General features: G+C 34.3%; 8 protein-coding genes and 1 long non-coding RNA gene across 14 annotated transcripts in view; 5 read left to right on the forward strand and 4 right to left on the reverse strand.

Annotated features, from left to right (window-relative positions):
• Positions 1-25,688: 25,688 nt before the first annotated feature.
• On the forward strand, positions 25,689-28,005 carry LOC138336665 (uncharacterized). The gene is made up of 3 exons (XM_069286196.1): positions 25,689-25,896; positions 26,989-27,160; positions 27,750-28,005. Exons 1-3 carry the CDS (start codon positions 25,854-25,856, stop codon positions 28,003-28,005), a joined length of 471 nt encoding a protein of 156 aa, XP_069142297.1. The 5' UTR covers positions 25,689-25,853.
• Positions 28,006-33,900: 5,895 nt separating this feature from the next.
• Positions 33,901-38,155, forward strand: LOC138336666 (uncharacterized; the record flags this gene model as incomplete). Its single annotated transcript, XM_069286197.1, has 4 exons — positions 33,901-34,051; positions 35,181-35,349; positions 36,449-36,630; positions 37,794-38,155. Coding segments are annotated over exons 1-4 (756 nt in total), but the record flags the coding sequence as incomplete, so codon positions are not given.
• Position 38,156: 1 nt separating this feature from the next.
• LOC138336136 (uncharacterized) lies at positions 38,157-41,423 on the forward strand. The gene is made up of 2 exons (XR_011210397.1): positions 38,157-40,865; positions 41,326-41,423. It is a non-coding gene; the product is annotated as an uncharacterized lncRNA (long non-coding RNA).
• A 9,875-nt stretch (positions 41,424-51,298) lies between these two features.
• On the forward strand, positions 51,299-61,215 carry LOC138304944 (glutathione S-transferase-like). 2 transcript variants are annotated; one of them, XM_069245366.1, is made up of 5 exons: positions 51,299-51,488; positions 57,845-57,937; positions 58,309-58,424; positions 59,113-59,223; positions 59,740-61,215. In XM_069245366.1, exons 1-5 carry the CDS (start codon positions 51,446-51,448, stop codon positions 59,911-59,913), a joined length of 537 nt encoding a protein of 178 aa, XP_069101467.1. In that variant the 5' UTR covers positions 51,299-51,445; the 3' UTR covers positions 59,914-61,215. The 2 variants fall into 2 exon arrangements, with proteins under 2 accessions (XP_069101467.1, XP_069101465.1); XM_069245364.1 differs by lacking the exon at positions 51,299-51,488 and adding an exon at positions 56,665-56,907.
• Positions 61,216-61,362: 147 nt separating this feature from the next.
• On the reverse strand, positions 61,363-65,070 carry LOC138304946 (glutathione S-transferase 1-like). Its single transcript, XM_069245367.1, has 5 exons — positions 64,770-65,070; positions 63,331-63,426; positions 62,948-63,066; positions 62,571-62,675; positions 61,363-61,743 (listed from the first exon to the last, which is right to left on the reverse strand). Exons 1-5 carry the CDS (start codon positions 64,909-64,911, stop codon positions 61,579-61,581), a joined length of 627 nt encoding a protein of 208 aa, XP_069101468.1. The 5' UTR covers positions 64,912-65,070; the 3' UTR covers positions 61,363-61,578.
• Positions 65,071-65,756: 686 nt separating this feature from the next.
• LOC138304943 (GTPase IMAP family member 7-like) lies at positions 65,757-70,794 on the reverse strand. 2 transcript variants are annotated; one of them, XM_069245362.1, is made up of 4 exons: positions 70,638-70,794; positions 68,929-69,027; positions 68,440-68,640; positions 65,757-67,964 (listed from the first exon to the last, which is right to left on the reverse strand). In XM_069245362.1, exons 1-4 carry the CDS (start codon positions 70,687-70,689, stop codon positions 66,997-66,999), a joined length of 1,320 nt encoding a protein of 439 aa, XP_069101463.1. In that variant the 5' UTR covers positions 70,690-70,794; the 3' UTR covers positions 65,757-66,996. The 2 variants fall into 2 exon arrangements, with proteins under 2 accessions (XP_069101463.1, XP_069101464.1); XM_069245363.1 differs by having other exon boundaries at positions 68,929-69,081; positions 70,638-70,783.
• A 2,831-nt stretch (positions 70,795-73,625) lies between these two features.
• On the reverse strand, positions 73,626-81,915 carry LOC138336034 (globin-like). The gene is made up of 5 exons (XM_069285299.1): positions 81,733-81,915; positions 79,835-79,954; positions 78,926-79,006; positions 78,544-78,709; positions 73,626-77,779 (listed from the first exon to the last, which is right to left on the reverse strand). Exons 2-5 carry the CDS (start codon positions 79,942-79,944, stop codon positions 77,630-77,632), a joined length of 507 nt encoding a protein of 168 aa, XP_069141400.1. The 5' UTR covers positions 79,945-79,954; positions 81,733-81,915; the 3' UTR covers positions 73,626-77,629.
• A 1,745-nt stretch (positions 81,916-83,660) lies between these two features.
• Positions 83,661-102,494, reverse strand: LOC138336056 (globin-2 B chain-like). 3 transcript variants are annotated; one of them, XR_011210386.1, is made up of 6 exons: positions 101,905-102,494; positions 88,635-88,772; positions 88,246-88,326; positions 87,387-87,543; positions 84,742-86,848; positions 83,661-84,701 (listed from the first exon to the last, which is right to left on the reverse strand). XR_011210386.1 is itself a non-coding variant. In XM_069285331.1 (5 exons), the coding sequence occupies exons 1-5, from the start codon at positions 102,039-102,041 to the stop codon at positions 86,714-86,716; spliced, it is 648 nt and encodes a 215-aa protein (XP_069141432.1). In that variant the 5' UTR covers positions 102,042-102,494; the 3' UTR covers positions 83,661-86,713. The 3 variants fall into 3 exon arrangements, 1 of the variants encoding a protein (XP_069141432.1); XR_011210385.1 differs by having other exon boundaries at positions 83,661-84,671; positions 84,712-86,848; XM_069285331.1 differs by having other exon boundaries at positions 83,661-86,848.
• A 26,934-nt stretch (positions 102,495-129,428) lies between these two features.
• LOC138336105 (centrosomal protein of 95 kDa-like) overlaps positions 129,429-144,179 on the forward strand; it is a 15,597-nt gene continuing 846 nt past the window's right edge. Inside the window, exons 1-22 of one of the 2 annotated variants that reach the window (XM_069285407.1) lie at positions 129,429-129,510; positions 130,618-130,728; positions 130,955-131,083; positions 131,519-131,743; positions 132,558-132,705; positions 133,243-133,352; positions 133,602-133,681; positions 134,558-134,639; positions 135,154-135,280; positions 135,854-135,997; positions 136,144-136,231; positions 136,565-136,656; positions 136,872-137,066; positions 137,622-137,808; positions 140,057-140,149; positions 140,533-140,596; positions 141,367-141,453; positions 141,794-141,966; positions 142,237-142,311; positions 142,772-143,058; positions 143,677-143,761; positions 144,007-144,179. The exon at positions 144,007-144,179 is cut by the window's right edge and continues 846 nt beyond it. In XM_069285407.1, coding sequence (XP_069141508.1) covers positions 130,689-130,728; positions 130,955-131,083; positions 131,519-131,743; positions 132,558-132,705; positions 133,243-133,352; positions 133,602-133,681; positions 134,558-134,639; positions 135,154-135,280; positions 135,854-135,997; positions 136,144-136,231; positions 136,565-136,656; positions 136,872-137,066; positions 137,622-137,808; positions 140,057-140,149; positions 140,533-140,596; positions 141,367-141,453; positions 141,794-141,966; positions 142,237-142,311; positions 142,772-143,058; positions 143,677-143,761; positions 144,007-144,171 — 2,676 coding nt within the window. In that variant the 5' untranslated portion in view covers positions 129,429-129,510; positions 130,618-130,688 and the 3' untranslated portion in view covers positions 144,172-144,179. Of the gene's footprint in view, positions 129,511-129,645; positions 129,785-130,617; positions 130,729-130,954; positions 131,084-131,518; positions 131,744-132,557; positions 132,706-133,242; positions 133,353-133,601; positions 133,682-134,557; positions 134,640-135,153; positions 135,281-135,853; positions 135,998-136,143; positions 136,232-136,564; positions 136,657-136,871; positions 137,067-137,621; positions 137,809-140,056; positions 140,150-140,532; positions 140,597-141,366; positions 141,454-141,793; positions 141,967-142,236; positions 142,312-142,771; positions 143,059-143,676; positions 143,762-144,006 lie in introns of those variants that run through there. The other variant, XM_069285408.1, reaches the window with a different exon arrangement.

Genomic DNA, 144,179 nt, shown 5'->3' on the forward strand with positions numbered 1-144,179 from the left:
TACTCTTCTTTAGATAAAGGTAAAGAAATACGATTGGTCTTTTGCGACATTAGCAAGGCCTTTGATCGTGTTTGGCACAAGGGTCTTCTCTGTAAACTATCTAGTTTTGGAATCCGGGGTTCTCTGCTTTTATGGTTTGAGGATTATCTTCGTAACCGAAAGCAAAGAGTTGTAATTAATGGTAAAAAATCTGATTGGTCAGAAGTCAAGGCAGGTGTTCCACAAGGTTCTATACTTGGCCCACTTTTATTCTTAATCTTCATTAATGACATTGTAAAAAATATCAACTCTATTATCAAGCTTTTTGCTGATGATACCTCTTTGTATGTTATTATTGATTCTCCCAGGATAAGCGCAGAAATTTTGAACACTGATCTAAATAAGATCCACGAGTGGTCACAGAAGTGGTTGGTCAACTTCAATCCCGGTAAAACTGAAACTTTACTAATAAGTAGAAAAATTCCGAATCCCATTCATCCCCCCTTGACTATGAATAACACTATCATTACTGAAGTCAAAACACATAAGCACCTAGGTGTATATTTCTATCGAGTAATGGGGATTGGAAAGACACCATATCAACTATTTAATAACTAAAACGTCACCTAAAATAAATATCTTGCGGTCATTTAAATTTACATTAGACCGTTTTTTGTCTACAAACATTATATTTTACCCTAATAAGACCTATTCTCGAATATAGTGATATTGTCTGGGATTGTCTTACAAAGGCTCAATCCGACCTTTTGGAAGACATACAGTTGGAAGCAGCACGTATTGTTACTGGTGCCACTAAGCTGACAAGTAGAGTAAAACTTTATACCGAAACTGGCTGGCTTCCCCTCCAGCGAAGACGCGAACAACATAAAATAATCCAGTTTCACAAAATGGTCCATGGACTGGTCCCTCAATTCCTTCATGATATACTTCCTCCGCGAAACAGTAGAATACATGACCACAATACTCGTGTTTGTAATAACTTCCGTCCTATTGCCTGTCGCTCCAGTTTATATCAGAAATCTTTTTTGCCTTCCGTAATCAGCCTTTGGAACTCCCTACCCGAATTGATAAAACGAGACCCTTCTATATCTAGACTAAAAGGACATCTAAACGAATCCAATATTAAAATTCCCTCTTTCTATTATTGTGGTAGCAGAATTGGCCAAATCCATCATGCTAGATTAAGGATGGAGTGCAGCTCTCTTAATTTCTACCTGTTCCGCAGAAATCTTGTAAACAGTCCTTCATGTCCATGCAATGATGGAGATGAAACCAATGAACATTTCTTATTACACTGTCGCCTCTTCTCTCAACTTCGTACACGTGCTTATAATGAAATAACATGTCCAATTTCAACTCAAATATTGTTGTTCGGAAATGATGAATTGTCATATAATGAAAATGTCCGAATATTCACGTGTGTTCAAAGTTTTATAATAAGCACTAAGAGATTTAACTAAATTTCCATTTACTGTAACATGTAGTTTTATGTATGCTATTTCATATTCTTTGTCCCATTTGCACAGCTTTCCGCATCCTGTACAGATCCTTTCATAACTTTTACTTTTAATTAATTATGAATTATTTCACTTGCATGTTGGGCAACAACCTCCCCCCCCCCCCCCCCCCCCACCCCTCCTCCCCATTCCCGAATTATAATTATCCAGTTATTTATTGTTTCAATTATGTGAAAATATATCAAATATTCCACACATCATCATGCCTCGTCCATAATCTAATGCTTTTTTCTATTTCTGGAGACGGATTTATATAAGTTGTAAAACTTGTTTCCGAATCCAAACCTTAGAATTGTAATTGCTGTATGTCTCTCAAAGAAAACGAAATAAAGTTTATATCAATCTAGCCAAAAATCTTTCTTTCCTTTCACTGAAATTAGACAATCTACACCAAAGACCCTTTTTTTCTTTCACTGACAATAAACAAACCAGCAATTCCTTTGAAAATTAACCTCTTTTATTCTTAATTAGTTTCATAAACAGAAGACAGTCTAACCACAGCCTTTCTATTCATATGGCAGAAGACACCCTAACTAAAACCTTTCTTGTTTCACTGACATATGCCCTGTTCGGTGGGTTTTTTTCTGGGTACTCCCGTTTTTCCTCCTACGTCATAGCTGTTAATAGGACAAAAAAAATTAACAAATTGTAAATGTGTGTTAATTTCATCGACGATTTTATTAAACAAGGCTTGCAAAACTAAAATTTTCCACGACTCGTTTTATGAAATCTGACATCAATTGAACACTAGTTAAAGATCCTATATATACATATATATTAATTACTAATAACCACTTCAATACACACATAAATAAATTATAAAAGAAACAGTTCGACGAAAGCAGCTATAAATTTCGTTTCTTACTTTATCATTTAATTTTGTTATTTGTATATGGTTTCGGAGTGCAAAATAAAAACGTTCATATGCAAAATATCACCAGCATTTCCAGTCTGTCGCCGAAGTGGGATAAATTGATTTACTTTTCGTTATTTTGTACATAATTCAATGGTATGTTTTGCGAGCTTGCATTCCTCCAATTTCGCTTGAAGCAGCAACTGTTGCATCAGATATGACATATCTTTGAAAATTTGATCACATCAAGAAAATTAATTGGTTTCATGATAGAAAATATCACAAACATGTGAATACAATATCTGCCATCTGATATTCCTTGCCTTACATCAGATGATCTCACAATATAGAACACACTATAATGCACAATGTACTTATACACATTACAGTTGAAGACAATTTGTCCAATTATTCCTTAGCAATAGTTCTTTCAGCTCTCTCCCAAATGATGCCAAACAACTTTGTCATTTTCAACTGAAGTTAAGGCACCTTCTCCATTTTGAGAAATCAAATTAAGATTTAACACGTCGGTCCATTAGAGAATGCCTAAGGGAGGTAACCTTATATCTCTGCGGAGTTACCACGTAGTGCTACCACACAGACAATCTAGATCGTCTTCCATCGTCCTATTTCTTTTATTTTTGTGCGTTGGTGTTTTGCTATCTTAAATATGATTTAAGTGTCTGTCTGCATTGTTAAACATCTTACTGCCTTTGTTTACATTATCTTCTGAACATTACAATACGTGATAGACACAGGCTGTGGATTATTTAGTCTCCCAGGTTTGATGTAATCCACTTCTAAGTGATACCTAACCTAAAACATACATCCGCACCGACGTTTGCATCAAAATACTATTGACCATTACCTGTGCCTATTCTTTTAAGAAAATGTATCAATTTCAATGAATGGTAAGTTTATACATTATTAAAACATACTTTTGATTTTCCGTTAATCAGTGTATTTTCCATTTTCTTCCAATTATTAATTTTCATAAATATTTGATGGAGTTTGGTTAGAACGTTAATTCTGATGTTGTTTTTTTACATTTTGAAACTTGTAATCACCTTTTTAACTAGTTAAGTTTGTGTAACACTATTGTATACAACTAAAAAGCTAAAAATTGTCAAAATTGAATGAACACCATCTTCAAAACGCAAAATAAAATTCACTATAAAGGGTTATACATTTATTATACTATTTTATTCATTTTTTCGATTCGTCTTGTTTTGATATTGCTATTCGAATGCCTTTAATGGTTGGATTGACTTTTCAGTGACTATGTCCTCTAAAATTTGATGTTAATCGAGTAATATTTACATTTTCATTCCAGTCCCACTATGTAACCTTACCAAGCGCAGTTAGCACCCACTAGTCTATGAGCTGCCATTCGCTTATTACGACGTTATTATAATTTGTTACGTCACAATTGACGTGCCGGTGATAACGAAAAATGGCTGGTCAAATAGTAGTTCCATCCTTGACGATAACGAATAGTTTATTTGTTATAGAGGCAAACTCTCTTGAGATTTCGTCATAGAATTGTTAAGAATTGTAAATTTAAACATTGAACTGCATTTAGATGGCAATTATAGGAGTTTGAATGCCAACTGGATATTGACAAATTCAACATGAAGCGTAAGCGCACTTCATTAAATTTGCTTCTGTCCAGTTGGCATTTATACTCCCATAATTGCCATCTGAATACGGTCCCGCGCTTAATTATGATGTACATGATACAAACCTTTGATGATACTCAAATACCCCAAATATCGAACCGGTGTAATGCGGTATCTGGTAAAGTGACATAAGGGTCTAAATATCGTCATAGTAACCCCAGGGTAAAATGCCATCCGGCGGAAAACTCACTACGTTATTTGATTTGCGTCCATATTAGTATTTCCTTTAAGTAAAATATACCTACATGTATACTAATTTGAATCTGGAAGGTGAAATTTGAGCATATTGTGGATGCTTTCAGAAGGTTAGTATTGGGTCTATGTATCATGGCCATCCTTCTTTTTTTTCTGTCCACCTTCGATACTTTTCATTATAATTGAACGTCTTTAAAATATGACAATGATGATCCTTGATTTGGATATTCATTTGTCATGTAAAGGATAAAACAACATCGACAATTTTTATTTAAATCGTCCAAATGTAAGAATCCTAAAATTGTTGTTGTTACACGATACGCATATACAAGTCATACACACAGCGTGTAGTGTTAAACTAAACGTGAATCCGTCAAATAAAGCATTATAGCCAAAAATTATTGATCAATGCCAAAAAAAATAATTCGTCTTATTTATACTTATATGCGGTTTTCCGCAATACTTCGTGTATCCCCCTCATTTTTGTAACAATCCCCGATGATAACGAATCATGCTAAAGACTTTTTTTGTTAATACTGGGAAGATATTCGCCACATATGCAGTAGGGCGGACATTCAGTCATATTTTGACACAGAGGATCGAGTTTATAGTGTATTTTCTCCGATTTAATCCGATTTATGTATGATTGGAGATATATCCGGCAAGTCAACTAGCCAAGCCGCACAACAGTTGACTCTTGCTGCAGATAATCTTACACAACTCGAGTATGATTTGGCCTGGCGTTGTCATGCATGCAGACAGGACGGATGGATATAGCGTGACTGTCAACATGAAGATACACGACGTTCCTAATGACGTCGTCTCCTGTATTAGTAAGCTGTCATGGTGGCAAAAAAAACTGCATACCTAAACTGTATTTTTTCGTAAAAGTAAGCCCAGACAGTGACTGGCCCACCGCAAATGTCCATTCCAATTACTTCATAAATGCATAATGAAAAAAAAATATTCAGCAAAATTTGAAAAAAAAAAATAAATTATATATAGGATCAAAATTGATTCTACATGTACCTCGGAAAATGAAAGTCAGTGTGATCAGAATAAAATTCTGAACAAAAAATATGGAAAATTTTCAATTTTTAAACTCTTCTTTATCTAAACGGATTGAGAGCGCCCTAGACCATGTGTTAGAAAACAATAATTTTCAAAGTAACAAATTATTTGAAAATATCATGAGTGGGAATAGGTGCGATTCATTTCATCATGCCAACGATATCTTAATTTCCAATATTCCAATCTTTCACAATTAATTATTAGTGTTAATTAATTTCTTTTTATGATTAATTATACATGTAGTACGTGTGATATGACAATCCATAAGATTCACTGTAATTCTTGAATTCTGTTAATTTTCAGAAAATGTGAGAATTAATACACTAATGGATGCAGGAGATTTGACAGTAAGCCGTATATTTAATCAAATATTTAAAAGCTACCATTACATCTCAAAAATCCATCTAAATATAAAAAAAAAATTACTAATATCATCAAGATTCAAAGCGTGTGTCTCCTATGTCGCAAGGAATCACTCCATTCTATATTACTATGATATTGCTGCAGGTTTCGTTCTTGCATATTCAGGCTTTACCACATTTAGACCGGGCTACCAATGATGGAAGGAGACGTCGTAGTTTTCAGCGTGTGTCTCCTTAGGACTGTCTCACACAGCGACTCGAAATCTCGAGATATTGGTGAAATTCATCCATAATTACACTGCATCATACGATATTGGTGAAGTTCCCCAACTACCACATCACACAACACCAGATGTTATTGAAAAATCCCCCATTATTACACCAAGACTTAGAAATACAAGATAGCGTTATGTATAAGGAGAGGGCGTTTATGCTGCCTGTTGCCCAATTCCGTTTGTTTTAAACATATTGGTCCGGTTATTTAAAGCATGATTAGCTTAATCTAATCACATGATTAGTGAAATTTTCATTTCCAATTTACTGCAAACCTTGTGATTATATCTTCACTATGCTCAGCAAGTAAGTAAATAATAGAGCTTTTAAGATTCTAATAAAATTTTGTTATATTTGTATTACCAGAAATTATTTTATCTTGATTTGAAAATTGTCTTTAAACGGTTATCAGCTTAATCACCTTTTGAACATTCTGAAATCATAAAAATCAATAGTATATATACTATTTCAAACTTTCTCCAAGCAAATAATCATGGACCATCTACACAATCATGGAGATGCTATATTGTTAACATTGAAGATTATCAATATCATTTAAGAATTAACTTGAATAGATTATGTTATGGAGATATAAGACTAAAATCTGAGTGTACTCCAAATAAACCGCGAAGTGGTTTATGATGAGAGTACACTCAGATTTTTGTGTTATATCTCCATAACATAAAAAATCTATTCAAATTAATCCTTATAATTCAATTTACTAAACATAATCTCTTCAATATTCAAAATTCATTTTGGCACTCTTTTATCTATGAAATCATTACGCCGTCATTTCAACCAGTCAGAAGCAACGTTACAAACGGCGACGCCATTTTTTTTCCTTTAGGGGCTGATAAAGTAAATTTTTAAGCCAATGAAAAAACTTGTAACAAGCAAAATTGAATTATAATGTTTTACTGTGAAAGATACGGATCATAAACCTCAGTGATATATGGGCGACAACACATAAGACGAACTTCCACAATTTGGTTAACATTCTTTAGTACTTATCCTATCTCTCCTACAGACAATGACTCCATTAAAACTCCATTTCTAGTTTACAGTTAAATTATCGCTTATATAATTTAACTATTTAAGTAGGTGTCGATTTTATGAGTAATAACGTATTATATGAGATTATGAGGTCTCACGAGTTCAAGCCTACGTAGATTTTTGTGAAACAAGAGAGTGTATCGGCAAAACAATAGCTAGCGCCTAACATGTTTGACATCGGACAAGTCAGTTGCGTTAATTGCCAAGCCACATAAATCATTTCTACAAAATACGATTACGTTATGATGATATTGATCGGACTTGGACTTTACAAAAAGCATACACGTCGAGTCCTGAACTGTTTTGTGTTATTAAACATATGTTTATCGACTATTATTATAGTAGTTAATTAGCTTAACTATGTCTTTTCTATAACTACTAAGGTATTTCGCTTATAGCGTAATCTAAAGAGGATAAAGTCAATTACAAATGTACATTACTACATCGACAACACTTAAATAGATTGCTGTGTGTCAAGGGAACAACCTCATCACTGGTCTACTTCATGAAGAAAGTGAGCAGAGTTATCTCCTATATATGGTTCGTTCAATGAACTAAACACTACTCAGTTATCACATTTAACGTAAAGTCACCATTTGTTTTGAAAATACAATGTGCATGTAACTTAAAAATAATAAACAAATTATACATTCTATAACTTATTCCATATTCGGCAGTGACACATGATTCCAGTAAAAATATGGTTTTCCCTCAAAATATTTGTTTTCTTTGTTTTTGATACACATCTGTGTTTGCTTTTATAAAAGAAAAAAGATCACCAAAAAACAAATGTGAAAAATCAGAAAATAAGGGATATATCAAAATAGCAAAATTCATTAGTTGAAATTAACACATGGAAAGGTATGACATCATTGAAATGGCATTATTGTGTTCCCTTAAACAGTAGAATAAGCATTTGTTTGATTGTCAAGACAAGCAACTGTGATATCAACAGTAATATTGATACTTGTTTTGGTAGAATCTTTTGACATAATATTTATTCAATAAATAGTTAACAAAAAAAATATTTTACTTGTCCTATATATGATATTACATGATGACGCAAAGTTGGTCTGCTGAATTCATTCAAAGGCTTTTTGGTAGTCCAAATTGAATTTCTGTCTTTTTATACAAGAAGTATTTAGACAATAACGTATTTAAGTGCTTACATGATTATCAACCTCTTTTATGTAGGCTATTCCGGTTATAAAACGCACACCTAGATTAAGGTATCCCTAAATACGACATATGTGGAAGCATTAACTTATCGTTTTTCCCAAAATATTTACTTTCAAAATAGGTATTATGTTCAAAATCAAGGTATAAAAACACATTAAGTCGGCACAACTAGTCAACTTGAAAGGTTAAGAGCACTTTTTTGCAGATCTTTGCATTATCTGTCTGCATTTATATCAAAGAAAATGGATTCCTTTAAGTAGTAAAACATGAACTAATATTGTTTAAGGTAGGAATTGATAAATGTTTTCGTCTAAAAAGAATAGAAAAAGTGAATGCAAAAATTCAAAAGGCTTTGAGCCGTTTTATGCCTCATCATTTTAATAGTATCATTTCAAACTATTTATACTAACTTAAAGTTTGTCTTTCTTTACACCTGATTTCACCTGACTGATATTACACATATATTAAATGTGCTCATATGAGTGATGAATTCGATGTATAGGTGTTGAATTTGGTGACCTTTTATCATGTTAAAACCACTTTGACTAATAATAAAGAATCTACAACCCGAAAACTAGAAAACAATTTTGTAGGGTTGCTATTATTTGGAGGTTAGGTCTATATTCCTTTTTAATTTTACTGGAATCCATAATCTCATATATCGAGACCTTTCTTCGTGATAATAAGGAGCGATATACAAATTGTTTCAAATAAAGAAGTTATTGTAACAGTTATCCTTAAATGAAAATAAGAATAGTTCACGTGCTTAACCACTGAAAAATGTAATATTCTCTAAAATCTCGATAATAAAATCGAAATTTACATCCTTTATTTGGTGGGAAGTCTGGGCTTATTTTTCGAGACTGGCCTAGTTTAAGCCCGTCTTGTTCTCGAATTCATTTATCATTTAAGGCATGACACCTTTTTTAATATGGCAACCTGCTGCAATTATCTTTTTTGAAGATCACACAAACTTTTTTGATCTCTCTGTTGAAACGAGATTTTGGCAAGACTTAAACCTCACCAGAGAGGAAACTGAAGTATGGTGTTTTTAATGATTGGGAAAAAATATGGATGATCTTACATATATTACAAAATATAAGCTATGTTTTTTTAATAGGTCAGAAGAACAGAGGCTCGCCATTTTCTTTATCTTAATCCTCCTCATTTTTAAGATACTGACGATGTGTACTTTACCTTGATATAAATATTTTTAAAGTAAATTAGGATAAAAACTGGTATGGGAAAGTACACATAATTGTCATAGCACAGGTAATGTAAAAACCAATTTTAAAGTACACCAAGCTTTTGTAAGTAGTCGTTGTATGATACGCTTCGGTTACTTTTAGGGGTATTTATATATATATGTAGTGAAAGCTTTTATTAGTGAAGATGTTAGTGAAAGGTATCGTATAGCAAAATTATAACTAAACAACTGTATACACTCGTCTAAGTTCTTTTTAAAACGTACATATAATTTTTGTAATTGGGAGAGCCGGAAAAGCCGTGTAGTAGTGGTTCCTACACCTTCTTACTATAACCTTCCAACTGTGTAGCGAGTTCAATATCTAGATCAAAAAGACCTTGTCTTAAATAAGATACATCCCAATTGTGTTTTTTTCAAGTATTTAGCAGTTCTATTTTTAGAAAATATTTGTTATGACGTCATAGTTGGATATTGGGATATGGTTTATATTATTTATTTTGTTGCAAACAGAATGAGAACAAACTTGTTCTTTGACACCAACACCATATGTTTCATCCTCAATATCCAAGGGGTTGCTATCACTGTCGTGGATATAACGACAGTGAAAGTAACTCCCGGAATATCGAAAACTCATATGGTTTATAGTGCCAATATATCGTAGTTGTATCCCTATAACCGTCATGTTAGAGCAGACTTTACATTAACATACGTATTGTAGTTTATTTATGATAATGTAGATGATATTCATCAGTAGACATATATTGCACAATAAATTTAAACGACCCGGACTCCTGCAATTGACCAACCAATGCCAAGAAAACAAAAGTACTATGCATACTGAATTGGCGGCTTGAGACACATTGCCGTTGCATTGAGCAAAGGAATGTTTAGTCTGGTTACTAAGCGTTAATTAGAAGCGATCAAAAAACTATCACTACATAGACTAAATGTCTTATCTCGGCCAAGGGACAGATCCCAGAACCCATAACTCCTCACATAGGCAAGCGCTCAACTCTTAGATAGGCCAACCTTGGAGAAATGTCAATGGAAGCGTTAGGAAAACCTCAGGAAAAAGATCCTGTATTAACATGAAGAAATCGTTATTTTTTAGAAGACAACCGAAGTTATAGTTTTTATTGAACACAAGATACATGAACACATCATATATATATTTGTCTTATTAGCTTCTATATATGTTATATCCCTCTGTGTGAACCACTTAAAAAGTCCCGCCATGATAGTTTGTTTATTCTTAATCAGTTAATTCTATTCTCCCGCATGGCGACGTCATAACAATAAGACGATTAGTCGCTTTGTGCGGTGTAAAAAACTTCTTTATTTTCTACATTTATATAATACAATACAATCGAGATCATAGATTTTACCTGATAACTTACCTGTACATATGACATTCGGTCTACCCATTTCACGTAACCTGAAGTAAGAATGTCGAGATGAAGGGAAATTGTGACCGGAGGTATTTAAAGCTTGTGTTGAATACAATTGAAACAAATCAACAAAAGGATATATATAGTAGTCGGGGTGTACCTGGTCACTCTAGCGTGACGTTTAGCCCGGCAAACCTGTTCTAAGATGGACGCATTGGGGCGTGACGTCCAAACACCGAAGGAGGGTGTGATACGTTGAGCGGGTGGGTAAAAGGATACCCCGGAATTGCTTGGACTCCGATGGCCGAAATGGCGGGGAGGGGAGGGGCAACCCTCGCCCTTATACTCACGCTAGCTACAAGTAAGTGTATCAAACGCATCCAGACAGTCAACAGTTATATTTACACTAATTATTCCGGGTGTTAAGAATGTAAACATTATGTTTCCTATTAGTAGTTTTTTTGTTATTTGAAACATCTACAGATCTTTTTAATCAATGTATGTATCTAATTCTGGTGTATAAATAGTCTTTTTATGGCCAAATTGTATATATATAGTTGTCATTTATGACCTACAAGCGACTAAACCTTTTCCACTATGTAATCTTTGCCATGTGGTATTCTATCCTCTGAGTAGGTAGTCCTTATAACCACCCACCCATAAAAACATGATACTCCATCGTGGCGCCGTAACATCAAAAAAGACACAATTATATTTTTTTTATATAATCCGTACCCACGGGATGAGATTCTAACCCTGTGGGATGTCGTAAGTGGTCAATACTAATTTTATCCGTGACATTCATCCCTGCATTTGTTCACTAGATCTGACCTATATGTCTATTGTGTTGGATCTAGAACAGACGACTACAGTTCCTTCATGATATGATGAGAGATAATGCGTGTCTCGACATTCTTCTACACATGAACGCATTCAGTCACGAAGCAGGAACTTATTTCTAAGGAACACTGAAGTTACATCTTGTAAGAGTAAAAACTGCATAAACATTGAAAATGTGATAGCATTGGGTTACACATGTCTGCGAACTTCTTCATCACAACCTGATTCAGTTACTGCAACATGAAACCTTGAATATTTTTTCTTCATTTTATTTTGCTGTGAATTAAATGCTTCCTAACATGCAGCCTTGTAATTATATACATTCTAACACAACCTAACTGCGGTTAAAATATTCTTGTTTCATCATATGTGTCCGCGAGATAATTAAATGTATGTAAATAAATCCATAAAAAATTTTCTTTCGTGTTCTCAGTTGTATTTATTATATCCCTTTCTTTTTATATAATGATCGAGATGTTTTACCTACACCGCCTAAATTCTCCACACTTCTATTCACTTCACCACAAATCCATTTACTATGGTTACCACATGTACATTTTAAGATCGATGCCGCTCATTAACAGGAGTACCGAATTTAAAACCATTTTAAAAATCCTGAATTATCTAGAAGAAAATACAGCAAGGAAAACACAACAGAAACTTCGCTCCCAGACAGTATTTTCCGCAAGTGGGTTAAGGTACGTCACCTCGGACAGGATTTAGACACTGAAGTGCGCCACTCAGCGAGTATGTAGTGGTAAAGATAAAGCCGGAGCTAGATCTTGGTGACCCACGCAACAACAATAATCAACACGCTCTCCATACACTAACCAACCCTCATGTGATTATTTACCCCCCCCACTTGCCACTAGATTATCCCCTCTCCCTCTAAGTCGTGTATGTGTCTAAAAATTCTATTGTCAAAGGAGATGGGTAGGTATAGGTAATGACCGAAAGGTTTACTGAATTTATGCAATTGTGAAAGTATCTATTATCATACAAAAAAAAACATAATGTGTAGCTCCTCGAGTTACACTAAACATATACTTGGGTACTTGGCGACGGGCGAAACGTCTCGGCCCTGCTTTCTGATTACTTGATATGTCTGTTTGTGGGTGTTTTTGTGCATAGTTCTTTTTTGTTTTTTTTCCTTTTTTTCTTTGTTTTGCTTTTCTAATAAGATTGGTGACATGAATAATGAATCTTGTATTCTCAACTTTGCTTAGAGAGCATATAAAGTCTTTGGTCTCACGGAGCGAAATTAGAAACGTAAATAATCTCAGATAATTATAATTGCAGTATGTCTTTTTTGAGAGCAAAATTGTCAATGCGTTTCAAATGAATTAAGAATTGGTCTTGTGGGCCATATACACGTATGATTCAATGTGGGCGGTTCGGGAAATCTATCGCGAAGTATCTATTTTGTTTATAAAAATATGTTTACACAAGGTGTTGTTGTTTGATAACAAATTGTAAACTCGCAAAGAAAACGCAAAGATGTTTGTAATTACGCGATATATGCTTGAACGAAACGTAGCGTATGTGCCCCATTTCATGCACTGTACATGCTCAAATAGGTCAAAAACATATCTGAAATCCAGATTTAATATACTTGTGAGTTTCCTGCAGATGGTCTCAATCGATAAGGTAAATATAAAAAGTGAGAACAGAGAGAAAGGGGAAAAGAAAGGGGGATAACATCGATTTCAAATACACGCAGTCTCCTTCCTCTGTTGACTCATGCATGGTGATAAGTACAACTTTCGATGAAAATACACTTGTTTATATCATCGAGAAAATAGCAACATATCGAAATCGAAATACAAATATTTTACAATTTGATACGAAAAAAAGTCAACAATAGAAATTATTTTCATTCAATAAAATTTCGACTGTGAAACATTTAAATTAATAGGCAATATATTTAGATTTGAGGTATATCTACCGTTGGAATCTGTTTTTATTGACGTTCTAACGCTTGCTTATTTTATTGTCAGTGTATTTTCTATAGGAATTAAACAATTATCGCCCCCAACTTCAACAATAGGATCACGTTTCAGTCCTCAGGCGACTGTCGGCTCACTCATAATTGTTACTCGTCACAACTTGTTAGGCACGAGGTCGTTAGTCTCCTGAACCTATTTCGCGGACAATTTACAGGTCTTTATTATTCTAAGCGAACTTCGCTATCTTATGTGGCCCTAGTATGACGTTCCAGAATTCATTAGAGTCGTAGTTTTTTGCTTAACTTGTACTGAATAGGGTTTTAAAATTATCGGAGTCAATATTTCGCAGTTTCCGTTAAGGGACATTCTGACGGAGGTTAATTCCGCTGTTAATATGATAATGTTGTACTTGTATATTTTTGCGGCTGTTTATAACCCGCGGTATTCAGTAAAAAACGCGAATATAGCAAAAATCAACCACTCACGAAATTTATCTTCTATACAGTATATACTTGTTTTATTGTTATTGTTTGTTTTATCGTACTTCATATGTCTGTCTTATACAATTTATAAGTATGACTGAAAGACTTACATGGAAGTTGTCTTTTGAATTGAAAAGAATTATATAAAAATGTACGGCATGCATTTGTGTGGTATTCGATAGGAACTTGTTCATACATAAGGGCAAGAGTTCAGCTACACAAGAAGACACAACACGAATATACTACAGTCTCCCAAAACACCCACCCGCACTTCATACACGCAACACACTGCATACATGGGATACCATCCGTACATGGCCCTAGCTGTAAATAGGTCGTTAACTTAATTAAACAAATAATTATGTCAAATTCTCGACATTAATATGCTATTCTGAATACTCGGTGAAATTTGAACTTTCTAAATCACGCTTACACCACCAACAGGCAGTCATAGAAAATGTAGAATTTATGTCACTACACTACTGTTATAGTAACTACTTGTTGTTTACGACTTACAAAAATGTGAAAAAGGCCATCTTAAAATGACACACATTCATATATTTAATGCATCCTACATAGAAAGTTTAGATATAATGGTCTGTGCTATCACTTATTGTATATCACTAAAGTGCACTTAGGACCTTACAGGGCCCTAAGACAGGTGCGGAAATGAGTGAAGATCTTGGCGTATGTAGATGATGATGTATTTGCATATTTAAGATAGTAATGGTATGTGAATCTGGGTGTTTGAGGGAAGCTTAGAGAAATAGCGTGGGCAACATGATGTTTAAGGTATCATATACAGTTAGCGATTAAATAATGAAAAGAAAAACCACACCCTGATGGTATTTGCGCCAGCTGAAATTCCATGTGATCTCTAGCATGATTGAGAATGAAAGTAAAAGAATTCTACGTATTATGAAACATTAACTTCCTGCAATGATGGCGTAACTCGATAACACTCCTACAAATGCAGTAAGTACCTTCGTACTACATTTTTGTAGTTACCGTAGACCTAAAAATCTTAGATCAACTCTAACTGAATAACTAAGGCAATATCTGCCCCCAACTCCACAATTTTATGACACCGTCCACTATCCATAGTAATTGCCCATTTACTTGGTGGAGTAACTCCTGAAAGTAAGGCAATGTTACCCCGAGTCTATCACCTCGAGAGTAGTTATGTTAAGATTGTCGGATGTCTCTCACCTGAAGGTGTACTCAGGGTACCATTATACGTATAATAGGTGTCAAATGTTACATCGTTGTTTTGTAATCAAGGAAATTACAGATAAAAATTGCAATAAACATTCAAATTAGATCGATGATTCGCTGCGAAGCATTTACTATGCGTACATAGGTGGTTTGAAACATAATTTGTGTGTATATTTTAGGAGGGTTTATGTAAGCTTGTAGAGAAAATATGGCGCTGAATTAGTGTAGACAACTTAGTGATTGTTACTAAAGAAGTTTATGTGACATATATAGAAAATAAAAAGCTAAAATTAAGTCAGAAGAACGAGAAAGTTCAACAACAGCATAGTGCTCTTTAAAGTTCGCATCGCTCAGACAACAGTTTCAGACAATACGGTATGCATGTGAGAAGAGTCATATCAACACGTCTACGCATGGTATTTTAGTCATCTTCAGGCAACGAGATCTCTCATCGGTACAGATAGTAACCCTGATGTTGAATATTTTTCAGTATTGGGCATATACATTAACCAATGGTTGACTTTTATGTTACAAAACTTTTAAGTATGTTGGATTAGCATGTGGTTAAAGTTAGTAGTTTAATTAAACTTCTTGCTCATCGTAGTCCAATGGACATTCCTACTCTTGTTAATATGTAAAAAGATTTCATCACCTTATTCTTCTATGGCGAATATAAAACAAGAAAACATGTAAAACACACTCCACATAGTCAAAGGACTGTAGTCTATGGCGGGTGCGAAAATGTACTTGTTGTTCATACCTTCTTACTAATCTTGTATCAGTTGTTAATATTTAACTATAGGAAATGAAATATATTCTTGTGATTCCCCTAATGAATAAGAAAAATATCGTCTCTTCTGACCACCTACTGCCCCACATTGCATATATATTTCCACTGACATTCTCATGGATGGGCGGGACTGTGTGGTAAATACATGTAGGAATATGCGTAAACATGTACGTCCCGTTATGGGCGCTAAAGTCTGTATGGGGGCTTCAAGTATTATGCAATAGTTGTTATACTTTTTCCATCGCCAACAGAGCATAACGTGAGACTATCAATCTTGAACACATAATGTGGGGTGTTATTTGATGAATAATATGTTTAATTAACATGAAAGATACATATAAAAAAAATAATTTAATTTTGCTTTTAGGTGCATGCGACAATGGTTGGAATGGGTGTGATAAGCGTTTGTAACCTGAAAGGCAAAAAATAAGAAATACTAAATCGTTTGCTTCCTGATTATATTACGAGATAATAAATTATCATTTTGCTGCGTATGGAGACATCTTTATATACATGTAAAATTTCTGGTACAAGATTTTTTAAGTCTTATAGTGTTTGTTAAACTTACCTATCATTATGAACAACCTTTCTTACACATGCGGACACAGGGGCTTTAAACCTAGTGATTTTCTTGCAGTGGGTGCGCGACCTCGACACATAGTCAGGTGCGGGACTGTGAAACATACATTGCCCATGTCGACGACTCAACTGCTAAATATCGCACGTGTCCCACTCACGGCCCCCCCCCCCGTGGTATGATATGGGTGAGCTTGATGTGTGATGCGGGGGACGCCACTCAACGAAAGATGGCTGTAACAGTTTGGTAAGTATTCTAGAAAGAACAACAAATTGAAAGAACAATGATTAAACGACCGAGGATATGTTGGTGTTAAAATAAGACGCCTCGTGAGTACAATAGTTATTTGACCGCGATTTAAGAAATGGTGTTTGTTGTTTTTGGGCCCGGTCGAAGTATGATTTCTTAGTCAGATAGAGCTTTGATTAACAGATAGTAACAGTAATCCTTTCTTGTTTTCGGTCCCGCTGCCGATTTACTTCGAGCATTTCTCAGGTCGAATCATATGATCGCTCAAAAACATTACTTTGAGACACGAGATCATACAAACTCTTAAATTCCGCTCGAAAAATATGATTGTCCGTGTAAAAGTAGACTCGTTAAGCATTTTAACAGACCGAAATTTGATGTCACCGGCAAGACCCGATCGTGAATTAGTCGAGAGAGGTTAACCAGTACAGAAGTACATTCACTATGGTTTGCACCTATAAAAAGTGAAAATAGACGGCTCTCAGAAATATATATTCACACTATTCAGTTATAACTAATAAACTAATACAATTCGCAATTTACACCGTCCCTTCGTATTTGTGGAGCTCTATGAATTATTTTTCAGGCGCCCCTTGGCTGGAATTACACTAGCCTTCTATAACACGCAGCGCCGGTTCATACCTGGCTGGTCTGCAGTGTTGAGCCATTCTGTGTTATTGTAATCCTGGTGTAGATCGCATGTGCTCGGATGGAGGAGACGAGGTAACATTTTATGCACCCTGTGATTCAAGTGTCTCTTATGCTGAAACGTACCTCAAAATGTGACATAAATTTAACCAACTTGATACCTTAAAACGTTTATTTTTTTTGCAGCATGGCCCCTACATAACCAATATTGCACGATGTCTAAAACTTTTGAAAATAAAATCACACCAAAACTTCTAAAACAATAGAAGATGACTATCGGGAAAAAAAAAAATTGAAATGAAATAAGACTACACAGGTTAGTATAATTGAGTTATGTTATTATGCAAATAAATATTCAATCTTTTGTGTTCACAAACTTTATCACTTTCTGTTCATTATTGGCAATTAAATAAATACAATAATTAATATTAATATTATACATATGAAGGCCAATCGTGTTAAAACTATTTACCACATGCGTTAATAACAAATATAGAGAAAAAGGATACAAGTCAACCGAAAGTAAAATCTCTCTTTTTATCTTTCATTTTCTATAGAATTAGAATTATTACATTTTAAAAAAAAAACCAATACATCTTTAAATTTCGTAATAAAATCTTTTCAATAACCCTCCTGCTGATTTTCAGAAAACAAGAATTTATTAACCAAGCAAAGTATATGAATAAACTGCATAAAAACCAACCTTGTTTGGGCATTATGTATGTATTTCCTTCTGATCTATCCACAATTACTTACTATACTTTTTAACTTTACTCGAACCTAATTTTACCTTTACTTCCTACATTTTAATAATGGGACTGGGACGGAAGTGAAACGAAGGGAGTATACTCCTATGGTTGATCAGTAACAGCGTTCAGTTACAAGGATATTTGTAAGTCATAGAGATGGCATGCTCGCTAAAAAATAGTCTTATCCGGAAATAACAAGTATATGGTGTAGTCATGATAATAAAAACCAAAATGCCATATGTAATTATAGTTCTAAAACCAAGAGGCCCCAGTTTGCTGGTATACGCACACAACAAAACAGTAGGAGGAGGCGACCATAAAAAAAGCCATGTCCGGTGTTGGAAACGTTAATATGTTCAAATCACTCCGTGAGTTTTAACATTTAACCGCACGCCAGGCGACCAGCGGACACTAGAGATACATTAAATACAATATCCGTTACATAAGGTTGTCAAACCCGGTACGGGGGCAGTTTATATTTCTAAATCCCCGTGGACTTGTCCGAGTGGTTGATTCCAGCATTATATCTGACAAGGGGAAATATTTCATCATGAGATATGTAATCTTACAGACTTATGATTGAAGTAGTTCTTGTCTCATATACTTAAGAGTAATGGATAGAATGTTAGAAGACTTTGTCATCGTTGTTTTGCCAAGCATTTTTACATCGCCAACCAATCACCGTCAACGTCGTTTGATGCGTACAAAATAAATGATATATACTTTCATATCATAGCATGCCATCCCAGATACTCCGAGGGGGTTCCACGAACTTACTCTTTCGTTCTCTACAACCCTGGACTATCATCAAATAGTAAAACGGAAGTGCAGCCACCATAGGAAAAAAATGATGAACCCAATCGCAGTGTTCAAAAGCCAACTACGTTTCACTTTGACTGGACACACTAGACGACAGAGAAACGCACATTGCCCGCAACATCATACAGCCATAAATACTCGCGCAACCCACTGTGTTACCGATCATAATATCGCGGTGTGGATAAATATATGTGCAACATTATGTATAGGACTAAATTGCATGTCCTGTTTTTCGTGATTTGACCTCCAGATTGTAATTATGAGAAAGTCACAGCGTGATTGTCTTGTAGATCTTGTATCGCCTCAAAGGTAACTCAGAAACCCCTGGAGATAAGCGTGTGGACTTGTCTAATATCTTTGTTTAACGATATCACTAGTTATGTGTCCTCTCATAGAGAGTATGGTCTTTTTAGATGCCTTTAAGCGATCCAAAGAGATTTACACGCGGGCTCAGAAACATTCCTGGGCCTCGTGACAAGAGACCCCATCCACTTTATAAGAGAGGGTACTTGCACTACCAGCTAATCGAAAAGCCTAATTGAAGTAGTTAGAGAAAGTTTAAAATAAGCAAAAACTTTACATGTCGATAACTCGGAGATGTGTTCTAAATTTCATTTTATGGGATTATTTATCATGTTGGACAGACTTTTAATATTAAACTAAAATAATCTTTTTTATTGATTTCTAAGTAATCACTGAGGTGATTGTTGAAGTAGAAGCACACTGCGCCGGATAACTCTTCCGGCAAATGAGACAGGATCGCGGCGAGGAACCAGCCACTCCCAAACATTTGAATTATGCCACCTGAAACATACTGTTGACTTCCATACGATTGCAACCGGAAGTGATTGATCAGCCACCTCGCGCCGCCTCCTCTGCCTTATAACAAATTAGTTCCAGTGTGTTAGGGCCTGTTCCACTCTCCTCCTTTACCGTCCTAAAAATAGTGGTTCATGAGTGTGCCCCCCGTCTCCCCCACCACAAACATCCTACGCCAGGAACCCTGTTGTGGCAAGTACCACCCTTACCACAGTCCGGTAACAGCCCGACCTACCAACTGCTTGTGTCATAAACTTGCACATCGGAACTCCTCTATCCCTAAGAACGGAAGACACCACCACCACCAGCCCCCATTATACATGGTTGAACCACCAACAGCTGCCCCAGTTATCCCTACTACCGCCTCCCTCCGCCAGTCGTGTAACGTAGACCCCTCCGTCATAGCATCCTCCACGAAATATTTCCGAGACACACCTACAACCGTTCGTCCATGACTCATCACAACCGCCAAGAAGTGACACATGAATCCCTACTCCTCCAGCTTCCGGTAAGTTGCATGATTGATCCGACCCGAACAGCACAGCGCCCCACGGGGACTCCCCTCTCCTCCAATAGTGATGATGAACCCGGCCACCGGAAGCCCCCCACGCGCCACCGACCACCACCACCTCAAGTTGTGTATGTTGATGCCGCACCGCGACCACCTCACTACTCACAGCAATAGAAGTGGTCTAGGTTGAACAATGCCACAAAACAGGGTAGCCTCAAATGGTTTACAGTAGAGAGCAGGTAAGGACCAAAGGACTTACGTCGAATCGAAAATGGAACCCGAAAACCAGCTAGTAAAATTGTATACAGGTACCAATTGCCGGGGAAAACATTAATTGCGCGGTTAGTCCTCCCCAGCTAAACTATGCTATTCAGAAGTTCTTTGAGAAACCCTACTAGGGGCCGCTAAATAGTTGAACTGGAGACAGCGAAAGCCCGGCAGAGGACGCGCCCGGTCAATAGTACGAGTGAGGACGATTCTGGTACTTCCACGTTTGCGAACGTTCCCACACGTTGCAACAGTTTGTTACGAGATGGGGATTTTTGGGGGGGAAATTTATCGCCGCGAGTCAGCATCGCGCCACTGTAAGAGAGAGACGAGAGATGATATATGGGCGGGTGGGGAATGATTGTGTTTACCGTGGCCCTAGGTAGATGCACGAGGCAGGCGGTGTTGGGGTAACCCGATCCTGAGGAAAAATTTTTTAAATTCAGGATAAGAATAGTGTAAAACTGCATTCAAGAGAGACAGGTGGCAGAATGAGCACTCCCCTGATGAGATTTGGTTGCTTGCGCCCACAAAGATTAAATCCAGTATCGAATAAGAAGCAGAATTGCTTTAATGGCTAACAATTAATATTGGTGTATGTGGACGAAAATCCCTTCTGGCATCCTCATGAACATAAATATGGCGCATATGGCGTCTACATCGCTGATATATTTATGTTTTAAAAAAAAAAAAGCTGGTTGAAATATTAATCTTCAATTTAAAATGCTCGGGGAAAGGTACACTCACGCGCAATAGGCCTGGTGAGCAATTTAAAATGCATGTTATCTCCGACAAGGAATCGTAAGATATATTTAGTAAGGAGATGTTCGCTTAAACTGAAGGAATTATTTTAAAACACAAATGATTCTCATACATGGAATACTAATACCATAGATATGTGATCAAATACACTTCGCCAAGATGGCCCAGGGAAAAATCCTGTTGGGAACACCCTAGCACCTTATGTTCTAGTGAGAACAAATTTGGAGAAAAACTCTTAGGCCAATGGTGTTTCTGATTCAACACAACCATTGATCTCTCGCGTCGTCACCCTACTAACACTAATCCGAACATTTATGTTTTATCCGGAACAGTGTTGAAGTGTTTCATGTGTTTGTGGCGGACCTTTCATGAGATTTTAAAACTTCGTTGTATAGAAATATTCACGAATACAAACTTCCAACGCACGTATTCAAACACGTTCGGTAATTGTAACATCATAAGGCCTAAGCGGAAACTTAAATTTTGTTGCGGGGTACCCGACGTATTCCCCCATGTCCCCCCAGTCAGAGTAATGTGCACAGTGTACAAGGATTCATTAATGAATGAGAAACAACGCTGCCCCCCTTGCCCCCCGCGCAAAATATGCCGACCAATGTTACTCTTTCTCCTCCCTTCTTTACCATCTTCTTTCTCAGCGCTAAGTTAGTTTTCTAACAGTATGCTAAGATACAAGTGTCAGTTGTCGCACTATGCTATGCTTAGCATGTAAATTAATTGTCGAGTGCTACTATGATTGGTGGTATACTCGTGGAGGTAGTCCGCCTTCAAGGCAAGATATCGGATCCACAAAAGAGTAAAAAAAATCAATTAAAAAGAAAGGGGTCTAGTCTGATGTATAATTTTGTTCAATTCTATATACTTAGTATTCAATCCGATAGAGTATTTTTTTTTTTTAATCCTTTTTTTGTATCATTATTAAAATCAAACATCTAACTTAACTAATTTGGGCATTATATTAATTGAAGAATATTGCTTTAAATAATAATAGCAGATTTCCATTTTGATTGAAGAAAAACTACTCTTTTTTGTCTTGGACTCTTGTCATGGATGAAGCCATGTAACCCTTCCTCTTCCCCTAACGTGATTTTTTTTTTTGTCTTTTTTGCTATTTTTGGAGGACTTTACACGTGCAAACTTTGCAATTTCGCTTAAAATTGATTTCTGTGATATACTATTATTTTCATTTTTTTTTTTTTTTTTTGTTTTTTTTTTTTTGGCAAGTTGAAAAAGCAAGACGTATGGGTTTTTTTTTTTTGTTTTTCTATAATTATTTCTGTTCTGTGTCAAAATTAATTATAATTAATTTCCTATATGATAATATCCAATAAAACATGTTACGGATAGAATATTATTTTAATTCATTTCCGTGATTGATGGATACATTTATGGAGTCGTCTGGCCTTGCTGGATGTTTTTCTTTTTTTTTTTCCTTTTTTTTTTTTTTCTTTTTTTCTTTTTTTTTTTTTTTTTTTTTTTTTTTTCTTTTTATTTTTTTTTTACTCTTTTCACACAATACCAGCATGAACTATACACAAAAAAAATACTAAACAACCCAACTTATCAAACACAGTCCTAAACTCGGGACACGACGGCCATAAGTATTAATTCGCGGAGTCTGGTTTTTCTCTGAAAAGTTATGAAGTTGTAACGAACGCGCTCGCAAAACACTTGGGGACTTAACAATCAATATCTACCTCCACATAGAGGCTAGTCATTAAACGGAAATAGAGAATGTTGGCCATTTCAACATTGTCCCCGTTAAGTACCTCAAATTGGCATCGTTGCATTGTATCGGCCGAGTTCTTTATTTACTACTAAATCATAATACAGAACAACATACAGAAACATATTTTTATTTAAATGTTTATTAATTAATTAAACAACAGAACTGTACACAAATGTACAAGCATGATACCTCACCAAAAAGCATCCACCCATTATCCCCCCCCACCCACCCCCCACCCCCTAAAAAAAAACAAAAAAAAAAGTAAACACAACCACAACACCCATCCCACTTTTTTCGCCCCACCCCTCACTACTAACCATCCCAACCCAGCAGGGGTTTGAATTCTAACCCCTGAAGCTACCCGCATGAGGCGAGAAAGCGCCTTAGGGAGAAAAAACTGTTTTAATAGTTGTGTTTTGTTTATTGTTTATGGAAACCCAATTCACAATGGACAATGTTTCTTTTTTGTTTTGATATATTAATATAATTGTTATAGTATGTTGAGTTGAAAACATTCCAACTTAAGAGAGATATTTGCAGTAATAGTTAAAATTTACAAATCATAAATTGAATTCTGAGTTCGGGGTGTTATTGCATGCGATCATGCGAAATTCTTGACACAAAACAACAAAAGTTCATTCATCATTCACCGTTAACACATTGTCAGTCATAACATCATATACGCCCGTCACGTCCGTATCGTTACGATTCTTCCCAATGAATCGGTATTATGATGTCCGTATGAAAAATAGTCAATGGCGATTCTACAAACTGACTTAACATTGTGATCATATAAACAGACAACTGAATATACTAGAGGTCCGAATTACTAGCTCAAAAGAGGTAAATGTCACAACACATTGAATGAGCGATCAAATTAATTGTATTCTTATTCGCACCTCCCTCCCCAACCTGACGGAATCGTTTTTGGAAACGATTACAATTTGATCAAGCTACTTCGAAGTCGATAAAAGTTTACGTTTTCCGTCCTCTTTTGAAGACTCTTGTTTTTATATATCGTAATGGTTTTGTAACGAGCATTTCTATTGGCTGGCTAATTATAGTAACACTTTTAAATGTAAAACAAGTAATATAATTGTCTTCACTATCACTTCTGACTGTTTAATGCAAGATCATAACGTTTGTTTATTTTACTTCACGGGATTGAGTGGAATTTAAACAGAACAGACTTCTTTTGTTAAACCTAATGAGGTATTATTATCTATACTTATTATAATGAACTCCCATCATAGTTAATTAAGGTAACCTTGGAATTCTGGATTAAGTTCTATGTTCTTATCAACCCTATTCAAGTACATGTGTGGTTTAATCTGTAATTGAGTATAAATGTTTTAAAAAGACCCTACCATCCGTTGTAAATAATATTACTTTATCAAATGACCGAAACAACAGTTGAACTGCAGTTGGAAAGCAAGTCGACAATAGCACAACGCATCTGGAAAGAACATATCACAGAAAATTATAATAGCATTTGTTAAATCATCATGTCATTTAATCTATCAAATAAATCTGCCATGTTTTTAACAGAACAGTTTTGAAAGATATCATCTTGGTACAAATTTTATGAAATGGTCAGCTTTAATTTCTTTTTATATTGATTTGTAACTTAAGGTTATTGTATTTTTGGAGACTGTGGTATGTTCCTGTTGTGTGCCGATCTACTTTTGATAGTAGGAAAAATAAATTGTGCCGGTTGTAATTCAGTTTCTAAAAATCTAGTAGATATTGAAACGGTAGATATGCTGATTTGCTTCGGAAACTTAAAGTTGAAGACAATATACAATTCTGAGTTAATTATGGCTGATATATGTGACATTTGAACACCACAAGACAATGTTTTCCCAGTGTAAAATGATGTATTTAACCATCAGGTAAACCACAATATAAATAGGTACTGTTGCATTCGTAGGCAGAACTCAACGCAAAATACAAACTCAAAACAGGAGCAGATGGATTAGTATTTTTCTTCGGTAACACGCGTTACTTACTTTACACTATTATCATTATTGATAAGTTTGAACTTCTTATTTTACTTCAGAATAAATTTATTATTATTTGCATCCATAGCACTATGCCCTATATCGAATGAGGTTCTGATTGCGCAGAAAACGATTTTTGTGAGACATACTGTGTATAAAAATTAATTATTATTAAATATTGTTTTTGCTCTATAGACGGCATAATATCATAAAAGAACATAATGTCATTTGTTTAAAATGATATATCTGTCAATATATCAACACAAATTATCATATTATGAAAAATGCCGATATGTTTACATATATTGAAATGCGCTGTGTTAGTCTAAATGTACTGATGTATAAATGCGCCTTTGAAGTTCACCATTAGCATGGATAACTACATAGTATATCGCAGCAGGCAACACGTTTTCTCGGGACTAATGCAATCACGTTTGTGCTGTTTATACCTGTTTAGTTTAGGATGCGCGTATTGCTGATGCCTTTTTTATGATACATGTGTTCTTAATACCTGTTTAGGATGCGCTTGCTGTTGATACCTGGTTTAGATGCACGTGTAATTCAGAGCCTATCCAAGGTACAAGTCATTCATTCATCTGCAAACAAGTAAGCTATTGGTAAGAGTTATAGATAACCGGCAAGGCTATTTGGGATTATGGCGGTACATGGTGCACTAATGCTGATTCTCACCGGAGCAGGTAAGATGTACACCACATATGATTGTTAATGCTTTGTATATGTGTATTGTGTAGTTACCTAACACGTCTCTGAAATCTTTGATAAGGTTATGTTTGGGTGGGTGCACTATCACATATATATTCATAAAATTGAATCGTGATGCAGCACTCTTTATTATTTGCCTGGATGTAAAACTACATAAGTACAATGAATAGATGAATCTATTGGGGAAAAAAACACTTGTATATTTCGTATTCAATTATATACAACAGCTGGTCTGCCATGGTCTAATACCAGTTTTTGCTAATATCGTCCCGTATTTAGCCCATATACGTTGTACTTAACAGATGTACGCTTCAGTAAATATGCTTTGTCATCCCAGCATTAAACCAAATCGACATATCTGTTGCAGTATTATCACTAAAAGTGTAAAAATTCATAGTAAACCCTGAACCATTCGTAGTTTGAAACTTTTTGTTTCTTTATAATTCATTAAATAGCCACGCACAAACATGAACTACAAGTTCTTATTTTGGCATGCGAATAATTAAACTATATTAGTACAGAGCGGAAATTACCTCACCACGAACAGTTTGAAAGCTTGATCAGCGGAGACAGTGATAGGCGATAATATATTTATGTTGTTTCTGATACATATTTATAGTTTATGCACATGTTGTATTATCCCGTAAAATTTTATAATGTCTGTATAAACACATTTTCTGAAATGCAAAGTCTGGAAGCCAAGCGAGACATTTGCAAAACAAGCACGTAACTGACACAGAACGTTTTCGAAACACAAGTGAGGAATTGGTGTGAAATTTGTTAGTCGGTAGTGTAAATTGGTAAATGAATTCGGCATTTGGTATTCACCGATACATAATATAAGCCTAGTCTATTATAGGCATCAGGTAAAAATGATTTTCGCAGATGGATTCCACTATTCGCCTACGAAAATGACAATTCTCGCCGACTTCGCAGTCGCAATTTGCCACTCATTAAAATAAAATGGCATCACGTCTTTGGAGTGGAGTAAGAATATAAAATAAATGGTATACATATATGTATTGCTTTAACAATATGGTGGTAAAAACATTGTATTTCTTTTTCAGGAGTATCCTTGGCACACGATTGCTACACTACAACTTCCTACTATAACGAATATTATAAAAGTGAACAATACTCGAGTTATCCTTTCTACTGCCCCCATGGCTGCTGTGGGTACGACCCAGTCTACTGTTGTCAGGATAGCTTCGTGGACTACTACAGCTACGCTGATTATGTGTGAGTACAAACCGGAACCGGAAATAGACAACTCACTTAACTTAAAACTACTAAAACCATACAAATGTGTAGGTAATTTTAATTCCGTCCAGGATGACTGTAGGTATTCACTTCGATTTTAAAGTTACCTGTCAAATGTAGTCTTTATTTTGAAATTAACGAATAATTTCTGAGCAGATCAAGTTACCTTCATTCAATGAAGATAGCTTTCAGAAAAGGCAACAATCACATAGCTTCTGTTCCATTTGGAAATAGTCATCATGATCAAATAAAATGTCTTATAATCATAATGATGAGTTTGTTTGTGATTTTTTTTTTCTTTTTTACCATTTCTTTTTTTTTATCTTTATGCATCCCCATAGTAAATCGCACAGCAAATTATATTATCCCGGCAGTCTGTAGTCCGTATGAGTTTCTTAAAAATTGAGTGTTGTTTTAGATAACAAATAAAGTTTAAATTTGTATTGACATATCTGGCAAGACACTTGGCAATTGAAGCCCAAATACTTACTCTCGAGGTTATACATTATGCTAAATTAATAACTGATTTATTATGATCGATAATTAATATGTGTATGTATTACTTCAGGTCAAGTAATGTAGGTGGCGTTATCGCTGGGATCGTTATAGGAAGTCTGGTCGGATTGGCCCTGTTTATAGGGTTAATTGTACTTATATGTGTGTGTTGTCGTAATGCTAACCGACGTTCGATACCTGGGCAGGTCATTACAACACAGGGAACGGGAGCTCCTGTCACCTATGTAAATACACGCAAGTATCTTTATAAATATTGCTTTAGGGTTTTTTCTGTAGGTCCTTATGAATCGGGGCAATATATCATTTGACGTCAAATTCTTTTTGCATTAAACTGTCTCACGCATTTTATTATCTTTTTGTACGCTATCAATTAGAAATCATTTAATTAAAAAAAAATTTAAACTATTGTTTATGTGTATTTTTTCTATATTCATTTATAATTTCTAGGATATATTGCATCATCGCTTGGTTTGTTGTAAAATCTTTTCAAAAAATAGTAAATACCAAATCATCTTCAGGTGGAGTAACGTACATTGAGGTAAGAATATGTGGTATACGGGGGTACCTGTTTATCAAATGCATGTCGCAAGGGAAGATGTCTGTTCATTGTTCTTCTTTATATGATGATTGCAGTGTAATATGAAACCCACTTTACTTGAAATACACAGGCAATATTTTTTAACGTAATTTTCACATGAATTTCATTTGATTTTTTTTCATGTTAATGTCACGTTTTGCCCTGGTTCATGTGAAATTCACGTAAAGAAATATTGCCTGTGTAGATCAATTGTTTTCAATAACAATTAGGGACTGGATCAAAGATGAACCTTTGCTTTTTTCAACATGAACTTTTAGGGAAACGTTTTAGCAATAGATCTGTCTAGCCACAATACTGATCGGTAATGGTGATTACTGTTTTCGTTACATTATAGGCTGCATGCGTTTTGTGTTGGTGTTTAAATAACGTTCTGTTTTTACTGGGTGATGATATCGTACGTTTTCAATATGATAAATCAAAACTCTTGATGTACTCTTGGTGGGCATACTGCATGTGTTGTTTTGTAACATACGATAAGAGAATAGTGAGTAATAATATATGTGTAATCAAACTTTGTAACGGTTTCTTAATGAATATATGTCTAATCAAACTTTGTAAAGTTTCTAAATGAATATATGTCTAATCAAACTTTGTAACGGTTTCTAAATGAATATATGTCTAATTGATATTTGGAAAGGTTTCTAAAATCGACAATTCAGTGCCGATGTCAATTAGTGGACACATTGTGGGATCTTAACAATTCATCGTTTTAATTGCTAATCATTGTCATTTCGTAAATAAGACAAAAGGTCTTAGTATTCAACTGTTGCACCAAATTGTCCTTAACATGATTTTGATGCAACCACAGTAATTTCGACTTAAATTCAAGGTTGACTTAAATATAGAATTCTAAATTTATGCACACCTTACTTTTAAACCTAACTTTTTAATTTGTTTTCTGTTAGAAATCAGACAATTTTACTTTTTATGTAGTATGTTCAAGAAGATTAGGATACCTAAACATTAATTCAACATCATTAAATGTACACGTGCATTATTATTAATAGTATCTTTTATCAAAGAGAAATGTCTAATTGAAGAATATTATTGGATTCTTAATATGTACGTTGGATGTTTCTTTACAGATACCGTCATTTCGGGCTATATAGGTCGCATCTGCTGCAGTCACAACGACCTATATTTCGTCCCTTAACAATACCACGCCCATTAGAGTGCAAATCGATGGCGAAACATGATGGCGTCGGCGGTGGATACGGCGGCGGAGATATACACGTATTTGGGGATGCGACTGTGGTGGAGGCGGCGGCGACGGGGATGGTAGTGTCGATTCTAGGGAAATGAAAGAAGTTTGCAAAGGAGATAGAGAAGGAGGTGGAGGAGGAGGAGATAGAGGCCCTTTGTCTTTGCTGGTTAAAATGTAGTGATTGTACATCAAAACGAGAGAGGTCATTAATCTCAACGAATTAAAATCAACTCATATACTCACGATTCATTTTTTATCGAACAGAATGATTTCCCGTGGAAATATCCTCCCCATCAAAATTACCGGATAGTAAGCAATTTTTATTGCAAAATTAAAGAGTGGATACGAGTTTACAAATATTAATAAAATGAACTGTTGCTTACATAAACTTAAAAGCTGCTGTGGAGGGATAGCTATTGTATATATCTCGTATTTGTTACGGATGAATATCATGCTATTATTTGTTTGTTGACACAGACTTGCCATTGGATATGTATACGGATATACCATGACAAAACTTACTGTATTCTGGAGGACCTCCCATCATTAATGTTGTTTGTCTGAATATATCCTATCGAGTCGTTGTTAAGGATACAATAAAGAAAATTTTGTGATTTTTTATCCCACGTTATGACTGGTAATATTTGGTTTACACTATTACTGTGTTGATTTTGAAGAAAGTTTTTCTAGAATAAGGTACTGTAAAACTAACTTTATAAACCATGTATATGGCGGAGATTCATATATGATTTGTATTTTTAAATGAAGAATCACTTTGATATTTACTATTAAAATATTATTCTGTTTTACCCCGTCCCATTTATTTTTTTCAAAAAACAAATAAAACAAATAAAACGGTGACGTTCTATATTTTATATCTAACAAATTGATTTATCCAGAGGTTACGTCCCCTTACTTCATTTTATTTCTTCTGTTATTGTTTGCTACAGGTAAATGACTCAAAGGAATATTACACCTAAGCGATATCGGTATCTGTTCACCAGACCTAGGTGACGCAGAATTTCTATATATAAATGTTACAATCATTAAAATGGGCCGACATACGAGACACCCTTCCCCCACCAAATCGTCTTACATTAGTCACTGTGACACTAAAAACGCATTTCGCGTAATAAAATAATTATATAGGAATCAGATTTGTTGTTACGCATTATTATCTTTTTTTAGATCTTTCCTCTATTCTAGTTTCAATAACTAATATAGTGTTCATCCGAGGTTCTCAGTTCTTTATAGCACGGAGCTTCGGAGGAAAATTGGAGATGAACTTTGACCTCTTCACATTTTGAAGTCTCTAGCACTTCTGTGGTAGTGTTACGTGGGGGGAATCAAAGCTTCGCCACTTTTATTACCCAAAACACAGCTTATTGCTTAAGGAACACGGACCATGAATTATTCAAGGACGTCATCCTTTATTCAAAATAATCACAATCGTCATATTCAATATAACATTATATATTAAGGACAATTCATTATTTATTCAAGTTTTTTTTATTCCGCAGACCTTACGGCCCATAGGCAAAACATACATACATACATGGTTACAATATACAATTATACAGGAGAGTGATTGTTAAACTCTACAAAATGAAACCATTTCTCTAATTGTATTTTTGACAACAAATTGCACTAACGTACATGTATAATTTGAAAATTATGTCAAGATATATTTGACACTAATTCATACACAATTGAATTCATGTTTGGTATATTTCTTAACAATACAAGTAAGCATACATGAACATATATACAAGATATAAGCACTCGTCTGGCATTATAAAATACTTAATTACGATTTAAATTTCTTTTCTTAAATGCATGATACATGTATTTTCCAAGATTGTTTAATTCTTTAACATTATTTAATAATTGCACAAGTTTGAAAACACTGGGATATTTGAAATAATACTTTTTTATATATTTTTTTTTCTGATTTCTAAATAAAATGGACATTGCAATATAAAATGAAATTCATCTTCAATTTCATTACATCTACAGTATTCACATTTTCTCTGTCGCCTTTCTATACTATGATATCGACCATTTTCAATTTTTAAATTATGTGACGACAATCTGATTCTTGTTATAGACCTTTTATATAGATTATCAATTGGTTTTAATAAATAGTATTGCATACAGAAATTGTCTATTATATGTTTGTATAAATAACCTTTTGTAGAATTTATAATTTTTCATCTCATTTCTTGTTAATAACAATCTTTAAAACGATATTCTATTATTTCATATTTATTACCATTTAATGTATTGGTATTCCAAATGTAAGTGAGACCAAGTTTATCCAGTTCAGTTTTGATATTATTAGTCCAGTCGTCATTCATAGCTAATCGTTCTTCCAAGCATATGCTCAAAATACAGTTATTAGATTCCTTTAATATTAATCAATATTTCATAATTTTTAGTTGTTTTTTTTTTCATATAATGTGGTTCTCTACCAAGCTCATAATAGACAAAATCATTACAAGCATTTCTTTTAACTCCAAGCAGGCGTTTACAAAAACATGTATAAAACTTTTCAATATCTGATGACTTATGAAAACCCCATATCTTGCTTCCATATTCAAGTTTGATGCTGGACGTTTGTATCAAATACTGAACATTATGTGCTAATATTAAAATTGTTTTTCTTAAATTTACTGGTGACAGCGAATAGAGCTTTTCTCCCTTGATTAGCAATGTGTTTTTGTGTGATATTAAGCTTTCTGTTAAAATTCACCAATATTCCCAAATAGTTAAATTGGTTTAAAATTTCCATAACACGGTTGTCCAATTTTCAGAATCTTTTATATTTCCGCCATTTCGAAAAATAACGATTTTGGTTTCGGAAGCATTAAGATTTAGTTTCCATTCAAGATCATATGCATATAAAGCATCCAGTTGTTTTTGTAATGCTTCAGGAGTTTCAGCTATCAAAACAGTATCATCTGCATACATATGTAAAAACAAGTTTAAGAGACCTATTTATTGATGGACAATTTTCTGAAATAAATTTCATTTCAATGTTATTTACATAAAAACTGTATAAAAAGGTGAAAGAATTTCTCCCTGTAACAAACCGATCTGATTTGGGTAATATTCTGATAATACGCCATTCAATTTGATGCACGATTTTACATTTGTATACAATGAATGAATAATATTGAACATTTTCCCTTGTATTCCAGGCTTTAAAGTTTTGACCACAAATAACTTCTTTCAATTAAATCAAAGGCTTTGTGTAATCCACGAAACAACAGTACAGTCTTTTTTTTGGTTTTAAGTGTTTTGTTGGTTATTGTTTGCAATGCGAATATGGCATCTACTGTGGAAAACCTGGTTTAAATCCAAATTGTGCATCAGCGATTTTACGTGTTCATTATTCCATTTCAGTAATCTTTGATTCAATACCGCCGTAAATAATTTTCCTAGACAACATAGCAAAGAAATATCCCTATAGTTATTTGGGTCATCAACGTTCCCTTTTTAAAAAATTGGTACAACGCATGCTGTAGACCAGGCTTTAGGTAAATATCCGGATTTGAAAACATTATAAAATATTTTAGTGATAAAAAATAGAAGTTCCTATCTACAATCTAGAATGAGGTCGTTAAGGATTGTGTCTCCACCACAAGATTTATTTCTCTTAAGATTTCTTTTGAGCTAATATTTAACCATCAGTTATTGTTTTATCTAGTTCTTCATAAACCGGATGAGAATTATTCACAATTATCATATTCAATATAATACTATATATTAAGGACAATTCATCCTTTATTCTTAATTGTTATATTCAATATAATACTATATATTAAGGGACAATTTATCCTTTATCCACAATCGTCATATTCAAAATAATACTATCTATTAAAGACGAGCCATTTTTATTTCGCAATCACAATCTATCGATAAATACTGGGTTTTCCCAGCATTACTATGTTGTTGGGTTGTTTGGGGTTTTTTCCCCCCTTTGGGGATATCTCACTTTAGGTTTATGCCTTGTCCTGGATAAAATTGAAAGTGGGACATAAGCTATCAATCGTTCAGTCAATAAACACATAATAATAGTATAGTTATGGTCATCATCGGCTTATACAACCAATGACATGAAATGACAAGAAAAATATATTTGTTACTACGATATCAAATTATATCGAGTCTCTTAGCTCCGGATACTATAAAAACTTTTATGTTAGGAGTGTTTATATACAGCGATAAAATAACAAAAAAACTCGCTTTAAAGTTGTAACACATAAAACTCTACTCTAAGTAATGCTATGTGTTATACTGCATTCAGATGCTTTGAAGTTTAATTTACCTAGGACGGTCACCGTCACGTTGCCATAATTAAAGTACTCGGTACACACATATTTCAAGTGATTTAAATAATGTTCTCCTAGGGTGTATACATTAGTTCATCCGCAACTAACTATTACGAATCAGCTGTGAGCTAAAAATAACTGGCAAGGACGTATTGTAAACATTTGTAGATCCAACATGGCGGCACTGGGTAGACTGCTCCTCTTCCTAACCGGAACAGGTGAGATTTTAACTTAAGTCCTCACATTTGTTCGATTGATTGAATAATGTTTATTAACTCTGTGTGTAACTTTGATAAACATGGTTGATTGAAGAGTGTCTGCAGTTAACCAACAATATATACCAGTGATGATGTATCAAATACTGTACTGAATATTACAGCAGCAAAATTATTTTTTTTATTATTATTATTTTCCTTTCATATTGTGAAATGTGCATGCCAGCATGTGTGCTCACATCAGCTGGTCTACTAATGTTAAATGTTGTCTGTCTCTATATTTAACTGTCCTGTATATGGTCCATCATATCTTAAAGCTTGTTGTTCGACGTTACGCTTCAGTGGACATGCCTTGGGACGAAAAATCGATAAACCTTTTAAAATATTTACAATAGTTATACATTTACTTTCATTTTTTGCGTTGACTAGTCATGTTGACAATGGAATTTGAACGTTGGCCTAGCCTATTGCCCAATCCTATTGGTTTTTGTTATAAGATTAGTTGAAATAGGGAAAAAACGTTTTCATCTACTCCTTCTCTCTATTACCTGACAGTCACTGTGTTAATACGCCATCAATAGCGACAGGTTATCCACATAAATGACATTATGCATGTTCTTTGTCGAGCTTTGATATATATGTCAAACACACATAGTTTAAATTAACAAATTGCCTGGATTTTAACTTTTGAAAGGCGAGTTGCAAGTGGAAAGTTTGAAAGGTGTTGATTGGTATCAAAACTATTGCGTCAAAGACAGATATTCATGTTTGTCGTAATATTTGTCTGTTTAAATATTAAAGGTAGGTTAAAACGCTGAACGGGGAAATATTTCATTTCATGCAGTTTATATATATATATATATATATATCGACCATTTGTTATCTTGGTTGCTTTCTTCAAACGTTCAAAATCGATAAGTAGTATGCTGTGTTATTACAACAGTTAAATACATATGTATAAATTATGGACTTCAGCAACCAAACATTGATTTTTATTGTAAATGCATCACCTTTCCACGTGTACTTGCATAAATGATCTGAGAGTAAAATGATGGAGGATACTTTCCAAAGTAGTTCTCTCAATTTGATAGTTCTTATCATTATATCAACGAAGTTGATGTTTTCTTTTTAGGATTAGCCCTGGCCTACGATTGCTACTCTACAAGTTCCAGCTACAACTATTACTATGACCGACTGGTGTACTCTAGTTCCTCCTTTACCTGTGACAATGGCTGTTGTGGTTATAGTACCGTTTATTGCTGTGAGAACTATGACTACTACGACTACTACTACGACAATTGGTGAGTACACACTATCACTCAGATATCTATCAACTTCTTTAAGTTCTTTTGTTGAGGATGTTTAAACCACACCCAAATTATGTCGTCTATGCGATATTTTTTTCATTCAATAAATATATCTTACTTTCATAAGCTAAGGTGCAATTTTATTGGAAATATATCATTGGCTTTAAAGGAGAATTATTATCTATAGTGATTAAATGTGTTTTAATTTATTTTTTATTATTTAATACTATAGAATAGGCGGCATTTTTACACACCACACACAAGTAAAATGTATTGTAAAACTAATCAAAATATGTTTAGATCATAATAACTTAAAAAAGTTTACTTTAAAAGCATCATTTAGATTTTCTATTTTATGTTTCTATATTTTCTTTTTCTCCTTTCTATAATCTACGCTTTATCAAGAATTTTTCAATTGCAAACAATTAAAATTATGAAATAGTCACCATGTGGAAAATATTTTAGTCTGTGTTAGAAGTTTCCATTTTGTATCGTTATTGTATTTTTGCGCCAATACCAGCAAAACCGACCACAATTAGTTAACAAAGTGTGATGTTTGAAATAATATTGCTCACACAAATCTAGGATTAATGCCTTAAGATTACTTCCGAATATTTGATTACAGTGATGACCATGATCTGTAGGTTATTAGAATAGTGACATTGCCAATGACTTAAACGTATGATGACATTTGTTTTTAATAATCAACAATGTATTGAATACATAGCTGTATCTACTAAGCAGTTGTCGTATGATTTTTGCCGCTACATTTGCCCATACTATTCAATCATTAAACTACATTCTTGCCTTCGTCGGAAAATTTAAAAAAAAATGGAACAATTAATTTATTAAGGAGAAACAATTCCGAAAAAGATGCCAATTTTTTTTTTTTTTTTTTTTCAAAATTTCACATGTGGAAATACAACTTTTGCAATATACATTAGCAAAGTTTACATCCGCTGGTGGGTATTCCACATAATTAATCTGGTATTCCACTCGCCTAAAGGTCAAGGCACATTGAATCATTGAACTCGCTTACAAAAAATTCATATTACATGTAAGGTTACATTTTCTCATTTGTTTTACATTTTAGGAACCATAATCTTGGTGGTATCATCGCTGGGATCGTCATAGGTAGTCTAGTCGGATTGGCTCTGTTTATAGGGTTAATTGTACTTATATGTGTGTGTTGTTGTAATGCTAACCGACGTTCGATACCTGGGCAGGTCATTACAACACAAGGAACGGGAGCTCCTGTCACCTATGTAAATACACGTAAGTTTAACTTATTTATTTTCATACTAAATCTGACTTTCTCATTGGCTAATTCTGTTTTCTTCATTCCTCTATGAAGAAAGACAAACTCCGAGAATGGAATGGAGATATTGACATTTGCATTTTGATTTTGGTATAGTTTTAAAAATCGATTGTTTCGTACATTAACATTATTTAATCAAGAATTTTAAAAAATCGATATTAAGCATTTATGTCATTATTCAATTGTATCGAGTTATGACGAATTCCCACAGTTTGAAAACACTTTTTTATATACCTATGACATTAAAAGGGGAATTTATGTGAAACATTGATTAAACCAAAAACATTCACGTTTAATTAGCATTGCATTATAACATTAAGAACCATGTTGTTAATCATAAAATCAAGCGCTCAAGATCTAAGTACAACATTACAATTATAGTGCTTTTGTTGCAACAAACATACATGTAAATAATGTATAATATTAACTATAATATTACAAACATCACTTTAAAATGACAAAGAAATACTCTAACGTTATTATCTATGTTGAAAACATAGTCACAGGAAACAAAATAGTTTATATTGAACACTTGTATATCACACTAGTGTTACAAATAGAGTATCAAGACACTGCAGGAGTGTAATATACATATATGCTAAGAAGGCAAGACATGATATGACAGATAAACACTAACATAATGCAAATTATTAAAATTGATTTCAATAAAAAAGAGGTATACATGTAAACTATAAAGATAATAGATAACTTAGCGTCTTGAACCAAGTGTAGAATGTACATTTCATGCAAAATTCAATGTTCAGGGAGGATAATGTATGTAATGTAATGTAAACTTGATTAGAATACGTATATAAACAAAGAGCAAGCACGATTATCATAAAACAAAACAATATTTTGGAATGACAATTCGGTCTTTGTTTATTACATAGTTACCTTCCTTGCGGGTAGGTATCCATTGTGACGTCATTGTTTTGTGAACGAAATTCCTATCGCTTTTTCTGAAAAGTATGACGTTACGACAGCAAACACATGACGTCACAATCCATACCTAACCGCAAGGGCAGATAACTCTGTAAGATGCGAAGATGGTATTAAACATACATCATCTGATGCGGAGTCTATACCTTCAGTTTTACCTATTGTCATATCTCTTTCACAGATACCGTCAGTTCAGGCTATATAGCACAACCAGGAGTGCAGCCCTACACCAATCAGGGATTCACACCGGTTGCAGGCACCGCCTACATCCCTCCCCCTAACTATACCACACCCACTGGAGTACATGTGGCAAGTACTAATGGAAGTGGAAATGGCGGATTTGGAGGCGGCGACTGTGGCGTTGGAGGCGGTGTATTTGGAAGTAGCGGTGGATTTGGGAGCGGGGACTGTAGCGGCGGAGGCAGTGGATTCGGAGGTGGTAGCGGATTCGGAGGTGGCGGCGGATTCGGAGGTGGTGGAGGCGACTCTGGAGGTTGTGGAGGCGACTCTGGAGGCGGTGGTGGCGGTGGTGGTGGTGGCGGTGGTGGCGGTGGTGGAGGTGGAGGTGGATGTGGTGATTGAGGTGGAGGATGTTCAGGCGGAGCTTTCCATCTATAACCATTAATAGGCTGCCTTTTTAATATCAAGATAAAACGATTATTCAGAATATTAGAGAAATACTTTAGACACATCATTGTTTTCAAAGAAAATTATCCTGTCAAAGTAAAACTGCTGAGGGAAATCGAGGCCGAGAAGATATTCAGTACAATTTGCAGATATAAAAATGTGTTCTTATCCACTCTCATTTTAATGTAACCTATGAATTGATAACGTAAATTAATAACATGACATATTGATCGTTTTAAAAAGAAGTATCATGTCTTATGTCAGATTTTTGGATTCAGGTATTGGAGATTTACTACAAATACTTGAGAATGTTACCGATAGTGAATATTTGTTAACTGCCTCGTGATGAATGGGATTCGATTCCTCGACAATACTATGATGCAATAGTGCCCTCTCAACCAAGCCATAATAGAAGAATGGTAACACCTGAAGTATCGAGGATTACTATAGATGTAACTAGGAAATTAATCTTTGAGATAGCAGTTAAGCCTTTTTATCACATTTAGCCTCAATATATATATCGATCACGTCTGCATGTTAATCAAGTTGTTATTTTAAACTATGATTTACAAACTTTTTGTTTCAAAGGTGGGATTTAGACATGCAACACCTTGTTGCAATTTTTATAACAACATGATAGTATACTTAACATATGTTATTGTCCCAGATGGATTGTTGTTTCTATATTCTTATTAAGATATATTTGGTATTTATATATAAACCTGAGACTTGACATACAATAAGAAAGAGTGATAACAATTGTTTGATGATAAGGTTGGTAGATTTATTGTTCATGGAATGATTTTTCGCTGCGTCACATTAAAAAGATCAGAAAATGATAAAAAAAAATCTTAAAGTTGTTATAATAAAACATTAGAGAATATCTATATCAAATGAGCCCATTTGAAAATATAACCAATCATTTTTTTCAAAAACTTTTATTTAAAGGTTTTCATTGGTGCCGGCAGACACATATATTTTTTAATTCCATATTTCTGAAAAGTTTATTACGAGGTGTAATATGACAATTTTCGAATGTCATTTTATTCATGTGGAATTATTTTTAATTTTCAAAAAGACAAAACATGGATCTTTTTACGGAATTTTGCTTTAGGTATATGTTATCGAAATCATTATGTCGAAGACATTTCTTTTAAAAACGCATTGTTACTATATTTTATATTCTAGAAATTTTATCTTTTGTTATTTCCATAATAAAAAAAATGAAAAATCTGAGATATTGTTATCATTGGAATGTTTGATTGATTCTTACATTTGACGCACAACAACCGCATGAAAAGGCCATTAATCTATCAAAACCTATTCACATTAAAGATGCTCCACCAAATGGTATATTTTCATTATCAAAAACAGCAGCAGACGATTTAGTATTTTTTCGGTTACAAAAGTTACTTCCTTTACACCATTACCGCCATTGAAAAGTTTGAGCTTCTAATTTTACTTCAAGTTAAAAATATAAAAATAATTAATTGCATCCCGAAAAAATTCCGTGGCACTATATCCTATATGGAATGAAGTACGGATTGCTCATGACCCAAAGGCAAAATAAATTATTTCATATCATTTTTTGTGTTAATTAGACTTATGTATACACGATTAAACACTAATTATTGTTCAAATGATGAATATCATTTAGCTCTTTCGGCGGTGGAGCATCTTTAATAGGTCATTCAATTTCTTCAGAATAGATTCGTCTTCATGAATGGAATAATTCTATACTGTTCTTCTTTTAAAGGGCCATAACCTTTCCGGGGCAAAAACTAAAGGTTTCTTAAAAAACATTAATAACGTCAGAAAATGCATACCGATGACCTAAAATAGGTTTACGACACCAAACATATGCAAGATTTCCTGCGTAATATATGAAAACAGCAGAAAGTCAATTCGCTGTTTTGCCGTCTGGCGCAGTGATAGTCAACTACCGCGTGGTATTTAGGACGTCGGCGGGAAACATAATACGACCCGCGTTATGAAAATAAACATTTTATTTATTTTAATCAAATCGTTCAGGTGATGATAAATGTAGTATTAACGGTTAGTTAATAATTTTTAAGACTCTACAAAATTATCGATCTTGTTTTACATTCCCATTTAAAAAATTGAAAGCCTTTTCGGAAAGGTAGTGGGCCTTTAAAGACCACACGATACCACCTCCCGGTTTATATGTAATGGATAATTTCCGAAAACCTGTCCATTATTAGAGAGAATGGATAGTACCGAGCCCGCAGGGCGAGGTACAATCCATTCTCTCTAATAATGGACAGTTTGAGGAATTTATCCTACTTAAAACCCATCATACCACTACTCACTACCTTGCTTACCCTGTTTGAGAAATGGGACATCCCATTTCAGGAATTGCACAGGTGTTCACTCACCTGTGACAAATAATGGACTAACAATGTTGAGATGCATGCACAATCATTTAGTTTTACACCTTTGGAGGTACAACAGTGTTTTTGAACATCTCGGATAGTGATATTTTCCTTACCCGGCCATCATTTACATGTAGGGATGTACGCAGCTGTGATGCCTGTTTGAAGTGACCTATTTATTCGCACAAGGACATGTGCATTGTCTAACGTTACATCAAATACATACAAGCAAGGTGAGTTTTCCCTACAATTTAAACATAACTGTTTTTTCCTAAAAGATCGACCATACGCATGTTATAGATATGATAAAAAACATATCTGATTGCTATGATAGCATTGCACTGGTATACTGTGAAACCTGTCTAATCCGACACCACGTTGGAGCAACTTGTTTGGTCAGATTATTCAGGGTGTAGGAAAGTCAGATACTGTTGTATATTATTGTTGCTATAGGATATAGGGAAAGCAGGTGTCAGATTAGACAGGCTTCGCTTATTATGTTTAACCATAATCATCAGATTATATGTTATAAGGGTTGTGAGATATCTGAGCTAAAAGACTGCATATTATCCCACCTCAGTCAAGAATCTAGAATTCCTATTCCTCGTCAATTACAATAAAACAAAAAGTTTTAAAAATGTGTAACAAATAATAATGCAAGACTATAATTATGTTGTTTTTTTTTATTTTCAGAACAGTAACAGCTAGGAAGGGGAAGCAATAATTTCGATGGAGGAGTGAACATAAATGTAAAATTTTGGATAGTCAAATAAACATGTTTGGTTTCCTTACAGCAGCGGTTTTTTCCCTTTGTTCAAAATAGACTGTCCATTATTGTGGGGAATAATGGACAGTGGCCCTATAATAATGGACAGAGAGTTACATAATGGACTCCTAGGTGTCCGTTCTGTAATATAATGGTCATATACAACAAAGGAAACTTTACTAGCTGGGTTTTAATGTATTGGAAAAAGAAGTTTATACTCGAACTGAAATACATATTTTAGTTTGATACCATTTCTTATCACACATGTCCTTTGATAATAGTTCAAGGTCTTAGTATCCTTTACAACACACGACATTGCCCTATAAAAGAATATATAATAAAACTTAAAAACAAAAACAATTTTTGTTGCCTTAAACAAGTTTTCACAAAACGATTGTACAATCCATTGTTTATAAGTTGCCGACTCATTCTGCTCAATAGCTGATCTATCATATTCAGTTGATATGTTCCAGAGCTTAAGTCTATGTTCCACAATTCTACTAGGTAGTGAAAAAGTGGGGTTCTCCAGCCTTCACTTGCATTCTGCACTGACAAATCACGAATATTTTCACTATATCTAAATTGCTTTGGATATGCATGATTACAAGCCGATCAGTGATCCTGACAACATTCTATCCTGGGTACAATCTGCTATAAACAGGGGCCATTACAAGGTAAATTTCAGTTTAGTTGTTCATTCCCTTATTTATGTCACGTTATGCAGTATTTTGATCACTTGGTTAATGGGTATCTAGGTTTTCTCTGGATATTTACAACACATCTTGACGTTTGGATTTTCGAAATGTAGGTTATGTGATAATATCTTAAATATGAATCTCGTCTCGAAATTTGAATTATTGCTCACAAAAATTAAAACTTCTTAGACTCGTTCTTTAAAATCTTAAATGAAATGAACACTCATTTAAGATCATATTTGAAACGCTTAAACATTATTTGAAAAACACCAAACAAGATTCTTTGTAACAGTCGATAAGGGTGTAATGATATCCCATATTTATAGACAATATAAGTCTATAGTTACTTTGTAATTCGCTTAAAAAGTAATCTAACTAGATAAGAGATAAACTATCTTAGCAGACATAACGCACAATGTTCGGTCACTTTTACGTCACGCCGGAATTTCATTGGAAAAAGCGTTGAACAGTAAAATAATATAAGCGCAATACTATTTTTTTAAAGTGAAAAACAGAAAGGATATATTTATTAAATTACGGGAGGACTTTTATCAAAATATTTGTAATATTTATTTTTCTATTGATGTGTTTTTGTTGAGAAAATGATGTTTTTTGGCGCGACAGATGTAACACGCGCCTGTATGTGGTTTCAGTTAAAGTGTCACTGTGGTCATACTGAACACCACATGGCGGTAAAATTTGACAAAGGGATTCCCCAAAAACGAACTATCATGATGTCATTTCGTTATAATGAATTGTGACGTCATACTTCAAAATGGTGGACTTTGTTTGTAGACTTGCCGATCGACAGATCCGAAGAGAAAAGATAAAAAAATATAGACTGCGACGTCGTTCTACTTTTTTATCGAACAAAACCTTTGTCTTGCAGAAATGACACAAAATGAAATTTTTAGATTGACTGTTCTGTCACGCAAGTTCACGACGTTGAAAAATGACTTTATATTAGGAAGTATGTTTTCTATTCAGAATAAAAAAATACGTTTTTGCTCAAATATACGTGTGCGAAATCTCTACTGAAAATTCAAAAAAGTATTCGAAAAATTGCGTTTTTTCTTTGTCTTGCAGGTTTGCCGAATGTCGGAAATGACGTCAATTGCGTTCGTAATGTTATAAGATAATGACGTCTTTTACATTCAATAACGTTACATAAAAGTGACCGAACATTGTGCGCGACGTCAGAAGTGTGTAACTACTGTACCAATTAATGACATAGAATAAAATTCAGTAAAACAAAGCACTGTGTTTGTTTAAAGTATTTTTATAAAGCAAATAGAATAGCTTAGAATCTTGATGTAAAATTGTTTCCGTATCATCAAAAATCCTTGCGATGTGTAATAAAATTGAAGTTAAATAGCAGGCAGGTTATTTACCCAGTATAACTACAACCTCGTTCCTTAGTAATACCTACCGGTGTAACGTTGAAAATGGACCCCCGTAGAAAACTGACCTCGGGTCATTTTCCACATTGAAAATGACCCAAAATTGAAAAATGACCCAAAAAACTGTTGAAAACTGATCTTTAAGTGTACTTTTCACACCGACCCGTTGAAAATGGACCCCGTTGAAAGGTGACCCCATTGGAACTCGTTTGTTTTATTACGTAATCCGATGTTCCCGATAACTGGCCTCAGTCGACTCGATCTATCCATCTTACTTTTGAAAAATGAATGCCAAAATTCAAGGTCAATGTTTTTATTAAAGGCCAAGACTATTTGTTTGTAATTTTTTATCTATTTTTAAACGATATTATGAAGCAAATAAATGCAGAAATTAGCAAAAAGTTGTCGGACAAATGCATTAGTTAGTTTGGTGTGGTTTATATTTGCTTTATGTCCTATTAACAGTCAGGGTCATTTCAGGACAGCCAGATCTAGGAGGTAGTGGAAATCCAGAGTACCTAGAGAAAAACAACACCACACACCACACCACACAATTTAACACCACACAACACATCACATCACAGCGCACAACAACATCACAACACACAACAACACCATACGACACCATAACACATCAACACAACAACATAATACACAACAACAACACAACACACAACAACACCATACGACAACTAAACACATCAACACACAATACAACATCATACAACAACACCACACAACAACAAATACACAACAACAGAAGACACCACGCTACAACACAACAAAACAACACACAAAACAACGACACACAACACCATAGCAACACACAACAACACAACACTAGTCAGCAACACAACAACGCAACACCGCATAACACAACATCACAAAACACAACAACACCAAACAACACAACACCACACTACACAACACAACAAGACATAACACAAGAACATATAACACAACAACACACAGCAATACAACACACTGGATGTATCTGTTGTTGGAGAGGATTTACCAAATTAGTCACTCTGCAGTTAAGAAAGGAGTGTTTTGTCAACTTAGCTGCACGGCATCGGAACACGTGAAGCGGGCACAAAATTTCAATTCAAATCTTGCAGAGGAGGCGCTTAAATAAGACATGACGATAACAGAATTCGAGAATTATGTTTGTGCAACAGCTATATATTTGTATGTACTTAGGTCATTTTTTAACAGACCATCCGTCGAGAGTTTGCCAAGGTCATTTTTCAACGGATATTTTTCAACAGGCCTGCCTTTAAGAATATACCCTAGATGCTGTCAATTTTCAACGGCATTTGGGGTTCGTTTTCAACGTTAAAAAATGACCCAAGGTCAATTTTCAACGGAGGTCCATTTTCAACGTTACACCGGTACACACATGACTGGGTTAGGAATTTTAAAAACTATGTTATCGATACCTAGCTTTCCTCGGGGGTATTCATCCATCTGCAACTCACCATAACGTATCAGCTGTGTAAATATAACGTCCAACGACATCTTGCTCTAACATGGCCGCACTGGTCACATTGCTTCTACTGCTGTCTGGAACAGGTAAAATGTCTACATGATATGTAAACATTTGTTTTTTCTTTTAATTTATATACTAATATTACCTATACTACATGTAAACGACATTAAATTAGTTGGTCATTTTATTATTTAGATACTAGAAAAATACTCCCGCCTGCATGTGTTACTGTTATAGGTTTAAGTATGACCTTGATCTTGTCCAGCATCAGGCCAGCTTACACTGTTGTTATTCTATGTTAAGTAAGGTGACTTGTGACGAAAGCTTTAAACCAGATCAACTAACTCATTATAATATCCACTGCCTAGGATAACAGAGGTAAGACGTCACGTTTAGACTTGTGCTATATCGATTTATAATACATTTTACATTTATAACAATATTCTTGTAGTACACTAACAGTTTCTATAAAACGACAGATCGAAGCATGAAACACGTAATGATAAAGCCTTAAACAGACTTTTTTATTTCGAAAATGACACTTTTTTGTCGATTTTTAACGTAATTGTCCATATGTCATATGTCCACATGACCATATGACAAGACTTTTCGAGTCTGGCAATTGAAGGGTGGGGATGCGAATTCTGTCCACGCTCTGTTTACTTTTAAAGGGTGTTTTACTCATATGTGCCTTTCAGCTCTATCTCCATGGATGTTTAAATTTTATAATATCCATGAGTATTTGGCAAAGAAACCTCTTGTATTCACATTTTAAACGTATTTTTATTAATGTTAATAAAATGAAAGAAGTTTCAATTTTTATTCCATAATCATTTCTTGTGGTAATTGCTAAACAATTTGATTATGGATAAGATTTCAGTTTTGTGCCTTTTTAAAAAAATATTTTCAATTTTTAGCTTAAAGAAGAAAAATAAATTTAAAAAAAAACGTAGCTAACTTATAATCTTTCAAACAATGTTGTTTAATGCACGACTATATTATATTTTATCGCAGTATCTTATCACTTTTTGCCTATGTCGCTTGTGTAACATAACCTAAAGTGATTTTCATTGGTTATGCTCGGCAGTAAATCGATGTTGACGTCATGTCAGAAACAATAACGTGACAACAAGAAAATACCAGAAACGTTCCATAAAATCTCATAAAATGAACACTATAAAATCTCATAAAATGAACACTCATTCAAGAGCTTATATATATTTCATAATTTAGTCATACTGTGACCTAACAATGCTGGACGACTGAAAAGGCACTACGGGTATATAACGTTCTATTTCCAAGCTTTTGTCATCAAAGTTATTCCTTTCGATTTCAGGAGCAGACCCGTTCACGGAAAAAATTTGTTACTTTTCAAAAAGAACCTACAATTATTACTATCAACTACAGGAATACTCAACTACATCGACCGTCTACTGTGACTATGGATGCTGTGGCTATAACACAGGTCAATGTTGTGAGGACCAAGGGTGAAAACCATACACTTTAATATATAAAAATAGTTTACTCAATGTTTGTCAATTCTGTTTGAATTTATCAAAACTATAGGCGTATAAGATATTATAAGACTCTTTCTTATGTGGATGTGAAGGATAGGAAATATTCTACCCGAGTGTCACAAAATGTTGTAAAACCCAAGACTTGCTGATGGTTTTAAAACATTTTGTGATCCCGAGGATAGAGAAGATTTTTGTTCTCTTTAAGCTACATACGCGAAGATGATTCTAACAGGCGTTCAAACTATTTCGTCCTCTGAAATACATTTTCAAGATTCTGGAAGAGCAATTTGATTGGCTAATTCGAGAGGTCACCAGAACGTGACCCCTTATGTGGTGTTGTCAGATAATCTCCAAAATTTTATAAGAATTGAGTAAACAAAACTCTTTTGGAGATTAAGATTAACAAAATGTTCATTGACAGATTCTATTTAATCGTTATAATTCGAATTTTTGCACCCGAAACCGATTTTCTTTAATAATTAAATAATATCCTATTTCGTTATTGCATATACATAAAGAGTTATCTTTCTCCTCCTGGAAGGTATCAATTATGATGTTATCATTTTATGAGCTAAGTCCATGTCGTTTTCTATGAAAATATGACGTAGCACTTGCAAATACATAACGCCACAATCAATACCTAACCGGAAGGGCAGACAACTCTTCAATATGCAAAGATTTTCCTTAAATCATACTGGCTTGAATGGGTGTTCGATATGGAAACGTTACTAATTTTGATTTTTTTTTCATAAATTCGACTCTTACCATTTCTTGATGTTGTTTCATCGAAATGTATGTTTTGCTTTTTGTCATTATCATAAATGCATCCTGTTTTGTCTTTTAAGGTCCGGCAATCCGACTGGCGAAGTCATCGGTATCGTTATAGGCAGTATTGTTGGACTGGCTGTTTGTAGTGTCCATTGCACTCATCTGTATCTTTTGTTGTAAAGCCAATAGACGTTCAGTTCCGGGTCAGGTCATCAGTTCCCAAAGAGCGGGCGCTCCTGTTACGTATGTAAACACACGTAGGTATTCCAGACAAGCGGTGGTAAAAACAAGATACTGAAAACAATAGATTTCAAGAAAAAATATGAATTTGTTTCATGGAAATTTATTTTAAAAACGTTAAAATTATTTATTTTTGAGCAATTTCTTATATGTGCAGATATTCTTAAAATAATCTTAAAAATTAACAAGTCAAAGTCAAAATTCAAAGGGAAAAAATACTACTCCCCCAATTTGATGATATGAAATTATATGAAATTCTGAAAATGAAACTCAGACTTAAACTTAATTACATTAAAACTATAAATCGGCGACCGATGTTATACAAAGTGTAAAGGTAAGTCGGGTATGGTAGTAGCACTCCAATCTCTAGACATATCGGAGGTACAATGGAATGTACAATGATGTCAACCAAACAACACATATGTAGCCTGTGTAAACTTATCGACCTTTCCTTGTTGCAGATACCGTCAGTTCAGGCTATATCGGACAACACTACACTGGTCATGGATACACAGGCACAGTAGGAGGTGGATTCGATGGTGGATTTGGGGGCAGCGACTATGGTATTGGCGAAAGTGGATATGGGAGCGGCGACTGTGGCGGTGGAGGCAGTGGATTCGGAGGTGGTGGTGGATTTGGAGGTGGTGGCGGATTCGGAGGTGGTGGAGGCGACTCTGGAGGCGGTGGTGGAGGCGGTGGTGGCGGTGGAGGTGGAGGTGGTGATTCAGGTGGAGGTTATCCATCAATAACCATTTTTTGGCTGCCTTTCTAATATCAAACGATTATTCGGAGAGTTATGAGAGAACTCTCGTTTAATGTGCCATATATTAATAATGTAAAGCAGTAGTTAATAGTGATTGTTTTAAGAAAAAAAGTATATGTTATGTAAAGTCTTCGCATTCACAAATGTATTGATGAATAGCTACAAATATTTGCCATAAATGTGTTACATGTACTGATAGTAGGGTTTTACTAATGACACCCGTATTAATGGGTAGTCACTTTTATTACATTTTATCGCAGTGAAATATTAGGTTTTACGGTGAATATAAAAACGATATACTTCATTCCAGTGAAAATATCATTTTAATTATTACGTCATCTTTTTGTGAAGAAATATAACGTTATACTCACAAAAATAGGACATAATCATCGTAAGTGCAAATAGCTCTGTGAAATATAATGACGGAATAACCTTTGGTGGAACAAGTAGTGATTGTCTTCTGTGAATGGAAGCGAGAAAATGTAATAAATAGAATATTTCTTGTTTCTTGATGAATACCAGTAATATTTCTTTTCGTGAGTTGGAAACTTTGATGTTATGGACTCATGCTTCGCACTCTGTAAAAATATATAAGTTTCCACCTCACTCGATGAAATATAACTGGTATCCATCAAGACACAAGGAATATCCTCTGTATCGTAAGATAAAACAATTAACTGCATGTAATATTCCCTACCTCTATGCCTTCTTATCTAATGTAAAATTCATTTATTCCTACAAATTATACATATAAAGTACATATTGTCCATATCCTCTGTTGGTACATTTTACATAACTATATATATATATAATGTAAGATAAAACAATTAACTACATGTATGTAATAATCCCTACCTCTATGCCTCCCTATCTAAGGTAAAATTAATTTAATATACTAATTATACATAGATAATTCATATTGACCATAAACTTTGTCGGGTACATCTTACATAAATACATTTATAATGCATAGTGAATTACATTTATTGTAAATATTTATCGTTAGATATATCACCTATAAAAATGTAGAAGTCTTCAATGCCATCGAATTGAAGATACATTTTAATGAGGTGATCTCTGAAGGAATTTCAATACACTGTGTGAACATAAAACAATACACAAAATAGCGAATAATAGAGTTATATATCGGTTGAATTTATCCAGTGCCGAATACTCGTTCTCAGTAACAATTAATTTACATGTCTTGTTTTGATGTAAACGGAAAATCAATCATTGAGATTACTATTTAGTTTCTATACTTTTGTATGTCTAAATATGTATAATCTGAATATCCAGGGAATCTGGTTGATTAAGGAGTTAAGGCTTCTTGGTTCATTTGTATGCAACACCTCGTTTCACTTTCAATAATGATATGAAAATGTAAAAACAAAATTTCTTTTGACAGAAAATCGGGTTGTCATCCGAGCTTATCATTTGTTTCTATAATCAAAGATTCATTTTTCATACAAATACTTAATACGCCAGAGTTGTCTCCCTTTAGTAATAACCTGCTATTTATCCAATTTGAAAGTTTAGAAAATGATGCAGTTTTCACTCTTAATCCATTAATAATGACTGGGTTTGAATGTTTTGTTCTTTTGTCTTTCTGAAGTCCACAACAGATTTTTAGTTGGTATAACCTATATATTAATAGGACGAGTAAATTTGGTCTTATGATGTAGTTACATGTTTATCATTTAAATAACAGGTCCATCTGACAATATATAACATTCTTTAGCTCTTTTTGAAGACTTTTGTTAACATTTTAATGTAAGGAGGCAAACAAATGTGACACAATCTAAAACTCCAGAAACATTATGTCTCAGACGTTTTTCATGATGTGTCTTGTAAAAGACGCATTGAGATATATAATATTATCATATCTAAATAACTAAATTATGAGCCAGTTTCATGTTTTCATAAAGAAAAGAACATTCATTCTATACGATGAAATTTTGCTTTGGTCATCGGAATCATTCTACAATTTCTCAGGACAATTTATGAATATATTAACCATTGTTACATGTACTATTATTTTTATAGCCTGACGTCTTTTCTTATTATTTTTGTAATAAAGTCAATCGAAAATCGAATAAAGGGTATGTTTTATTTGGGATGGTTATGCTATCTAAGTTTACAATAGCAAATTAATCATTATTATTGGACGCAAAACAACCACAAGAAGGACCAATGGCGTTGATTTGAGATGCTTCACAACGTGGAGTACAATTAACCGTCGATAAATCACACTTTCCTACGATTGCAATCACGTCAAATTAAAAAAATCCTAATAAGCGATAGGTTAGATAAATCGATATCAATGGTATTTTACCAACGCCGTTTTGGTGTAATGTATTCCATATTTACATATTACATAGTTATATCCTCTTGCGGGTAGGTATCGGTTGTGACGTCATGTGTTTGTGAGCGTAACGACATACTTTTCGGAGAAAACGACGTGAATTGCGCTCACAAAATAATGACGTAACAATCGATAACTACCCGCAAGGAAGCTAACTCTGTAATATGCAAAGACGGAATATCATTAAAGGTAAATGATGCTTCCACTTCATTAGTGTAGAAACTACTGTTCGACTATTTAAAACCACTTGGCAGTCTAATGTTTCTCGGACGCGCCTTGAACAGGGAATTCATCAATGGTTAAAGAGTATGCTTCAATAGAACAATTGTATCTTTACAAACATTTTATTCATAATAAGACACCGATATGACGATATCTTAATTTTGATAAACAACGTACCCCACTTTTCCTTCTTGTGGTATATTTCCTTAAAAGGATTTCAAGACATTGATGTACCGATATCTTTTAATTTTGAATAACAACATAACCAGTTTTTCTTCTTGTTTATTTGTCTTTTAAACAATTTTACAAGAAACGAGCGTATGTTTAAACTCGTTTGACCAATAAACCGGTAGTAAAGAATCCTGTTCACCGAGAACAAAGAATAATTTGGGTCAATGCACACCGGTCATGTTTATTACAAGATGGAAATACCCACTAGCATAAGTTTACATAGCATGATATTTTGCACATCAACACATTATAAAAATGTCTTTGTCACTAGTGTAGCCCCATGGAGCCAGCCATCCGTATCATACAAAACAACAGGACAAAGGACAACATTCTTTCTCGACTATCCACAGCAGCTAAAAAATGGTGTCTTTTTGGATAATTCTGCTCTCACTGCCTGTGTCAGGTGAGGTTACATTATTTTTGCACCAAAAAAATCTACAGAAGCTTATCGTTTATCAAGTGTACTAGTTTTGATGTACTTAAATGCTTACCTGCAATTCGTGTCCAGTATGGCGGCTGATATGCAAACAGGAAGTTTGAAATTTACATCGCAGATATATTTCTCTGTATGATTAAATATCTGTATTTGTACAAAACGTACTACTATGGGAGTGCTATTAAGAAGAGTAAGTTATTTCAATTAAAAGTGATATTAAGAATTTTATCTTTATTCTTGATAATACTATTGTTACAAAGTCATTCTCGGTCATTATTTTTTATTTTACACTTTATCCCAACAAATTAGGTCACAAAGGTATTTGTATTTATTATGTATTTCACATATATCACAAATACATTTCAAATATGTATTTCACATGTATCACAAATACATTTTAAAACCATCATCACATCTTGGAGGGCTCGTTAAATGTTTCGTTGCATTCCTAAAATGAATTTCAAAGGCGGAAATAGAGCTGATAAAGCAGATGTTAGTTACTCAGGATAACGTCCGACAAATATCAAATCAGAAATTATATTTTTAGTCAAATTGTTTTAGTGCAGTTAGACAAATCTCGTAGTACATTTCTATAAAAAAAGACGGAATAATGAAGTAAGTCGTTGTCATCCATGACGTCAGAATAATCTATTCTGGGTTAGATAATCCAGGAGGAAAGGGAAATAACCGCTCGGAAAAACTGCTCTTGACTAGATTATCCGCTTATTAATTATTATATATTGTGCTAAATAGCGTTGAATGAAAAGAACGCGGAGTTTGATTAACAAAAACAAAAATATAAATAATTTCCTGGTTGGTTTTGAATCATTCTAACCAAATACGATTTGTCAATGTTAATATTTAACCGTCATTTAATAATATGATTTATGCCTTCAATGCTAGATATTGCTTATATTTTAAATGTTTGTTTTAAGTGATCGGTTCCATCTGTTACCGCATTGAAAGCCAATATAAAAGCTATCATAGAACAACCTACAGAACAGTGTTCTACTATTGTTACCATGACGACGGCTGCTGTAATTCACAGGAGGAGGATGGGTACGTTGTTTCATTAGAACAAACCGGAAGCGGAAGTCAATGCAAAAACTTACTTCTGTCAAATGTTAAGTATCCAAGGTCAAAGAATAAACATTGAAATATAATTATTTAGTGCTTGCAAACTAAATGATAAGATCAGAAATTATATTTGGCAGCTTTTTTGTGTGAAATTGATTCAGCAATGGGTTTTGTACACAATGTATTTACTCTGGAACGAACTTCGTATGTTTAACCTAATAAAATATTTTCTTGCTTTATGATGATATGTTGCTGAATATTTGACTTGAGAAAAAATCTGCCGTCTTCCCAATGTTTGCATCAAATGCTTATGTTAGAGACGAATGTTCATGAATAATGTGCAGCTTGCAATTGATCAGAATTGATTATAAATATGTTTCATTTTTTCCAGCATGGATGTGTGGATTATAGGGGGGTATTGGGTGGTATTCTGGTCGGAACAGCTATATTTGTAGGTCTGACCTACCTCTTCTTCACCTATTGTTTGAAGTGTAACAAGTGGTCACACCAGGGATGTGTCCTCCAGGCGTCTGCACGGTCGGCTGAGGCCGCCAGCCACCTCAATGCAGGTTAATATCTAATACACACCAAAGTCTATAAAGTGGTAGTTTCTGTTCCTGTTTAGCGCTCAGCATTACGGGAGTGGGACGACTGGTTCGACCGTTGTCAGTATAATTTGACCGGGTGGGGTGTGTTGCTTGGTGTCCTCGACGGCATGCTTCAGTGATATAGCACTATCAAAAGGGCAAAAGTTCCACTATACAAGAAGACACAACATGAATATGCCGCAGTCTCACAGAACACACACCTCGCACAACATACACGCAACCCACCGCATATATGGGAGGCCGTCCTTACATGACCAGAGCTGTTAATAGGACGTTAATTCATCAAACAAACAAACAAACCTAACTAATGCTAGAAAATATGATATTTTATGCATAGATGAAATACAACATATTCCAATGCTGTAATATTCAGATTTTCAGCATCAATTTAACTCTAGATATGATAAGTGAAAGAGGTAAAAAAAAACAGTCCGCTCAATAATGTATGACAAAGTATAAAACAAATTGAAATTATTGCTGTTTTATATTTTGAGTTCACATCATTGTCGTTTAATTAGTGTAAATACTGAGAAAGTTAAGTTTCGTGCTTGTTTTATATGTACATGCAACTATTTATAAACATGTCATATTAAGAAAATACTAGTAGTAAACTGTGTGCGTACGTGTTGATGCAAGAAACTGCTGAAAAGCAGAGTTCCATTTGATATTTCATGGATGGTACAGTAAAATGATAATGATGAGTGAAAGAGGTAAAAAAAACAGTCAAATTGTTTTGTTTTGAAATAATATTTTCTTTTTGTTTTGAAATAATATTTGTTCTATTGTTACTAGAATCGACTGGAATCGAGCAAATCTACGCCAACCCGGGTACCATACAATCACCAGGGATCATTTGCGTTTCAACGATTCAAAAGCCGACGGGAAATGTTAGCGGGGCGCATGGATCGCCTTGGCCTGTTTTTCACACTAAATCTGGTTACTGAGAGAGTAGAGGGTACATTGTACATTATGGAAGGGATATATTTGCCAACACAAGTTAATGCCCATAGTCGTGAATCTCAGCACCAAGATGATGCATTCCTATCCTAGAAGGACCCGTATATTCCACCAAATCAGCATAATCACTTGTTAATAATAACTTTATTACAAATAACAATTATTAATGCCTAAATGCTTTTTATGCTCGCGTTACAAAAGCATATATAGTGTGTATGCCTTTTGATATTATTATTATATTAGAAGTGTATATTACGTCACAATTTGTTATTGTTATTAAGTTGACTTTTTGACATTGAAACATATAAAATTTTCTATGTATTTTTTCTCCGTGTTTTAAATTTTTAACCTTTCTATATGTGCTGACTTCGTTTAAGTTAGTTCGGTTAAGCAAAGGTATTAAATAATTAATTTTCTTGGTTTTTTTTTTTTTTGTTTTTTTTTTTCCTTTTTCTTGTCTTATTTCATCGAACATTTCCGTCTATCTCAATGTTACATGTTGGGGCTTGCATCCATATTCACACATTGTATGTTTTACAACAGTTTCTTAAAGTGAAAATTACAGGAAATTCAACTTTAAGTTTATGCATTAAACAATTACGTCACAATTTAAAATTGTTTCATTCCATGTGCTATTGATTAAGATTTTGTAGTAAATATTACGTCAAAATATATGTTATGTGTTTTTGGTAGCAAATCTTTGTTCTCATATTCGTATATCTCGCTAGCATGTCTATGTTTATCAAGGCGCCTGGATTACGTATTATTTACATATTGAGTTACTTATACGATGGAGATGCTTAACCAATCAATTAAAATGTCAAGCATTATGTAGAAAATAATTGTTTTTTGTCATAAAGAATGTTTTCCAGAAAACCATGATTGTTTGCTATGGTCTGCAAGGTACATGTATCTATGTATACGCTTAAGTGATCATCCACCGTAGAAAGCCAATTACAAATATGGTAATTGATTTGTTTCCCAATTTCCAATATGCGTACTTCTTCTGTTACTTTCATATATAATATAAGTCAAAGAAGTAATATCAACGGTTGAATTGCAGATGACACTGGTCCTTATTAAAGTGTGTATGTAGGATACACATTATTTGAAGAAATCAATATGGGTAAAGAAGTTATTCCAGCAGTATCATATTTTATATATGATGTAAAAAACATTTTGAGAAGAATATTCAAATGACCGATTGACTGATTGATGAGGCTAAACATCCTTGTTCCCTATTCAAATGACCGGTCGTTAGTTGCTTGTGGTTGTTATAAGGTTTATGTTACAACATTTTCCCGAGAGTTGTCAGTATCCGCATGTATTCCCCTTCTTCTTTCTCAATAAGGGCTTCGGACTGACTACGACGCACCAAACAGAACTAAATGAAACCACAAAAAGATTGTTACAACTTTGTATAACATGACACTTATTAATATTGTTAGTGACCATATACAGTCTTAATACGGAATTGGGACCGGCTGCGGCAAAGTTCTCCGTAAAAGCTATAAATTAATTAATTTATTATTTTTTTAAATTAATGTCACTATAAACTACTTACTTAATAGAGCTATTCTGTTTAAAACATTATCTTTACATATATTTTTCACATCTAGATTACATTATAACAGGGAAATTTAAGAATTAAGTTTACAAAATGAAGGAGAAAACTCTATAATTCTAACGTTCTTATCTACGACAAAGATTTCAATTTGTATTCTATTAGTATTCTATAACAAATGAATCTGTTTTGCTTTTTGTGATGAAATTTTAGAACATTTTAAAGAATTGTTTTTACCTCATATACTAAAACAATATCCTCAAAAATCGATTACAAAGATAAAGGAAAACATCCTGGAAAAAGCATAGATAGCACATCTATCATAAACAATACGGACATATACATATTCTATTACGATCGACTGTACGTTTATCTTATGATTTGATACACTGGAAATAAATAATTCAATATTGTTGTTCTTCACTTGGCTGCAAACATTACTTCCTGCATCAATCTTATGAAACTTAGCAGCCTCTAACTGTTTTCACAGATATCCAATTTCACCCTATCAAAATAATAACTTGCGATCTATACTGTATGGTGGCATATTTCTGCCATCGTGTTATTTTATGTCAAGTTATGTAGCGTAACTTTGCCGATATAATTATGTCAACCAGCCGAGTTATACCATAACTTGTTGAGATATTTACGTCGGCAAGTCGACTTACAAAAAATGTACATCATGGAAAGTCTACTTACATGTATATTCTGGAAAATTGACTTAACTTATTACGATGAGATCCACGATAGTCTGTCGGTATAGTGTAACTCGACTTTCCAATATGAATATGTGAATTTGTCGTGTTAAAACTCATCTTACCGACATAAATATCTCAACAAGTCATGCTATAAGTCGACTTGCCGACATATATATCTGGTAAATGTCGAGTTCCCCTAAGACTCGATGGCAGAAATATGCCACCATAATACTGTTGATACGACTAGGTACGCATCCGTCTGTGTGATGCAGTCAGCCGTATAGCTAGCGTTCGCTAGCTAAAGTAACAGTTTATTATCTAGTGTATGTTTGACCGAACGTCCCCAATGCCTCGCTACAAACTTGTCTACTTTGAGTTAGCTGGTCGGGCCGAGTTGATCAGACTAGCATTGTCTGCTGCCAAACAACCATTTGAAGATGTACGACTGAAACTGGTAGAAGATTGGCCCAAATACAAGGATAGTAAGTTATCTTAGCTGGTGTTACACACACGTGTACACACAAGGTATTACCTCCGATTAAATCGACCGTGACCACATCACATATGTGTTTGAGGTTGTTAGTATAAATAGCAAGGATACAGTATATTGCACATGTGCTCATAAATATAAATGTATAATACATTGATTTGTAGCAGGTGTTAGTTGTAAAAGTGCACTGCCTTCTGCATTGATTGTAACATTGTAGCAGGGTAATTCCCCTTTAGTCGATAGAACGGTAGACCAGGAAGTCCAGGGTCGCAGGTTCGATCCCGGCAGGCGGCACACTACTCTCGTCCTGTTACGAATATATAACTGTTTCTGGAATGTTTTACTGAACGTTCCTGTGGTTTGAGACGTCATTGGTACATGTGGGTGTGTATTCACTTTATAGGATCACTCTCAGATCTTCATACACATGCGTCTTGTAATTCAAAATATTACCTATGAAATGGTCATGCCTCAATACAGGTACATACATTCACCCTATATTAAAATGAAATCTCTCTTATGAATGTTGGATATATTATCTTCATACATTATGTGTCTCATATTTCAATAAATCTCCTACTATGAATTCCCTGCACATAAATGTCTTTGAACTGACACATTATATTCCTAGTATATTTTACACGCATGTTTTGCAAATCTAATTTTTCACGGTCATAGCGTATCAATACGTATTGATGTACATTGTATCTGTCCCATTACATTCGCCCCTCTAGAGCCCCACTGAGACTTTGAAAACTGTTTGTATAGTATCGTGCAAATATTATCGAGATCTATTTGCGAACTGCTTTCATAAATTGCATTTTTACAACCTCCTACCGAAATTGAGTCGGGTTCGATTATCACCGACCGTCGTAAGGATATAACAGACCCATTATATTCCTTTGATGTTTTACACATGTGTTACACAGGTACGCCACAGGGGAAGCTACCTATATTGGAGGTAGATGGCCGTGTCCTTTGTCAGACGGGAGCCATCGTACGTTATATCGCACGTGAATATGGTAGGTAGTGTGATGTCACTTTCTTGGATATTGTGATATTTATAAGATTTCCTTCATTTCTAGGTAATAATAATTAAATCAAGTAAAACAGTTTGAGAAACAATACACAAATCATTGTGATACAAAATTGTTTTTTTTCTGAAACTGAACTATTTTGGCAAATGCAAACTATCGCCATAGTCATGTAGCCTACTTAAAGATGCTCCACCGCTGACAACTGGTATTTTTTCACTATCAAAAACAGGAGCAGACGATTTCGTATTTTCCTTCGGTTACAAAAGTTACTTACTTTACACCATTACCACCACTGAAATATTTGAGCATCTTTTTTGCTTTGTCGTATTTATATGTCTGCTCTATTTGTTTGGTAGGACTGTATGGGAAAGACAACGTAGAAAACACACAAGTGGACATAGTGTTAGATACAGCCGAGGATATGACCCCAGAGATCATCAAACTCGCCTACGAAAATGACCCAGACAAGAAAGTATGCATACAATTACACTAACTGTGTTTAGTCTAAGGAAAAACTCACTGGATAAAAATCCTTGTAGTTGAATGCAAAATAATGTCATGCATTTTAACTAATTTTTGTAAGCAAATACAAAATAACCAAACAGATATAGAACGACATTCTCTGGAATATTAAAAAAAATCACTAAAATTTGGCTTGATTATTTTTGTCTCTACTACATGTCTGATTCTAGGTTTTAAACTAGGGGGAGATAATCTAGTAAAGAACTCTGCTGAGAAAATCTTATCAGCAACTTAGGGTCTGGTGGCCAGTCTATATCCAGATATGCTCTAACTTATGTATTTGTAAAGGTAGTTTACATTATTCGGAGAAAACAGTGATTGAGGTTGTATTTGCATGTAGCCATGCAATAAAGCCTTGGACGACACGAGTGTATTGTATGTAACCACTAATACACCCGTTAATAATTTTAAAATTAGGAAAATTGATCTTGGTATTCAAACTAAAAAAGTTTTACATGTGATTACAGGAAAGAATTTGCATGTGTCATAGGATATAGTTTGTAATGCATAATATAGCAATGATAATTGTTTTGTTGATTGTGATGAAAAATGTAATTCTGTACAATTGTCTTGCAATACATGTTCATTAATAATTATTGAACTTTCATAATTCTTGATGTTTTGCTCATTAATTTCAGAAAGAATATATGCAGAATTTTACTGGTATCGTAATTCCCAATTTTGTGAGGCTGTTTTGTAATATCCTTTGTCAAAATGGCGATGGAAATGGCTGGATGGTTGGATCGACAGTAAGAATGGTTTTAGTTTTTTTTTTTCAATGTCTTACACTGTACCTCCATAAGCTATAACACATTAGTTGTGAGTATATTTGATAGTTAATGATATCCAAAACTGTTAAAAGCGTGAAATATTGTTTCCATGTTGTTTACATCCATTCACAGTTTATTATAAAAAATATTGTGTATGATTTTTTTTCATCTTATTAGGCCATATACAGTTTTCTTTATGCTTATCCACCTGCCTCATATATCTCCCACTAGTCCGCTAAACCTGCCTAAATTGTTAGGCTTTTTTATTTATCTATTTTTTGCCTTATAAATGTATGAGGCAAAAATAGGCAGGTTTAGCGAACTAATCCCCCCCTTCCCTGACATAGACAAATACGCCCTAATATAATCCATTATACGCGATATTATTCTAGATGTCCTTTGTAACATTTGCGAGCATGATCAACAGAACGTAAACGAAATTCCTTTGATAAATCACTTAACACGAGTAATGAATATACCATTATCTCGTTGTAGCTGACGGTCGCCGATCTCTGTGTATTTGGTTTGTTCAATAGCCTCGAGGGAGGTTACGGTCCTGATGCGGTGCAGGCTCTCTACAACGACGCCAAACTCAAGGCACTTTATGATAGGGTAGCGCAGGTGGAAGAAATCAAACAATGGCTAGAGAAAAGACCAAAGAGCTTCTGATTGAGGAAATGTCCCATAAACTCTCTCAGAATCAATGATTTTCTACGCTTTAATAATACGTTAAATAAAAAGTACACAATATCTTTTATTTGTATGTAAAAAAAAATAATAGATTTTTCATTTTTGAAATATTTTGTTAAATCTAAATATTCAATTTATATCGGGCAGCCGGCAAATCCTATATACATCCTCTCCTTAAATGCCTTTGATGTAAACAAACATGTAGACGAACACGTTGTGTTAGTGTTATTTCGGACTGAAGAAGGCCCTATAGTGGCTGAATATATGTTCCATAGTAATGATTTTGATTTTACTTTGAATTTATTTTGGCCTTTTATTTCGGATTATTAATATACTAGCTTTATACCGTTTTTACCTCATTATGATGCCTTTGATGTTAGCTCCAAGGTTTATGCGATACCGCAGCGTACATCGTCCATCGTCCGTTCATCAACAATCCACTTCTTTTTCATAATTTTTGACATAGTTTGACTTATTCAACCCTTATGAATGGGAACTCAAAATTGTTCGAATAGTCGGGCTGACCCTCGGTGACCTGAAAGGCAGGGCCAAAAGGAGCCAATTTGGTTATTTGTCTGTAAACGATTTCTTTTCTCTGAAACGTAAATGTTCGATAACATTTGGTAGTATCTGTGTTGGATTGTGATTCAAAATTGTACAAATGGTTTCGGGAGTCTGAAAGGTGTGGCCAATAGGGTCAATATCGCTATTTCATACAAACACTTCTCATCTGAAACTAAGCATTGCATAACACTCATATTACATTTGTAGCATCATCATAGGTTGGTATTGAAATATTGTACAAATTTATAAATTCATGTAGCTCAATGTTTGTAGGTAGCATCCTTATATGGATATAAACACAATTGGGGTTCATGTAGTCAATACTGCAATACATGAAAATAACAGGACTGTTGTGTCAGAACTTAAGCAAAAATGTTACTATATATGTGATTTAAGAAATGTCCTAATTACTGAATTTACCAAGTGAGAGATACAAACCCTCTGGGCCTCTTGTTTCAAATAACTTCCATTATTGCTAACCTCTTTTCAAACATACACATCAGCTGTATAAAATGTATAGTGTATTGGTATATATTTACAGTATGTAAGCTAATCATGTTTATAAACGCAAAGAAAAGTAGCCATACCAATTATACGGATAGAGACACATTTAATAAAATAAAAAATACAACATTTACACCTAACTGAGAAACATGTACACATGTACAGAATGTGACTATAACATTTCATAAGTAGACAATAAAAACACATTAATAATAGTCTAGTTATACAAATGTATACGAGTGACTTGTTCATTATATCTAATATAAAAAAATAACTTTTGCGATATTGAAATGCTTGCGTTATGTCGCGAGAGAGCACGAACGCAAATTTATATTCAAACGTTTCGCAAATAGTTGTATAAATATAAAGAAAATATACGAAGGCACGATTTTCAGCCATTGATCGCGAATTGATGTAATCGCTAATGTGGTGAAGCTAGGGATGACGCAAAGTATATTGTATACGCGAAGATAAAGTGATAATACAATTGAGAATTATCTAATGAAATCGTGTCACACTCACAGATTTATTTGTTATTTATAATCAAATGGTGTTGTTTACAATGTCCTCAATATTTCACCACCATGTCTTTGGTCTTTTTTCAATCCATTCCGCTATCTTTGGTCGGGCCGCTATTCTCTCTTTGAATTCCCTGATATCTTTCCATTTAGCCCACGTTTCCGGAAATGCAGTTTCCATTGTCTCCAGCACTGTAAAGACTTTGACATCGGCTATGGTTAACTGAAATTAAAATACATACGTGCTGTTTGATAAGTATCAAATATGCAATAATGATTCATTTCTTTCTCGGTTACTCACATAAATAAATAATGTAGAGAATTTACTCGGAGATGTAGATATTTCATTCTCGATATTCAAGGGGTAATTATCACTGTTGTCATATCCACAAATGATCTATGCCATAACAAATCTAAAGGCAGGCCAGGAGAGTAAAAACCAATCACATGCCTGTGAGAGTGGCATCCAACGCCAAAGCCATACAGTCAACCACAGTGTACCGAAATTCAATATTTTTATTTATATCGTAAGAACCAATCTACCTGTGTCATCTATTGTCGCACACAGAGCCTTCAGTTTTTCTATGACACAGTCTGTGGTTGAATGTAATGACAGTGATAGTAACCCTTGGATTATCGAGGATGTGGATATTTTCGTGTTCTTGTTGGAGTGAAAATTCCTGTCAATAATGTAGAGCTAAAGACACCATACAGCACACCAATCATGTTAGATTTTGATGACAATGGAAAGCTATCTTCTCATTTTATACTGAGCGCTAATCAGGAATAAATCACTAATTTTTACAGATTGTGGCTAGGACCATACTTAGGTCTAATCCAGATAAAAAGTAAATATCAGATATAATACCAATACAAGAGGTCCATCAATTACATGATATCAGTATGGAAATTGTCAATAGCATATTGCCTCATGCATATTGCAATGTTCTCAACATAGGAAGCCTCTGTTTGACAAGCTAAACTAATAAACTCTCAATAGAGGGCTAAACTGGTTACTGTATAAATTATATTTTTGATAAATGCCAAAACCTTTTCTCCGACAAAAAATCCGTGGCCTCCTTCGTTTAGTTCCCTTGTCAATAGTTTCATAAATCCCTCTAAATCGTTAGCTTCGACCGTTTTCATTTTTTCTGCCTAAAATGGTAAATTAAAGAACGTCAAAATAATGGTAATCATACAACGTCAGACAAAATCTCCTCTACTGTGTTGACCGGCTTCGACTCGTGATACTGAATCGCAAAAGATATTGTGTCGACATGCTTAATTTCCTCTATAACTGATAACATTGTCAATCGCAATGTGTTATTTTCTAAACATAGGCTCAAATCTTTGTAGTATTAGTTAAAATTGCGCCTATCACAGTTTCTATATACAACAGTAACTTAGTTTCTATATACAATACTTACCTTTACAGTGGGGTCTTTTTCAAAAAGGGCTGGAATAAGTTTTTTGTCGACAAGATCGTCCATGATGTTCATTACCAAGTCGATTCTGTACTCTTCCATTGGATCGTCACTTCGCATACCTGTAGTTACATAGGTCTTAATTAGACGTCACATCAACAGTAAGGCTTAATACCCAATCTTATGGAAATAAGGGCATTGATTAAAATGAAAATCAATTGATGAATACATTATTTCAGTTATGCGCATTTTGCAGCTTTATTCGTTTAGAAGCATATATCATTCATTCAGATTTAATCAAGAAGTGACAGCCTATTAAATTATTTTACACAAGCTGGATTGGTACAGATGACGAAACTTATAAGATAATATGAATGACCACTTACCAAACCTTTTGCCAAGGTACCGAATGATTGCGGCAGATTGGCTTAGGACCAAGCCCTCGTCTGTCTCCACGATAGGTAGGGTATGTGTGGGCGTGGCTGTGAATTAACAAGTTAAAACAAAATAACATACTCAGCAGATTGGCTCAGAACCACGCCCTCTTCTGTCTCCACGATAGGTAGAGTATGTGTGGGCGTGGCTGTGCCATGGATTAACATGCTAATCAATGAAAAAGGGCAGTTAAAAAACGCAAAATACTTACTCAGTGTTGTAGTACCGGTTATAAATCGTTTCGTCAACAGAAGGTTTAACCTAATTCTAATTTTATATCATCTTCCTTAGATTTTAAACTAGGTACGAGTTGTTTTTTTTAATAAAATTTGAATTTTAGCTCCGCCCACTCCAATAATCTGAATCTTAAAGAATCAACGTGCCGCAGTGACTTGAATCTTCAAGCTATATCTTATCTATAGAGATCATCACTATTGACCATATACTGTATAGTTGTTTAGTTTAGCGGAGAGAACTCCTGCGATCTCCTCATTGATTCAAAATGTACCATCTTCGCTAGGCCAAGGGTTACTATCCGCCTACTCTCTTCACAGCACAGTGGTTGAAGACGAGTAGATAGGCTCCTTGGCTAGCGAAGTTGCTTATCATTTGGGATCACAAGATTTCCATAACCAGTTACCATACGGCAAGTACTGATGTATCTTTAGCTGATTCAATACACGATTGCCACATACAAAATGAATGCAATTATATCTGTGTATAATCAGATCTATAGATGGTCAAGCAAGGGTAATGATCACCTTCAGTAACAATGGATTAGTTAACATTACACAGGCAATCACGTGAATTTCACGTGAAGAAATATTGCCTGTGTAGGGTTTCATTATAGTGAAGTAAGCCAATGTGTTATCAATATCAGTACAATTAAGAAAATATTAGAACATAATAATCAGGAGAGCACAATTTTAACTAAGAGTCATTTTTTGTCAGTGCAATAGATATGTAGAGTCATATAGTCAGCCGAGTGTAGACTCTGGCTATCACAATATCAAAATAAAGACGGATATGAATAACAACAAGGAAGCGTCTGGTCACCACCGATCTACCAAATATTCAATTCCTCTTGTTATATACTACTAATGTAGATATCATAAAAACGTGAATTTTGAGATTGATCCTGAACAAAATAGATATATACATGTATGTCATATTTACTTTAAAAAGATCTACATATTACCTGCAACATTTTGACTTGGTGTTATGTATATGTGCTATACATGCACGCTAACAAGTGTGGATCTATGGATTACACATAAATGCCTAGTAGGCTGTATATTTATGTAGGTCAAACGTAAACCGTGGACACATATGTGGGATTCCCCCAGTAATCTTTCCTTGTTATGATTTAAATACAGATATAAACACTCACATTCTTTCAGGGCACCCCATTCTTCTGAGTTGATACGAATATCTTCAAAAGGCACTCCAGCCTCTGTGAGTATTATCCTGCTACTTTCTGCCCTGCCACGACCGTTGAAGTAGGTGATTTTCCACGGTTTACCAGTCGACATGTCGAATTCACGTCGGGAAATAAATACATGAACTGTTCAGCCTCTCCTGACGATGTTATATGAACCTCTCTGTTTGCCATATACCCCTCTTCATACAAATTATACAGAGCTGTAATTTCCGCCTCAGTGCTTTTAACCATAACGTATACCTGTGTCCCGCCAGGGTCCTTTGTATGGATTAATTGTTTACCTGGCAGACGTGTGTCACATATTTCAATATACATTTGTAATGATACTTATTGATTCTTTGCAGAGAATTATTTCAGTTCACTTCTCTCGTCTCTATCCGCGTTTCTACATAATAACACAATACACAGGTTGGGACTAAATATTTTTTTACATTTGCCTAAATAAATCTTACACTGTACATCTTACTCTTTTAGTACATTAGCCTATTTATTGTAGGGATATTAAATGACATACATTTTTGTATATCAATGAAAGTGAAATATTCTTTTCATCAAAATAATCATATTTATCAGCTGAAGACATTACACATAGACATATGCATCTATCACCCATTAGTTTACTATTGATTTTTAAGTCGTGAGTTCTGAGATGAAACTAAATGTTTACATCACTTATTGAAAATGACCCGTATCAGTTCATTTAAACAAACATAAAAGGGAAACATGCATACTACTCTACTACTCGTACTGGATTATTTGATGTATTATATATTTCTAAGAGTTGATTTTGTAACATTTGCTTCATTTTACATTCAGCTACATACATATAGGTATTGGCATAAATACCGTTGATATGAGGGGTGATTTTGTTTACCAACCTATCAACTGTAAGGTCATTTAGGAACGTCACATCAATACTCAAGGTCATTTAAGCAATTAACGTCTTTTAGTTGGCATTCATAGCCAATATGAATGCCAACTGGACAGAGGCAAATTCAATGAAGCGCGCAAGCGCTTCATGTTAGATTTGCCTCTATTCAGTTAGCATTCATATTGGCTATGAATAACAACAAAAAGACGTTCAATGCTTATATTTACATTCGGTTATAATTTTAAGTTGAAATAACAAGAGATTTCGCATCTGTGATGAATTATTCATTCATAATCGTCATTGATGGAACAGCCATTTGAACAGCCGTCTCACGTGATCGCTGGTACGACAATTGTGACGTCAAAATGATAATGACGTTATCATAAGCGATTGTCATATGTAAGCTGCATGTATCACTTTGTAGGTATTTTGTTACTGAATTAGGTTCAAATATACCTATAATCAGATTACACGAAACGAATATTTAAGTATGTAAATATAAATCATTTTTCTTTAGCTCAAAATCGTGCAATATTGTATGTTAAAGAGATTTGGAAATAACTTGAATGACGGAAAAAAAATTGTGGACACGAAAAATATGTTATGCATTAAGATTGAGTTAAAAGCGTTTTACCGTAATAATGAACAACCACTTCGACAATATCCTCATCATCTAATAAGTACATAACACCAATACATATGTTGTCAAATAGACAAATAAAGTAGACAACGCATGTTTTATTACCATAGAATGCTTTACTGTGCAAATTTCTATTCACTATCATCACTAATGTATAGGTACAAAATGTGTAACGTTTATCCCATCCCCGATATTCCAGGGGTTACTATTACTGTCGTTATATCCACCCATAGACTATGTTATAGCAAAACTGTAAGTATTTCCGGAGAACAAAAACTGACAAATCACAAGTCCTACAAATCACATCATTTGGAAATGCCGACGCTCACCTTCAAAGCCAAACAATGTATTTTTATTGATTTCCATCAAAGGACCCAACTACCTGTCGCATTCGTTGTTACACAGATTACCTTGAATTTTGCTATGGCACATTTCAGTGGTGGATATTTAGACGATGATAATAACCCTTGGACTATAGAGGATGCGTTGATGCTAGTTATATCAGTTCTTGTCTTTCTACTGGACGTTGACCCGTTTTCACGTAACAACATTCGTTATTGCTTAAGAAAACCTTTTCTTTTGATGTGAAGACAAATACTACTAAGATGTTTCGCTAGGAGACAGATTTCTAAGTCAAACGTTAAGGCAAGTAAACATATGATTAATCAGGTTTTTTTAGACTGAAAAATCCGTTTAAAGCTATCACCGAAACCTTTCACATGGTTACGGATTTGAACCCACATTCTTCTAAGAACACCACGGTCTTCGTTTTCCACCTCCTTTCTGACAGTACTGCGCACTTCATGTTTCATTTTCTCCAGCTTTTGTTTTATCATTTGCTCTCTGGCCAAAAGGGTCATATTCATCGAAGATATCATGCGTTTTTCATGCTTCTGAAGTCTACTTAATTGTTTCTCACAATCTTGCAGTCGTTTATGAAGTGCGTCCGAGGATTTAGAATGTTTAGATTTCCCTACCGGTCCTGGCAGTTGTCTTTGCCGATTAACATCTTGTGTTTGAGTCGTTGCTGCCAGAAACTCATTTGAACTCTTCCTGTACTCTTGATGCGTTGCTAGCTCGTTCCGGTAAACTTCTTGCAACCTTCGATTAGAATCCAAGTCCTTTAGGAGTCCATGTCGATAGTTTCTCAGCTCTTCCACTGCTGATTGTTCATATTTCTTTCTGATTTCTTCTTCTCGCTCCTTGAGAACTTTTTCTGTTTGCATGAATATACTGCTATTGTAGAATTCCCCTTTATTATCAGTCACAACTTGATCAACCATCGTCAAAAGTTCCTGGACCTGCTGTTCGGATTCTGGTCTTTCTGCACAATTGTTAAATGCCGTAAAACGGAAATCACAACCTTTCAAAAGAGCTGTTAGATCCGCCGGAGCTTCGCGAACAATGTCATACCTCGTCTTTAAACATTTGTCTAGTTCATCCTTGCGCGTAAATACCACAATAAGGTATTTGTTCATTTCCTCACCGAAGGCGTACTGAAGCATGCGCACAGCGTCACATTCTTCTTTTGTGAATCTGGAAATGCTGATTACCAGGAGTATTGCATGAGGACCCGGGGCGGACATTCCTACACATTTCAGGACCTCCTTTGTGATGGAATCGTTATCAAGTCCTGTAATGAAAATATGGTATCAATTAGCTGTGAACAGGAAAGTATGGTATCAGTTAGCAGGAAGCATGATTTATTACAGCAAAGTATGGTACCAGTTAGCAGGAAGCATGATTTATGACAGGAAAGTATGGTATCAGCCAGCAGGGAGCAGTGTTTTATTAAAGGAATGTATGGTATGCGTTAGCATAGAGCAGTGCTTTATTATAGGAAAGTATGGGATCAGTTAGCAGGGAGTAAAACTTTATTTCTGGAAAGTATGGTATGAGTTTGCATGGTATCTTTCTTTCAGTAATCACTCTTCAATAGATATCTTAAAAACTTAGAGCTTGTGTTACACACAATGTTTGCTGACCCGTGTATGCAAATGTGATAAATATTACTTGTGACCTTTACCAAAATATGTCTCTATGTGTTTTATTAGCAAATATAATTGAGACCCTCTAGAACACCTTTCATCACTTTCCAATATTTGTACCTGTATCGAACAATCCTGGAGTATCGACCACCGAGAGGGTCCTTCCGAATCTCCTGTTGGTTCCCATTCGGCATACTTTGGTCACAGATCCACAGGACACCGTTGACTGAAAGGCTACCTTTCCAAGCAACATGTTTCCAGTCGCACTTTTGCCAGTTCCAGTTTTTCCAATAAGTATTAGTCGGGTTTCCTTTTCTCCGCCTTTACAAATATTATAATATATAAAAATAATTATATAAATGTAAAAAAAAAAAAAAAAAAAAAAAAAAAAAAATATTACAAAAATTAAATAAATATGTCTACAAGAAAGAAATGTAGATTATAAAAATCCCTCCTTCCATTTCTTCATTTCCTTTTTGTATGTCCTAAAATAAAGACTAGCTTGATAATTCTTTCCTAGACACTTTATTTATACCTAATGTGTGTACGTATAACAGAAATTTGTTTTGTTCCATCAGATACCACTACATCCTAACTTTGAGCATTTACCTGAATGTACCTGGCGACCGGTGAAACAATTTTCGCACAGCAGGGCGTCTGTACTGCACTGATGGCCGCACTCATCACATTCCCACATTTCACCCTGGTCTGAAAAGTTACCAAATAATGCAGGTGAAATGACGTATGCTGGTCCTCAAAGTCCTGTTTCGGTCATTCAATTTGCAATGAAAAGGGAGGTAATTCAATTGAGTTGCTATTAAATGTATAGACAACAAAAATATATTTAAATTTATTTAGCAGAAGTGATATCGTTTTCAGTAATAATCAATAATATCGTCACAGTTTAGTAACAGGGGATTTAATTCACATTTATTGTCATTCAATTCAAATCAAGTTTAATTGCAATCATAACGGAAAAACAATCCATGATTTAATAAGCTTACAGTCGTTAAGATTTCATCGAAAATAGTTTCCATATGCATTGTTCTTGTTAAACTTTTTGCCATTAGGACAGTTGTCACTGAGACAGGTACATAATGTTCTGATCACAAGTCGATGGTTTTCCCCAGTCTCATCCTGGCACGTTCTTAAATGACTCTAGCTGTTAATCTGGCGTTTAACTAATCTTTTCATGATGCTCTACAGTAAACTTTCTTTTTTACACTATTTCCATTTCAAAACAAGTTCTTGAAGATTAATTTGATTGAAAATTCTTATCAGTATCAATGATGTAAATGTTAGTTCGCTGAGATAAACATTCGTAAATTTATTTGGATCGCGAAATTCGCGAAAATAAATCGCACACAAAAGAAAGTTGGTTTACAGTATCTGAATCATATTAACACATCCATGCTTATAGCCTTCATATTGGAGTATTTTCGGTAATAGTATCAAGAAACCGTAATGCGGAAGGTCAGGAAGGAAGTTAGATCTCGTGTTATTCACATATACACAATAGTGAGAGTTATCAGAAATTTGATAATATTTCTGTCTCAAACAATTCACGTCTCACAATGAATGTTTTGTAAATACTTTAGTACACTAGTGTTTATTGATCATTGTGATATGACTGTTATTGGTATCATAGACCAGACACACTTGTAACCAGGACATATTTAGAAAGATTTCTCACAATAATTCATAGACTGTCGATATTTTTCTTAATGATATAATGATTATATGTGTAATAACGTACAAGAATAATAGATAATGATAAAGTAACAAAAGAGATTGACAAAAGAACTCGTTTATATATGAAACGTACATTGAAAAACAAAGTACGGTAAAACAAGTCCCATTTCGTTTAAAGAATACCGATACTACAATGGAAAATGCAACGAAACCCACACAAAACATTATAAATAATCATCAACAGAAGATAAATGGAAAAGTGATAATTCACAAAATAACCAACTTTCTTTCGCGTGCGATTAACTTTCGCGAATTTCGCTATCCAAGTAAATTCGCGAAAGTTTATCTCCGCGAACTAACATTTACATCATTGATACTGATAAGAATTCCCAATCATATTAATCTTCAAGAACTTGTTTTGAAATGAAATCTATCCCCGTAAACTATCATCAACATCATACCTATCGATAAAAATTCCATTCAAATTTCTAATTCGCGTATTTTATTTTTTGCGAACCTATTTTAACATGAAAATCGCGAGATTATAGCCACGAAAGGTTTACCGTAACGTTCTAAGATACTAGTATAAAGCTGCATTAAGTTAACTGACAAGTAGGTCAACTTACATTGTCTTGTTGCAGGACAGTCCGACGATCTGTTGAAATACTGCGGCTCCATCGTCAGGAGCGATGAGGATTTGACTCGGTTGGTGTTTGAATATATACTATTATAGAAACGTCAACACACACGTGACGAGGAAGAAAATCGGATAGAAAAGACAGGATGTTCTATATTTACATTGAATAAGGTCCACTAAGCGTGGATATACTTCATTTCATCTCCTATGAGTCAGATACGGAAACATTTTATTGGTATACGTTTTCTACATCCACACATCATTATACAATGAAGAAACAATACCGACTCAATAATTTCAATTGTTTGCAAGTACAAGTAAATTTACTATTAATATTTCATTTCAATGATTGGGACCATTTACCTCCGTTTCAATTACAGTAAAACAAACAATCTGTTCTGTGCAAAATATTCCGACATAACACTACATTTAATCCTTTGATATCGCGCTCCTCATGGCGAGATCACAAGCAACGTTTTCTTACTGGCTCTACTTATTGGGTCGAGAATTCCATGTGAAGATCGCTGGTTGTTCGCTACGTACTCCGGTTTTCTTCCGATACCTAAACCTGGCACAGCCTTAACGACCCTGGTTGTTAATTGGATGTTAAAACAATCACATCAAACCAAATATTGACCGTAGGTCGGTGGTTTTTCCACGGTTGCTTATTACGATCTCTTTCTCATTAACTTTGTGCATCTTTCAATGACAATGGCTGTAAATGGGACGTGAAGAAGATGAAACAAAACCGAAACAGAAATGGTCAAAGTTTACTCTAGATGAACGAGATGCGCGCATCTTAGTTTCGTTCATTTATCATTCCCTGTTGTTTATACAAAGCCATGATAATGAATCATCATTTGATTATAGAGCACCTACTTGACAGCACTCGACCGAAGTAATTATGGAGAATGGCGGCCAATATGTTTTTAATGTAGGAAGAACAATTCGTGGACGTCACAAGCCTATTTATAAATATAGATACATTGTATGTGTCCACATATAGGATAAATACTATGCACCGAGAAAGATCAGTTTTTGTTTCGTTTAACAGTATCTTCTAATTCGACTGACCTATTTCCGAGGCAAAACATTTCTGAAAGACGGGGTATTTGGAATATCGATGAAATCCTTCAGCTGAAATATGAATGTGTTCATGAATGCTACAAAGAATACATACACGTTCAGTGCCTTACAATGTAAACTGTAAGAAGCGGTTCGGGTCAGAGAAAAAACAGTGGCTCGCTCAAGGCTCACCAAACGTTCTCTATATATTTAATTTTAATAATAAAATTATGTAGATAAGTTTTACCTAGAAGTGCAAAAGGCACTATCAGTGTATCAAAATATTCTTAAATTTTGTCGGGACTCAATATTCATTTATTTTCATTAATTTGATCTATTAATGATTTTCACTTGTTTCGATCCAAACATATAATTGAAAAAAATGACATTTAAACACTGACTTTGTATGTTCTGACAAAATCCGTCGAATCTGAAATTATTGAGTCGCTGACTGAAACCTATAACTATTTACAGCGTGTAGTTTACTTCCTATTGCAATATGATGAAAATGTCACTCCATCTGTAGGGTTTTACCCCATTCACAAAGCTAGGTGATCTGTAGTCATCTTTAAGTGTCAAATATTTTAATGTAAATCCTCAGTTCCACAAATTGTATTACCTATCCTCGATATTCGAAGGGTTACTATCACTGTCGTTATTATAACCACCCCTGTGCCACCCTCGATATTTCAGGGGCTACTATCACTGTCTTATTATCCACCAACAGACTATCTCATGGCAGCACTGAATGTTCTAGGTGCGACAATAGGTGAGGAAGGTGATAAGTTCCTTCCATCCAAATAATAGAATAATGGTACACTCCATGACTTTGAAACTGGGCGTCGCTATTTGTAATATTCAATGGAAGTCTCTGTGATTGATGTGGTCAGTTAATTTTCTCCTGAAAAATGCCTTCAGTTTCACTATGATATTGTTCAGAGGTGGATATCACGTCTGTGATATTAACCCTTGCAATATCGAAGATGCTTGCTGTTAAATCATGTTTTAGATGTAAAGCGTATAGCTCAACAGTGGTGTTTTGTGTGTCATAGATGACCTTGATGTTTGTGAATCTTTTTGAGGAATCAGAGCTGCCCTGTGTTATACCAAACCATCACTCTTATTCAGCTTCTCCTCAAACAGATCGTCGATCACTCCAAACAATGGTACGTCCATATGAATTCACCAAATAATCACTACAAACTTGCCTTCTCTATAACATGCCATGTCCATTGAATCTTCTTTGCAATAGTCATCGCAAGTTTAATGAACTCTCAGCCCAAGAAGCTTCCCCGCATAGACTAGTCCGCATAGACTAGTTTCGCGAAGTTAGTTTCAGTACGTTTTGTTGGAGTAAGGCCAACCTATATTTACAATTGACAATTTGTGAGCATTCTCGCAACAAATGCAATCTCTGTGTAATTGCAGGTTGCTAAGGAACGCCATGCTGTAGATTTGCCATGTATGCTGATAAGGAGATATCTTCACTCACAAGATCTGCTTTCTCCCCTACTAACACCACTTAGAGGAGAAAATGTTAAATGATGCAGTTTATTAAATGAAATAATAGGAATGAGATGTGGTATCATGTATCAATAACAATAATAATGTTTGACGGCCATATTTAAAAATCAAACTCACACACATACCCAATTGACTAACATTGCAAATTGACATAAATTGTCTGACATATTATTTCATTGATTAACTCAGCATGATGAAACTCCTTCCGAGCTCTACATGTTAGCTCCATACGTCATTTCCATTTAGAACTCAAGATATATTTTTTTGCCTTAACGGCCATATTGCAAATCAAAATCATTTCACCTTTGGATTGTCTCCCCTTCTATGGTATTATTAGTTATTTGAAATGATAACATAACTAGGAAAAAACTTATTATTATGTATTTGTACATGCTGTATAATGTACAATGAAATAAATATGAATATTACACATTCAAATATTGACACAATACAAATAAGGAATACCATTGTATGGACTTGGACCAATACCTGGATTTAAAGGGACAATTCAGTCTAAGAGAACATTAAAATTTGCATATATATCGGAGAAAAAAACCAGTTCTAATTGAAATCAGATCAGTCGGTTTTACTGTGATATGCCTGAAAAGCCCATGGTTGTGATATGTGTGTAGATGTTCAAACTCGCTCACTGTCCGTCATTACACATTGTGGTGGAACTTCTTGTATGCCGAACCCTGTCCCTTGCTCGTAGAGAAATGCAACTTTTGTCTAGAAATGCTCAAATTGCTCTGACAGTAGTGTGTTTACCTTATTAAGTAAATTGTCTTTCCTAAAGATCATTTTATCACCTTCTCGGTGGTTATGTAGCTTATATGTTTAACATGATTGACTTTGGCTCGGGTATGGGTACAGCGTCCATATTGTACCTGCTTAAGCGTGTTGATCAACGATTTGATATTTCAACGATATTAATTAAAACACTAAACAATGACGTGGAATTTGTCAATATTTCATGTTATATGTTTCATAAGAAATGTAGAATAATACATTTATGCCTTATTTTACTTCTTGGTTATGTAAAAGAATTAGCCTGAGTGAATTGTCCGAAAGAACTAAAGACAACAACGTAATCTCGGGTAATATCGGCTTTTACTGTAGCAACAAAAAATAACATAATACATTTCTATAACCTCATGTATATCTACAATACATTATCTTTGAAATAAATAATATGTGCAGTTATTATATCTTCCTTTTTTTCCAAAACAAAGTCTGCAAAGCTATTTTAATTTACTTATTTCAACATTTCACCAAACTATTTTTTTTCAATACAGTGTTTCAACTTCATTTTCAAACAATTTTATTGACAACGAGATAAGACATCAGGCATTGTCTATATAGGTCTGCTACCTAAAATAAAATTATTGTTAATAAAAATGTTTTTAAAAAGTATATACGCAACAAAATTTCAAATAAAATAAGAATTAAAAATGATAAATCAAAAAGATAATTAGATTTCAAATAAATCTAATAGACGTCTTTATAAAGGGACATAACTCTATCTAAAAAAAAGTAAATTTAAATTATATTTGATATTCTTTACTATACACGTCTTTTCCACATATCTAAAATCAAAGCAATTATCCTAAGACTAATCTAAATCATCTTATAATGTTATTAACTCCTGAAATATAGCTAATTTCCTACATCACTGTGCTCCAAAATATGCTCTGATGTTCTAACGATATATGTAATTTCTCATTTAAACAAAATACTTAACACTTTTTGCGTCGTTTTATCCGATATAAACAATCTAGAAATTATAATTCAATTCCGCCTCACTACTCTATAGTACGCTCCAATATTATATTGGATTATTTGTACAAATATTACAACTCTAAATTGAATTATAAAATTATTTTTGTTCTATTTTGTCTCTGCTAAACGCTTACAAGTTCTATGTTCGATAAGCAAACCACACCAAAGCATTGACATAAATTTACCGTTGCATATTTTAATAACAGTTTTCTATTCTGGTTGTCCCTTCTTGTCTTTAATGCTGCCAAAATAGCTTTTATATCCGACATTTCCAAATCCTATATAGTATTGAGGTAGTAACAATGTAAACTTAATCAAAAATTAATTTCACAAATTGAATCCATGCCATTCGTACGAAAGTACTATCACTTAACAAAACAGATACTCCAAATATTTAAGATTATATCTCTGTAAAATAAATGCATGTTAGTTTTTTTTTAATAAAGGCACTTGAATAATTGGCTTATAAACAAACAAATTGGCAAGTTTATAATTAAAGGATAAAAGGGACAGAACTCCAACAGTCTTAAAGTGTCTTGAAAGCAGACATATTTTAAAGCTCATCCGATTAAAATAAATCATTGTGTCAATAATACTAACATTGATATCTACATTGTAAATCTAACAAGTAAGAAGCACCTCATATGGATTTGGTCATCATTGATCATATTATTGTAGAGAAAAAAATATCGTTAAATCTAAACAAAACATGAAAAAGTCAAACGTAAATATGTATATAACCTAACATAAACTACGTTTATCATTACATTCATAGCGAAAAAGTTGATATAGTAATATGTTGGCGATTGTCCTGGACATCATGGAACTATTTGGTCCATACAGCAGACCTTTCGTGAAGGTGTTTCGCGATGACCTTTGTTTTGACAATATTTTGTCTTTTTTCATAGAGCAAACATGTAAAGGCACAATTTAACATCAAGTCATTAAACCCTAATTTTCGAACAAATGATCTTAAACGGATAGTCAGTGTAACATCAAATGTATCCTGCATGTTTACGACTGCTCAGGGTCTCCTAAAATTAGTATATATGCGTGAGATTTGCCAAATCAAGTTACTTATCTGGCGAACATATTTTTATTCTCCACTATATTACTGTAAATTGCTTACGTTGTGTGAGATTTTAAATTCGCGACCTCGCCTATATTGCGATTCATTCCTAACGCGAAAATGAATTCATCGCGAAGTAATTGATAATATGATGTTGATCATAGGAATGAAATTGAGATATGTCGACTTTTGATGTCGCCAACCGTCTTTGTAGACTTTTAATTACCTTCTACATATTTAAGCTATTTCTGGTTTAATCCTTTTCTATTCCATTTCTACTTGATGTCTACCATAACTCAGGTCTAATATTTCCTCAGACATCGCCTGGTTGGACCACATCTACAAGTTCCTCAGACGTCGCCTGCTTTGGACCATGTCAACAAGGTCCTCAGACAGAAATTGCCTGCTTTGGACCATGTCAACAAGGTCCTCAGACAGAAATTGCCTGCTTTGGACCATGTCAACAAGGTCCTCACACAACATTGCTTGCTTTGGACCATGTCTACAAGGTCCTCAGACAACGTTGCTTGCTTTGGACCACGTCTCGATTTCCTCAGACAGCGTTGTCTGCTTTGGACCATGTCTACAAGGTCCTCAGACATTCCTTTGCTTTTGGCCATGTCTAAAAGCTCCTCGGACAGCGTTGTCTGCTTTGGACATGTCTACAAGATCTCAGACGTCGCCTGCTTTGGACCGTGTCTACAAGGTCCTCAGACTTTCCTTGCTTTTGACCATGTCTACAAGGTCCTCAGACATTCCATGCTTTTGGCCATGTCTAAAAAGTCCTCAGACAGCGTTACCTGCCTTGGACCATGTCTACAAGATGTAAGACGTCGCCTGCTTTGGACCGTGTCTCCAAGGTCTTCAGACAAAATTGCCTGCTTTTGCTATGTCTAAAAGGTCCAAAGACAACGTTGCCTGCTTTGGACCATGTCTACAAGGTCCTCAGACAGCGTTGCCTGCTTTGGACCATGTCTACAAGGTTCTCAGACAGCGTTGCCTGCTTTGGACCATGTCTACAAGGTCCTCAGACAGCGTTGCCTGCTTTGGACCATGTCTACAAGATCTCAGACGTCGCCTGCTTTGGACCGTGTCTACAAGGTCCTCAGACTTTCCTTGCTTTTGACCATGTCTACAAGGTCCTCAGACATTCCATGCTTTTGGCCATGTCTAAAAAGTCCTCAGACAGCGTTACCTGCCTTGGACCATGTCTACAAGATGTAAGACGTCGCCTGCTTTGGACCGTGTCTCCAAGGTCTTCAGGCAAAATTGCCTGCTTTTGCTATGTCTAAAAGGTCCAAAGACAACGTTGCCTGCTTTGGACCATGTCTACAAGGTCCTCAGACAGCGTTGCCTGCTTTGGACCATGTCTAAAAGGTTCTCAGACAGCGTTGCCTGCTTTGGACCATGTCTACAAGGTCCTCAGACAGCGTTGCCTGCTTGGACCATGTCTACAAGGTTCTCAGACAGCGTTGCCTGCTTTGGACCATGTCTACAAGGTCCTCAGACAACGTTGCCTGCTTTGGACCATGTCTACAAGGTTCTCAAACGTCGCCTGCTTTGGCCTCCTCTCCCACAAGTTCTGCTACTAAAGTTAATATCTTTTTCCATGCTGCCTTGATAGCACCCAGATCCAAACCGTCCATTCCCGCTGTGGCGTAATCAATGAGGTCGTGAGTTACCGGGATCATCCACTGGAATCAGACAAAACACACAGTAGAATCTCCAAACTATTGCTAATACTGCATGAAGGATGTAATTGTTTAGATGTAGCAGGTTTTGATTATAAATAGTGATACAGTTGTTTTCTAGCCGAGGGAGTTTCTCTTTAGCTTAGTCGATAATGTACGGACCAGTAAGCCTGGGGTCAGCAAGAATAGGAACAAAATTCGGATCGCAAATTCACTCAGCAATTTGACTTTTACAGCATAATTTGATTTGAAAAAAAATAATGTGTTGTATGTATAATACTTCGTTAAACAATGGATTTAAAACTACAAATTCTACTACGAAATTAAAATGAATCGAGGAAACCATATCCATCAATTGCAGTTAGTAAATGATACAATAGATTAATTAATATATTTGGAGATTTAATGTGCATATCATGAACTATTTCTATACTGCAGCCCCTCTTTTCGCGGGCAATTTAATTTTGCATATTTTAATTTTTGAGAATTTTGCGTATTTTAAATTTTACGTATTAAAAGATTGGTACCTTTCTTGTTTAGTTTGGTTTGGGTTTAAATAGTTTAAGGTCCTATTTAACAGCCAGTGTCGTTTAAGGACGTGCAAGGTTTGTTGTTGGGGAAAGCCGGAGTACCCGGAGAAAAGCTATCCATCAGAAGTCTTTCCCTGGCAACTGCCTCACATGAAATTTGACATCTTAACAACTCGACACCGCTTCCCCTTTCCATTGTGTCTCGGTTGCATTAAATAACAAGGTAACTGTATTTACCATGAACTCTTTCACTCCAACGTCTCGTTTTAGATGGGCCAGTGCTGTTTTCCGTACCAACTCGATCAGACAGTCCATGTCATCCAGACTATCGATGTAGGACTCCATGGCGTACATGACACTCAATCCGTGGGCAACCATTCGTCTGTTACTCTTCGTGGTCTCACTACCAAGGTAATAAACAACGCTACAGCACAAGTAACGTATGCCCTATAGGATTATCCCGATCACATGATCGTACCATTGCAATGTCACGAAACACCGCGAAAATATCATCCCCGAGAAAATAACCGACAGATCTGCTATACAGTAAGTAGATAAGAACCTTGTTATAATCATATTTTCAAGCTTCTATTTATAGCTTATAATCCTATCATCTTACCCATCGTAATCAAGGTCCTTGAGGGGGACGTTTCGGAACGACTTGAACATTTGTTGCGCATCAGGATACCTTTCGAAAAGCCTGAAAAGAAAACATATCTATGTACATTGTATTGGCACAAACGGAGTGAGAATATTATTGTATCACTTGTTTCACTTTGTATAGGAAAACAAAGATATGCATATTGCAGACTCTCAAAACAAGATCGCTCTCAACATGCATCTATATCAAAAAGGAGAATTTCCTATGCTCTCGTTTAAGCGAGTTGCCGAAAGTTCTTGATTGTTGATAATGTCCTTATAAAGGTTAGCAGGTCAAACATACTGAGGAGGTCATTCAACCCCATCCTTGATATTCCATTGGTTATTATCACTGCCATCATAACCCCTAAACTATTGAGGGTGTTCTTAAAAGTGAGCATGAGTAAATCATAAAGTCAAATTTAAATATCCTGTCTAAAAATTAACTGTTAACTCCATTTGTTTATTTCTAGTCACCCCTGGTTCAAGCAGTGGTATTTATCGGGATATATAACGACTATAATTTATGTGGTTTCATTCTCTTCACGTTCTCACGTCCGCAAATAAACGTTATGTTATATGACTATACATAAAAAAAGGGGCGATAATTCAGAAGAAATTATTTTAATGCAATATAAAAATTAAACTCATACTTTACTTTCTCAATTACAGTTTCTATCGTCTACGCGTATCCAGTAGGGACTGGTCTGACGAGGTATGATACGTTTGTGATCATGTGCAATATAGGATTTCGATATATTTGGAAAAGCATAGAAATGTTATATGTTGGAAAAAGCATTTGTTTAAGATGGAGGTAAATTGAATGAACGTATATCACGCCTAGATGGTTCACTAACACGGGTAGTATTCCTTACAATCGTGTACTTACTTCATGAAAAGCTTCACGCCATTTTTCTTCTTATTCTCGGCCAGTATGTTCCAGCTGTCCTGTAGTAGCTTTACTTCCTCGTCTGTGAGTGGTTTGGAAGAGTCCGCCATTGTCTGTGCACTTAACAAAAATATGTTGTTTTCAGTTTCCGAATTCTTCTAACTGTATCTATATTTCGACCTTAATACTTGGTATGTAGTTAACTTAAATTGTTGACCTTCCTAATTGAAGGGATGATGGTATTTGGGCCATGTATTTGACAGATAAAATAGGTGTTTTGCTTTATCGTCCCGACAAACCTGACCTTTAACCCGTTATATACTTATGTACTTTTCTAACTTCCCTGTGACGCCTGCTAAAGCATACAGGATTGAACCTGGCGAATTTTTTATCATATCAGATCACCTGCCTGATATCGATATAGAATAGGAATTCACACACATACTTTTATAGTCACTGGCAATTACGCAAAATATAAATTTGTGTATCAGATAAGCTGAACTAATTAGCTGAATAACTAATTAATTATCTAATTTTCCATCCATTTGATATTTACATTTTAGATATGTGTTCTTTATGTACCGTTACCAACGAAAATATGACGTTCATTTTTTGCATGAACATATTTCCCCCATGGAGAACGATAATGATACAGCACATGCACGCCTTTTATATATGGAAATATCACATTGGCAAAGTCCCTGGATATCAAACGAATTATGTGTTAAAATAATTATTATTCGAATAATATTTACATTTCGACAGATTTTCATCACAACATACTAAATCACAATGAAATGTTGTTTTTTTAAAGACGCTATACATGCTTGATTTACAAAATTTGGAGGGAAAAAAAGGAGTGTACTAAATCATATCAAATGAGCAGAATTATAACACGAACGATGAATATCAGGCGAATTATGTGATATATTTATTGTTGTAGTAATATTGATATAGGTTGAGACTTTACACGTATTATGTAATACCAAATTGTGAAATATTTTTGGCGAATTACATGATAAACATCTAAGTGATTTATGAGGATAACACTTCAGGTGCGACTAGCCGTGTGCAGTGCGGTCGCTGATTGATAAGTCAGCGATAAAAACCAGGTGTGTGACCTGTTTTATCAACACCTGATATCATCTGCTGTCCTGTAACGATATCTCACTTTTTATCACACATATGTATTTATGCACAACTATTATCATGTATTTCACAAGTAGAACGGGGTCAATGTCGTTGTTTTTGTCTAGACAAGCTCAGAACTAACTATTTATCATTCTTCTGACACTTAAACGTATTTGATCGATTCGCAGGACACTCGCCCCTTGTTATACAAAGCATGATTTAAAAGTTTTAGATTTTATTGAAATCACCATCAAGTCAGGAAATTCTATTCCTTTATTTATATAATTGCTTTAATAATTTATGTTCTAAATGTATTGAATTAAGACTTGCGTATAATCTATTCAATGTAATTTTAAACCAGTTGAAGTGTGAATATCAAGGATGTAATTTTGTATTGTAATATGCCCTTGAAATACGATGGGGTAATAATTTATCTGCATTGCATAATAAGTTGGTATTAAATAAAGTGATGAAACGTAATTGTTACATGGAGATCTATGTATTTCAAAGAAATTCATTTCATATTACGAGTACATAGAAACTAAATTTTAAAATACTTTAAGCCAATTACATACTTTATATTTGTATTGTATCTCGATTATTTACGTGAAATTCTCGATTTCGTTGAATTACGGCACGAAACAAATATTTTGGATTAAGAAAATTGTTAATGTAGAAAATGAAATACAGAAGTTTAAAGAACATTGCCAGTGGCATTAGACAGCGATAAATCACATTCAAACACACGCACTTACTTATATACTAACCTTAGGTAAATCCGCGCTGAGTTACTCGCTGTCTAACTCGTTTACTGGTAGTCTGTTCAAGGTACCCTGCAATACTAACATTTTAACCAGGGTACAATTCCAAATCGGGTGGAAATGTGCACAAACATCTAAAAATCTTTACTTTGTTTACCAAACAATCAGATGTCTACATGATCAGAGTCACGTATACGATTGAAAGTGACTGTGAAAAAATACCACCCGTAGGTGTATATAGTTACAGCAACATAGTCGAATGTCCTGGGTTAATAAGGTATTCATATTTTGATTAGTTTGATATGAATTAGCAATTATTACGATTATATCAACACCCAAGTTTAGTGTCATTTGAAGACAACCTCTCTGTGTTGTGTGTTACTTTCGTTTAGATAGATTTTTTCTGATGTCTCCTGATTCCAGGATCATAGAACAGTCTTAGACTTAAGTTTTAGCTTAGCCAATGAAAATTTCGTAACTCTTTGTAACGTCATCTGTGATTGGCAAGCTACATAAGTAAAAGAGTCGATTATGCAATGTTTCCGATATAGAACTATTAGAATTATTCCATCTCTGGATTTCGAGTTCAAATATCGAGGGCGCAATTACTAATTGTGAACTAAAGGTCGATATTTTCATCTGGTGTCCACTTAATGTATAAACCTGCCATGTCTTTCATGACAAAATGAGCTTATGAAATAGATGAAAATGAAAATAGTTGTTATCTAAATCTTTGAAACATCATTCTGGTTTTATAATAATCGTGATAACATATTAATAACGCAAAAATACCTTTTATGTTTCATGTGACATCATCAAAAAATAAAGGACAACGCCATGTCAAACATGTAATCACTCATATTCCTCAGCCGCCAAAGAAAAGCTGAATGTGTTGCCTTTCTAACTTCCTTATAGAAACGAAGAAATATTATATTCTGAAAATTGACAAATGGAAATTAGTGTGTTACGCTCCATATCTGTTAACCTACATTTCTACCTAATTTCAATGTATCAATCACATCTTTTATATTTGTGTATATATTGTTGTAGTCTTTTTGATCTTTGAACTACACGAATGGAAATTAAATTACTACCACTAATATAATAAAATGGTTGTCAAAACTGAGTTTTATTTCCCCGCGAAGCAATTTTAAAACACAAAAACACACGATGTTATGTTGGTTACCCAGACAGTATATATATATATATATATATATATATATATATATACATACAGGTAAGATTCCCATGTAGTCGGGTGGAGACATGATAGACTACATAATTATACAGAAACTTAAATATTTTGTTGCCAAGGCAGACAGGAACACACATTATATTATATTTTTTTTTCTCACACGGATTACTAACAATAACGAAAAGAGACTTTTAACATGTTTTAATAGCTGGTTTTATCTTGCATTCATCTACTTTATTTTCTTCTTTCAACATCAGAATTCCGATGGAATTCAAAACAGGTTTTTACACCACGAACCCCATACATAATTTACCATATCTTAAATTTCACGTTTAATTACCCACAATCTAAACCTGGGTAAACTATGCTGATGTCCTCCTAAAACGATTGTTGTGAAATCTAATCAACAATACAAGAAATAAACATAGTTATTTATCGTGAATACAGGTTGGGTGGACAGACACCTCTGTGTGGGACCTGTTGCTTGCGGCAAGTACTTGTATGTTTTCAGAGACTGTGAAGTGTTTGTAAAACTTACCGATGAGCATGATATATATGCTTTACCTGTAAGGTAAAGTTTGTTGGCCGCAATATTTACTAAAATTGACATTTATTGAGATAATTCGGCATTAAATGTGACTTTACATGGTGAATCTAGTCAATAAATAAATAAAGATAGCAAAAGATAGAACTAATTAGACCAGGCATTATCGGTTATAGAAACAAGAAACCCCGAATCGTCGGTTAAATTTTATTAAGAAATCATTGTTATAGTAACAATACGTACATCCTTGTATGAATGATAGAGTTACAACATTAGTACAAACAATATGATTTTGGCAAATCATAGATTATATTAACAACAATTAAAATTTTATAAAACGTCTCATCAAATATAAAGATACCTGTGTGCGGAATCATGTAGATTGTCGTGTGAATCTATCCTATTCCTTATCATGAGATTAAACACTGAGAACAATTTGTGTGTGTTAGCAGTACCCAAACTCATTTTAATAACATTTCACACTCGTTATAAACAGCATTTGATTAGTTTTACGTTTTCGATACACATTTGATCTTTGACTTACGGAAAAATCAACTCTTCTGATAATGACAATGACTTTGGTCATCAGAATACCGCTAAGAAAGACTCAAAAGTGTTACAGGTCTAAACATTACTTTTAAATTTATTTTGAAGAAAATCGAAATAACTATGAAAATGTTGAATTTAAGTTGAAGCGTTTGCTCTCTACAATCGACAGACGTCGCGATACCTATCGAGGTTCAGGTGATGGACAGGTAATCAAATATCCGGTCAAGTAGAAACTTTTTGTCTATTAAACAAGGCATAATATACACAACCATAATGAGTGACACGTTAGTAAAATATATCGTTATCACCATAATTCTAGGTATTAGTCCGTGTTTGTACATGTATATATACATTTATATGTCCCAATTAACTAATTCCGATAATAATATCTCTCATACTTTCATCTTTACTTCTATATTTTGATCCTGTACAACATTTCTTTTTTCGAACGTCCAATTTGGGAGATCGTAGACTCCGTTCTTGTCATCTAGTTTGATAAAGAAATCTGCAAATAGGGTTTCACAAATGTACAAATATGTACACATTCAAACACACGCACTTACTTATATACCTGTACATTAAAATATAATATATTTACCTCTATTAACCTACATTATTATACATTAACCTACATTAATATACATTAACCTACATTAACTACATTAATATACATGAGCGTACATTAACCTACATTAACCTACATTAATATACATTAGCGTACATTAACCTACATTAATATATATTAGCGTACATAAACCTACATTAATATATATTAACCTACATCACTATACGTTATTCTACATTAATATGCATTAATCTACATTGACATACATTACCTACATATCACAATAACAAATATTACATTATTCACAGCCGTCTGCGTTAACTACAAACTACAGAAATACAGTACTGAGTTTAACTTTCTTCCCGCCTACTATATTTCGCGATCTAACAAAACAATTTCGGGACGTATTTATCTTAAGTGCGAAATTCGAGAAGGCAAATTATTGTAGGCGAAAGAAAGGTGGTTAACATAAGATTTTTTTTCTTTGTCTCAAATATTTGAATTCCTATACAAACTCATATATTTCATTATCCATGCATCTATGTTTTAATCTGAAATTCTAGATCTGCTATTAAAAGATACAAATAAATTCATAACCATCACAAACTTAATATTTTCGATAGACACGGATATTTTAATGAATTCAAATTAAAATTAAAAAAACAATGTAGACGAACTGTTTTTATACTATGAAGCTATACGAGAGAACTAACGATACAAGTCTAATAGTTCCTATATTATAATTATTACTACTTTGATTAATTTTTGCGACCACGTCAATATTCCACTAACCTTGGCTAATGTTAAAAGTATGTATGAATATGTTATTATATACATGTTATAAATACTCCATAAAACAAGCAGTACTGGCAGTGATAACCCATCACATATACTTTTTTGCATTTGCATATTACAGAGTCATCTGCCCTTGCAGGTAGATATTGCTTGTGACTTCATGTGTTTGCAAGCGTTTCGTCATAATTTTCGGAGAAAACGACTTGAAATGCGCTCACAAAATAATGACGTCATAAAGGATACCTACCCGCAAGGGTGGATACTATGTTATATGTAAAAACGGAATCTAAACATGTTCGTAATATAAAATCTCATTGTAAGTCTACCCCTGATGGCCGTTTACCCCAACATCATACATTAAACACATTTTTGCGAACGCATATATTAGTAAATAAGTGGAATGATGGATTTTACGCACCACAAACTTATTTTAGACATCAGAAATCTGAACATTATTCAAGCGTAAAAATCGGTATTATTAAACACATTTTAGTTTTGTTTTCTTTTTAGTTAAACATATAGCGTTCTTATTCCATCTTTGCATATTTAATTCATCTACTCTTGCAGATATGTAGCGATTGCGACGTCATTTTGCTGTTACCGATATGAAATATATGACGTATAAAACAATACCTCCCTGCATGGGCAGATAAATCTTTAATATGCAAAGACGGAATGAGGAAGCACTGTGCTTTAAAGATTAAAGAAAACTAAAATATGTCAATCATTAACATGTATGTATACAACAACCGCATAGTAGTTCATAATTAAATTGATTTTTTTGACACTTCGAAAGTAAGCTGCATCTTTTTGATGTGATTCTAGCTTTAATGTTCCCATATGTACTTCTATATGGAACTTACATTAAACGAAGACCACTTTGACCACGTTACACTTACCATGAATGTATCATCATGACAAAAACTTCAATGTGAAATTTAGAAATGTATAGATTATATTACTGTGTATTAAACACTGCAACAATTACGTATATTGTTATGGTGTCATTCCTTCGTGAATGATGAATACACCAGTGAAACGATGAGTCACAACCACAATAGAATCAAAAGATAATAGCCACAAAAACAGGGACAAATGTTCCGATGTCGTTTTCATGTAGCACTGATGAAAATTCATTCACATTTTGATATTTGATTGGATTTATCAAGTTGATGTAGGGTTTAACAAGTCGTCGGCATTGACATGGTGAATACACCTCAGTATATATAAAGTGTTGGTATATAGTTTATTACGGTTCATTGAATATCTGTATGTATAGATCCAATGTATCTCGCTGAATCTGTTTGAGCATGGGTGGAGGTGTAGAAGTGTATTCCTCCTACTCGTCTCTCTGTACTTCCTCCACTATCGAACACACCACTGACATTAGTTTCCCCCAGGCTAACTTGGTATCCTCGATCTCATCTTCTCCAACAAAACTCTCAAGCACCTTTAATAACACCACAGTTAATTCCTGAAACAAAAACATGTTGTCATAATTTTTAAATCTTAATTCATGCGTAAACATGAATTTTGTAATTGGGTTTACTATTTGACAGGCAGTTTTAGTTCTATAATTTACTGTATGACATGAAATATTCGTGGGTATTTTTTTGTTTATTTTTTTTAAGAGAGAATAATCCGTTTTATACAGTATACCATTTTAAGCAGATAAGAGAATAATCCATGTTATACATTATACCATTATAAGCAGATAAGAGAATAATCCATGTTTTACAGTATACCGTTATAAGAGTAGATTAGATAATATTCGCCAACGTTCATTGCATTTACCAGATATCTTTTCTTTCCCAATTTTATTTAATTTCTCGATATGTATGTCACATTCTTACATTCTTAGTTGGACATCTTCCTTTCTCATACATATCTTTAATTAAGTATAAAGACGGACAGAAGGACGATCAATAAAGTTTTATTAAGGCTTAAACACATCGGACTTTGGAATCCATTGAGCTAAAACATAATTTGACAATCGTTGTTTTAATACTTGCCTTGAATTGGGGCACTCCTATGCTCCTACGTTTATGTGAAATGGCGATCTTCCTCACCATTTCCGATAAACATTCCAAATCGTCTAAACTGTCGATGTAGGATTCTAAGTGGTACATGACATTTTTGGCATGCGCTAACAGCTTTTTGTTTTCCGTTCTGAACATAAAAAAGCATATTAGATTAGAAATATAAGCCAGCCATAGGAACGGGATGTCAGGAAAAGACGCAGAAGCTTACTGATTCATGCACATTTAATTATAAGCATTATTCTTGATATTTTTTGTTAAACGTCATAGACGAAACAAAGGGAAGGATATCTTTTTCAAAGACACGAATATCAGCCTCTATACCATTAAATATGGTCCTAAGTTTCTTGGAGTTCCGACCCATTTTTCAGAGATTTCAATTTTCAACGCGAGAAATATTGCTTAACATTTTATATTAAAGTTAACGAGCTCACGTTTCCATCTCTCATTTCGGCTCATTTTACATGATGAACGGAATGCCTATTTACTAAAAACTTGCAAATTAAATTATAACCATGATAACGTTTCTTGAATATTTACAGATATGCAACAATGACCTTGTTGTGTGCAGAGATAAGCCATAACATCACTGTAGAGTCCTTTAAATATAGCTTTAAGTTTGTATCTGCTATCCCGTTATTCGATTGTTTTAAACTTTAACCAACAAATGTAAGAAATATTTTCAAGTTTCCTATGTAGATTATTTTGATTATTTTCATTATTTACTAGGTAGCATTACGGTTTGTTTTTATCTTGTTTACATAATTTTCTTTTAATACTTTGTAAAAATCTGGAATGAGTATCCTAATTTCAGTAATATGATCGAACTTACCCTTGTTTTTTAAGATCATCGATTGAAATTTTTCTGAAATCTTTGAATCTTTGCTGTGCTTCAGGGTATGTTTCAAAGAACCTGCAAGAAAACAACTATATTAGCAACTCAATTTTGCAAAAGCTTTATTTATTTACTTTTATATATATATACATGTATACATTATATACCATAATATATGTTTTACACTGATATTTCGATTATATTATACATGTAGTTCAAACTTCTGGTCGGAATAGCGAAGAAAATAAGATACATGAGCTTGTCTATACACTAACTATGTATATTTATCAAATTCCGACTGCAATATCAGTGAAATTCATAAGGTTTTATCTTCAAAAGTTCTTTAAAGTATTCGTTAAGCTTGAGTGTCACATTGACATACTTACGCCAAAAAGAATGCTACACCATTACCACTCTTGTCCTTTCCCAGCTTTTCCCAGCTGCTCTCGAGTAATTCTACATCCCTTGCTGTGAGACCACCAACACAGCCGTCCTCTGATTGCCCATTGCTTGACATTTTCACTCTAGATAAATAATTTAAATATAGCTATACAAGATGAAGCAATTTTATAGTCTACATTTGATAATGTAATAGGTCTCCTATTTCTTATATATAATTTTGATTTCCCCTGTTTTGGAATGCATTTTATTAATCCCTGACGTTCGTTGACTAATTGACATTACTTGATCTATAAATGACTGATTGATGGATCTTAACATTAAGACTTTTAGATGTGACCCGAAAAATGTGGAATTCTACGTTAAACCCATCTAATCCTGGAGATTTCCCATGTTCATATTTTTCAAAACTTTAAGCATTCTTTAATTTTGAGTGGGCCATTCATAGAATCACTTTGCTCATCTGTGAATTTAGTTATGAATGGATTGTTATCAATAACAAACGAATCTCTGTGAATATTTTTTAAACTTTGTTTCTTTTGTGTTATAAAGGGTTGAGTAATATGCAGATTGTTCATTAAGAATATCCTGTAAATCATTTATTCCTTCTCCGTTGTCGTTTATTAGTTTTAGGATCTTTTTTTCGTTATACTGTCTTTTTTTCAAGATTGCAGTACTTTTTTCGCCTTTGACCCTCCATCGTACTTATGCCCTAGTGATCAAACCCTTAACTTTCTTTTCCCTTATTATTTTCAATTTACCCTCTACCTCAGAGATGTTCTTCAATAATTGTGTATTATGTTCAGATTGGTCTTTATTAAATAATTTATGTAATTCATCTTCTTACTCCTTCTCCGATGTTTGTCGTTCCCTTTTCTTCAATGACGAATAGCTAATAGTGTTTCCCCTAATTACTAGTTTTAGTTTTAAGGTTTTCGTCCACTCTGTATTGTAGATGACTTCAATAATTATATTTTTAACTAAGTTTACATATTCTGGATCCCCGAGAAGACTATTATCTAATTGCCATGTCCCTCTCCCACGTTGTTGTTCAATAAATTCAATATAAATAGGCGAGTGGTCCGATTTGTAGGCGAAATCCATCCCTGCCTTAGGAATATTGTTCTGTAGATCAGAGGATACAAGAAAATAATCTAGCCTGCTCTTTTTCCCATTCAGACCAAACCATGTATATTTTTATCATCTGGATTAAATTCCCTCCAAACATCAACTAAATCTTAATTCTGTATCATGTTATGAATTTCGAAATTAGCTTTGGTATTGTTTTATTACGATAATTAACAGTATCTACTTCATATTCAAGCGCTACGTTCCAGTCGCCCACGATAACTATAGAATCATTTCCAAAAGCTTCAATTCTGTTTTGTATATTACTAAAGAAGATTATCCTCATTTGGACCATATTATCATCAGAGAGTTAGTTTTACATTTTGTATAATAATATTTAAAATTAAAAAATTCCCATGTGGGTCTTTGTATTCATTCTCAACGCTGTAGTCGAAAGAATTTTTGAAAAGAATTGCAATACCTCTACAATTTGAAGAAAAAGGCGCAAATTTTATGTCACTTCCCCACTCATTCCTCCTCAATATTTCTGTATTAGTATCACTATGTGTATCAGTTAATATTGTAATATCATACTTTGATCGATACCTATAAAAAATGTCCCGTCTTTTAACAAAGTCACACGCAAGACCTCGACAGTTCAAGCTTCCGATTCGTATTCTACCCATTTTCAAAGAGCTTAATGCTTCTAACTATAAAACATATTCTCAAAAAGAGCACTTTAGATTTGACAAATATAGTGAATGACGCATTTGAAACTAAATATGAAAAATCCCCGTTCCCAACTCCCCATAAACAAACTTCCCTTTCAAGCATTCCCTCCTAAGTTTTCACAAAAACTAGGAGCCTGAGAATTCCTCGATATTAATACTAAAATTTTCAAAACACCCTGACATTATATTTTTCACTTTAAAAAATAAAAGAGAAATGACAAACACACCATTAATAACAAATAAATGAAATTAATAACATCAATGATAATATTTTGCGAGAGCCTCAATTTTTACCAAAAAAAATGAAAAAAAGTACAAAATAATAACCCAAAAACCCTAAAGAACAAACCAAAACAAAAATTATCGAAGGTACATGTAACCCTGATATTATCTAATTTTGAATTAGATCTGAATTTAAATTGATACGCTTGTATCGAGAAAAAATAAAATGGGTATTTCGCATACTTGGTTCCCGATGCATATAGGTGCATGGTTATAATTAAAATAGCATTTTACATCGTTGATGATGTTTCTAATAGATATATGATTATATACTTCATACGACTTTGAGTATTTTATAACATTATCATCATGTATTCACCGCAGGCCACTATTGCGGTCGTTATATTTCGCTAACAAAGATCATATAGAATTTTTAAAAAAAATTGCATGTTTTTTACAATTTTTCATTGCAGAAATCCGTGAAATTGAAATTTTACAAAAGTGGATATCTCCAACATAAATTGTTAAAACACAATATCATATACACCATGTATATCATGTTTACCGATTGATTATTGAAGCTGATAATGTCCCATTAGTGTACTTTTGTCAACAAAAGTCATTTTTTTCGAGAGATAGGTTTTTCGCCTGTCACTCGCATAATATTAAATAAAATAAACCCTGTATAGTTTCAAGCACTAATATAAAAAATATGATTTTACAAAGAATGACTTTACACCGCAAAAATAAATCGTTGCGGAAACCTGATAGCCATAAACACGCGAAGAGAGGTACCGTGAAAAATGAGTTGTCTCACACTATTTTGGGAGGAAGTGCGATATAAACCATAGTAGGCTCACAAAAATACCATAAAGTGTTGGGTACGCATTACATATGACAATTGTTTATATCATTTCTGTTCAAATTGCACGTGTATAAAGGATCTATGATATGCAATTTTGTATACAATGCAAACAGTGCATTTATTGTTTATGTATCTGATTACATCGATATTACTGTTGAATACACCAATCTGATTACACATATGGATTATATCTAGTAGATTTTCACTAAAAATGAAAAAAAAAATGTTAATTTGATTAAACCATATCGAGATTTTCTGGTCATTTACATGAAATATATATGAAAAAAATGGTGTCAATACAGAAACAAAATAAGAATTCGTGAAAAAACCAACAACAAAAAACAAAGCCAAAATTATCATATTTACATATTTAACCTTACCGTTGTATTTCAAGAGTGTACCTGTACTTTCATATAATACCCATAATAATAAATAATAAAAATCAATAATAAAACATCATTTGGATATTTAATCATTAATTATATAACCAATTTTCAAAACAAATGTTTGTACTTTTAAATAAAATGCTAAAATTATTCTGTATGCATGACTACCCGTTGTAAAAAGATTTGTCTGTAGACATGTTCACACACTGTCGATTACACACGTATTTTTTCAACGCGTGGAAGGCGCGCACGTGCTCAGTCCGTGTCACGTATAACGGCCACCCACACAAGTATAGTCAGCTTTCACCGTGCTGAATAAACATGTTAATGTATCAGAACATATGTATGTTTATTTTTTTCAGAATTTTGGTATTTGTTTTAAGACCATAAAAGGATATTCCTTCTGGTAAACCACTTTTCAACATTTCTTCTTATCCGCCGACGACATTTCCCAACGCTGTTTCAGCAGCGTGCTCATATTTTATTGATTTCAGGGGGAAGGTCTGTAAGAACACTGAAGCCCGATCCAGGTTTGAGACCATACCTGATTCCATCACCTCATCTCTATCGATAAGACTGCTAAAACGCACAACTATCTTTCTTTTTCAATCCTTACCCCCTTTCAGCCTATGTGCTGCTTGGGAAATCATCTGATCGATAGTGTCTTGAGAGATTTTCAAAGTTGTCGAAAGAAATGTTTTCACTTTGGTGAGTGTTTTTCTGGGCTTCTCACCCTCGGGCATCTCGATACGTCTGGTTAGCATGCGTAACGAAGCTTTCCAGGTGATCGACACGTGCACCTAGGTCTTTCACCGTGCCCCGTATCACGTCAATTTCACGATTAAAACTAAAATGCATATTTGTGAAACACTCCGATATATCCTTGTTTTTATAGGAATTAACAAGAGCCTGGTATTCTGCAGTTTTATTAGGTTCAACATCCATGTCTCCAGGAGCCCACGAACACGTAAAATGTATAGGCCACGTACAATGTATCTATGAATAGTTCACAGGTGGGCACGTATGCAGGTACCCCGGTATTTATATTCACACCTCAAAACGCATTCCAAATTGGAGTAAGTTCAAAAGAAAGTTTGATTGACAAGTTACCTTAAAATGTCAATGCTGGTGCATGTCATTGACTTCGGGTGCTGTAGTTGTTGTTTTTACGGAGGCTTCTCAAGAACTCTACTCACATTTTCATCTCAACCGGAAGTTAATTTATTATCAACATCTTTATCCATCGATATAATTGGTTTTGCACCGAAAAAATATATATTTTATATTTTGTATATAATGTTGAAATACATAATATTTCTCTCATACCTAGGTTGTGTTATACTGTCATGTAATACGCTTATATCAAGACTTTCTTTGATACCATCGGGTGTAATACTGACTGGTCTAGGGCAATACACTCATGTCGCCTGAGGCTGTATTGCATAGCTACCCATGCAATAAAGCCTCGTGACGTCACGGCGTCAACAAAATCTCTATTTTCTCGGTAAAATTCTAATATATTTTTTTTCACAAATATGACTGGTTTTACTATAAAAGATGCAAAAATAAACAGAATTTGTGTTGAAAATATCACGTAATTTTTCATGTATGGAAAAGTTACTTCCAGTCTTGGATTTCTTCGGATTTATTTCAAAATGGCGGGCTATTTTAGTTGTAAAATTGCAATAAAACGTCGAGGTATGAAAGAAAAACACTCTTTCATAATTGGATATGAAGGATAGGGATATTCTACCCTTGGGATCACAAAATGTTGCAAAACCCTTGGCAAGCCTCGGGTTTAACTACATTTTGTGATCCTCGGGTAGAATATCCCTATCCTTCATATCCACATTTAAAAGAGTCTTTTATTATTACCTGGCTAACCATGCAATGCAAACTCTTGACGTCACGGCGTAAATAACATTGCTGGTTTTTTTTTTTTTTTTTTTTGGCAGTTAATACTTAATTAAGAAATCAGGCTAGTATTATTATGAAGGATACAAACAGAAGGATTTCCATTAAACATATTGCACAAAATTGATGTTTGACGAACTGATTTACCGTCTCGGTTTTTCTGTAACTCATATCGGCGGAAAAGAATGGCGGGATAACTGTAATTATATTAACGTATGAGAGAACAATACCCTTTGATCTGTTGATAGGAAGGATAGGAATGTTGTACCCTCGGGATGACAAAATGTTGTAAAACCCTCGGTAAGTCTAGGGTATTACTACATGTTGTGACCCTGGATTGAATACCACTGTCCTACATATCCACCTATAAAAGGAGTTATAATGCATGACATATCCACTTTGTGTAGTTCGAAGATTTCACCTCATCACAAAATATATATAACATACTTACCATTTTTTCGTTTTATGTGAAGCTGTTTCTTTGCAGGTACAAATTTTAACTATTATAAAGACAAGTATTAGCTTACCAAAAACGCTATAGAAATTTGCAATAACTTGGCTTACAGAAGCACGCATAGTTCAAAATAGATTAAATGGTTTTGCCTTTCATATTTGAAACTGGTATGATATGATATACATATTGGCATCATATTCTTAAACTCCATAATCGGTCTCTAATCACCAACACTTTCGTTCGAGTTTATTAAATCTTTTATGCAATTCTAAAAATATGTTTGATGAATTATAATTCCGAATGATTCGGGACTGTTGAGAAAAACCAATTATACGAAGACAAAATCAAGCATAATTGGTATGAAGGGATGCCTAGATTATTTACAGAAAGTGATTAGTGGCTGATGATGAAGAGGATAACAAACATATAATATGATACTGGAAGTACAATGCTTACCGGCCAATGTATTTAGATATTTTTTTCTTAACTAACACCTCATTTTCAAGACAGAAATAAAGTAACGTCGTACAGTCGTCTATTTTTTCAATGATAATAACGCTTTGAATAAGAGTTTATTATAGTTTATAATAATACGTTATTTCGAAAAATAAAATGGAATGACATTTATTTTGCGGAAATTAATTTGTGGATCAGCATTAAAAGTAAACCAACCATAAGTATATATCGCTGCATCACCGACGACAGATAGTTATGGTACCTATATATAGTGGATATTATATAGTTAAAATAATAAAACACGGGAAGTTATTATACTCTAATCGAGACTGGCAGAATAATGAACGGAAAGGAATGATTCATCACGACAATGTTCCCGATTTGTACACCGTAGGGAGTAGTACTTGTATATCAATATATAATAGAGGCAACAATAACACCAGTAAGTGCATGGTGGCTCTTCAGAACACCATGACATGGCGAAAGTGCTATCAATGTGTTGTGGTTATTATTTTGGACTCTATTTCGTATCAATATTATAAGACTCTTTCATAAATGGATATGAAGGATAGGGATATTCTACCCGAGGGTCACAAAATGTAGTAAGACCCGAGGCTTGCCGAGGGTTTTGCAACATTTTGAGATCCCGAGGGTAGAACATCCCTATCTCCTTCATATCCACTTACGAAAGAGTATTTTTCTTTCATACCTCGAAGTTTTATTGCAATTTTACAACTATAATATCCCGCCATTTTGAAATAGATTTGAAGAAATGCACGACTGGAAGTCAATTTTCCATACATACAAAAATAACGTGATATTTTCAGCACAAATTCCATTGCTTGCATCTTTTACAGTAAAACCAGTCAGTTTTGTGAAAGAAAGAAATATATTGACCTTAACAATATCAAGGTTCATTTTCGAATACAAAAAGAAAGATGGCATGACCGTTAAATACTGTTTTGAGTGGAATTTAGGGGAAACAGGTTACACATGTCAAAGCCATAACTGTCCCTTCCTTCGTTAGAAGAACGAGGAAGTCAGGAAAGCAGTGTAGAACTAATCAAATCCAAATTATGTTGCCTTTTACAAACAAACGACAATGGCAGCACTTTTAACGCTGTTTGAGTCCACGATGAACATGATAGACTTTAATGTCAACATTTTTTGTAGACATGGAAAATCTACAATTGTCATGCATTGCAATCGGTGATATCTCGCCTAAACCAACAATGATTATAAGATAGACAAATGGAGTGACAGTCCATCATGGACAAACATCGCAATGCATGTATATAATTTATGTTTCCATGGTAATTGCAACAATAGAATCTTACACGACAATATATACATAAACAAAAACATTCGGAAGTAAAAATAATATTTCTCTTTATGAAACCATAACAATAATCTGTATTTATAATATGTGGTCGTATTTATATTCATTTCTTTCAACACATAATTATTCTACCATCAAATCAGTTAATCTGTATGTCATGTCATGAATAGCACATAAAATCCATGTTTTTGGACCTTCTGCTCCCCTACATAGATGTAAAGAAAATATCTCTAGTTTCCATCCTCCGTGAACCACGCGATAGCTATCTCCTGTGATTCTTTCCTACATAAGTATCATGAACATACAAAGATAAACCAAGGACTACTTGAGTTGATGTGATCAATGCACCTACCCCAAGACCAGTGTTTACCTAGACAGACGACAAAGGGCACCGGTGATTAGATCCAAATCTGTATCATTCTCTGCTGAATGGTAAGCCTGTGGGTCTTCTCTAGGTATAAATGGGAGATCGTTACCGAGGTCATCAATACTGTCAGTGGTCGTTAATCTTCGGGTGAAATAGGAGAATGTGTGACATAAACACAAATGTCACATTGTACACGTATCAAACGAATCTAGGTCTATCTCACTATACATGTGTATTATACACGTGTTTACGTAGAAAACAAACATAGATATCGTCAGTCTTATTCTTATCTCTACACATTTTCTTAAATCTACACATCAACCAAGATGAATACAATCGGGTTAAGGAATATGATTTCAATGTAGTTTTAATGAAACATAATTATTTTTTTAAGTATTATTTATAAAGATTCTTGATGTTGTATTGTCGACGCACACGTGTTTAATGCAGAGTGATCATTGAAGTATTGTTAATGATTTATTTTCCCTTTTTTGCTAAATGGTAAACAATGTCATGATTTATCGTATTTATTCATAATGGAAGCAAGTCATTTGGACGTCCCCCCCCCCCCCGCCCACCCCCCCCCCCCCCCCCCCCCCCCCGCCGTGTACGTCACATGGTTGTATTTCTATTGACATTGTGAGACCATATATACAGCGTATGATTCAGTTCCTCGTAAAAATGAAGAGAACCCAAAAATTCCAAAATCGAGGTCAAAGGTAATGAAGGTCGTTGTGACCCATTCTGGTATGTTACACACCGCCTGTCCTAGATGAACCCGCACATCTCATATAAAGATTTACCTTATATGTGTAATGTAGGCGATATAGTCAGAACTAATCTTCTCTTAAATGTATGTCAAATAGCAAAATATAAGTCAATGTGAGATGCACTCGTATACTAGTTATGAACATGTTCGTTCTAAAATTGAGGTCAAAGTCAAAATAAGATCACAGTGATGTGGTTTTGGTATGCAACACTTCGTCGCACCTTGATCGACTCACATATATACCATGTAAGAAGTTATATCCCGATTAATCTAAGATATGTGAATTCTTGTGCTGAATTATCTACAGTATAAGACCCGAGACGGATAAGGAGTTGAAATGACGGATAATCTATAACAATTACCTTATGTAATCATCAATGCTTTGTTTACGTTTAATTGTTTTGTCCCTCATTAATCGATGTACGATTTTTCAAAATTAGTAGACATTTTATTTCATATTATCATGTATTAGAGGGGTGACAGCTTGTCACGACGGACGGGTTCATGTAGTATGGTACTATAGGGGTATGGGTTTAAAAGGAGGTCTCTTTGCAACATCACAATCCTAACAGCTGCGTACTACTTTTGGAAAGGTCCACAGGTGAGACAATGACAAGACATTTTAGAGGTGTATATGAACTTTCATTTAAACTGTGACTAATTTCATAAAAGAGACAAGTGATGTAACTCATCTGAAACCTTATCTTTAGAAGTTCTTTATCCCCGCAAATTACAGAGAAGAGCGACTGAATGACTTCCAGAAATTGCGATCGCCGAAACGAGAGATTGAAATGAGGTTTTCATCACTGCTGTTTAAGGTTTATGTAAATGATAAAAAAGACTTACAAGCTGGTAACGTCATATTCAGCGGTCAAATGTATGTAACCAGTATATTCAGATAAAAATTTATATTCTGTTCTTTAACCTCGCGTAATCGTTCATTAATTACAGTAAGTACATGGACTGTGTACAGTTGTGGCTCTTAATCGCAGCCGTCTGTATGGTTTCTACCCGAAATCTTTATCAACATATTTTGCTGTCAAAAGATGCTATTTTAAACCAGAGCTAACATTACTTATAAATCATTAATATTATTTTTGAATAACTGCTTACAATCAGGAAGTAAGTCAACAAACAGAATCTTGTTTTAATTTAAATTTTTGATATAAAATTAGCTAGATAGCCAAACTCAAAACTTGGTAACCGCACTGCATCGGTCTACTTTTTTGATGCTGCTGGAATAATTTCATTTTTATCAAAGACGATCTTCAGATATATCAATTATTTTACATATTTCACCTTCGTAACAATGCTAATATACTGTAAACATGCCCTTGATCACAACCATGTCAATTTCTTAAACAGGAATTCTCGGTTCGACGATTGCTATATATTTCCGGAATTCCTTTAGTGCAGCTCGCCCACTGAGAAATTATACAGATGAGGAAGAAAACGACACAAGCGATTCGAGATTGTATATAAAGTATCACAATTTTCTTGGGCGACACCCATATTTGTACTTATGTGAAGATACACCAAACAATGAATAAATTATCCTTATTGTATAGCATTATAGTTGCAGTATGTATATCTATGGTTTCATTAATCAAGAAATTCAAATTTTGATTCGATTTTTCATGTTGAACGTCCTACTAACAACCAGGGTCATTTATAGACGGCTGTTAGCTTACAATGACTGACGTATTCAACAAAATCTATTTCACGTGATTCACATTTATAATTTAAAGGTCAACATTGAATCCTTACTCCTTACCATAATGGCAGCAAGAGAGTCCTTATGGTTATTGCTCAGTAAGTTAAGACTAATAATCTAGATCATTTATCTCGGTACTGTAGCTGTATAACCTTTTTCAAGGGGTTACTTATATAAAGTTATCTATATTTATAGCCTGAAGTTAATTAAAATATATTGACACATTGCTTTAGCCAGTATATACATTGACAAAACTTGAGTGTCTCATCTGTCGATCGAACATTGCATGTGAAAGATAATAGATTATTTTCATATCTGTTTTAGCCAATAAAAGTCCTGCGTTAATTCTGTTTATTAAAACAGAAATAAAACCACTTAGGTGTAGTCGTTATAGAACTTACCACATGATTCAGAAAAGACTTGAAGCAGAGAGCATTTAGCTCAGATAATATACGGAAATAAGCGTAAAATCCTTCATAAGTTTATACTATAAACAAACTTCATACGCGGCTTCTTAATTGCACGATTTCCGTTTCAAATCAAGTTTGATTATTTCGCGGATATCATTCTCAATTATTACATGTATATCCGCTGAGATGAGATCAACTTTATATGAAGTATTGATTTCAATATGCCGAAAATACTGATAATACTAGAAAGGTGGTGTCTGTTTTAAGTTTGAGAACTAGGCCCTGTATTTTTTATGAGTAAGAAGTATTTACCCTGTAATCGATTACCGGTGTCGATTTTTCCTGGTATACGTACACTGTCTGACACGCGCTGGTAAAATCAATGACCACTTCCGTCTCAGGTGCACATTTCAATGCTGTGGTAGTTTATGTAAATAGCCAATCTAGCCATAGTATCGTTACTTAGAAATTTGTTAGAAATGTGATTTATTGAAATTCATGTTAAAACGACCAAAATAAGGTCACTTTTGATTACTAAGGGAGAAACAACTCCACAAAATTAATACGGCTACTGCGACAGAGTTTGTTGTTTATTTGATTAATTTACGTCCTACTTTCTATAACAACTCTTAACTAAGGTCCCCTCTCAGGATGGTTAGCAGTGAAAGCAATAGTGAACGCTTATTTCGCGGAGATATCGTATTGACACTCAGTAAAATAAGCTCTGTCGGGAATCACGTAATCACAAATATGACTGAATCAAGTACAAAACATAAAAATCAAAACATACAAAACTTTTCTTTTTTGCTATGTTTCGTAAATGCCGAGGACAGCATGTGACTGATAACATGACGAATCAGAAAACAAAACCATCAAAATTTATTTTGAGGCGGGAGTTTTCCGTAATTATATTTAGTATCTATGAAATGACTCCAGTTTCGCTTTAATCCGTCAATATTATTCAATTTACCCTATGCTGTAAGTTCTACCAATAATGCAATATAATAGATAAACATCTAAATACACGCTTTAAATTATGTTAGCAAATAAATTTTATCGATATAGATTTTCAATCGAGGTAGCATTGCAATAAGATCGGAAAGGTGTAATTTTAAACTTGAATGTCTGGGTAATTCCCCTGCCCGTTGAAACATTTCAATAAATTTTCTAAGAATTCAAAGTATTTGCCATAATGATTTAATTAACATGATGGCCACAGTGCGAAATTATTTAAGGACAGTATATCGCGATTTCGTGGGAATATTTGTTTCAATAATATATACCATGACAGCAAAATAACAGGCTATACCGTCAAAATGCAAGGAACTACTATGACATTTACCGCATATAAATATAAGTATTTCATATTTTACGTTCCAAAACTTTAAATTATAGTATCATGACTTATAAGTAAGTTTTAGAATACATATTTTATAGAGTTATTTCTTGCCTTTATCCTGATCACCGAGGATTGGTCTTTTTATATTTTTTATCTCCTTTTATTGTCAAATATAAATTGTATTTGTATCATAGGCCATGTGTTATGCGTACTGTTACACTGACACCTCGGTAGGTACTCAGCGCCCTATAAAGGATCAGTTTATTAAAATCGGTTGTATCTATTCGGTTTCAGATCTTCTTCTTCACAGTCTGAAGAGCGTGTTTGTATTCTAAACAGGCCTACCAGGTGACTGACAGTCAACGAGACACAGACAACATCTTAGATCTGTATCTTTTGTCAAGAGGTCTACGTTATGGAAATCGCTCCTGGTAAGTATATCCTCGATACGTCAAACAAGAGACAATCACAATGGCAAAAATAAAACCAGACCCTCTTAAAAGGTATGGATTAACAAAATCCTCCTAAGGCGTTACTTCAAAACGATCGTTCATAACAAATATATTCACATTTTCACTTCACTCCGCCTCTATGAAACTAGTAAACACCAATCACTTCATATGATGGATCATACGTTGACCTCTGACTGACTTAAAATCAGAGTCGGCCATTGTTTACATTGGTGACCTAGTTTTAAGCCGCTTAAATTTTGAAAAAGTACATGCTTGATAAACCTATTTGAAATGTTCAGCATCATGCAGGCAGTTTAGAAGAATACACATGCTATGATAAATCGCTTATTTAGCTTATATTTAGGGCTAAACCGATGAGAGAAAAATGCTAAATCTAAATAGCCCTATTCAACGCACCGAATTCCTTCATCCAAACGACGATATACATGCTATTTTGACACGATACTTTCATGAACATCCTAAAAGCACAAATAAACGTCTTTTTCGGCAGAATTTCACATTTGTACCATCACCCATTTGGCCACATGATAATCTTTCAAACAAACTAAAGCTTTCAATGTGAGAAAAGCAAATGCAAAAAAGTTGGCCAGAAATCCTTAAGTATTGCAAAAATCTTCAGGAAAAAAATCTTTCATTCAAGCTTTATGGCGTTTCGCTGAGTATGAAGCAATCACAGAGTACTTATAAGGAATATTAACAAACAACTACGCTACAAATCAGAGAGATGATATTACATGACAAAAGACTCACCGCAGAGGATCCTGGGTAATCGCAGAACCTAACAGCCACTTTACCAGGAATGTCGGAAACATGACCAGGGTCACCACAGTGTGCCAAATGGACATCATTACAACAACAATAACATTTCTGGCCATTGTGTCGGTCATTATTCTACAGAGATAATGTTCTCGACATTTAGAATGGCCAAGGCTAAGATCTAACCATACTGGCACGGTAATTCGTCTCCCATTAAGCAAATCTGAACTCGCTCCCACGGTGTCCGTATTGGGGCGGAGGGATAGTTTTTTCAGCTCCTACGATGTCCGTTTTCGGGCGGAGGGATATTTTGTTAACCACGTGTATGGTCTGTCCGCCAGAAGGACTACTACAGCCCCACCACGTGTATGAATGTATCCTGAGTGGCTGCCGATGTTACAAATATTTATATTCCTTCTGTATACCAATCCGCATGGTGAAGTGAAACTGAGCGAGAAAGCATTATATTAACTCTGTATATAAAATTGATAAAATGGACAAAAAACGATACGATTTCAACGCGCTAGCACACATCTGCACCCTACATCGGCACAAACAAGAGTAAAGCTTGTAAAGCGTGCGCCATCGGGTCGGTTCTGACGTAGGTTGGCCATGTGAAATGAAACATATTCTGGCGCGGAAGTTATCGACGTTTACACGTCGCTTTTATAGCCATGCATGTCCATCATGGCTCGGGATTACCGACAGTGTTCGGGTAAAGGTTAGGTGGTGTCGAGCACCAGCTGATAAGACAGACTCCCGTAATTCTGTCAACACATGTTTACTTACGTAGAGTCGTAATTACCTCCATCCATTCTGTTCGGGCTTATTTAGTAGCCGATTTCCGATTTCGAACTTTTGCTTTTTCGGTTTTTGTGAGGTCTCTTGATGAAAGGTATTGATTTTGGGGAATCAATTCCATCGATCATTAAGTCAAGTAAAAAGTAGGCCAACAGCTGGGAAGTGTATAGAACTGCATAGACTTTATTGTTATGATCGACCACGAGCGGTTTAAAGATTTAGGGATTATATAATCTCTGGTTTTACGGGACTTGTAATGACTTGTAAACGGTAATGTTTACCGTGTCGAACAAACCGGAAGAGAATAGGATACCGGAAATTTAGAATATGGCGGGAAATTGGATGACAATACCCGAGTCAGACAGTAAAAAAGTAGATTTGGGGGGAAAATGTAAGCAGGGGTAGTAAACAATATTTTTACGAACCAGCGGATATTTTGGACTACAGATGTTCACTGAACACAGTATATTAAGATGGTACAGTAATCATAAAAAGAGCTACTGGAATAAAGTCTACAATAAAAGATATAACTAGGCACAGAGACGGCCCAGAACTACAGAAGGGTCAGACATCTTTGTTTGATTAATTAACAGCCAGGGTCATGTAAGGACGATCTCCCGTGTATGCGGAGTGTAGCTTGTATGTCGTGCGAGGTGCGTGTTTTTGGAGACTGCGGTATGTTCGTGATGTGTCTTCTTGTATAGTGGAACGGTTCCCCTTTTTATAGTGCTATATCACTGAAGCATGCCCTCGAAGACACAAAGAAATACATCCCACACGGTCACCATTATACTGACAACGGGCGAACCAGTCGTCCTACTCCTATGCTGAGCGGTAAACAGAAGCAGAAACTACCTGTTTTATAGACTTTGGTGTGTCTCAGCCAGGGAACAGAACCCAGAGCCTACCTCACATACGCGAGCGATTAACAAAAGGTCTAAAATGAGGCGGTGTCAAGGGAGACGTTAGGAATAATAAAGTTGGATAGTAAGAAGAAAAAAGATAATATTTTTAATTTAGTCGACCACCTCAAAATTATGACCATCCTGCTATTACGGGCACTTGTTTTCAGAATATGTTATTAAAATCAATAAAAAAAAATTGAAATGTTGCAAATATTTTATGCAGTGTATACTCAATGATACAAATGTTTATTGCAGTAACTTACCGACCAAACAAATATCATATCATTCGAAACAAAATCCTACTCACAATAAGATTTTTTACAGTTGTATAGCAAGTTAATATTTGCATAACCTGTAGGGATTAAGATTTGTCTAAAAGATCTTAGAGCTACAACATCGCAACTAAATTACCGTTATCCCAAACCCATGGTATCATCAATTAGATCTTACATGTACCTTACCCTAGAATTGAGATACACAAAGGCAAATGACCCTAATTCATGTTATCATCAGTCAGATCTCAAATGACCCAAGTATTTAGATACACGTATGTAAGTGACGCAAATACATGTTATCATTATAAAAACATCGTACAAAGTATAACAAAAGAAAGCCCCAGACAGCAATTTCTTTATCCTACGGTTTTCATCTTTTGTCCTTCGTCAATGATCTTTTTAAAAACATGCTGATAACAATCACCAGGAAATGTCTTCAAATAAATAATAAATCGTTAATCGAGTTTTACATAGTACAGTTGTACTCCATTCAAATAACGTAACAACCGACGTGCATGTTACTATCGGGTCGGATATTACTTATATGACATCATGTTAATGTATGTAACCCAAAGGAATCTCATAAATTCAACTACAACAAGTAACTTAGAGGTATTCAAAGTGATATTACGATAGAAAACTTAGTCGCAGACAGACAGTGTTTACTCTTCCAATATATATGAGATGTCCTTTGCAAGTAATTAAAGATCAATATCAAAGTTAAATACCTATCTAATCCTACACTTCCACTTAAGATTGTCAGATCTAACAACAATGAAGTCATTGAGTAAGTATGTTTACATAAGCATACAACACTACTACATACATTATAATTTTTCACAATTATAATGTTTTAAAAGAATATTATAAACCAACTTATTTTCGCGGACACTTAATTTCGCGTTTACAAACCCATTAACATTTTAGCGAGACTTAATTTCGCGTTTACACGCCCAATGACATTTTTTCGCGCGACTTAATTTCGCGTTTACACGCCCAATGACATTTTTTCGTGGATACTTAATTTCGCGTTTACACACCCAATGACATTTTCGCGGGATTATGTGTGATTAACAGTAAATACGCTATATTTTACATGTAATTCATTCAATATTGTAGCGATTTATTTTCGCGAATTCGTATCGCCCGCAAAATACGCAAAAATACTTTGATTACACCACACGTGGATACACTCAACAAAGCACTAAATGTTCATTGGCAATTAAGATACTGATCGAAAAAAAATAATTTCAACACATAAACTGGGTATGACCACAATTACTATAATGGTGAAATATTATAATTATTAAAATATTGAAATAATGAAATGAAAATATGACGAAATATAAAATTGATGAAACATGCTATGACTGTGATGAAATATTGCGGTTTACATTATCACACAATAAACAATCCTACTATCATACAATCATTTTTTAGATTTGTGTGCGGTATATTTTCGTCAACATGGCGACATCGTTTGTTAATTTGCATATACTGTAATTTTAATGTCTTTTGCCCGATTTGTGTTCATATTTTTCGATGTAGTCAGAAAGAGAAGGTCAGTGCTCTATTTCGATTTATTTGTTTAAAATTAGTTGGCATACCAGTAAAAATAAAATCATTCCTACAGTGTATAGTTCCTATTTTACTTTTCATGTGTTGTTACAATATCATAATTTAAATTAACATTCTATCAAAAGTTCATTAAGGATAATTTCCTAGTCTATGATGTAATGTATGCCTTCAATGCCTGCGTGTGTGTAGGATGATGTGTGATGTAATAGGATGTCCCCTTTGACTGATACCTGGTTGACGATGGATGCCAGAAACACTAACCTACCTGTCGTTTATCATTGTATATAGAGATATCAGAGGCAACGAACGCGTAAAAAAGACGTTTTCAGGCCAAATCGGATACCCATCCCTATTCAATTTGTAGTCAGAGGGTAAGCGTCCAATTTCTGTTGGGTTAAAAGTGTTTCCTAGCGAACAGACTACATACAATGCATACATTATGTGTTTGTGAAAAAATGTGGAGTCAGCGATTAGATCGCACCATACAAGATACATCCGTTTGTAAAGGAATATTCAGATACCCGGGTATGAATATTCTTTTTTGTGTTCATATAAAATATGGACATATTTGCTTCCCGTTCTCATATATTACATATTTGTGTATTCCTTCATTATTACAATCCATTTTCTTTATAGGATATGGATTGATTTAAGTTTTAAACTTGTTTCAAATCTTATTTCGCCATTGTTGATTGATACTTGACGTTGCTTTTGCAATACCAATTCAAAGAAAGTTTAATGCAATGAGGTATAGGAGAGTTTTAACTGTAAATTGTAAAGTCGTCGTGAAAAGCTTAATAGAACACGCGGGGTTAGTTTTCCGTCTGTATCTGTGTTATATAGGCATGCATTATATGATATTCCGTCTTCTTTATTATTCAAAGACTTGTCACTGGTACTAAGTACTGGTGATCAAAATGGATTTTATTTAGAAAAAACTTGTAATTTTTACAGCAACTTGAAAAGAGATTGCAAAAGGGTCATCCTGTCAAAGCATATCCAATATCGTTTTCATTATTGAATTATTGAACTTTTATGGCAAACTAAGTTCATCACATCAAAATAGACTTGTATCAGGAAGTGGTATTCGTTTTTAAAAAACATAATTATTAAATCTGGCGGATGTAATAAACGCGATAGTTGTGACGCAGACGATAACCCTCCGTTCACTGTTTATACTACAACACCACGTGCATATCGCGACGGAATGTCAGGAATGTGGGGGAAATAGACTTTCCATTGATAAAGATGTATCAGAGTCATACATGCTCTAGGCCAGTATCGTCTAAAACTGAAACCCCTGCATATCATTTCATTTCAAAGAGGTGCATTCATAAATTCATACGACTATTCACAATTCCTGTAGGCATAAGACATTCTTGTCTTGACCCTGGGGTGGGAATGTCCTATGATTATACAGTATATATAACATTTTTTGTATCAAAACCGTCGGAATTTATCACACATTTAACATTTGACTTAACGTTCATCACAGTATAAACAAAACGTGTACATTTGAGTATGTGCGGATATTACAGCGTACAAGAACGTTAAAGGCCAAACGTGGCAAGGATGCACCAAGACACAAGCGTTAGAAGATGAGTTTGTCTATTACAGTCATACTAATAATATAGTGGGTACATTGTCTTATCTGCAGTACAGAAATGACAACAAAAACCAAATTCAAGAAATCTAGAAATCAGTATATCAATCATAGTGTTTCAAACTGATTCCAGTCTATACACATTCTAATATTAGTTTTTATCATGCATGGTATTTCGTTCGGTGACACGCATTTCATGTACCGAATGCATTCAGCTTGAGGACATGCATAATCGTAAACAGGAATGCATAAACTATGCATATTGTGATCCCCTTAGCCAACACAACAATCAGAGACGGTATGTGCTGCAGGGATAAAGACGAGGGTCGTATAGTGCTAGAAGTTGACAGTGGTAATGTTATTAATCAGAGACAATTTATTGGGAATGTGTATGTCGTATAGTTCTAGATTAAGTAGTCAGCTGTTCTAATGTTCTAAATCAGAGGCAATTTATTGTGAATGTGTAGAGTTTGTCATAGAGTTCTTTGTCGTAATGTACTGATCATTTATATATACTTGACAATTTCGTATAATTCTCTATACATGTATATAATAGAAGATGTTGTAAACAAAAACCGGAAGACAAACAAATAAAATAGTCTACATAAATAAAAGTTCTTAAATGATAGTTCATTTCATGAGAAGTTGTATTTTTATCATATAACTACATTATATAACAACCTACAGTACATTTCGACGGATCTCATTCCCAAAGTGTGTTTCAAAAATCCAGTGGAAGCCGCCATTTTGTAATGACTTCCTCGAATTCTGAGATCAGATCATTCTCTGGTCAATAAAGAGTGATCCAGATTATATTTCACTAGAACTAGTGACATATACATAAATAGTACATCTTAGGGCGAGGTAAAGTATTAACAAATTCAATAACTCGGTAATGTGACCAGAATCAGCGATAAACATGAGATCTATGTTAGAGTTCAGAATTTTTTCAACTTTTCCCTCATCCCTTTTTTCATGTGTTTTCATTTTTTGTTGGTGTGTGTCTTCTACACTCGGCCTGTAGTGAACTCGTAAACATAAATTGACTGTCCGGGCCATTTGTCCTCCTGAAATCGTCGTTATATCCCTGTTTATTTTTACTGGAGACATAGATACACCGTGTGGGTAAACTAATCCTGATAGAGGGTAGGCTTATCTATATTATATACCTCCCCTAATCAACCATATCCGTCAGATGAAAGGACGGCTCTGATTTAGATTCTGGCCGTCATTGTCTCAGAAAAGAAAGCGAACATTGGGGGGCTATCTTATATCTGTACCACCAACTATTATTTATTACACCTTAGATAATCAGGTAGGGGCGATAACTCGACCTTTGAGATTATCTATATACATGCATATAGTGGGATTTACACCGAGAAAAAGTTTCGGTGCATTCCGTGGAAAAACAAATCGTCAACTCTAATGATAAGGTGGTATTCTAAACCCAGTTTTACGGTTGCTGTGATAAGTTAGGAATTCTTAACTGAATTTTACAGTTGCTATGATAAGTTAGGGATTCTTAACTGAATTTAACAGTTGCTTTGATAAGTCAGAAATTCTTAACTGAGTTTTATCTTTGCTATTATAAGATGGGGATTCTTAACTGAATTTTACATTTGCTATAATATGTTGGGAATGTTTAGCTAAGTTTTACAGTTATTATGATAAGTTAGAATTCCTAACATAATTTTTCTTACAGTTGCTATGATGAGTTCAGAATTCTTAACTAAGTTTTACAGTTGCTTGAAAATGTTCCTTGTGAATCAAAAGTTTCATTAGTGTTACATCAATGTTACACTATTGAAACTTTAACTTGGCTAGAAATTCATTGTGACGTTAGTACACAGTGACGTAATGTCAGGATTCGCTGACTTCGTGACAATATGGCGGCTGCCGCTGGGCACAGTGAAAGTTGTAGTTATCTGATAAAAAGTATCTTAAATTGGTCGTCGTTACATATCAGATTTGATGAAACTCGTCTCGACGTTTTACGTTTCTTTCGCCAAAACTGATAGCTTCTAACATTCGTTTCATAAAATCTGATCAGGAATTAGGTATCCTTTAACTTACATGCAATTTATGAAGTCTCTGGTGACATCAGCGTTATACAGCACCTTTCAGCTTCAATTTAGAGATAAATCCATTAACGTAAAACGTCCAAAGGGCGTTTAATTTGATACACTCGTGAGATTGAGTAATGTATTAAGTATTTTATCTAGGTATGTCAATAGTATGGTATATAATCATTATAGGTATTTCATAAAATAGGACAAGGACAACATTTGAAGTAAGTGTAGTGTAGGTGAAGACTGGACGTCACGCTTCGCTGATTTCCGGTACCTAACACAGAGTGTCGTGGTCATTAAATGAAACGTCCAGAGGCTCGCCTATTTAACAATTTCACGTTTGAATAGTTTATTTTCTTAAGTATAACAATGACCTTTAAACACATTATCACAACATCAAAACTATTATCAAATTGGTAAGAGAAAGTACGGTCCATTGTTAGCTTTTGTATCTGTGTACTGACAATTGTCCACCAAAGTCCAGAGAAAAGGAAATAGTCGTCGTTAATTGAAAAATACACCGCAGGTACGAGACCACCTGTCAATCCTAGCGACCATTTCTCATGGTATTTATACAAGATCACTCTAGGATTTTCTCACATATCAAAAGCATTATTCTACAATTCGGTCTGTGAAATTTTCTATGAATGGGACTAAAGTATAATGCCATGTTTCTGTGTATTTAAATATTTTCGCCAAAATCATTGAACTGGATGGCGACTTAAGGGTCATGTACGACTACGGAACATATCTTCGATTTTTTGTTTGTTTGTTTATTGGTTGTTGGTTTTTTTGTTTTTTTTTGTTATTTTTGTTTGTTTGTTGTTGTTTTTTGTGAGCCTTTTCGAAAACACTCGATATCAGGTGGATAATATATTTATACATCTGGAATAACTTCATATGATCACACATTTATTCCATTATTCCAAGAAGAAAAGCAGACATAGGCAAACAAACATGGATAAAGCCTCCAAATGACCTACATTCTATAATGACTTGTTTTGAAGCTTCTCACTGATCCTATTACAGATTATACTTGTTCATTGGTCGTATCTAATGACTATTTATAATTGTCAGGTTATAGATAAGACGACAGTAGGTTTAGTAACAAAATTGTGTCATACGTCATCCCGGAATGTGAAGGTTAGATACGCGCTCTAGTTATCTCCTCGTCAGATACTGCGTTTCAGAACATGCTAAGAATCCAGACTAAATTCTAGGGATACAGGAAGGTGAATTTAACGCATCTGCTGATGCTTTCTAGCTTGCTTAAAAAAAATCTACCATGAGCAAGTATGAGATTCACAGCTAACTGTAGTTTTGCTACAACATCCAATTTTATACATCTCTAGGGAAATTGATGAAAAAAGATTTTGACAAATAAAATTTATTTGAAAACAACTACATGTATTCTGAAGTTGTCAAAATTAAGTTTACAGAGCCATTCATTAAAATGTTTCGTTAGACTTATTTAATTTGGTGCAAAATAAAGCCATTGTAACAACTTAACATTGAGCTGCGTTAAGTAGTTAATGAATCAAATCAGAGCTCCGTTAACTAGTTAATCGATCAACGTAGACCTCATGTTTATCGCTGATTCAGTAATGATTGTTGCATTATCCGATAATATTTTCTAGGCGTTGTCAATTAAGTCAATTACACATTACATGTGTATCATTAGCAGTTCTGTTAATTTGAGTGCGATTTATGTAGACACTCATTGCTGACGAAGCATGACGAAGCTATAAGTGACAATCATGTTCGGTGTACACCACGGTATGCACGTTTCAGATGACACGGGAGACACGAGCGTGTATCCAGACTCCTGGCCTTATCAGCCGTTAGTAGTAGGTTATAACTCAGGCATAGACTACCTGGACACTATATATACATTATGGCTATGTATATAAACAGTATTACCCCGGTCATCCAGCAATAAAACACTAAAAATGTAGTAGCTGCGAGCTACCTCGAGGCAAGCAATCCAGAAAATGAACTTGATTAAAAAATACATGATTGACAAAATCAATAAAAAAAAGAATAAATTGTTAAGAGGAAGTGGTTTGCAAAAATAATACAGTTGCATTAGAAGAAAATTCCATGACTTATAATCATATGTAACTGTTTTCTGTAAGATTTAAACGAACCTAAACAACATGTACGCTATGACGACGGCTTGATTGAATACTTACACATGTACCCCATGGAAGTATGTTTAAAGTAAATATTTGCCACTGTGTATTCATATTTTAAGAATTATGGCATGGGGTTAAGGTATAAGAGAGCTCTATGAAACCGTCACAAGTGTATTCAATACAAAACATTGACATGATCATCCCATACCTGCTCTAGCAAACCGTAACATTATCCGTAATTTCACAGGGCCACTATTTTCATTGAAATGTAATACGAATACCTAAATCCCTATTCCCATAATATACAATCACCGAGGCGTGATGCTGGCGTAACCACTGTAATAGGTCATCCGTGCACATTCGTCAATCGTAAAGGAATCCCCACGCGAATAGTATATCTGAGTAGATATATAAATCACCGCGTGTGTTCCTGTACAGTTGTCAATCGCTGAATCATGTCAACATTTCATTAAGTTGCAACTTAATTGATTTGAATCAATTAGCATGATAAAAATGAAATTTCAAATACACATATGAATTTGATGTGTTTTGTCAGAGTTTGCTATCAACTATATAGTATGTCTATATAGGTACCTGGGTGGTGGCTTTGTCAGCTAACAAACATATATAGAATGTGTTCCAATCTACGGGAGGTGTTTACATAGCCACTACGGAGACAAGCTGTCCCCTCAAAACCTACACCGACCAAGCAAACTTTGAGTGACAAAAAATATTATTAAATAAGCCCTACAGTAAGAATACTAATAAATTTTCCAATGTCGAGTATAATTGATGCATATCTCGAACATGTGCATACCTATTCGCAGGTTAAACATGATATTTCACATACCTTATATTACTGTATTCCCTGGTGTAAGCGCATGAAATTACGATGAAGATCAGTAATGTTTAGGCCGCTTCGTTAGTGACAACTCGCGTTTCGTTTGTTTGATGTAATTTTGTCTATTATCTTTGACAGCTAAGGCCGTAGCCTCCACAGGCCTTCACTCATAGTAGTGTCATTTCAACACACAACAATCATCTTATCTCAAATTTGTTTTTTTAAATCGAGCAAGCCAGCAAACTTAAACATAAGTCTATAGGAAGAGTAAATAAAACTTCAAACTGTTTAACAAGGAAAGGTAAGTAAAACTTGATATCAGTAGATAGGTAAATACCAGGTTTGTTTGGATAGTTATGATTAGAGCTATATAGATGGTTGACTTACCTTATATCTGCACGCTGTAATCCTGTGACGTATGAAGGTCGAGTGCCCAGTACCCCATGTGTGTCTGTATATTAAGGTCCGGAGGTAGGTACACACGGCGCATGTCAGGTATATAATGATAGGACCTCGCTGTTTCTGCTCACATTTCTTTTCAAAGCTGACGGAATATAATTGGTATTGCACTAAGTCTGCATAATCAGTGGCGTCTTGGGGATATTACACAGGATTATTAAGTAGTTATAAACTGTCAGTAAGATATGTAGTTAGGTGTAGCTTCCTGCTCACTATTACATGTATCATGGAAAACTTTTACCACACATACAGACTCAAATCATATGATGCTAACAAGACTTTATTTGCTGATTAAAACACTTCTTTTAATTTTGCCGTTTGATTAAATTTCGAGACCGATTGAAAAACGCGAAAATGTCATTTAAAGGTAAAATGGATTCTTTGAAACTAAAGTGTCATGAAACAATTGTGAGCCATAAGATCACCAAATTAAGTCGCCGCAAAACTAACCTTGTTTACAATCAAGTTATCATTGAACAGCCAGAACTATAACTTGTTTGACCCTTCACCCTTAAATTAGGTTCTCTTCCTAAACATAAGTAAATAACTGTATTTAACCAAAAATTTATAAGTCTACGTCCTCGATCTATCCAACCAAGAATTTAGAGTGGTAGAATTTGCCTTTCACTGATCATGTCCTCGGGAAAATATATTTTTTATGAACTATGCCCCGGTTGATACTCGTCGCATAATCAAAAAAATATCTTAATCCGAGAGGCATACAGTTTAAAGGAAATTACAGAAAGTTTTGACAATAGGAAGTTATTTCTCGGTTCGTATCCCCTTGTATGGGTTTAAAGCTGGTTTATCAATTTAATCGTTATGCATGGCTGTTTTATATGGTTACCTATGCATCACAACCACATGATAATAACAGAAATAAAATGGGTTCCGTGACTGAAATTTATTTTTATTTTATTCATATTTTTGCGCAGCGCTACATTAAATCTCGAGTCATTAAAAATGTTTTTTAAGTGACGATTTTTTTAAATGACAGTTTTCAAACTAAACAATCTATGATGGTAACAATGGGATAAATCATTGTTTATGGGTGGATATATAAAGAACATGATGTATCCATAAAGCACTGAAATGTGAAAAAAAAGTTCTTGAAAAACTTAAATTTTGTATCTTATTGTGTGATGCCTCAGGTCGAATGCCACTACCTTTCACACATTCATATGAAAGAATTCAGCCGCAAAGGACTGGGTTATATATATATAAAATATACATAAATAACTAGGTTACCATCAATTTGGAATGATGTGGGTACAAAACCAAACAAAAAGATCATATGCGAAGGATAATCTGTTATAGAAATATCGTATGTTTCTACAGAAAAAAAATCAAATTCATAATTTTTAATTTATAATGCGATATTGCAGCAAACACTCTGTAGTAACAAACCAAACATGATGTTGAAGCACCAAACATCCTATAAGTATACATACCTAAACAAATGCCTCACGTGTCCAACCGAGAGTAATCACAAAAATGTAGCCCTCTTTTTTGACTGCTCTATCTAGATGTCCCCGAATTCCGTATCACTGACGAAAAATAATGTCCACTACTGCAGAGCCAGATGTTCACAGTGGAAACAAGATAGCATCCGATACTACAAATCTCTCCTAGCCTGTAATTGAAATCAGGAAAGTTTTACTGTAGTGGTATATGGAGCCTCCCCTTATAATGTGTACATAGCCCCCCACTCTCTCTTGCGATAAGGTCAGCAGACATCAATATGCTAATTCTTACGTTTGCCAGCCAAAATAGGTATAGACCTGTGGAATTAGAGCACAATGTCAAGTGTTCTGTAAAAAGGCATCGTGGACCATAAATGTTGACATTTTATTAAATACATATTATAAGACTGATTATAATGAAAATGAGCTTCGGGTTAATTGTAAGTATTGAAAAGATAAATGTTTTATTCAATAATCAAATATTCGACATGCTGATGACTATTTTGCATTTTGATTTTTTAATAGATTGTATAAGCTTCAATCATTTTTTATATACTACTACTGACCTTGGTCTTTGCATCCTCGATACCCCATGGGTTACTATCACTGTCGTTTTATCTATCTATGAACTATGTCACAGCGAATCCGAATGCATTACAGGAGAAAAAATCAAAAGTTAACATCTCTTGGAGATTACGCCAAAAGTGACGCCAAACTATCAAGCCTTACAGTGTATCGTTATTTGGTTTTAATAGATAATTCTACCTAACTCATCTGTTGTCGCACAGAGAGGCTTCAGTTTTACCATGACATAGTCCAGGGGTAGATATAACGACAGTGATAGTAATCCCTAGAATATCGAGGATGTGTTTTGCAGACGTTCCAGCTTTAGGATTCGAAAAAAAAGTCGCAGTCCGTGTCGGAAAACACATCGACCTACTGTGAATGCCTGGTAACTACCCTTGTTTTGAACTAAAAGGTGAAGTACTAGGAGCTGAATCCTGATATATTACAGGTGGGTCTGATTAAAGATATTACAGATGAGTATGATTAACGATATTACAGGTGAGTATAATTAACGATATTACAGGTGATTTTGATTAACGATATTACAGGTGATTTTGATTAAAGATATTACAGGTGAGTATAATTAACGATATTACAGGTGAGTATAATAAACGATATTACAGGTAAGTTTGATTAAAGATATTACAGGTGAGTATGATTAACGATATTACAGGTGAGTATGATTAACGATATTACAGGTGAGTATGATTAACGATATTACAGGTGAGTATAATTAACGATATTACAGGTGAGTATAATAAACGATATTACAGGTGAGTATAATTAACGATATTACAGGTGAGTATAATAAACGATATTACAGGTGAGTATGATTAACGATATTACAGGTGAGTATAATAAACGATATTACAGGTGAGTATAATAAACTATATTACAGGTGAGTATGATAAACGATATTACAGGTGAGTATAATTAACGATATTACAGGTGAGTATAATTAACGATATTACAGGTGAGTATAATAAACTATATTACAGGTGAGTATGATAAACGATATTACAGGTGAGTATAATTAACGATATTACAGGTGAGTATAATTAACGATATTACAGGTGAGTATAATTAACGATATTACAGGTGAGTATAATTAATGATATTACAGGTGAGTATAATTAACGATATTACAGATGAGTATAATTAACGATATTACAGGTGGAATGATTAATATATATGAAGTATTAACGTTGGGGAAGTTAGTGAGAAAAGTGTCTCACTGAGACCACTCCCTATAACTCAGTGCATGCACACTGTCGAGACATTAATACGAACGCCTTACAAAAACTACCATTGAATTGTAGTTGGTGTGTCTGCATTACGAGAAAAGTTTTCCTGTAGGAGAGGTCAGACATGGATGGAATGTGATACAGCGGAAATGATATATGTAGCATTTGGATAATTTGTTTGAGTGTCTTCTTTCCGTGTAGATATATATTCGAACACAATAATCGTTTTATATCGTATACAATACCCTAACCCCGTAGTCCAGGTAAATGCTTACATCTTGCTCTTTTAGGTAAAACTTATTTAATCTGTAAAAACATTTTCTCCACTCCATTCATGCTCACTCAATCAAAGAGCCCGATTGTATAAGCACAGATAAGTTACCCGTGTATTCCAAAATAATTAACGTACTATAACCGAGCCATATAGCCCCACTGAAATCCTCGTGTGTAACACCAAGGTAAAAGATTATATAGGATCACAGGCCTATCGATCAGTGGTTACATATAGCAGGCGTTTGGTATCCCGCATGTTTAACAAATATAAAGGTTCAAACTCAGTGATGCACATTCTATGACAATCTAGCACTCCCACAGGAGGTCCCAAACACTTCCTTTACATACAAACTACAAATAAAACGTACCATTTGGAATCAAACATTTGCTTTCGTTTGTGCTGTCCTAATAACCCTTTTGATGCATTTACATCATTAAATTTTAATCCAGTTCTAATGTGTTGTGTACTTTTATCCTTATTAAGGTTTTTGGCATGCGGTGCTGTTTCGGCCATTAAAGATGTCCATATTACGGAATATATTGGTTTGTTGTTTATTTTCTTTTTTTTCTAAACGTTTCAAAACAATTACGTTCAACAAGAAAGATTTTTTATAATTGCATATTTGTGTGGCATTTTCTTGTGTGTTTTGGGAGACTGCAGTTTTATATTCGTGTTGTCTCATCGTAAAAGTCATGCTGCCAGCATATATCACATTATTTTGACTACTGACAAACCAGTCATTTCGCCTTCGTCTCTGCTGAACGTTCAGCAGGTGCAGAATCTTCCAGTTTAATTGACTACGGTGGGTCAGTACCATCCGAGGAGGTGAAACACGAGTATGGTACCGCACTAATATTTTGTTTATCCAAATGATATCCAGTGACTTTGCCACTGTAATATTGTTTGCACATGCCACTATTGTAATATAACTTGGAGTGATTCTCATTGGCTGGAAATCCATTGTGACGTCATGACGTGACGTCAGGATTCGGGGACGTCATGGCGTCATCCGCTGGATTTCTTGCAACATATTTTGAAACTGAAACTTAGTTTGTTGTTTTGTGATTTGTGATCATTTCATAATCAATTTAATGGAACTCGACGTATAAATTTCGCTCGCCTTAATTTGAAGTATATATACACACAGTCACCTTTACCATTTGTCTGATGACGGTAATTGTGTACATATCGTACCAGTCAAGGCTCGTAAAACCTCTAAGCCTCCTTTCATATAATCTCATAAGAAATGAACATTCATTTAATAACCTATATACACTATCATTTGATAGAATATCGCCACAATCAGTCGATTACAGTATTCCCTGTATTTGACTGGTTGAAATAATATTCTAACAAATGATAGTATAAAATCCCTATTTACCTCGGTAGTCGTGTAATCACTTAATACATAAGACAAAAATACCTGACAACTGCACCACATAGGCATAAAACAAAAATGAACTTCAGCTAGAATAATATATATATATGCCAGTTATATTTTATTTATTGCAGATGTATGTGTGTGTTTGTGTTCCCTTTCAAACGTAGCTGTGTTCGGTTAATACAATTATAAGTTATCAATGTGTCATATCTGGGCGGACATTTCGACATGCTAGCACTTCTGTCAAAACTTTTTTAATCTTTTATTTGTCTGTGTAAATGTTGATATCTTTTGGTGAGGAATAACATAATTATGAAATCTTCTTCATCATTCATCCGTATGAAATCACGACACATATAATTTTAATGTTGTCTATGTATAGACCAAAGGAGTAACATGTGATATTGTTAGATTGTCGAAAACCGGTCCATTTATCATCCTTAGATATCATTATGTAAGAATTGTACGGGGATATTACCCATGAGAGCGGTTCACCATGAATGATATGTCCAGTTGGTAGCACTGGAGATTTAATGACCCTCGAAGATGTTTATAATTGATAGATCTGGAGAGTTGCTGGCCCTGCATAGATTGGTCGTTGGAACAGATATAAGTATATTGCGATAGATTGAGGATGTATGTGAAGCTGGGATACAACTTGAGGAAGGTTGACCGTTGATAAACCTTGTTTGCTTTCAAGTTGGGGTTATCTTGGAGAAGTAATTTTCGCGTAAGCCATATTACAGACACGGAAAGAATGAATATTACCAATATATCGGCAGAAGTCGGGTAATGATGTATAAACATACCGATCGTCCCAATAAGTCGTTGGCCATTGCACAGCATCATAACACTGAATAATGCCAGGCTGATGCTCTCTCGTGTTAACTCTATCAATAGCACATCATTGTGTCTCTATAATTACAGACATAAGAAGGTAATCCCCTCCGATCATGCGCATATGTAATCTTGGAATTGCAATCGAAGAATTCTACATATAGATTGACCATTTCACGCACAACTACACAATAGCCAGCACAGTCTGGTGCTCAGACCAATAGCACTACTAGTCTTGGTGATCTTGTATCTCTAAAATAAGCAACCCAATAACGTACTGTAAACCTACTTGTTTCCGCGTGCCGTTTAATTGCGCGGTCAATTAAATGTTATGAAATAAGATAATCGCCAAAATATGATTTAAGCACAGCGAGAGCAGAACCATATACTATAAATCATGTCAAATATTTCAGGAAATCAAATCTGTCACATAAGTGGTGCATTTAGCTTTTGTATACGGTTATGTCACGTAAATATCATAAGATACATGATGATATCTGTGTGATGTCAAAAGTATAAATGTTGTCATAATCAATAGATGACGTCGCATATTTGTTTTGGTAGACTAAAACGTCACAGGATTTCACCTGATTTACATAGAAACGAAATTGAAGGTCTTGCTTATATTTCCACTATTTCCACTTAGTTAACTGTTTTGTTGTACCTGGATTCAGTTTCTCCTACATTTCACAACTTAAACATCCTCAATAGAAAACGTATTAGATGTTATATGAAATTTATGAAACGAGTTTAATAAATTGATATCCCGCGAGCATTACATACCCATTCATGTAAGATCCTCTATTACTGTGAATTTGTATTATTGGCATTAAATGCAAGATCGACGTGACAATAATGTACATTAGGTGTTCCTTTGTTCATTTAAGTTTTAAATCATTGTGATTCAGTATGGTATAGCTAGTCGACCTAATCACAACATGCCATTCCAAATGTTTCGCTGACACGTTTACTATCATAGAGGATGTTTACGGTACGGAATGTAGGTGAAACTGAAGCCAGTTACCAAAAATAGAACGCGAATAAGTACAACCAAAACTTCGAAACTAAAATGGAGAAAACGGGCCTCAATATGAAAGCCGTACGTGCTCTGAATCATCGGGGTTTTGTCCTTACCCAAACAAGACATACTCAAACAAGAAACACGGTCTTTTTTTATTTTTCAGTGATTCAAATTTCTCGGTGAGTTCCTACTGCACACACGATTTATCAGAGCGTTACATTTCTTTCTTCTTAAAACATTGTTCCGAATAGTTTAGTCTAGTCAGATCTCCGCATCATTCTAGATACATTCCCCATGGTTACACGGTAGACTGGCCAGATTTCCTCCGAATTTAACACTGTATTGTATATCGTTGAAGTTTTGAAATTTAAGATAAATGTCAGACCAATGGTAGTTTTTTTTTATTCTAGAGACTTGTTGTTAATCCTGATCCGCATAAATAGACAATGGTTCATCTGTGTTTACGTTTGATATATCTTTTGATAACAACAGATGTGTCTGATACATCGAAAAAGCACTGGCTTACACTTGGTGAAACCAATGCTATGTCCAGACTATCGTGGACAGCTGGTCCTGGGATGTTCAATATAACGTGATCCGAATGTTAACGTCATCAAAAATACTGAGGTCGACTTGATAAGACACGAACCCATCACATCGGACGAGAGACAACATTTCTCAAATTTCAGCTAACATTTGAGGAATTAGGGCTGTCAAGCTTGGTAGTATTTAGGTTGATAAACAATGCCGTTGATATTTACATTGTACACCAGTGCGCTGACCTCTGAAGGCCAATGTGTGTCATACATTGCCCCTGGATGATCCGCTCACGTAGTCTTGATATATTTACGTTTTGCTGACTGACAGGTTTGTATTTCTCTCTACTGTTATATTAGAATTTTTTTTTATAAATCTTGCTCTTCCTCTCCGTTCTCCAATCTACTCTACTTAAACATCTATTCCGTCTTTGCATATTAAAGAGTAAACTCCCTTGCGGGTTGGTATCGATTTCTACGTCATTATTTTGTGAGCGCAATCCACGTCGTTTTCTCCGAAAAGTATGACGTTACGCTCGCAAATACATGACGTGATAATCAATACTTACTCGGTAGATAACTCTGTAATATGCAAATACAGAATAGGCAGACAGCAACTAAATATATTCAATAATTTATAATTTATTTTACCACAAAATTGAATGGCAATGTCTTATTAACATGTTCATATCCAAAGTACAATTACTAGTTTTCTTTCCTGTACGATGTAGATTATGGCTTGTCCTGTATCGTTTTACTCAGTCGGTGGTCCAGTATCTCTTACAGAGCACTTGACTTTGATTTTCCGGTATTTCAGGACTTCCCTTTCTATAATCCAGATATGTTGTTATTGTAGTGGTAGTGGAAATCCGCATCATCCTGTTGGTAAAACCATATGTTGCATTTATGAATATAAAGTTAAAAGCTGTTTAAGATATTACAATCAGAGCATTATAATGGCATTTCATAAAAAATACAAATGATTTGTTTTTGTATCTTTAAAATTTTCAATACACAAAAAGGTTTTAAACCATAGAAAAATAATACTGTCGACTTCAATCGAATAAAAAAAATGATTGCATTCATCCCTTTGAAACATTGGGTGAGACATAAAGTGAAATTCTTATTTTCCGGTTTTTAGCTTTAACGTATGATTTTAGACCTGAATGCTCATATACACGTATTTAACTACGGCTTATAAAGGTTGGGAATGTTTTAAATTAAACATAATACCTGCAGTTGCTCAGAAAACTTTATGGTGCATATCTGTTCAGGACAATAAATTGTTTATTGATGCAAATAAGTTTCTTTCCTTTGTCAACATTAAAATGTGTCTTCATCCGTCACCATCCAAAAGAGTTAGTATTCCCCAGTGTTGAACTTTTGGTTAAATTAATATATCAGAAGATTTAAATCTATGTACAGATGGACATTTTAATTTTGTTGTTTTTTTTCATTTGATTGATGACGCATTTTTAAAACTAGAATCAAAACTGATTAAGTACTGTCATTAGGAAAGAAAAACAAGTTTCTGTAACAAATAGGTGATAAAAAGGATTTAGGAAATTTTAAACTTCTGTTATATATCATATATCATACAAAGGGAACAGCGAAGCAATTTTAACGTCTTACATGATGCGATGACAACGATGATAGTTCCCTGTAACAATGAGCGAAGGAACATCATGTCACATTGAATTTTTATATTTAGAATATTTTTCATATATTATTATATTTACATTACGTACTCCCTCATGGCTACTATAAAACTGAATAAATAGTCTACCACACTGTCAACCGGAAATTACATTAGTATGTCAATATATAGAGATTATCACATGACCATTTTGATATCACATCCCTTATCAGTCTGAAAGCCCATGAGAGGACCGAAAAATTAATTATAATAATAATCATGTCATAAACTTGTTAATATATGTCCCATTTGTATTTATCAAAAGCAAAATATTTACATCTTTATTGTTTATGTTTATCATATTTAATTATCTACTAAGTAGACAATTAAAATAACATCACATGCTTATAAAAAAGATGAAATTATTAATCAATCAAGCCATATTATTTCGTTTGAGTTAAAAAAAACCTTTTGCATTTAATCCTTTAATGTAGTTAAACAACATAACAGTGTATGCAGAACGAGATAGGCTCCTCCTAGAAGGTGCATAGAAGCTGACAATAGCGTAGTATAACTTAATGAAAACAATACCAGTGGCAAAGGCAATTCTTGGCTGAATGGACCTTACACCAAAGGTTCGTGTAAATTTCGTATATTTTATCAAGGTATAACGTAGTCAATGATTTGATTTTTGTTATGTAACTTACATCCATCATAGTGATCACTGATCTGTACAATTTAAATGTAACGAGCTTGGTTTTGGATGATTTATGATTTAGGTGAGTAGATGTGGGTGAAAGTCTTTTTTTATTAGTAGAAAGGAGTGGATGTTTTGCGATTTTGGTGAGTTAGAGTGGTTAAAAGTCTCTGTGGTTTTAAATTGTAAATGTTATCATCTGGAAAACTTAATAAAAAAATGTAAATTCCATTTACAATTTGATTTTGTCCTTAATTAACAACAACGTCAATTACGAACGTTTATTACCAATACCAATACATGTATATCAAAACCATTCCGGGTACAGTAACGGAGACTCCATAACCGATATTTCATTGACAGATGTAAGCTACAATTGGAAACTGGCAATATACTAAGTCTTCTACATGATTCCATTAGTTATATATTTATCTATGTAATGTTTAATCGTCGGAGATAAGTTAAAGTGCAAATTAAAATGCATTCAACTATTATGCAAAAAGTGTTCTTTTTTTTATATAAAATAGATACAACATCAGAATAAACCATGAAGTGGATTTCTTATTGATACTTACAGATACTGATAGGACATAACGGTTCGTCCTTACCATACGTCAACAGGGGATCATGGGTGTAAAATACACTGTACAAATATTTATGTTGTGACATGCAATTTTTCCTTATATCTGAATCAGCCTCGGAGTTCCTTGACGCCAATCTCAACACACTGTCGGTATATATCTAGGAGAACAATGACGCCATTCAAGATATATATACCGTATCAGCTTATCATAGCATTTTATAATGAATGTGAGTATTGCTATAAAAACAGGAATGTATGGACCTTGTGTTCAAAATCTGATAAAGGCCTTTAATTGAATTCTTATCTACGAAACAGTTTCTTTTCGTCCGAATTGATACTGTTAAATGTTTGGTGATAATCCTATATTGTGTTTTTATTCACGGGTTTTTTTTCAAAGTACATGTAACCACATTCATCTGCATACAGTATAAATGAATATATAAGAAAATCCCTGATTTTGTCATCTTTTATAGCACGTTCCAAAGACCATATAAAAATCATGAACATTTGCCAAAACAATTTGAAGAATTCAACAGTACAACCATCAATACCAAACAACTTATTTTTCAATTATTTTTAATTAAAAAATTACTTCCATTGTATTCAAGCTGATCTTCTAACTGTTCATTTTGTTTAGCTAATATTTCATTTTTAGATAGGTTTGTTTCGTCAAAGAAAATATATTACTGATTATTTTCCTGTCTAAGAGAATTTCATAATGATTTTTTTTACCTTTTAGTTTTTGTTCGTGTAGTACAACCTGTCAAATTTGTAACCTCTTCACCATTTTCCTTGATGAGTTTAGAAATATGTTTCTCGTGAAAATGTTCTTTTTCAGAACCCCTAAATTACAAAAGTATTTGGTACTTTTCACACTTTCTACAATATATCTTGGTTTAGCCCTTCAGAAAATGGTATTAATTCAATTTTCTATATGATTTTATTTCATTTTCTTACTCATTTTTTGTACCACTTGTCTGTATACTGCTTTTAATTGTTTTGTTTTTTTCAAATCTTGATTCTAGCTGCTTTTCTCCCTTCTCTTTATCTCTTTTTAAGCACTAGTCATTTCACTTGCAACAAAATAGTTCCTCATAGCAAGGAATCGCTGATCCTAAAATGATTATTCCTGATCTCGCGACAGACTATTATTGAACTTCCATATAGGTTCCTGTTTTATGAATATATTAATAATGACATTGGACTATGGTCTGACCTTGAACTAATCTCAATGTCACTATTTCTAAGTGAAGTCAAGTCTGAAGACACCAGACCAGAAAGTAATCCAGCCTTGTTGTTGTTAATGTTTTTTATTTTTATTTTTTTCCTTCACGTCAGGTATCAATTTTAGATTTGTTTTGTAAGCACCTGTTTCAGCATAAACGACATAATTTTCATTCACAATGTGATGACATCTGAACAATCGATACACTATACACACAAGGTACATATCACTTTGTAATATGCAAAAACGAAATAAGATCAAAAGAATTCATTATGTCATTTTTTATCAAAATACTTAACATTGTTTCCATTTATGTAGCTTCTGGTAGCGTAAATTTTGTAATGAATTCCACTCACCCTCCAAATTTATAAAAGCATTTTGTAATATCCTAGATGGTGAGATATATAGTCGATGATAACGGTTACATCTGTAACATTTGGTCCACATACAACTACTAAGATTCTGATCACATCAAGAAAGATCAACATGAAGAATTAATAACTCAATTCTTCGTCTTCTCTCTTGAATAAAAAGAAACCAAAAGTTTTATCCAGATTGAAAGTCCTCTCTCTATACCGCATTCTCCCAAAACATGGACACTCACACGCGGCAACACAATGTATACATGGGACTTTAAACTTAATAAATCATATCAAAATTCAGTCCATCTACCATTTGATGTAAAGGAACTAAACCAGGCTTCACAACCCCACAACGGTTTTTCTTCAGATTCTTGGGATAAAGCTCGACATTTTACACTTCAAATTTGCAGACCTTCAACCATAATAAAACAAGAACTTTCTAATTTTGAAATGGGACATTTGGAGGGATTTATGATTCATCGAATGTGATGAAGTACAGAACTATGTCTTTGATACTCCAACTCGCAATCAGAACGCGGAGGTCAATGTGCTAGTACAGCTTAAAAGGATTTGAGAATTATTTTGCCGAAAATGCTATGTGGGGATATTTTTTTTTGTCATGTCGAACTTTCCATCCTTCCCCTGTTCTACACAATGTAGATTATGATTTTTCCTGATTTTTGTTATCTAGACCCACGTCTGAAAATGATCACATTGTTGTGGATCCAAACATATAGTATCTATGATTAATAATCAGATGTCTGTGGTACAGGTTGTTTTAATCTGATCTGTCCAAAACCTAGACCAGTTATTACACAAAGGAAGTACATATACTGCGTTTGTCTTTGTAACTACTGTATAGTTGTGAATATTTTCGGGGGTTTTAATTTCGCTAAATTCACGGATTCCTCCAAATTCGACGTATCAATACCTCGCGAATGTTTCAACAAGCATGGTTTCACATGTCAATCCGTATCTCGTGAATGACGCTTTCAAAGACTACAAAGAAGATTCGCGAAAATCATTCTCCGCCAATAATTTACAAACAGTAAATTGCGAAATTTTACACTCGCAAAAAATAGCAACTACAGTATACAGTATAACGTTGAAATGTTATTGGTGGTCGGATCTAGTCCTGAATATACGACTCTTTCATATGTGGATATGAAGGATAGGGATATTCTACCCGAGGGTCACAAAATATAATAAAACCCTAGGCTTGCCGAAGGTTTTGCAACATTTTGTGATCCAGAGGGTAAAATATCCCTATCCTTCATATCCACTTATGAAAGAGTATTTTTCTTTCATACCTCAACGTTTTATTGCAATTTTACAAATACAATATCACGCCATTTTGAAATAAATTCGAAGAAATCTACGACTGAGTCAACTTCCCATACATGAAAAATTACGTAATATTTTCAACAAAAATTCCGTTGTTTCCATTTTTGATAGTAAAACAAGTCAAGTTTGTGAAAAAAAAAAAATTTACCGAGGAAATAGAAATTTTGCTGACGCCGTGACGTTACGAGGCTTTATTGCATAGGTAGCCATGTAATACAGCCTCGGGCGACATGAGTGTATTGCCCTAGACCAGCCAGTATTACACGTGTAGTTATGAAAGAATATAATATATTACAGGGGATGGGCCAACTAAATTGTCCTCTGTCAGTATAGTGTGACCTGTATGGTGTGTTTCTTCGGTTTTCTATGGCAGTATGCTTCAGTAAGATAGCGCTATAATTTCATTATTACAAGAAGCATAACACGAATATACCTCAGTCTCCCAAAACACACACCAACACATCACACAGGACAGACACGACTTAAATGCCCTCATTTGTTGAAGGACAGTAAGTTTAACTTAATTAATCATTCAACAAACCACACTCATGTATCTTAACTATCATAAAATATTTTCGAAAATACAGTTTTCCACGATTACATCGAAATTGAAAATAAAACAACTGTCTTCGCCCCAGGAGAATATTGTATTCTAATCCCTAACAATCACTGACAGCTAGTCAGATTAACGACTGAGGTCAACCATGTACATGTAACACATGTTGAACCTAATCTGCTTGGAGAAACTCATTTCCCCTTTCCTTCTATTGTGTTCAGATAATCAAGATGAATTGAGAAGATTTTCAGTAAATCAAATTGTTTTCTACATACGTAGACATTTGTCAACCACATGATGTGACTAAAAGTATCTATTTATTTTTTTATTCAAAAACGTTCGTTCATATTAGTCTAAACGCAATTTAGACAGTTTGGTTTTGCTAAACAGGTTTGTCAAACAAACGAAATCTACAAATGCTAAATATTGTCCTCCAATGAGTTACAACTTTTGTGCAAATTCGGTCACTTTATTCGAACTATATTTTTATATACAACTACTAGAAATGTCAGTTTTCAGTTTGACTTAAGCTTGTACAAACATGCATGCATATCGTGCATTGCTATAGACAGTGTTTGGATTTAAAAAAAAAACATTGATTAATTAATGTCACATATTAGAAATGTCTTATTAATAGTCCATATGTGACATAGCGAGACGCGCATGCGCCAGATTCTGACGAAATGTGACCGATTTTCTAATAAAGACTATAAGGGACATTTTAGAAAAGTGTTTATACACAGTTTTCTATGAACAAATTCCAAAATGTGTGTATTTAATTACTTTTAATACTTCTCAATTACGTATATTTTATATACAAGTATTTATATCAAAATGATAATTTTAGACGAAAATTAGCCATGTCATTTAAGATGAAAATTACACTCAAAATAGCTTCAGAGTCTTACGAAATGTTCAGGCAAAACGAAGATTTTGTCAACTCCAATGCTAATTATAAACTTCACCGTCAACAAATCTTAAAACACAGGCATATCTAGCTTCAAAAGTATTACGACTTCTTAATACATTGTTCATTATACAAGTTTCTAAAAAAAAATCAACTAAATTTTTGACGCGTGACTGTAATTCAAAATCGCACATTTCCAAGTTGTCTGAATTTCTCGAACCATTTATTACTGTAGGTGCGTATTCAAAATATTATTTAATTCGTGCCTTAGCATAACCATTTGTAAAAAAATTAATGTTCTTAACACAAATATTGTAGAATACATCCAAAAACAGTGATAATATATACTTTGATATTTTCGAAATAGTTTTTTTTCTATCCGTTTACCCTTGCTTCTCTCTCCCTTTTCACCATCAGACACCCTCTCTCTTCATGACTTATTCCAAACCATTACTCCCCTCTCCCATCCAGCTCACCGCCGGATAGTCTATTATACCACAACAAAACCGAGACCCTCTTGAAAGGAAACAATCGTTGGTAGGTACATGCATATCTTGTGAGAAGTCACCTAACCATAATGTTTAAGGGAACTCCAATGCATCCACCAATAAAGGAAACAGTCAAACGTAGATGTTGGGAAGTGTAAGTACACTGTAACACAACATTTGCATCGAGGCGAGCATACGGGAAGGCCAATCAGGGTTTAGGGGAGCTTTGATTACACCATGGTACATTATGTACCTGTGTTTGAAAGAAGAAAGAAACATACCATCAGAATTGAACTTCATTATATATAGCAACTAAAATCGATCTTTCTAAATATTGATATGTTAAATACATACATTTTTGCATCTATGTTCAAAATTAACGTTTAACTATTTGATAAAACACTTTGAAGTAAGTTTAGAACATTCATAAATTAACTTGGATTGCTATCGTCGCTTACAATTAAAGTAGAGTTGGGATTTTTTTCGTTTAACATTATTTCTCTTTGGAGGCAATCCGGGTAACTCTAATTCCTTTCTAATATACAAATGTACTTGCATACACTTGTAATAACTAGCGATTACTTCTACAACACGTAAACCCTGTAAATATATATAGCCACCAATATACATGTAGCGGCGACAGACTTAGATTAAACAGGTACATAATAGTTTGGCTTGTTACAATGATGACATATGGTAATATTTTCGTGTACTTACATATGTGGTATGGAGAGTTAACTCAAAACCTTGATTTACATATATCATAAACTGTTTAAAGATCTTTCTTAAATAGTATTAATTCCTTTCTCTAGCGATTCCCTGGTATTCCGAGAGCGAAGTTACATTCAATGTGTTCTTATAACAAAATTTCAATACAATGAAACTAATTTGTTATGCGGGTTTAAAAAAGAGATTATTTCTCGTAGATTTTGTGTACAAACGTTATCTGATTTAGTTTTCAACACAAAAATGATGTGGATGCATGAGAGTAAGGGAGTCTACGTTTCACAGTAAACATAAACCAGGTATATGTACCCTACGACAAGAATAAAGTTGAAGTCTACAGCACATATAGTGTATTACTAGTATACAATCTGTTTTGTTGAAGCGAATAGATCTAAAAGATAAAGTTTGTACAATATTGACAAACAAAGGAAATATCAATATCAGGAAATACCAATAAGGTATAATGATAAAAAAGAACAAGTATGATTATCTAACATTATCACCTATTTTACATCGGTTTTACGTGCTGTGCTGCTACAAGACGCCAAATGCACATGTACCATTCTTATATATCTTCACTTTGCCTATACAAAAATTGTGAAAAGGGGTTTTCACATACATGTAGGTGTGCAGAGAGGTTCTTTTCAATAAAGGTTGAATCTCTAACTTTCCTTCCCAGGGAAATGGAAATGAACCAGGCCTAATGTCTGAATGTGGAATAGTTTGAGAAAGAGTTTAAAAAATTCGAATAGGCACTCTCTTGAAGTTTGGTGCTCTAAGGGAGATAACTCGCACGCAAGTTTGTGCTATACATACGCGTACTATATTATCGATATCTATATGCTTTTTGTTTGGTTATCTATAGAAATTAACTTTATATATTGCACTAAAATTCAAGATTACCATTACTATCATTACTTTAAAATACTACGAATGACATATTTTTAATTTTCAAAGATTAAAAGGCATAATTATCTCCCCTATTCCTATGTAAACTTTTGACACTAGGTGTCGCTCATTGTTTACATCGAGGCGGCCATATTCAAGAAAACGAAAACATCCGGCGAAAACCTTATAACATGAACAGGTAATTTATTGACTGAAATGCGTGACTGATTGACTACCGGAAAAACATATAAGGAAATATTTTAAGCATTTAATAAATCACACTTTTGCACCAGTCTCTTGCGTATTTTGCAAAAGTCGCGTTGATAAACACCGCTTAGTGAGGAAACATGTGCAGACACATCTAGATCTGTTGAACCGTCAGGTCGGACATGGACATAGGATTGCAGGCCTAATATGTGATAGACCTTAATTATCTACACATTCCGAGTTTTCAATATTGCAGTTCCACTGTGGTATGTATAGAATGGTCATCAAAATCCAACTAAATATTTGTCGGGTGTTGATTCCTATGCCTCATGCATGTAACTGTTATGTGTGTTTCTTGATTTCAGCAGTGAATAAGTCTGAGTCGAGAACATGGACATTCTCCAATTCTTAAGAATGACGTGCTACAAAATTGAGATTTGAGAAGATACTTCATACGCTTTTAAATACAACTTTGGTATATTTATATCAAGACTTGAATAGGGATAAAAACTAAACTCCAGTCAGAAAACATTACAGGAGGCAGTTTAGACTGTCACTGGTTGAAGTTATTAATTTAGTAACTTCAGATATTAATTTAGTAACTTCAGATGGATCAGAGATACCTACAGAAAATGTAGGAGCCAAACTGTTTGAATCTGGAATATTTGATGACTGGTTAGATGAGCTTCCCCATTGTTACTGTTATAATTACCAATTACCAATCCTGAAAGTCCAATCCCACTACACTCCTTGAGCTTCCTCTCTTTCCTTTGCCCTCCTAGCTAAAAGACACTAAAATTCCACTTTGGGTATTTTGTTGGGTGTCAGTTCTTTTACATGAGATGAAAAAATGTAACAGCCAGACCAGCTTGGGCTCAAACTCAGGACCTCCAATCACTACGTACTCCAACAATGTTAGATGTATAGCAAGACAAGACACTTTTGATAGATAACGTCAAAAAACGGCTGACCAGTCGACTCTCATGTAATGGGAGTACTCCAATTACTAGCCAGATGCTTTAATTGATTGATCTACCTGGTCACCAATGATCAACCTAGTCCAATTCCACTAATCTTTGGTTTTCATCATATATTTCAGAATAAAATGACATAGCCAAGGCCAGCACTCAAACTTGTCAGGTGAAAATTTATATACGTATCACAGAAGACATGGCATCAAAATCTCGAAGATTGAATGAAGAAGATCGGCGTAAGTCTTTATTTATCTCAAAGTTAAAGCTAATTTCCTACAACATAACAACAGATTATATTTCCATTTCTATCAGGCTGATATTTCAAGATATATAACCAAATGTATCATTATGACAACATTTTTCTGTTCTGAAAAAGCTAGCTTTATATGTCCAACCCATGTAAATATGTAAGCTGAAAATGGATTGTAATACAAAAATGATTTTCAACCGTTTTTATTCCAGGTATTGTGTCACAGGCCAATACACTTTTAGAGCAGTTAAGCATATTCACCCCCATCAGTTGTGTTGAGGATCTTAATGTCAACACATATGTATCCTTGTTTGAAGGACTTCGTGGGGAACACCTTGCAGGTAATTATGTAAAATATTGTAAATTTTAATATAAAATTGGACAAAAGGAGCTCTATCCTGGCTTTACACTGCAGGTATTACAACTACGTGTAACTTTTAGTATTCTCATCACCTGATGAAGTGTGAAAACATAATTCATGAACTTTATTTCTTTTAGGCATCTACCTGTTTTCCATCATTAACTAAAAAGACATTTCAGATGCAGTTTAATTGCAAGGTTTGTTTGTATAAATTTTCAGTAAATTACAAATTAATATCAGAGCTCATATTTCTTGCTTGAAATCAATATTTGCCTAATTTGTTATTATAATAAACTCTATAGATGCCTTTCTTTTGGAAATACAGTTATTCAACATTGTTACACAAATGCATTATGTTGCTTGGTTAATTGATGTACTAGTAAGTTTAATCTAAATGTTTCTGTCCGTCCTACAGGCATTGTACGTAACCCACTAACCAAGGAAGATGAGATACAGAACTGTCAGATCGTGATTGACACACTCGCCACCGACGTCCTCCATACCTCACTGTCCCACATCTCTGGCCGGCAGGTGGTGGAACACGACCGCGAGTCTATCTCCCATCTCCTGGAAATCTTCAGTGGCTTGTTAGAGTACATACTCAATAAAATTGAGAGTGACGCATCAACAGACAATGATGGTAGGTTTATTTTACTATTATTTTGTATATTGTAAAGGGTAAAGCAACTTTTTTTTTGCAGCTATTAAAAATAATTGTTTCACAACTGTTGTGATGACCACCACAGGAGATGGCTGTCCTCAGTAATATTTATAATGATAGCTAGGTTCAACTTCATTATAGGAGCAAAATCTCATGAAACAATTTTAAGGAATTGCTATCAAGTGCGAAAATATGCGTTCAGTGTTTTTCCTGCCTATATATTTGGGGCCGAAATTTGGCCCGATTTATTTCGGCCCCATTTCGGCCCCATTCCCAATTGTATTTCTTGTTATTTTTCCCAAATCAGTGAGTTGAAGCGTATTTTGTGTGACGAAACAAAATTTTTTTGGAAATTCCAAGTCTGAACATCGTATTTTAGTATACATTCTTACAATGATTCTTAGAGAAGCATAATTGTTTATTTCTACCTTTTCCAAAATTTCCATAAACACTATTAAATTTTTTCCCAATTTCCTACTTTTATCGCACAAAAATTCCCAATTTTCACCAGGTGGCAATTTCCCAAAATACCCAGGAAAAACACTGGCGTTTGACTGCTTTCATACGGCAAAAGGGATGTAATAATTATGATCAGTGCTTTTCATAGATCTTGCTGTTCTTCAGTTGGCATTATTAATATATATGTATTCAACCTCCAATAATTGCCAACTGAAAAGCAGTTGTTAATAATCTTCCTTTCTATAACCATCATATTTTTAAGCTATAACAAAGTGTCTTTATTCCATAGCATTGTAAAATCCTAATGACATTTGCCATTTGATCTGTGTTGAAGGTGATGAGGAGGTGGATGATCCAGACGCTGTAGAGCCAGATGTGATAGATGAGATTCTGGAGCGTGAATTACAGAGATGTCCACAGGGGCTTGCTTCTCCTGAGGGAAGGAGAAAGACAGACCTCTCATCTGTATATTGGGATGACAGGTAAGTCCTGATATGGTCCACAGGGGCCTGTCTCCTGAGGGAAGGAGTAAGACAGACCTCTCATCTGTATATTGGGATGACAGGTAAGTTCTTATGTGGTCCACAGGGGCCTGTCTCCCGAGAGAAGGAGAAAGACAGACCTCTCATCTGTATATTGGGATGACAGGTAAGTCCTGATATGGTCCACAGGGGCCTGTCTCCTGAGGGAAGGAGAAAGACAGACCTCTCATCTGTATATTGGGATGACAGGTAAGTCCTGATATGGTCCACAGGGGCCTGTCTCCTGAGGGAAGGAGAAAGACAGACCTCTCATCTGTATATTGGGATGACAGGTAAGTCCTGATATGGTCCACAGGGGCCTGTCTCCTGAGGGAAGGAGAAAGACAGATATCTCATCTGTAGAACATTGCAAGAAAGAATTTGGTGGATCAGCTGATAGCAGACATATTCAGTGATATGTACATGTAACAGTATTAAAATTAATATATGTGCTATTTATATTTAATTTTGTTACAGTCCTATATATATTTGTTACAGTCCTGTGATAACCAGGAAGCCCACAGATCCACTTCAGGACAGGCACCATAGGCTTGGTCACGACAGCTTAGCTGGTATACATGATTCTACAGTCAGTTCTACTGGAAAATGTAAGTACAGCTCTATGGTACATGTACCACAATTTTAGTAAAAGAACATATTAGAATAAGCAGATCTAACTATTTTAGTTAAACTGATTAATTCAAAACAGGAATGACAGAGGACAATACTATTACTTTACCCCATACAATTTCTTTCTCCTATTCTTCCTGTATAGATATGATTTCATATGGCGTTAACATTTACATAACAATCATCTCAATGTAATTAAGACGAAATGCTTGATTATTCCCTGATAGTTGACAGTACTGAGGATTTAATACGGCGAGGAGAGGCATTGATCCAGCGTACACATCCTACAGAGGAATCACGCTCAATAGTAAGTTTATAAAAACGGTTGTATATCTTGTAAATTATAGGTTGAATTTTGGGTAGATAATAAGTTGAATATTGGGTATATGATAGGTTGAATATCATTCAAAAAAATAGGTTGAATTTTGGGTAGATAATAAGTTGAATATTTGGTATATAATAGATTGAATATCATTCAAATAATAGGTTGAATATTGGGTAAATGATAGATTGAATATTAGGTAAATAATAGGTTGAATATCAGGTATATGATAAATTGAATATTGGATATATAATAGGTTGAATATCATTCAAATAATAGGTTGAATATTGGGTAAATAATAGATTGAATATTAGGTAGATAATATATGTTGTATATCTTATAAATTAAGATATAATTAGAGCTGCAATGATTACTGGTTGTCAGATAGTCAAAGACGATTATATTAACAATACCAGAACTAATCGTTGCAGCCCATCTAAATAATAGGTTGTGTATAGTGATTGTGTAAAAAATGGATAGAATATTGCGTAAATAATAGGCAAATATTGTGTAAATAATAGATAGAATATTGTGTGAATAATACAGAAATATTGTGTAAATAATAGGTAAATATTGTGTACATAATAGGTAAATATTTTGTGTGTAAAATAATAGGTAAATATTGTGTAAATAATAGGTAAATATTGTGTGAATAATCCAGAAATATTGTGTAAATAAAAGGTAAATATTGTGTAATAATACAGAAATATTGCGTAGATAAAAGGTAAATATTGTGTATAAAATAGTATTGTGTAAATAGTAGGTAAATATTGTGTAAATAATCCAGAATTATTGTGTAGATAAAAGGTTAATATTGTGTAAATAAAATATGTGTGATGTAATGGAAATCTACCATTTTAGGAGGAGAGTTTCCTAAAGACCAGACCAACATTACAGGCTCTTCTTAATAATAAACCAGAGAGGTTACAGCCCCAGGAACCAAGTAAGTCAGATTATCATAGCTTGTAGAAGAAGAAAAGTTAATAAACCAACTCGAGATGTACTAGGAAGATAATGTCTGTGTTTTTATGTCACATGACCATAATTCCTGGTAACCTGTTGCAGAAGTCTTTTGTTTAAGGTCATGTGTCATCTGAAAATTTGTCCTTGTTTACAAGGCAACTTGAATATATATTTATATTTGAGTGTAATGAAATTCTGTGTGTATAAGGTGACATTTAAGGCTTATGGGTCTCTTGTTATATTTAGTTGAAAATATCTTTATTTTGAAAGATTATTCCAGAAAAAAATATTTTACCCTCTCTTTATTTCTTAATTATCTTCTGAGGGAAAATATTTTTGCAATTTTCATTACCATATTTTTTTAATTTCTTTGTTTATAAGGAAAATATTTTGCACTTTTCTTATCCTTCAAAGTTTGTTTGTGTGAGAATCCATAGTAATAGGGTAACGTTTGTTAGTCCTATGTTAGCCTGATGTTACTTCTGTCTTGACAGGTGTCCCTGATACGACCCCCGAGGATGTGAGGAAGTCCGACTACGCGGCACGATCTACAGACATGTTACTGGACCACTACAGTGATCTCTATAAAACCAAGTACAAAGTCAACACAGACCAACAACGGTACTTAATCATACACTGGGCTCTCAATATTTTTCATTTAAAGACCCACCGTTTCAGAAACAATAATAACAGTTTATTAATGAAAATTTTAGCGTCAGAACATCTATATCGATAACATAAATTCAGGTTACAAAACCGATCAAATACATTACTCCCTGTATGAATCAAAAGTTTCTCTTACTGTTTTGCTGCATGTGGCAGTGATTGTCAACTACTGCAAAATAATTAGGACGATGCCTGGAAACATATGAAGACCTGATGGGAATTAATATTAAATTCATATGTTTATTTTAAAATTTTAAATAATAGAGTGATGAAAAGTGTAGTTTTAGCAATAAGCTGGTAAATTTTGGGATTTTACAAAATGATAAGTTTGCGCATTTATTTTAATTGCTTTTATAACACACAAAAATATAAAGTGTAATCATATTTCACCACAAAAAGGCTTAAGGCAAATGATAATAACTAAAATATTTACAGAGATTAAACTAAGAATGTAGTCAAAATTAGAAGTACAATGCTGAGCTCAACATATTGAATATAGAATGGAATATTTTATTTTTTCTCTCCTAGACAAGATGCCTATTATCCCTATAACAATTTACGCTCTATGGTCGAGGAAACAGCAGCAATGGCGCGGGACGCTGTTGGAGTGTCGCCGAACCGTGCCCGTACCATGTTACAGAATATGGACAACAGCTACAACAGACAGACAAGGTACATACTCACTTTAGTGTGTTTACGTTTGATGCTTTCATGCCAAAAAATGAAGTATTTATGTGTATTATCCGATAGCAATGATCAAAATCCTCAAAGATGGCCACTCACTGATATTAAACTGATGACTTCTTCTCTGATTTCAGTCCAGTGAGGCACACAGAAAGAAGTCCCTACAGGAAAACAAAGAGCCCAGTACGGTATACTAACGAAGATTTACAGTCGGACACAGAGGTAGGTACAAATAAAGTTACCTCCCCTATAAATAAAATAGTATACAATCTTACACAATCTAATCTGCATGTATTGTCCAACCCACTCATTAAACTTCTGAAACTGATGCTTCCTAAATACCCCACCATAACCTCTCTATGAAATTGTCTGCCCAAAATGTGTTCTGGTGTCCCCAAAGCTGTTACTGTGACAGATAGTTATTACAAATTACATTTGTATATATCTGCAGGATTATTCCTCATTTTGTCCAACATATTCACAAATATGTGTTTGATATATAGTTTTGTAATACCAGTACCTAGAAGTTCATTAGATACAAATATTTGATTTCAGCTAACCCCCAGCAAAGCCAAACGAAAAGTGTCGTTTCTAACAGAAAGGTCCACAACAGATTCCAGTCCTAGCTTCCTCAAATCTAGTCCAACGTGAGTTTATACTTTGTCTGATATATGAGGGTTTATACTTTACAATGCAGCATTAGATAGGCTATGATTTATAAATCACTATACCCAATATCTAATACATTTTGGTCAATATATAGCATATTTGAGTTTAGAAAAACATATTAATTCAACGATGCCAACATGTAAGGCTTAACAAGAAAATCAAACAAGTTCAGATTTGTGTTTATTTTCTGTAGTAAATCACCACCGCGTAAAGCTTGGCCAGAAAAAGACGTACGATTTGATTCTTCACCGAGTAAACAAACGGGAGGAGGGAGAAGAATGACTCGAGCCAGTAGGGTTACAGACGATTATGGTAGCTACCTCGCAGACTTTGATGCTCAGGAAGAAAAGGAAAACAACTCAGCTTATGATAATTACCTCAAAAAACAGTAAGTGAGCCTTTGTATATCAATAATGTGTGTCTACTTATGTCATGTATTTTAATTCTGTTTCAGGAATGGTCCTCAAAGTTCAGCCATTAATAGACAAATTCAAAGTGTAGTTAAAACTGTCTATAAAGACCACCAAAGGGGACAAGAAAAATTGTCTTCAGAGTCAAGTGGTCTTTATACACAGGACAAAACTGTGTTGAAATTGATCATTTGGGACCGTAAAAAAGTGATTCTTATATAATTAGTTATTAAGCAGGTAGTCCTTATACAGAGGTTGTAACTAATGCAGGTTTGAATGCGTTTCTCATTGTCTATCGCAAGGTTCTGCCAATCATATCTCAAAGATTTATCTGTCATAGCCTTAAAGTCACAGAAGGATTTGTCGTTATAACTATTTCTTAATTAATAAGGGAAAATTGAAAACTAGTTTTACCACTTCTATATTTTACAATTAAAGAAAACTTTATATTAATGGATTAATGTAGATTTATAATTTGTACTTACCCAAAATGTTGTTATAATAAAAACATTGTTCTGTGAATGTTTGCTCAGATTCCATGAGATTGTTGACGAAGTGTTGAGTGATGACGAAGTCCTGCCTCAGCGGTTCAAGTCACGATCAGACCAGCGAAGAGTCCGAACTGATCGTGTCCCAGACAAGTCCAAAGGCACATATAGTGTAATGGATACTCACAAACTCATGGAGAAAGAGAGACAAGCTAGCAAGAAAAAAGTGGATGTAAGTGTGGTCTACCATCTTTATATATATATACTTAGTGTCTTTTTAGAAACGGTGGGGCCGCGGTGGCCGAGTGGTTAAGATGTCCAGACATATTACCACAAGTCCTCCACCTCTGGGTCGTGAGTTTGAATCCCATGTGGGGCAGTTGCCAGGTACTGACTGCTGGTTAGTGGTTTTTCTCTAGGTACTCTGGCTTTCCTTCTCCGTCTATAAAGTTACATGGCCCTGGCTGTTAAGAGGACATTAAACTTTTAAAAACCAAACCAAATTAAAACCTTTATAGCACCAAAATACCGACAGTCCACAATATTTTACACTAAAAAGACACCAAAGCTTTATGTGAAAAACAGGACAACTGTTTTTATGAGAAGTAATAATCTGACATAAATTCAAACTCATTTTAACATAAATATCTTGTTTAATTTTAAGTAATTTGTAGTTCCCAACAAATCTTTTCACTATAGAATGAAGTACACCAATCTAGAATAACATGAGTATTACCATTGTCTCGTGGCCTTTCAGGGCCCCATCCAATCTGTTCTTTTTATAATCAAGTACACTTAATTTGAATGAAGTTATACCAAGAACTCTTAGTGTTTTAAACTTAAATAGTTACTGGCTGGCGACCCATTATCGTGAAAACTTGCTGGCGACACATTATCGTGAAAAAATGGAGATTTTTCTCAATTTTTTTTCTAATCGTTGTATTTAATGTATGATTTTTAGGCATCCAAATAATCGTTACCTCACAACAGTTCAGTTAATAACATTTCCATCAAGTTATTATCAATTTTATAACAAAAACAGTTGTTTGAAAAAGGCGGTTACATATCGTGATCATGTCTAATTACTGTACCCATTATCGCAATTTTTTCCAAAAAAATATTAAAAATAGTTAGATGTGATGAAATAAATAAAATTTAATATCAATATATGCACAAATACAGTGGAACATGGTTAATATGAACTTGATGGGACCGAGATAAAACTTATCTGAGTGTTCGAATTAGGTGAGTTCTCATGTCTACTGACGATCTCTTTACTTGGTATATATATAGACTAGTTCCATGTCGTAAAATGATTTGAACAAGAGAGATGTCAAAATCGCAGATGGTAGTTGCAAAATTATGTAATAAAACTGAGATACATATTTTGAAATGCTGTTTACAGCAGATTTATGAAAAAGAAAATGGGCATTTTCGGTGAACTCGTCCAAAAAATCTCATTTTGAGTTATAAGAACATTTTATGTATGATCTTTGTCATCCGGACCCAAAATTTATTTCGTATTATCCAAGTTCTTCAAGTTTTCTGAATTTGAATTATCCGAGTTCTTCAAACAAAGATAAAGAGGGAATTTGCCTGGGATCGGCAAAGTACTTCGTATTAAGCCGGGTTGTCCAATTATCCGAGCTCATATCAACCAAGTTCCTCTGGATCTAAATATCTTTAGAAAAAATATTTGATGTGAAAAAGTTCATCAAAAGAGAGAAAACATGTCTTGTTTGCCACCAGTCATACCTTAAGATTGTCGATTATGACATCAGGGGGTAATGGCGCCTTCCATTTCATGATCTACTCTCTGGCAAAATGACGAATAATTTTAACATGAATGCTTAGTATTTTGAATAAATAATAAAGATATTTAAATGATTTTCGGGGGTTATTGATTCTGTAAACTTTGAAATAATAAACAAAATCAACAAAGTGGTCTACCTTGTATTTTGTCGTCTGGTCAAAAGCGCTTAGGTGACCCCGACCAGCATTCTTTTGTGACAAGTTATAAAAATTGAATTATCTCCCTTCCAACTGTTATTTTTTGAACACTGTTGTCTGACATTATAGGAAGCAGACGATATATGAATCAGGACTATATATCTTACAATAAAGCCGATATCATGGCTTCCCCCCTGACTAATGTCATTCTTTAAAAAAAAAAAATGTCATTCTTGTGAGGTATATACTGAAATTCACCATTTTTTATCTAAATATTTGAATTTTCTTCTGAAACTTGAAAATATTGTCAATAATTTTGGTATGCTATCTTCCTACACACAAGAAAAATATAAAAAATTGCATTTTGTATATCACACCATTCAAAATCCCGATAATGGGTACATTACGATAATGGATTGCCAGCCAGTATGTATTTACTTTTGATACTACAGCTGGTAGATGTGAATTTCAACAAAGAACAAATGTCAAAACATTAATGATTATAAAAAGTTTTTGTTTTTCTTCTTCAGTTTCTTCATAAAATATATCAAGAAGATTTAGATGAACTTAAATATGAAGCCAAACATGAACTGAAGAAAGAAAGGAAACAGGCCAAAGATACCGTAAGTATTATTGTCACTTACTGTATTTGACCCAATAAGCGCCAAGGACATTTAATAAATTGAAAAAATGGAAAGTTGCTTAATAAAGCGAAAGAACTGTAAACTTATACAGTTTTGGTAGTTTTGGTCTTTATTTATGTTAGGACAACTGAAATTGAGACCTCAAAAATGGGAAGGGCACTTATAGGAATTAATATGGGCGCTTATTGGGTCAAATACAGTACATACATGATAGTATAAAGGTTTTATAAATATTGGCATTATCAAAATGGTTTTTTAAATAGCTTGTATTTTCTGCTAAGACTTTTAAAATTTAATAAACTTGTATAATGCAAGCTTTGATGTCATTTTTATCTTCTTCTTTTTCTTCTTTCTTTTTTCAGGAAACAGACTACAAGAAGAAGGTTCTAACTGGTCCTAAAAAATCTGTGAAACCTAAAGAGTCAGGTGAGAAGATTACCATTGAATGTATACATATATTTTAATTTAAGCTTTTGATCTGAAATAGTGACACAAGCATTTTTTACCGTTATTTGTATTTTGATTATGTCATCTGGAAAATCCTGTTGATATTACTTCTTTGACCCTTATTTGGATTATATATATACATATATAAAATAAAAATTTGGGAATCATGTTCAAGTGATGGTTTCCATATACATAAAAAGAAAACACAACTATAAAACAGTTTTTTCCTCCCTAGCGCTTTCTCTTATAAGGTTGAACAACTCTAGCTCAGTGTTGACTCATTGTCATGGTTAACAGAGGACAATAGATATTGTTTAGAGATCAAATTGAGTTTTTTCCATGGCTCATGGTTAGTCCATTAACAATTCTCTTTTAAATTATCTCTATTTCTCAGAAAGTAACAGTTTTTTCAAAAATTTCATATGAAGGGTACCCCTGGTTCTCTAGTTGTGCATGTTAAGACAGATCTGTGAAAAAACATGGTCAGCAGGCAGCCATCTTGGTTTTTGTCAATGTCATTGCTATCTTATACTGTACAGTACTGAAGGTGTCCCTTGTTTAGGCCAAAGTTGTGAATTTTCTGTTTTTAATCCTTTTGATTTTATGAAGTTAATCAGCAAACAAGGTGAAAAAACGCCCACAAGAAAATAGAGCACAGAATTTTAATTTTTGTTATCCAAATAACATAACATATGTATGAATTAATGTAATGGGACACATAATGTAGCTTGTTATAATTACTGTTTCAGTGTCTGCCAGGAAGAAACCCACAGTCAGTACTAAAGCAAAGAAACGCTCACCTAGTGGTGGACTGATACCTGCTGGAAAACCAAAGAGTAAGTATTATATATAGAGAGGTTGCTGGATATGGGATTTATTTCACACAAGAGAGTTATCTTTTAAAAGTAACAAAAGACTCAAGCATTACCAAGTGTCTTTTGTAACTTTTAAAAAATAGCTCACTCGTGTGAAATGAATTTTAATAACCCTGAGTTGTGTGACCTGTTTGTATCATAATTAAGTCATCCACAAGAAGGCCAAAATATGAAAACGTTATTTGCTGACATATGCATATAATGTGTATTGATATCATCATAAGCAAATAGGTATTCAAGCTAAAACCCTCAAATAATTTTTTATATAAAAGCCTTACCCCATGTTGTTATTTGTTTATAGTGACGATAAAAGATGATGATGACATCCTACCCCTATTGCTGAAGGAGTTCCCACATCTCCACCTATCTCTACACACTTGGCATGAACTTTGGCGCAAAGGTATCAACCAAATCGAGCAGGTCTCACGAGCCAATCAGGAAGTTAGACGCAAAAAGTCACGGGCCAAATCAGAGGTAGGTGGTTCAAGATGTACATATAGCTGTTTGTAGGTGAAATTATTTCATCTAATGAATAATGAAAGTTAGAAATGAATAGGTATGTAAACAAAATGTTGCATAGAAATGTTAGAAATAAATAACAAAATTACAAAACAGAGTGATAATTATGGGATCGACCTGGGTATCGAGAGAGCTATTTGACATAGGACAGTCCTATCAATACTTTGGACATTTATAATTTAGTTGTCATTTTACACATACTGTTGTACTGTCTACTATTTTCAGTTAGAGGAGGCTGAGAAGAGGCAGCAAATCATGGTGAATATCATGAAGAAGGAGCTGGAACATCAACAAAGAATGGTTAGTTCACTATTCCTACATCAGAGGGTCATCAGAGGGTGTATGAAATTAAACAGCAATGAAATACACACATATTTTCTATACCAGTATATTCAAGCATTGCTAGTTTGCATGCTTCTATATGGTATTGAGTTGCTCAAATTGCCTTTTTGAGAAGTGTGTGTGTCTGATAAATATTTGTAGCATTTCAATATGCTCATAATTATTTTCATTAAGCATGTTAATTTAATTGTAAAGTTTGTAATTTCATTTTATAATTTTATCTTAGCACTTCAACATCTGCAAAATATTCCGTAAGATTTGAACTATTCCATAATTAAAACAAGTTCTTAAAGAATTTCCTCAAATTTAGTTATATTGAAATACAATGCTTCTAACACAATATCATACATAACTCTCCAGGAATGATGGTAAAGAGAATAAAACAAATTATCATATTTTGATTTTCGTGTTTTTACAGAAAGAGATAAAAGAACGACAGACTCAGAGTGTGGCTGCTAGAAATAGAATACAGGAGAAACGTTCACAGTCTGTTAAAACACGACAGTATTACGACGAGTACCAGGTACGCATGCGCTCCAAGATGCTGAAAAGACGCACAAAAGAGGAGATGGTATTTAAGAAATTGTTTAAGGATGGTCTGGATATACAGAAGGACAGGGTGAAGGAACTGAGAAAGTACGCCAAGGAACAGAGAGACAGCCAAGCCAAAGTACAGAGTAATGAAGTCGAGTCGCTGGAAAATTAGTATCCTTTATCAATATTAATAAGTTTATAAAATAAACATGGCTACTTTTCGGTGGGATGCCCCCCTTTCTCCGGCAATCACTTGTTTACACAAATATCCATGATTTTGTATTAGTCAACATGATGGATATTTGTGTATGTGAATTTAATTCTTCTTCTTTGCAGAAATTTGAAGATTGAAATTTGTATGAGCAAGCTTTCTTGGTATCAGGAATAATACTTGAAAAACTAGTTATGTCATAGTGTTGTCAAGTAAGAGTTTATATCTATAATACACCAGTTCTAAGGTAAGTTTGGGTAGTTGGTATCACTGTGAGCTGCCAGCAAATGTCTACTGTCTCAGTGTATGTTGTATGAAGAGATTAGCTCGCTCACTGCCATTACAAATTGTTGGTACCTATGTGTTGTAGGCCGAAACCAAATCCACAAGTTGAGTAAAGCATCTTACGTCAATAACTACTCCATCACTCTTGCAGTCGCGTATTTGTACCTTTTCAGATACACCATCTTGCCTAAAACTCTCTATCACTTGAAGTGTGTAAAAAGTTGTTTGTTTTATTCTATATAAGTATACAAAGAGTTATGAAGTGGTATAATTTGTCCTTGACCTCTGTTAAGCTACCGTGACCAGTTTGACATGCTAGCTGAATCTGTTACTAGGGAGCGGAAGGAAAGACAGATAAGGGAAAAGGCACAACAGAAGGTGGGTATGGGGGACACAATACTTACAGTTTGTTTTCTTGTTAACTTAACTTTAAACTTCAATTCATTATATACACAGTATTGCATGGTTCATTGATACACATATTATAAACATCTTATTAAAAATCTTAACGGGGAATGAAAAGTACTGCATTAAAACCATGAATTTGTTGTAAGTGCTTTGGTTATACATATGTTTATCTTTATGTGGTAGTAGTAAATTTTATATAATTGTTATGTTAATAGGTACTTGAACAGATGAAGAAGGAGCTACGCCGGAAGATGGAAAAGGAGATAAAAGATTTACAGGAGCAACTGTGCCGAGACGACGACGATGCTTACTTCAGACAGTTAGATGCTGATCGTGTCATCAAGGACTTACAAATAGCCAAGTACCATGTTGGTGTATAGCATGACAA

The sequence above is a fragment of the Argopecten irradians genome, chromosome 12 (genome assembly GCF_041381155.1).
Source record: "Argopecten irradians isolate NY chromosome 12, Ai_NY, whole genome shotgun sequence".
NCBI classification, from domain to species: Eukaryota; Metazoa; Mollusca; class Bivalvia; order Pectinida; family Pectinidae; genus Argopecten; species Argopecten irradians.

Excerpts from the sequence above, each read along its gene's own strand:
- LOC138336665 (XM_069286196.1), top strand. The coding sequence starts at position 25,854 with ATGGCGGTACATGGTGCACTAATGCTGATTCTCACCGGAGCAG. Across the intron at positions 25,897-26,988 it reads GCTGATTCTCACCGGAGCAG|GAGTATCCTTGGCACACGAT; the intron begins GTAAGATGTACA and ends TTTCTTTTTCAG. Across the intron at positions 27,161-27,749 it reads TACAGCTACGCTGATTATGT|GTCAAGTAATGTAGGTGGCG; the intron begins GTGAGTACAAAC and ends GTATTACTTCAG.
- LOC138304944 (XM_069245364.1), top strand. The coding sequence starts at position 56,751 with ATGTTTGACCGAACGTCCCCAATGCCTCGCTACAAACTTGTCTACTTT. Across the intron at positions 57,938-58,308 it reads TTATATCGCACGTGAATATG|GACTGTATGGGAAAGACAAC; the intron begins GTAGGTAGTGTG and ends TTTGTTTGGTAG. Across the intron at positions 58,425-59,112 it reads AAAATGACCCAGACAAGAAA|AAAGAATATATGCAGAATTT; the intron begins GTATGCATACAA and ends CATTAATTTCAG.
- LOC138304946 (XM_069245367.1), bottom strand. The coding sequence starts at position 64,911 with ATGTCGACTGGTAAACCGTGGAAAATCACCTACTTCAACGGTCGTGGC. Across the intron at positions 63,067-63,330 it reads GTACCTTGGCAAAAGGTTTG|GTATGCGAAGTGACGATCCA; the intron begins GTAAGTGGTCAT and ends ATGTAACTACAG. Across the intron at positions 62,676-62,947 it reads AAAAAGACCCCACTGTAAAG|GCAGAAAAAATGAAAACGGT; the intron begins GTAAGTATTGTA and ends TTACCATTTTAG.
- LOC138304943 (XM_069245362.1), bottom strand. The coding sequence starts at position 70,689 with ATGGAGCCGCAGTATTTCAACAGATCGTCGGACTGTCCTGCAACAAGA. Across the intron at positions 69,028-70,637 it reads CTGTCCTGCAACAAGACAAT|ACCAGGGTGAAATGTGGGAA; the intron begins GTAAGTTGACCT and ends GTAACTTTTCAG. Across the intron at positions 67,965-68,439 it reads TCCAGGATTGTTCGATACAG|GACTTGATAACGATTCCATC; the intron begins GTACAAATATTG and ends TTTTCATTACAG.
- LOC138336034 (XM_069285299.1), bottom strand. The coding sequence starts at position 79,944 with ATGGCGGACTCTTCCAAACCACTCACAGACGAGGAAGTAAAGCTACTA. Across the intron at positions 79,007-79,834 it reads GGCGTGAAGCTTTTCATGAA|GCTTTTCGAAAGGTATCCTG; the intron begins GTAAGTACACGA and ends TTTTCTTTTCAG. Across the intron at positions 77,780-78,543 it reads TTGGAGTGAAAGAGTTCATG|TGGATGATCCCGGTAACTCA; the intron begins GTAAATACAGTT and ends GTCTGATTCCAG.
- LOC138336056 (XM_069285331.1), bottom strand. The coding sequence starts at position 102,041 with ATGACCGACACAATGGCCAGAAATGTTATTGTTGTTGTAATGATGTCC. Across the intron at positions 88,773-101,904 it reads ATTACCCAGGATCCTCTGCG|AGTGAAAATGTCAAGCAATG; the intron begins GTGAGTCTTTTG and ends TTATTTATCTAG. Across the intron at positions 86,849-87,386 it reads TAGGAGTGCCCCAATTCAAG|GAATTAACTGTGGTGTTATT; the intron begins GCAAGTATTAAA and ends TTTTTGTTTCAG.